This window comes from Triturus cristatus, chromosome 6 (genome assembly GCF_964204655.1).
Source record: "Triturus cristatus chromosome 6, aTriCri1.1, whole genome shotgun sequence".
NCBI lineage: Eukaryota > Metazoa > Chordata > Amphibia > Caudata > Salamandridae > Triturus > Triturus cristatus.
The window spans coordinates 872,184,274-872,328,452 of record NC_140589.1 but is presented as its reverse complement, the minus strand read 5'-3'; positions in this window follow the sequence as shown (position 1 = coordinate 872,328,452).

Sequence of the window (144,179 nt, the reverse complement as noted above, 5' to 3'; positions counted from 1 at the left end):
TATTTCTATGTCTAGATCATAATTTTACAAAACTGCCTATCCATGTTGGCACTCAGACAGAAAATTCCCATGTACTCCTCTACCAGAGAGAGTGTGTGAACACTCCTAATCAGGGGGAGCTCGCTGAACCCCCGTTTCTGTTCCCACAGTCCTCATCCTGCCTCTTCCACGCCACATCTCACTTGTCTAATCTGTGTCTGCACAAACCCTCATCTGATCCTCTTCTCAAACCCAATCCCATCTCTAATTACATGTCTTCTATACTTCCTATTACACCCCATAGTACCACCCGCCCTCCAGCTCCTTGTATTTCTGCCTCCTCCTGTCTACTATATTTCCCTTACCCAGCCCCCGTTCTGTTATTGTGTGCCTCCCTATTTCATTCCCTTTTCCTGTTGTTATCCTCTTGCTATATGCCTTCATCTCCTCCCACTTCTTTTTCCTTTCCACACCCAGTCTCAGATGTTTGCAAATTACTACCTCCTGTGCTCCTTATCCCCTTTTACTCTTCACTTAGTCATTGTGTTACTCCCCTGTCCTTCTTCTTCTGCCTCCTCCACCATCTCTGTCTCCCATGTACCCCTCCTACTGGTCACTCTGCATCTATCTCTTCATCCTCCTCCACTCCCCATCTCTGTGCCTCTTTGTCACTGTTCACACTCACCCACCTGACAACATCAAACAGTGCTTAACATGCCCACCATGCATCAGTCAGTTATGTAGGTGTCAAATATGGAACACAATTATCATTGTCTTTTCACTTTCCAAAAAAGCTAGGTCAAAAAAACGATAAACACAAAGTCAACTTGTCTTGTTTGAGTAGTATAATCAAGAGTAGTTATTTTGTTTAAAGAATTTTGAGCTGAGCCACACCGTCCTTCAGCAGTATGCGAGAGAAATAAGGCTTCTGACAAGTCCAATAAGAACAATGTAATGCATTGTTCCAAAATAAACAGCCTTGTTTAGGTACGCACTCATCCCTGCAATGCCCTGAACCCCTTTAATCTTAGACTTTTATTCTTTGTTTAGGTTTCAGATGTAAAATTTGGATTATTCTCATAATGTTTTCATGGCGGGGGTGTATCATTGTTTGCAAATGAGGGATACTACTATTACTAAACACTAGATCTCCAGCTAAGTATAAGGATGAACTATTGATGAACTATTGATGTTCCTCCATAGCTTAAATATTGACATTTGTATCCGTACAGAAGCTTGGTTAAATGAGAACTCCATCCCTTATATCTTAGTTGCTACCCTTCTGGATACAGCTTTGTTATAAAGCTCGTAGTAATCGAAGAGGAGGAGAGGAGCAGTTGTTGTCAAATCATCTCTTAAACCTCAAATAGACAATAGGTCTACTTTTGATAAGCTCCTGATGAACCCACTGAGTGTAAGATCTCTAATTTCACTACCTGTTCAATGTAACGATTTTATGAATCAAACAATAAAATAAATTTGAAACACTACCTGTTCAATGTACATCTTGGTTATTTAAAGACCCCCAAATGCCCCTGCATTATTTCTAGAAAAATTGGGGGAAGCAATTGTTTTTTAAGGTGAGTCATTTGGGTTCCTCCGACCTCTTCCACATATATAGCCCATCAGGAGCTCAGGATGGAATAAGTAGAGGACACCATTAGCCTAGGTCATTTGTTGCTGTGGTGTTCCATATGAACAGACCAGCACAACACTTCTAATAGAGAAATTACACAGGATTGTTTAAGGTGTGAAAGAGCTATGGCCATCCCTTGGCTTCAATATGTGAAGTCAGGGTTGAGTGACATGGGAGAGTCACAAATATTTCATCAGCCTTAAAGGATGCTGAAGCAGGATATGGTCCAGGTCAAGTCACTGTTTTAACAAGACAGACAACATGTTAGAGATGCGTGCCTTTCAACATTATGGTTAGAGAGCACTCTGCACTGCATGCGACCCTGGGAATGGCACCATATTTGGGCTGGTTGGACTCCTCAAGACAGAGAATGCTACTCACACGATTCTGCCTAGGTTTCGTGAGATGACACTTGAGTTTCCCTTTGGGATATGCCCCTGTGATGAGGCCTCACCTCAAAGCCTGTTGCACTTTGTATTGTTTTTGTAAATAATATCAGGAATATAGTAGGCTGTATTTGCTTCCTATTGTTAGGAGGCAGGTCATTCAGACTTCTCTCTTTGCTTTGGAATAATTGTCAAAAAGGCAGATTTTAATACTGTTTTAGCTGGTTTTATGTCGGATTATTTTTTAATGTGCAGATGGTAGCATTTTGGTTGTGGTTATTAATTCATTGTATTTCATTGATGCTTTTAACCAGGAATGTTGGTCACATGGATTATTATGAAGCATGCACTTGAATGTTGGAAAGGTTACTGATTGCTTCCCCTTGGTGATTAAATATGCCCCGTATGCTTGAAACACTATAGCCTTAAAGCCTGCCATAGCGGGCTCTACTGGCCATTCAAGGCCCGCTCCAGCATTAAAGGCCCAAGCTGAAGGTGAGGGCCTTTAACAAGGGAGCTGGCCTTCAATGGCTGGTAGAGCCCACTACAGAGGGCTCTAAGGCTACTAGAACATTCCGCCCCTAGAGGGTAGAATGTTCTAATTTGTAAAACTAATGCCTTACGGAACCTGAGGGGATTTCAATCCCCTCTGGCATTGTGAGGCCTTTTATTTGGAGCAACAGCTGTGAACAAACATTGGAATGTTAGAAGCTCAGGGCTTCTACCAGACATTAGAAGCCCAGAGCATTCCATTGTTTTCAATGGAGCTTCTAACATTCCAATGTTCTAATTCTCATTATACTATGTACTGTGTTTTTTATTTATTGTACATTTATGGTCACATTGTGGCCGAAATAAAGATTTTAAATGAAATGAATTTGCTCTGGATGATTTTAATCTCTGGTATGATTCTTCCACAGTTTATTTTAAATAAATGTCATACTTAGATCTCTTGCAGATCCTAAACCTTTTTCTCACTAGGCAGGCCATACCCTAGACCTAATTTTATCCCCTCAAGTTTGACTTATTTTGAATTCTCCGCACCTCTAGGATGGTCCGCACATTATCTTATCCAGTTTAACATCCTAACTGTTAGTACCCAAAAGTGTCAACACCTTCTTAAAAGTTATTGCACATTTTCCATGGCACAAAATGAACACTAATGAGACTGCAAACTTGTTCAATGACATTGTGTCAAACAGGACCCATTATTCTGGCCTTGATGGTTTACTTAGTTTTTTTCAACTAACTCATGTCAGTAAGTATCAACGATAAGGTACCTAAATCATAGGGAATTGGGCACCATAGGTGGATCACATAGCCATGGTTCTTATCAGATTTGAGATCTAAAAAGCTTAAACCTCTACAGACTGAAAGAGCCTTGCGCTAGTCCTATAAAGAAGATGCTCTACACCTCAATAAATTCAATTATAAGGATCCCTTTCAAAACTCCAAAACCATCTACGACGATGCTTTAAACTCAGGTTCATCCAATTCCTTTACAATTATCTTCAAACTTATCATTGACCTGACTAATCCTCATTGTTTGGTTAGTGTTCACACTCATCCCAATACTTTTGTGATAGACTGCCTGGTTATTCAGAAAATCTGTTATGACATTCTGCGGTCTTCTAATAAGGTCAAACTACCGTCTCTGCCCAGGTTGGAGTCAGCTGAGTCCCCTAACATAAATTCAATTCCTGAAATCAATGATGATCTTATACAAAAGCTCCTATAACTGTTTACATATAGCTTCCCTAGCAATCATTGTCTGGCCAAAATATTTTATGGGTTTCTGAACACCATTTCACCAGCTTTAACTTACTTGCCCTGGACGGAGGGCATAGTTAAACCCCCTTAAAAAATCCCGTCTCGATCCTACTGTCAAACCATAGGCCCATTTTGTTGCTTCTGCTGGTCATGAAGATTGGAGAGAAATATCTTGCTCAATGGCTCTCTAGCTATCATGGACATCACAACCTTCTTGATAAGTCCCATACTGATTTAAGATCTCGCTTGGTGACTGTGACTGCACTAGTTTCCATCCTTAATGACTTTAGACTTAGGGATTGATTATGATGCTGTTTGGAAGGGTTCTGAATTGGATTTGGGTGTGCCTAATCGGATTCAGAAGATTTGTTTCTGTCCAAGTCAGAAATCTTTCTGAACGAGCAATCACGATGTTCGGACTTTCCTAATCGGTTCTGAATTCGAACCGAACGGTATTTAGAAAGACTGAGTCGTTGGGTGCCGGATCGTGTGTGTCTACGGGCTGCATTTCCAAATGACTCGGAAGCTTTCTGAACGAGCAATTACAATGACAGATTTGGACAGCCCTTTTGAATCAGTTGTTCTGACTCAGAACGGCTGTCGGAATCTGACTTCACCCTTCAACCGGGTCTTTCCGAATCGGTCCCGTGGGGGTACCCAAGGGACCCCCCTTGCAGGTCATGCACATTGTGGCAGGCACCAAGGGGTGCCCGCCACAGGGTGCATGATTTTTTCCAGACAGCCCTTTCTTCAATGAGAGCCTGTACTTTCGGTCAGAACCCAGGCTCCCATTGAGTTCAATGACAGTCTGTCCGAATCGTATCCGGAAGCATCAGGATGCATTGTAATCAGTCGGTTGGACTCCCCGGATCTAAGTCGGTCAGAAAGCATTCCGAGACGATTTGGTCAGAATGTTTTCCGAACTGCATAGTAATCAACCCCTTAGTGTGGACAACAGTCTCCCTGCAGGACTTTTTTTACTTGACCTCTTGTTCACATTCAACACAGTTGATCATTCAAGTATGGTCGAGATTTTGACAGGAAAAGGGTTGAGATGTTCTGCACTGAGATGGTTGAACTCTTTTATTTGGTATCGTAGTCAGATCTTGCACTTCTGAACTTTTTGTTCGAAGAAGAAAAGACAAGTTACCTTCAGAGTTCCATAGAGTTATATCCTGTACTTTTTAATATCTACATCTTCCCCTGGTCCACTGAATTAATTCCTATTGATTGGAGTGTGTTTTCTATACAGACAATACCCAACTCTTTTTCGTTATCGAATAGACAACAAGTGAGCTTGAGAGTACCCTGCCTTACAACTGCCCATTCTCAGATGAGAGTTCATAATTTCAAACTCAGTGTAAAAAAAAGACCAAGCGCCTCATTTATGAAAAGTGACGCATCACTGCGTGAAAACAGTGATGCGTCACTTTTCACTGCGCCCTCCCTGCGACTCCAATGATGCGTCATATTTACAGTATGACGCATCATGTCACAAGGAGTCACAGATACGTCAGTATTTCTGATGTATCTGTAGGCGCAAAAGTGACGCATTGCTGGAGTGTGTCATGAAAGTGACGCAACTCCAGCAATGTGTCCTTTCACATGGGGCAAGCCCCATGTGAGAGGGCCTGCGTCAGTCTTACGCCTGCTGTGAGGCAGGCGCAAGATATTGACGCATTTGCACCCTAGAAGTGGCGCAGTGAAATCTCGTAGATTTCACTGCGTTACTTCTACGATGCTTACTTACGTGGGAACACCCACCCTGCATACATTATACCTGATGCAGGTATAATGTAGCGCAGGGGTTTACAAAGTGACGCATCTACCTAGATGCGTCACTTTGTAAATATGGTGCAACAAGGTCCAGTTTTTACGCCGCAGATGCGTCACAAAAAGTGACGCACCGGCGGCGCAAAAGTGACGCACGGACTCATAAATGAGCCCCCAAGATTCTGACTTGTGGCTGTGGTTCACCTTGGACCATTCAACTGTGGCCTTTCTGAATTGGCCTTTATGACTTGCCTGTTGACAAGGTCGAAAATCTCCAATCCGATTTGAACAAACAATTGTGCTTGGAGATTTAAATTAGGATGAGTGTGTCTGCCTGCTCCTTCCAGCTTCGGCTTTTAAAGAAAATTCACAAACTAATATTTCCTGAGTACAGCTCCATTGGTGTAGCGGCTGCATTTTACTACAGGATTGATTAAGTCAATGCATGTTAATTAATGTCTACCAAATAAACACCTTTCTCGTCTACAGCTGATCCAAAACACTACTACCAAACTTGTCTGTGGCTTTCACAAATTCAATCAAATTACAGAAGCCAGACCTGAAATACATTTGCTTTCCGTCCCTCTTCATCTACATTTTAAAGCATTCGGGCTTGTTTAAAAGACCCTGAAAAGGCTTAGGGGCATATTATTCAAGGCGGCGCTATGAAATTATCGCCGCTTTTGCGTCCGTTTTCGGGCAAAAAGCAGCGATAATTTCATCTCCTTATCAGCAAAGACACGCTATCACGTGTTTTGCTGACTTTAGCGCCCGTTTCCAGCACGCTTAACTTTGCATCGCTAATGAGATGCAAAGTAAGCGTGGCTGTGAAACTAGCCAGGGAAAATATCGCGAAGGCAGCTTTGCGATATTAACTAGGAAGGGTAGCGATTTTTAAAATCGCGTTAAGTATGCCTTAACGCAGGAATTTAACGCCTGTTAAATTCCTGACTAAGGCATACTTAACATGGGGGGTGGATTCTGTGGCTAAGACCACAGGCCCTATATTCTAGGATATCACCATTTTCCACTATGGAAAACAGCGATATCCACACTATCTCTGGAATTTTTATCACCTCTGTGATGCGCGTTGTTGATAATGCGCTAACCGGGCGATAAATTCTAGAGATAGCCGGCGATAAATATTCAAGCGCTAAGTGCGCTTTGCGATATTTATCGCCGGCCCTTGTTAATATGCCCCTTGGTGCTCCTGCCATCAGAGCCTGCAAAAGAAGATATAAACCTCCTTGTGTTCTACAGTCTTCTTTTAAAACCCTTGCTGTGCTTCCTCACTTTAGATCGGCCCACAAAGTTGCTTGATCTTTTGTGGTGTTAGCAGCCAAGTTCTAGAATCATCTTCCTAAACACCTTCAGGACATTGATGACCACACAATTTTTCGCTAAAATCTTAAAGTTCACCTTTTTTCCTGATAGTTCATCAGTTAGGCTTCGCTACGGCTTGCTTCTTAGCAAGTCACTGAATTTTTGCTTGTCTTACTCTGCCTCTTTTGCACCTTGCTTTTTAGAGCCAAGATGCCTATTGGCGAATGTTGTGCTTAACAAGTGCACCCATTAATTAATTCCCATTAAGGGATATTCTGTTCTGCTGTTTAGTTTTCCTGGGAAAGTCATCTGGTGATGGCTGCATTCGTGTTCAGAAAAGTTCCAGCAAATGTGTCAGGTGGGCAAAGTTACAGTGCACATCCAGAAGGACTCGAAAGGATTCCTCTTCAAATACTTTCTTGGTCAGCATATCTGAATTGTTAGGGATGAACACTCTTGAGAGACACTCTCTCTTGCGCTAGACCCTCTGCATTGTTTCTGTTTTGACTGAGACTGCTCTTGTGGAGGGGCCACCACAGCCTATACTGAGGCTTAGAGCAAGGCAGGAGGAAATTGCCATCCTTCACTCTCACTCCCATTGGCCAGGCTGCCTATGGGCTGACTATATATCACCCTCTCCTTCCAGCTATGCAGACCTGAAATCTTTCCTGGTGTCAGTGGCGTTTTCATGTCTGAAGTGCGCCGAGCACATTGCCGATGGGGCAAGTGGATAGTGTCAGTAGCCCAGACTCTCTCCGATAACACACTTGACTCTCTGTGAATAGGTGGCTCTGATCTGGTGGTGCAGAAACCTTTCAATAGCAACATCCACAGAAAATAATGCTTGATTCATTTCCAGTTGGAAAAACTGGATAAAGGTATGAATGGTTAAAGATTTAGTAAGTCTGTGTTCAACCATATATTCAAACGAGCATGTTTGAGCTTTAGCTGCCACATATCTATTTGATAAGGGCTTGTATGTAATATATTTGGCAAAAACACAAAATACTTTGTTTCTGAACTTTGCAACAAGAAGGTTATATTGTTTGCTGTTACAGATTGTATTCCACCTTAAAATGTGTCTTCTGTATGTGTTAAAAAAAATCAAACAAATCTAAATTCTTTCTAGATTAATAATAAAATAACAATGGTTTAAGTTCATTTTGAAGTGTCACTATAACAGGTCGATATTGATCCTCTGTTCATCCTGATTCTGGATCAAAAACACTTTCAAGCTGATAAGCAGGATAGCCCACTGCAAATGGCTCAATGTATAGCACGTGAATAGGAAAATTGCCAAGGGCCATAATCAAGAACTGCATCTGCAAATGATTTTGCCTTCCAGTAACCATTCGTATCTAATGTCTAGCCATTCCTTTTTGGCAATGAGAAACCTTTCATCTCCTCTCTAAGTGCCAATTATGTTATACTTATTAACACCAATATATTTTAGCCATATCTCGCCTCATATGAATGCCCGCTTGTAGCAGGCGTAAAGAGTGACGCAGCACAGCACGTAAAGGCCGCCCCTGAGCAGTGCTGGAGTTGCGTCACGCTTGCTACACGACTCCAGCACTGCGTCACCCTTACACCGACAGATGCGTCACGCATCTGTCTATCCTTACACCACGATGTGCCTCATTCTAAATGTGGCGCATCCATGTTGGCGCAAGGTTTTTTTAATGTCATACAAAATAACTGGCGCATCCCTGCTAATATGCAGGGATGCGCCAGTTATTGTAAATAATCTGCCCTTAAAAGCTCAAGCGCAACTCAACTCCAGCACTGCTTAGGGGCGGAATATACTTGCTGTGCTGCGTCACTCCTTACGCCCTCTACAAGCAGGCATAAGGTTTTGTCGCAGTGAGGTCGTAAAAGTGTAGATTTCACTGCGTCACTTTTACGGGGCTTCTTTGTGACGGAACGCCCACCCTGCATACATTACACCTGACGCATGTATAATGTAGTGCAGGGCTTTACAACGTGCCACATCTCCCTAGATGCGTCACGTTGTAAATATATCCATAGTGACGCATTTTTTACGACACCGCTGCATCACAGAAGTGACCCAGCGGTGTCGTAAAGATGTCGCAAGGGACTTGTAAATCTGCCTCTCAGAGTGGACAAAGTGGTTTTATGGCCACCAAGGCCACTTCACTAATAGAGAGTTGCTGCATATTTAAGGCCCAAAGTTGTACCTTAGGGCTCAGGTACTTTTTTGGTTCTCAAAATCCTCCAGTGAGGAGCAGGGCGCTCCATAAAATTGAATTCCTTTACCACCAATGTTCTGCTAAACCAGATTTCAGTGCAGCAGGAAGCTCTAAAAGACTCAATTTGGTTTTCTTACTCACTGAAGGTGGGTTTTCCCTGGGGAATTCTCAAAACCTTGGCCCAGTCAAAGGAGGTGGAAAAAGTGACTAAGTACCACTTTCTAGAGAACAATATCTTTTTAACAAATACACCTATAGCTTAAACCTGAAGCAATACAAACAAATCAAAAAAATAATTTGTTATTTTAAGCAAAACTAAAATATTTTCGAGGCCAGTTGCCACATCTAAAAGGTGAAGTTCAGCTAACAGCTTCACAATAGTTGCACAACCCATTACATGTTATTCAATAAATACCAGTCTTAAAATGTAACATCACAAAGACAAGAATTAAGGCATTGTAATATGTTTAAGTTTATTGGTCAGGTTGAAGTGACCATGAGACCTAAAGTACAAACCTTTTATTTGGTAGCGGTTCTAATTACTCTGTATTTGGTGAAGGTTTAATTAAGCTAGGTGACGATGCAAAAGTTTCTTGGTCAAAATCCGCGCTATACATAATCATGGGCTTTGACTGGATGGTCCTTTATAGTTGGGAAAAGAGAAAAGAGAAAGGAAATGTACTTAACTTAGATGCTTTGAGCAGTTGGTTCTGTTCCAATTATACTAGAATAATTACATATGTGAGGTTGTTCATATGGTCATATTTATTAAATTCTTTTCATATCTTTTTTCAAAATAATTAATTTACAAATGGAAAAATTGTTTGCACAGTCTACAAATACTGTTCAACTGTTAGTTCTAAGTATTGTGACATAACTATTCTAGCAAAAATCATACTTTTCTTTTTATAAAAGAACTAAAAATCATCATTGCAAAAAATGCAACTTCCCTCATAACTCTTCCTCTCATTCTGACATACACTCTAACTCAGACACTATCATACTAGACATTTATACAAATAGCCCAGCATACTACAAATACATGTAAGCAAGCCTCAACAGTTGTACAAAGGAAATAGTTGTCCATTGCTATGTTGTGGGCTGGGATCTTTTGTCCAACAAAAGGTCGACATACTTTTCGGTGTGGGCATAAAACCTATTACCTTCTTCAGGACCACGCAACAATAATACAGTCACTTCCAGAAGTGGGAATGGAGGAAATAATTACTACTATCACAGTAGCACACCCTAACACTAGGTGCGTATGTCTCCATACATCGTGTCCAGACTCAGGGAGGCAAATCCTCACTTTTTTTTAATTTAATGTGATGGTTGCCTTGAAAGCACCACTACGTTGTAGTTACTTGGTAATATGTATATATAGATGTCAAGATTCTTGCAATTTCAGTTTAGCTGTAAAGACTCCTGGTTCAAAATAAAGAATCTCCTGTTGGCATATGTAGAGGGCCGTCTCTGTCCTCTGGCGATGGTCCACAAAAAATTATTATGGCGGCATGTTATAATTTCCTGACTGATCAATATTTTCTTCAGAAATTGTTCCACTGTATGTTTGATTATTGTTCAGATTGACACGTCTCCTACCATCACAATAAAGACCTACTAAATGCAATAATATGTTACCTGATTTAACAAAGAAGAGTACGAAACTACTTTCTAATCTCATAAAATGTTGGATTCTTTTAGTTGAGGAATTCCTGTAAAAAAAGATCATCAAAAAGTTTAAAAAATACATTAAATGTAAAAATGTGTTTTATTGCTCCTTGGCTTATAGCTTATAGCAGGACAATGGCCTTCAATTAACTGTACATTTGTTTACTACTCCAATTAAGTTTGGAAAATGTAATAGTGTCTTTCATGGTCAAAACAGGCAAAGAGTGGCATACTGAAGGGGCAGCTGACAATAATGTTTGTGCTTCATTTTAAGACCTGGGTCAGGGTGTGAAGGGGCAGGAGTCTTGATTGTTGATTAAATTGTTTAATTAAAGTGGGCTGAAGTAAGATTTGTGCTGGTCCCACTCCAGTTTTCACTATTTTTTACAAAGATACCTGAAGCACAGAGATTATTCAGTGGCGGCTCCTCCGCTAATGCAGAGGAGCGTCACCCCACTGCTTTTTGCAGTGTAAAAACAGGAAAAATAAAATGATAATAACCCGAGGTTATTATCATTTTAGTTTACCCCATTGTGGCGTCTTTGTGGGGGTGGGGCTGTTCTCAGAGCAGGTAGAGGAGTGGTTTGCACTCCCTATGTTAGCATGAGTGCTTGGCCAGCCCTCTCGGGCCACCCAAAACAGTCATGCACACATACCTTGTTCTCCATGCAGGCTGCATTACAGCCTGCGTGGGCAACATGCCGACCCCGACAGCCCCTGGCTGTGCACCGTGTCAAGGCGCTCAGACCAATCACAACGCTGCATTGCAGCATTGCGATTGGCTGAAGGGAGCCTGGGAGCCCTGGTGCTTCCTGCTTCCTATCTCCAGCAAGAAGCCAGTAAGAGGACGTAGGACAGGCAGCTGTAAGTGATTTGTTTAAACCTATTTCTCCCACCGCCCCTTTCTCCCACCACGCCCCACTGTTGCTATCAGGTAGCAGCCGCCGCTGAGATTCTTCATTCATTCCCGCCCCCGAAGCTGGCAGATAGGGGGTGTTCTGTTAGGTGTTCTGTTATCTCTTATGCTGAGGATACTTTAATTTTAGACCACGTTCTTGTAGGTGTACCCATTCTAGGTCTGCCCTGAATATTGTACAGCTCTGAAAAGTAGCACTAAGTATGAAAAAGCTACCATTATGTGTTTTTTATTAGAATACTGTATTTCAATTAGTTGTTGAGTGAAGCTGTACTGGACAATAAACAAAATGCACTTTCTTGGGGTTTGAGTTGATCATTGAGTTTTTTGGAGATTGTTTCTGGGACATACATTCCATTGTTCTTGCAACAATGATGGCCTTAAGTCATTTTAGTCTGCACTTAGGTGACACTTTGATAAACCCCAATGTAGACATTTAAAAAATGAAAGAGCTTTTATGATTGGCTGCATGGAACTCTAATTTGAGATCCTTAGTTATTCTGGAACTAAGAGTCTCTAATGGAGGATATGTTTTCGAGATGGGATGGTCCTCCCTTTTTTAATAAGTCCAACATAAATTAAAGTTCAAATCTGATTGGACCTCCATGTCTCCGATGCGCTTTGTATATTGCTTTGTAATACATTTTGATAATGGAAATATCATGCCATTATGCTATATAAATGTTATTACAATACAATACAATGTAATATTATATCACTCTGGGAAATTTGAGGATATTTTTTGTAATGCAATGGGTTATAGACTGGTTCGTGGATTTAAAAAAACATTGACTCTGAACTAACATTAAATCACTATTTGAAACTGTAATTAATGTGTGAATATGCATTCAAGATTGTATCTTTCTCTTACATCTAAGAAATCGTGTTCTTGACATTGAAGGTATTTGTGCTCAGGTAATTTGCTGAGAAAGATGTGCATGGGTTTATGCATGATAGGTTTGGACCACTACCAGTTCTGATGAACCTGGGACCTTAGTTTTGCATTTTAAATGTCTGTAGTCAAGAATTAGGGATGGCTGAACATACTGAATCCAGCTTCAGTAAATTACCAAATTTGTCTTTTCACAGTAAACAAAAGTGTTTATTAGATGGTGTTGTCACATGAAGATACATGACTTGATTGAACGTAATAACAATGTGAGAATGTGCGCAGTCCCCATCGCATTGTAATTGTAGTCACTTCCCCACTGTTCGATCCTAAAGTATCCTGCACACATTATATCTGTTTTGTCTCAATTTGAGGGACTCATAAATCCAAGGGACCCTCCAGACTGCAAATACAGTCGTCCCTTGAGATAGCAGCGGTGTACCCTTGGAGAGGGGAGTTCCTCAACTTGCCTCCTCACCCAATAGTCTCAAGAGAGTACCCCTCGTCATTAAACTTACTATGGTCCTAGCTGGTGGCAGCATTTGTAGTTTTTGGGTATGATAGCAGCACCTAGAGAAGATGCCAACTGGCACTCTCTATAAATTACAGAATATCCAGTTAACTCTAATGGACATAGCCCATTTTCTGTTTCTTTTTTTATGCATGGGAAGGTTCATGAACATTATTTAGATGACGTCTTCAATGATGAATCAAAAGATCAGAATACATGTCGTTGAAATGTTGATAGCTCTCACCTTTGGGACACCTGCCATTAGGGGTTACCTGTAGATAAACATCTTGTGTGCATAACTGGAATGTGAGATGAAGCATAGCTGGTAACTCTAGAAAAATGCCAGGCTCGCCCATCCCCTTTTTCCTCCTTTTTCTCATTTGTCACCAGGAGTGCCATGGAGGAACCATGGAGGAATCAGGAGCTCGTAAGGTTCTTTGAGAGACCTGACTGCATGAGAATTCACCTGCGTACATATGCACCATCTGTCACAATGCATTCTGGGAGTACGGCAAAACCTGTTATACCCAGTATTCTCTTTAATGAGGAAAATCTGCCCGAACCTGACTGGATGATTTCTGAAAATTAGGAATGCATTGTGCCATTTGGTAGTGAGCTGGTGTTCATCTACCAAGGACTGAGCAAATATTCAAGAACCTCCTTTCAGCAGAGAAAATGTCTCCATCAACTCAGACCTGCATGAACTGTTCTGTGATCGGTCCTGAATATGGGGTTGTATGTTTCCAGTTCCCTCAAAAATTGAAAGTAATTATTTGTTGAAATTTGCAAATTATGCAGCTGATTGTGTATTAAGTGGCAAGTGTGAGAAATCTATATGCATGAGGAAAATGTATGGGCCATTACGTTGCTTTATTCTGGTGGAGCTTGACATTTTGGTAAAATAGTATATTGGAATCAACATAATTGCATGGTTCCTAATTAATTCTTTATGATACAAATGCATAATTCTGTAGTCAAGAAGGCGTCAGTTGTTTGTTTTGCCCAAAATGAATTTATGAAAAACTCACATATTCTTTAACCACATATCAAAAACCATATGTTGAGGTTCTTTTTTCCTTGAAGGTGCCCTGCACTCTGAGAAACCTAGCAAGCGTGAAAAATAGACTTGCTGGTTAAACCATAGTGGTAACTTACAAGGATGGAGTATGCTTTCTGGCCATACTGTCCTATGGGATACTTTTCATAAAACACACTGAGTCACCATGTTGACAATTGAAAACCAATTGAAATCAGCAGGTGTGGCATATTTCATCGTATTAGCATATCACACCCATCCGGTAAAAGTGGTACCCATATTTACATTTCTTTAAGTCATTTGCCAGGGTTAGGCACTAAGTTCAGCTGTGTATATTGCCTGCTAAATGGAAAACCTACATTTACCTCTTGCCTACATTTGGAAATGAGCAGACGTCTGGTGGTAAAATGCTGCACTTGCACAATCCTTCAAGTAGAAACATGACCATTGTCAATGTCATGTCAATGTCATTGTCAATGTCTTTGTACAATTAAAATGCTTTCATAAGTGTCAGCAAAATAGACAACAGGTTCCTAAGGTGAATCAGCAGTGCTTGATTCCCTTGAACATCCAAAACAGATACAGCAAAGGCCTCAGGCTGCACTCTTCACTGACACAATAACACAGTGGTGGTTTTACTCAGGACTGAATCCATGGTTAGGAGATACTCAGTAAGTGCCCATCCTGCAAGGTGCAGCCTTACTGTCAAGGTCAGACAGGTACTCATTGCAGGCCTTCAAGGCCTCCGTGCTGGGTTCTCATGGGGATGCTTCAATCTTGAGCATTTGCAGGCACTGCGGAAACCACGATGGGAGACTAGAAGACCCCTTACTCCAGGTTCTATGGGTTGTCAGCAGTTTTTCAGTGTTCCTCACGATGAGTAAAAAGAAGGCTTCTCCTCCTGGACTGTCTTTCCGTCAGCTGGTCCAGGCATTATCCATTCCTCTCTAAGAAGACAGGTAGATCTATAGGTGTTAGTCAGAACTTCAGTTTCTCTAGCAAACTGTACAGACTTCAGGTGATTTCTCCACACCTCGGGTGACTGGCTGTCATTCAGACACCAGAACCAGTTACACAGAAGCTCTTCGAATACTCTGCAGAGCACTCTCCCTTCCTTTGCCAAGACGAAATTGGAACTAGAATAAAGTTGGGTGTTTTTGATCTCAATTTTATACACATTTTTGAGACAGGGAATGAAGGTTTCAGAACTGTATTGGGTTGCTTCCCTTTCAAATGCTATTTTGTGGTCACTCCTCAAACACAGCCTTTGCGAGAGGTGATGGCTCTCACAGCATACAGCAATGGTGTTCGCTCCAAGCAGGAGTAACTAAATCAAGGACATAATGAACTTTATGATCTCATCAAAATGTCTGTCATGCCTGTCAAGATCCCAGGCCCAATCTAGAATCTTCCTCAGCTTGAAAAACAGAAGCTTTAGCCCCAGGCCTCACTGCTACCATCCACCAAATGACAGTGCTCAAGAAAAACTAATTAGCAGTGCGTTGATCATTGAATTTCAAAGGAGTGCCCTGTCTCCATTCTCCCTCATTTCAGTATCTGGGTCTCCACACACTAGCCACAGAAATTCAGACAATACATGATTGTCTATGGAAGCCTCCATCTTATTTCATGCTAACCCAGGGGCATCCAAAGTAGATCCCTCTGGTCCCAGCACTCAGACTCATACCAAGCACGGAGTACTACTACCACACATGTACTGCACACTCACAGTACATATATGCACTCAATAAACGCAGAATGTCAGCACATGTTTTTAGGGTTCACATAACTGTGGAACTTTACACAAGAGGGGTATGTAAACCACACTCTTTCTGACAGAGAAAAAAAGGCCTGGCTACTCTAAAGATTCATAAAACACGGCACACTACCGACAGCTCTTTTTGTGATGCATCAAGGGAAGGTACAGTACTCTCATGCCCACTATGAAGGCACACATGGTGTGCCCTGCCAGGTCACGGAACAGATTCTGGACCTTGAATTAACAGGGATAGGCCAAGCCCTCAGCACACATCACAGATTAGCATGAAAGCAGGGCCAAAGTATAAAGTCAGGTAGCACCTTCAGAAGTAAGCGGGCACTAAGAGCAAGGATACATGCTTTGCGGGACGCTTCGCTTGTTGGGGGCCACATAAAACCCTGGTGGGACTCCCAGTCCCAGGGTACCTCTACACCACATCGTTGACGGCGAGGGGGGTGATCATTGCACTTATAGTGCAGCCTCTCCCCCTCCAGCGCAGGACGCTTTGCTTGTTAGGGGCTGCATACAACCCTGGTGGGACTCCCTCTCCCAGGGTACCTCTTCACCACAGCACTGACGGTGAGGGGGGAGCGTGGTCATCGCACTTATAGCAGAGCCTCAACCCCTGCAGCACATGACGCTTTGCAGGACGCTTTGCTTTTTGGGGGCCGCATATAACCCTGGTGGGACTAGCTGTCCCAGGGTACCTCTTCACCACAGTGCTGATGGTGAGGGTGGCGTGGTCTACGCGCTTATAGTGCAGCCTCTCCCCCGCAGCAAATTGCCCATCCTGCGCTTGTCAGTGACAGGAAGAGGCGGGGCCACACCCCTTGGCTCTGGTCGGCTGGTCTGGCACAGCTTGTTTTTTCGGTGCACCGGTGTGCCTTAAGCTTGAAAGGTACTGATCCACCTACTCTAACAGTGGTCCATTGCAAGAGATCTTCGCGCAAAGTCCTTTGCGCCCCACAGGTATTTTACCATCAAGAAAAGAGACTCCTTTCTACTGTGGGGTTTGGACCCGGGTGGGGCGGTTGTACTTTCATTGTGGCCCTTGTTCGAGCTTTGAGCTTTGGTTTGAGTTGTTTTATTGCTCTGTTCTTAGTCTTTTATTTTTTTTTAGACTTATTGTTGTTACAAGAATTGTTCTTCCCTGTTCCTTCTGAATTTAGTTTCACTAACAGGTGCTCTTGGAGGGCTTGTAATAGATTTATTTAATCATGGGAAAGAGAAAGGGGCAGAATAAGGCTCAGGGTATGTCCTGCCCCAAAAAGAAGGCTACGGCTGCTGTTTGTAATGAAGCTATGTATAGGATTGAGTCTCTAATTCCCGAATGCCACGAAATAGCCTTTCTAGGGGAACCCCAGTCTGCCCCCCAAAACAGAAGTTTCTCCAGCCCAGCCTCTCGCCTGTTCCCGCTCCGGCCAAAAAATCGGCTAAACGCATACCCTCAATGTTTAAGAAATCCACCAAAAATAGAGGGAAAGGCCCCAGTAGTGGGTTTATTGTCCCCGAGATTGAATTAGATTCCCCTTTACCGCCCTGCGAGTCGCAGGGCCACCCAGATGAGGCACATGCTATTTAAGTAGAATGCCGCAATAGGTTTGAAATACTTGCAGTGGAGGAGACCGGGGTTCCAGTGGGCGGGTCTGTTGGCTTTGGTAATAGCTGTAAAGCCTATGTTGACGAATTGCAGGCTCTAAAAATAAGTATTGAATCCCTGAAACATGAGGTCGCTTCGCTCATGTTAGAGGTTGTCAATTTAAAGGGGAGTATAAAATGTGACTGTAGTATCATAGTCCACACTGGTAGGATGTAGTTTAAGTTGGTTTATTCAAGTAGATAAACATGTAGCTTAGATCCAGTTAAAGTCTGTAGAGCAGCCCTTCCACCAGCTGTCACCACCCATACCCAGTCACTCAAACAGCCCACTCATGGCCCACACACCAACATTCCACACAGAACACACACACTGGGAACAAGATAACATAGTACATAATAATACAACATGAAGATACTACAGTGACAAAATCACTCAAGTAGAGATTAGCTCAGAACCCCTGACTAGTGTACCCAAGGAAGCTGCTGATACGTGTTCAGGTACATCTAGCAACACTGACGCTAGATCAATACATTGCGCTGCCGATCTTTGGCCCATTTAGTGGTTGCGTTTTTCATGACATTCATACCAATGACCTTGCACTACCAAGGAATTCTCTCTAGGGCAGGGTGGGGGCAAAGAGAGAGTAAGGGTAGAGGCTCTACCGATTGAAAGGTGTGACACTGTGTATGGTCCAGGGGGATTATCTGGAAAGGAGATTGGGAGGGATGGTGTCTACAGTAGATCGGACCGCCAGGGGAGTAAAGCTGAAATATATCTAGTAGAGGTACCCAAATCCGGAAGGAAGGGGTACGAAGATCTTGGTTCTCTCAAGAACAAGATAATTTACTGGTTTAGGACTACCCATCATTGTCACTCAATCATAGGAGATAACATAAAGTTTGTTGAAAGATTATCATTCCCGGGGATGCCAAAGGATGTGATCAAAGTTAGCTTCTCCCATATGGCTTTAGTCAATGACCTTATGTCAATCGACTCTCGCACAATCCCTACTGCTAACACTTCAATTACCATCAGATATAGATTACCAGAAGGGATAGTCACACCCCCCTACATGAGTGCCTTGAAAAGTGGGCCCCTTATAAACTCTGGTGATACCGGAAGGCAGGGATGACTACCCCAGCTAGGTGGATTGTCTTCCCAAGACGACAATCCAGGGGTTGTGCGGCACAATGAGATTATGTACCAGCAAGAAGTCTGCATTCTCCCTAGGTTGGCCTTAAATTCAGAGATAAACTGTCATGGGCCCAAGGAAGGAAGGGGCAGACAATAAACCCACGAGTGAGGTGGGGGGGGGGTACTAGCATTCCTGGTATTGCCAGAAGCAACAACAAAACTCCTTATAGACTTTTAAGGTCCTGGTTTGGAATGTGGCTGGTATCACCAAATTGTTAGCAGATCCCGACGGATGTATCTTTGTGGATATACATGATGTGATCCTATTCCAAGAAACCTGGAGCCTATATATCCCCCCAAAGGAATGGGTTCTCTTCCTATGGCATAATTGCCACTAGGAAAGAGAGGGGGAGGTCCTCGGGAGGTTGAGCAATCTGGGTAAAAAACGCTTTGGGTTCTAGAGTCAAGCAGGTTTGAGTAGATTCCCAGGATATTTTGTTGTTGTTGTTGTTGTTGTTGTTGTTGTAGACTTGTAAAGCGCACAGCTGCCCCAGCAACGGGGCGTCCCGGCGCTGTAGACCGCTGGGGAACCCGTCCTGGCTATCCCTGTGAGATGGTCCCTTTCTGGGTATCTCCAAGGTGAAACCAGGCATCCCCGGCATCTGTGGGGGGCCGTTGTAGAGATGAGGCAAGCTTAATGCCCAGAGTTGCCGAGTGGTCAATCTGGCTCTCCACTGTGGTTATAAAACCAGGATCTTTAATGTCTATAATAGAGTTGCTCAGGGCTCCAAGGAAACCAGCACCATTCGTTCTCTTGACCTTGCTTTGTCTGAACTCCCTGATAACATTCCAGCTTTGGTAGCCGGTGACTTTAACTGTACCTTCGAACCATTTTCCTTTGCCCCGCTAGATCTGACAGAGGAGTGGGATTGCAAGTGGCAAATCCCCCAGCTTGATCTCTCCGAAGTGAGACGGACAAAGAGAGGAGGTCAGGTGTTGGTCCTCACCCTCTAGCATGACCTGAGAGCCACAAATGGGAAACCTAAATCCGATGTAGTGGGTGAATTCACTTTTACCAGACCCAGCCACGCCAGCAGAATTGACTACTGTCTGGTAGCTAATGAACTTTGGGCCCCTGTCTATGATACGTCAGTAGCCAAAAGAATAGACAGTGATCATAACGCCCTTATTCTCAACCTCACAATCCAGAGTGAACTCGAACCCGTTATCAAGAGTAGGTCTGATTTGGGGGACTTATTTATCTCTAATAACCAGAAGACAATTAGATGGAACTGGGTGGAGGACAACCCCAGGGCCTTGGAAACAGTCAAAGGCAAGGTTTGCTTGGTGGTGGAAGAGCTGGCCCAAAAGCCCAAAGATGTAGTATCCAGGGAACTAGGCATACGCCACGAACTCTTGTATAATAAGATTAGAGATCCGCTGGGTAAACCATGTATGGAGCACAATCTGGATAAGGACAAGCAACAGCTGCAAAGTGATCCACATGTAGCATGGTATAACCAGGTATGTAGAAAATCCAAGGGGGTTTTGGTACGGGCAGTAAAATCTAACATGCGCCCCAAAATAGTGGCTTGCATAGCTAAATATAGGTAAGCAATAGAGCTAGCTAAGAGAAACTGGGAAGATTCCCTATGGTCCACTCTACAGAAGGGCGATAGAGCTGATCCCGCTAGCTACAGACCTATAAGTCTTATTGACTCTCTCCAGAAGGTTTATGGCAAGCAGGTTTTGGTGAGAATGCAGGACTGGATTACAGAGTCCTGATTTTAAGTGTCTACCAAGCTGGTTTATGTGCTAATATCAGCATGGTGGACCAGGCTTTTCACTTCCTCTGTTTATATTGGAAGGAAGAGACTATTAAAGGTGGGAAATTATATGTGGCCTTTGTTGATCTCCGAAGGGGATGATGGACAGAGTGTTGAACATTGCAAGCACTAACCCCCTGTCAACTGATCTGGGTTTAATCCATCATCATTCTTTAGCTCACTCCGCCACCCCAGTTCAGATATGGCCCTATGCAAATCAGTCTGACCCTGTGCCTCATGGGAACAGTCCAGCGCAAACTGCCAAGCCATGTCTTCCCTGGACCGGAAACAAGCATCCTGGGACCGGTTTCTGGCTAATCAGCCATCATCAGCCAAGCTAGCTTGAATCCAGTGGCAAAGAGAGCAAGGGACCCACGTCTGGGCATACCCTGTCAACTTAGGACGAACAAAGGAAACCAAAGGGGATTATGGATGGAGTGTTGAACATTGCAAGCACTCACCCCCAGTCAACTGATCTAGGTTTAATCCATCATCATTCTTTAGCTCACTCCTCCACCCCTGTTCAGACATGGCCATATGCAAATCAGTCTGACCCTGTGCCTCATGGGAACAGTCCAGCCCAAACTGCCAAGCCATGTCTTCCCTGGACCGGAAACAAGCATCCTGGGAACGGTTTCTGGCTATTCAGCCATCATCAGCCAGGTTAGCTTGAATCTAGTGGCAAAGTAAGCAAGGGACCCGCGTCTGGGCATACCCTGCCAACTTAGGGCAAACAAAGCAAAACCAAAGGGAATGATGGGCGGAGTGTTGAACATTGCAAGCACTCACCCCCAGTCAACTGATCTGGGTTTAATCCATCATCATTCTTTAGCTCACTCCGTCACCCCAGTTCAGACATGGCCATATGCAAATCAATCTGACCCTGTGCCTCATGGCAACAGTCCAGCCCGAACTGCCAAGCCATGTCTTCCCTGGACCAGAAACAAGCATCCTGGGACCGGTTTCTGGCTAAACAGCCGTCACCAGCCAGGTTCGCTTGAATCCAGTGGCAAAGTGAGCAAGGGACCCGCGTATGGGCATACCCTGCCAACTTAGGGTGAACAAAGCAAAACCAAAGGGGATGATGGACGGAGTGTTGAACATTGCAAGCACTCAACCCCAGTCAACTGATCTGGGTTTAATTCATCATCATTCTTTAGCTCACTCTGCCACCCCAGTTCAGACAGTGAGCAAAAGAATGATGGATTTAACCCAGATCTCTTGACTGGGGTGAATGTTTTGATTTGGTCTGCATTCCGTCAATCAATTGTGTGTCTTTTGCTTTCTCACCCTATGTGTGCCAGGTATGCCCACACATGGGTCCTGGACTCACTGTGCCACTGGAATCAAGCTATCCTGGCTGAAGAGGGGCGAAACCCCGAAACCGGTCCTAGTGTGCTTGTTTCCGGTCCAGGGTGGACCTCTCTTGGCAGTTCGGGCTGGACTGTTCCCATGAGGCACAGGGTCAAGACTGATTTGCATATGGCCAGGTCTAAACTGGGGTGGCATGGTGAGCAAAAGAATGATGGCTTTAACCCAGATCTCTTGACTGGGGTTGAATGTTTTGATTTGTTCTGCATTCCGTCCATCAATTGTGTGTCTTTTGCTTTCTTGCCCTAATTGCGCCAGGTATGCCCAGACGTGGGTCCTGGGCTCACTGTGCCACTGGAATCAAGCTATCCTGGCTGAAGAGGGGTGAAACCCTGAAACCGGTCATAGGATGCTTGTTTCCGGTCCAGGGAGGACCTGGCTTGGTCGTTCGGGCTGAACTGTTCCCATGAGGCACAAGGTCAAGACTGATTTGCATATGGCCAGGTCTAAACTGTGGTGGCTTGGTGAGCAAAAGAATGATGGATTTAACCCAGATCTCTTGACTGGGGGTGAATGTTTTGATTTGTTCTGCATTCCGTCCATCAATTGTGTGTCTTTTGCTTTGTTGATCTCCGGTCTGCATTCGGTCTAGTACCTCGAGCCACTCTCTGGAGAGTGGTGAAAGAGATGGGCCTACCACACAACCTCTTAGAAATTCTAATTAGATTGCACACATCAAATGCAGCTCAAGTAAATTGGGGTACGAATAACCAACTAACGGAGCAATTCCCAATCAAAGGCGGTGTGAGGCTGGGGTGTGTGCTTGCGCCCACCCTTTTTATTTTATGAGGTGGTTGATTTTCTGGATAGGGATGGGTGTGATGTCCCTAAAATAGGTGAGAAAAGAGTTCCAGCGCTCCTCTTTACAGACAAAACCCTACTAATTTCCCAATCCCCCCAAAGTCTCCAATTATTGTTGAATTACTTTATAAGGTTTTGTAACGAGCGGGATTTGGTGTTAAATGAGGCCAAAACCAAATACATGGTGTTTGCCAAACGAAACACAAAATGCAATAAAATATGTTTGTTTGTAGGAAGCACCATTTTGGAGCAAGTATTGGCTTTTGATTATTTGGGTATCTGCCTCACACCTAACCTAAACAGGGCACCCCATATTGACAAAGTAAAGTTGGTGTTAATCCAGCAGACTGACCACATTTCCAAAATACTGAAAAAAATGTTGTCTTGGAAAGTGGCTCCCCCAATAGAAATCTATAACATCAAATCTTTAGAGGGGGCTCTATTTGGGGCAGAACTGTGGGGTAATGGGAATACAAACTGTTTTACCACTATAGAAAATAGCTTTTTAAGATCTCTTTTAAACTTACCTTTTAGCACCCCTTTAACCCCTATATACCTGGATTTTGCCCAGGAAAAACTGTCTCACAAGCTTGATTATAAATTATTAATGTTCTGGCATTGCTTGTGGTCCGTTGAAGAGCTAGCTCCATCTCATGCAGCAACAATTGGCCTTTTGCACCATCCCCAGGTAACCTCGATCCCCTGATTTAGTTATTTGAGAGGACTACTCCGGCGATTAGGACTGGAGGCTTATTGGTCAAATCCTGAAAACATTTCCTTAATATCAAAGGCTAGGGCCAAATTAATCTAATGGGAAACAGTTGTGGAGAATGAAACACTGAATTTGGCGGGTACCTAGACTCGGGATTTTTTAGATTTTAAGCCCACCGCAAGCTATATAGAAACAATTGAAGAAATCGTTCCTCCACTGGCTCGCAAAATATTTATACCCTTTTGCTATAAGACTTTGCCAACCAAATTGTTTTGCAGTAAATGGAGCCGTATTGTTTCCTCGGACAACCTCTTCCCATCTTGTAAAGTTAGTACAGAATCTATAGTCCACTTGCTATTTTGTTGCCCCTACTACCAAAACCTGAGAGGCAAGTGGATCATCCCATTGTGCATATTGTTTGCTCCCAGACACTATCTTGAGGTGCTGAGAATTTTGTCTACTGATACAAGCAGGACAACTGCATTTTGCATGGCCAAATACTGGTATTCAGTTTGGATTAAGCGCGCCAAATGTATTGTATGAATTGCTTATACACTTTTATTGTTTATATTGTATTTTATGACTGATATGTCTTTTATTGTATTCTTTTTGTGAGGTGCTATGTACTTTTTAAGATCTATATAATCGAAATAAACTTTTTATGATGATGATGATGCTTGTTTACAATGCAAGGGACATTCCCCTCTAAGCAGACACATTCTAAAGTTACAAAAAAATAACATTTCATGACCCAGTCTCTGTAGAGCTCCAGCTCACAACTATGGTTTCTGGTAGTTGTCTGCTTCAATCAGAGTAACAGACCTAGACCGTTGGTGTACAGCTAAAGAAAGAAGAAAACAAACACACACATACACACAGAAAATGTACATAACAGACAGAGCAGAAGTGGAAGGTTTTGTCAATCAGAAACGATATTGGCTGATAGTGCCAGCTTACCTTGCATACACAAAAGCGTTATGGTAAAGAGCAGCTCATCTTTTCAGGTGAGAGCAGACATTGTGCTTGCCATATTGGATGGTCCTCACTAGTAGAGGGCACAACTGAAGCTGCTGCAGGATGTAGTCCAGTTTGGATGAACCTACTCTGGAGAACAATGGGGCATATCAACAAGGGCTTTATCTCTGCTTTTTTGGCTTTAAAAGCCAAAAAAGCAGAGATAAAACTAGCGCCCTATCAACAACAGGGTGCTAACACGCAAATTTGCATGTTAGCACTTTTTTACTCTACGCTTCCCCTTGCATCTCTAATGAGATGCAAAGGGGGCGTTCCTTAGTAAAATAATAGGAGAAATGTATCTAAGCGACATTTCTCCTATTATCAAGAATGTCGCTAACCCTGTTAGAGACAAAAAAAGCAGCGCTAACCGCGGTTAACGCTGCTTTTTTACGTCTGCTAATTTTCAGACTTAGCCATGATATCCTATGGAAGGAGGATATCATGGCTAAGTTTGCCTGTCCCTATCAACAAGGGGGCATATCAACAACAACCGGCGATAATTATCGCTCAGCGCTCTTAGCGTGAGGATAATTATCGCCGGCTAGCGTGAATTTTTATCGCTGAGATAGCGTGCTATTAGCAACGTTTATCTCAATAGCGATAAAAATCCTCACGCTAACAGGCTAACGTGAGATTATCGCTGGAAACCCAGCGATAATCACACGTTACCTTGTTGATAATCGCATCGTGGCGCAAGGATAAACAGATGCGCGACGCATCTGATGGCGTAAGGGCGGCGCATTGCTGGAGTCGTGTCGCAAGCACGACGCAACTCCAGCAATGTTTAGGGGCTGCCCATACCTAACATGCTGCGTCATGCCTTACGCCTGCCTCAAGCAGGCGCAGGGTTTTGACGCAGCAGCGTCGGAAAAGTGACTCAGTGAAATCTTGTAGATTTCACTGCGTCACTTTTCCGAGGCTTTTTCCGATGGAACGCCCACCCTGCATACATTAAACCTGACGTAGGTGTAATGTGGCGCAGGGCTTTACACCGTGACGCATCTCCATAGATGCGTCACGATGTAAATAGGGCGCAGGGTTTACGCCGCCGCTGCGTCACAAAAGTGACGCAACAGCGGCGTAAATGTGGCGCAAGTCTAACATAAATCTGCCCCAAAGTAATATAAAGTAGCACATAGCACTGCAGTGATCTTGTGTCGGGTAGATGTAACATGGTTGGAACACTAGCGTTTCCATACATTCACGCAAGCATTTTGACACAGATGTAGATTTAGGGCTTGTAGTCGTGGGTATGCTCTAAAACAGTGCACCTACCCAAGAGAGATTTAATGGGGAAAATTATCTTTATTTCTCCTTCTTACTACCTTTTTTCATGTGTGCTGTATTCTGCAGCACTCATAGAAAAACGAATGTGTCTCTAAGGATGTTTTTTGGCAGGAAGGTATCCCTTCCCGCCCAAAAACAATCTTGCCCATAATGCAGGCACACTTGTGCCTGGGTCTAAGTGTACCTGTGCAAGGTGAGCATAGTGCAAGGGTGCTTGCATTGGCGCTAGGCAGCACACAGCACAGCAGTGCTGGAAAAGAGCAGAAGTGTGCCTTATCTTTGATGATTGGGCCCATTTCTGTTCTCTCCCTTTCCTGCAGCTCAGTAGAAGTTTCACTGCTGCATTTTTGCTGTGTGAAAGAATAGAAATTCTGGCCCCTTGTCTCTTCAGTGTCCATGAAATAATTTGCATATCTTTAGCTGTGCGTCTCCTCTGCTCGGAAGCTAGTGCAGCTTCTGAATACTAAAACATTCTGCACTTGCAGAAACCACATTTGCTGGTGTGCAAGACATGCTTGTGCGTGCACTTCTCTTTGCCTAAGTGTCTACTCTGTGTTTTTTATGGTGAAGAAAGGTTCCTACATACATTCGGCTGCTGCACATCACTGGCTTCTGCCCTGGCTCAGCTGTTAGCTGGAGTCATTAGGGTTGATGTATGCATGGTATGACACCATCCCTAAAAGCATGAACACATTTCGCTGCATGCCTTTAAAAATCCAATATATAAAGTGAAGCTACGTTTATTGGTAGCTTGCCTTCTTATACTGTGGTGGAAGGACACTGTAAACTTCACCTAAAAAATAATAACTCGGGGTTTCCCTTTTTACGTGCTCAATATCCTTGATGGAAACCTACGGAAATCTTTATAAAACTCTAGCATTAAACGAACATGACCTGAAAAAGCAGTAAAAGTCTAATGTGGAGGACAGCAGGGTTTTTGGGGCATAGTTACAAGCTGACGATAACAAATTATCGCCACTTTTGCGGCGATAATTTTATCGGCTAATTAGCAAGGCCACGCTAACGCGTGAAACCTTGCTTTAGCATGGGGATTCCTAACGCCCACCTTTGCATCTCTAATGAGATGCAAAGTGGGCGTTCCTGAACTAACATGACAGGAGAAATGTCGCTAAGCGACATTTCTCCTATCATCAAGCCCCACGCTATGAAGCATAGCGGCAGGAGAAGTAGCGATAACCCCTGTTATCGCTACTTTCCTTACGCCTGCTTCAGGACTGACTTAGCCATGATATCCTATGGAAGGTGGATATCATGGCTAAGTTTGTGAGTCCCTATCATCAAGCTAACTCCACATTGCGTGAGATTATTGCTGGGTTTCCAGCGATAATCTCACGTTAGGCAGTTAGCGTGAGGATTTTTATCGCTTTTGAGATAAGCGTTGCTAATAGCACGCCATCTCAGCGATAAAAATCCACGCTAGCCGGCGATAATTATCCTAGCGCTAAGTGCGCTTAGCGATAATTATCGCCAGTTGTTGCTGATATGCCCCCATATTGGGCACCAGGTTCGATGTATTCAGTAGTATGCTGTTTATTCAAAGTTACAAGGGATGCATTTCATTCGCCAATGATTAGCTCAGTTCAGTATCTCCAGATGAAGACCTCCACTCTTAGAACAAACCATATAAAATGGCCGCCATGCTGAGCTCCCTGTTAACTTCACTGAGAGATACCGAGGCTGGAATCAACGATTCTGAACAGCATCACCCTGGAATGGAGAGTACCCTGCTGTACATGGAATACAAGGATATTTAAGGTAGATTTTCTTCAGAGCATGTGAATGCGTGCGAAGGGTTTTGTGCTGGCCATGGATGCAAGGGGGCTGTGGTGTGGGGTGGAGGTATTTTGGCAAGGCTGTAGCCTCTATTGGGAGCGTTGTCTATCCCCGCTATAGTGCTGGAGAGGGTAGGTGGGGATAGACTGTGGCTCTCGCCATAGTCCATGACCCTCTCCATGCCAGTAAAACCAGAACAAAGGGTTATATCATTGCATATGTTCATTTAAACAGTTTGAATGAGTACATTCAAATATGCAAGTTTTGTGTTGGGAAGGGAAAAGTGGTGTATTATGTCCTGAGAAGTGCATGAATTTCCGCCACAGCTCAAATGTGAATTCCTAGTATTGTGATCACTATTGCAAATCATGTATTTCTTTCCACTGGTTAATTTCTTCAGTTTAACTTGCTGAAATGTACCTATAGAAAATGTTAAGTAAAACTTTATCCATGCCGAATTTGCTGTGGTAAGCATAGAATTGAGGCATGCTATTCCAGTTTCTAAGTAACAACTCACTTGGGGGCATATTATCAAGCATGGCGTTAAAATGATCGCCGCTTGATAATATGGCGCAGAGAATTTCAATAGAAGCCCATGTTCACACCAGAACATGGACTTCTATTGGAATTCTCTGCGGCATATTATCAAGCCCATTATCGCCGCTTTAGCGGCAGAAAACTGCTGCTAAAGTGGCGATAATTTTAACGCCTTTTCTTGATAATATGCGCCGAGGTAAGTACCCCACCTCATAGTGTTGGTATTTACTAGGTGTGCTAAATACCTAATCCACTACCACTCCGAATCATGATCGAGCCTAAATGCTATCAAATAAGTGAATTATATCATAATTAAGACTCTCAGTTTCCCATTTTTACTGATTTTTACAGATAAATACAGACAGAAAACCATTTATTTTCCTGCATTTATTTTTAGATATGGATAAATACAGAAATTAGGTTTTCCTTTGGACAATTCTCCCTACTGTCAATCATGAGGGCTAGGTCAATAACTGCGCAGAATGAAAGGTGGGGGAGTTAAAAATGTAAAAGATTTTCTAATGAAGCTTAAGTAACTGCAGCATGCAGCTGTTTAACCTGCTCTGCAATGCAAATGGTTTCAAATGACTATTGTTCTGCAAATGGCAAAAAGCCCGTTGGTCATTTAAATACGAGTACACATTTGTTGATTAAATTAATGGAGAAATATCCTCATTGCAGCTTAATTTTATACACTAAGCACACACAAAATATGAATAAATACAGATAAAATGAGCACAAAAAAATATGCATAAATACAGACATATATGTAAAAAAAAATACCATAAAACTGGGAACCCTACTCGTAATGAAGCACCAATACCATCAGTGCCACCTAGTGCCCATCGCTGATCAATTGTTCTCAAATAACCTTTCCCCCTATTTAATGGAAGATGGGGGGAGACAGTCTTGAATCTGGTACCTGCTCCCACCACCTCTGCCCCACATAATACCCACAACCACCTCTCCCTTCTTCATCACCACTTAACAATGTTCTTGTAACACTCATATATCCCCAAAAAATCCTGACTCCACCTCTAAAAAAAAATTTGAAACATAACATTGGTTGTCTATAATTTGGTTTAACTCACTTTTTATTTATTTTGTCCCTACATTAAAACTTCCTTAGTTCACTTGATTTCTAACAAATGTGTTTTCCGTCAGACTGCTTTTCTGACATTCTTCAAATGTGTTGTTTTTCTCAGTTTTTCTTTAACTGGTGTGGAAGTATGATCCCACCCTTCTAGAGGGAGAGACATGACAGCACCAGTATACCCGGTACCAGCTAACAGAGCCCTGGCATCACAAAATGGATGCTGCCAGCCACAGACACGAGTCTGCCCTCCTGCTGCTGGATGAAACTCCAGTAGGGGAGGCCTGGACAATAGGTTTCCTGTCACAGGGAGGTGTGGCCACCTCCCAGACAGGCTTTAGTGCATTGGGGCTGGGTGGGTGCACTCCAAGAGTGCTTTGAAGTTCAGCACATTTGGTGTCCCTGTGCATAGTCCATCTCAAACCGGTTGCAGGGGCTACCAGCCTTTGTTCTGGCGTGAAACTGGACAAAGGAAATGGGTGTAGCCACCCCTCTTTCCTGACCCTCCCACAGGTGGGTCCCTAGAGTTTTTCCCACCCCTTCCTTGGGTATAAGTAAGTAATCCCTGGCTACAGGACTTTAGATTACACCTGGACGAAACTCTGATACTGAATCCTGAAACTTCGGTAATCTACATGGAACTAGATGACTGAAGAATCTCCCTTGGAGTAAAGGAGTTACTCCCCTGCAAGGCAGGCACCAAAGACACATCTGACTGGTTTGCATCTCTCAAGCTCCCGCTGTACTCCGAAGAATTTTGCAACACTAGATGTGGGTTTCCTTGATCTTAGAGGTTGATCAGTGCCCACAGCAAGACTGAGGCCCATATTCCTCATGGCAACCATGCAACCCAAACCCCTGGACACCGTGTCACTTTGCAGAAGCATCAACTTTCCAATGACTCCTGCAGCTGAGCTTTGGATTACTTGTAGCCCTGACCCCGAGCAGCATTTGCACCAAAGATTGCCTGTCTGCACTCCACGAGTCTTCCGTGAGCTGGCCCTTTGTGTTTTCTCTTGAGGTCCCTTTGTGATCCCTAGTCCATCAACTGGTGTGTCCCTGTGAAGTTAACTTTAATTCTAATTGGGCTTACCTGGTTTCTCCAGACGTGCCCTTTATCTCCATTGCTTTGGAAGTCCCCAGGACCTTGCTGGTCTGCACCGAAGCATCTTTTCTCTTCCTGTGTGGGTTGCTGTTGCCAAGGCTTGTTGGGTCCAATCCGGGCATCGACACCGCAGCACTCGACATCCTTCATGGTACAGCTTCAATCCGGCTCCTGGTCATCGTCGATACCTCCTGGTCCTCGTGGTTGCAGAGTCAAGCTTCACCTCGTCGCACCTGAAACACCTGACATTAGAGGGCATTCGTCTATCGTGCCCCTGGTCACTGGCAAGTGACCCAGACTCTGTCCCCTCTGCTTTCGGGTTCTTCTGATCTTCAGTCCAGGCTTGGATCACACCGGACACTTTTCTTCTTCCCGGCAGCAGCACTTTGCAGCAGATCGCCATTGAAATCAAAGACGATTCCCGACACCATTTGACACCTATGCACCTGGCTTCCCTGGGTGAGGTAACTCGAGTACTCCAGTGCTCCTGTGGGTGTTGGCCCTAGATCCCCCTAAGTCTAAAGGGGTTTGCTAAAAGTCCTCTCCTAAGTGTCCTTAACTTCTAAAATTCCAACCATGACTTTCCCATAGAATAGTACGGGGCTCGCGCCTGTGTTCTCACACTGCACGCGTCCCCCATGGGTCTCCTGTGTCACTACCTTGGGGTCCCAGCGATTCTATGTGCTCTAGGCACTGTGTCTAGTCAAGTTGTGGTTCTTATACCACTTTCTTAATATATGGTTTGGTCCGCCCCTAGGGCCCATTGTATATTGTGCTATTTACTGTCGTTGTAGAACTGTATTATTGTCTATCTTGGACTCTAATCTCATAAAGAGATTAGTAGTGAGTGTTTAAAAATAAATACATCTATTTTATATATACCTTGTGTGGTTCTCCTTTCATTTAGTGATTCAAGAGGCTATAATCTGGTAAACCAAGCTGCTTTACACTCCTTCAAGACTGCCTGAAGGCTGCTCTCCATAGCTACCACTAGGATAGCTTTCAATAAAGGTTGTCTTTAAACCTATCATCAATAAGGGTTGTTTGGACTGGTACAAGGTGCCCACTATAACTAGTGGACAGCATATACCAGGCCAATTTCTCACAGTCACTACTGTGCAGTTAGAATTAGGTCAGAGTTTCCATATGAATAGGAATTTTTGTTTCGCTAACAACTTTGGCACCATTTGGCAAATCTTCACAAAACTTCCCAAAGAAGAGGTTATCCATCTCAGCTCTTTTCTGAAATTTATTTTTGCTGATCCATCAAGTAGGGCCAAGAAAAATGTGGGGTCCCAAAACGTTGGTTTCCTATATTAATTCTCAAAAGAAATTTAGGGAAATAATGCAGAAAGGCTGAATGTAATTACACCAAATTGAGAGAAAGTTACAACTTTACTCAGAAAGGGTGCTTTTTGTTATTTAGTGTAAATCTGTTTAGCTGTTTTAGACAAATTTCCCTTTATAGAGGTGCTCAGAGTTGGTATGAAGGGGTTAAAATATTAGTTATAGCTGGACTGTTGGTGACCACATTACCATGGTTTGCCACTTTAAAGGAAACTAGTCAATCCTGATTGGTTGACCTCAACCTGAACAATATAGTGTGGCACCCATCATAGGTCTCAAGGAAAATGAATAAAAAAATATAAGGAGGCAAGGTGAGCATACATTCCGATCGCAAGGGCCATGTGGGCTGGGTGGCAGGGAGGCAGGATTTCAAAGGATAAAGCAAAACCAAAGGGGGTGATGGACGGAGTGTTGAACATTGCAAGCACTCACCACCAGTCAACTGATCTGGGTTTAATCCATCATTCTTTTGCTCACTCCGCCACCCCAGTTCAGAAACGGCCATATGCAAATCAGTCTGACCCTGTGCCTCATGGGAACAGTCCAGCCCGAACTGCCAAGCCATGTCTTTCCTGGACCGGAAACAAGCATCCTGGGACCGGTTTCTGGCTAATCAGCCAGCATCAGCCAGGCTAGCTTGAATCCAGTGGGAAAGTTAGCAAGGGACCCACGTCTGGGCATACCCTGCCAACTTAGAACATACAACACAAAACCAAAGGGGATGATGGACGGAGTGTTGAACATTGCAAGCACTCACCCCCAGTCAACTGATCTGGGTTTAATCCATCATCATTCTTTACCTCACTCCGCCAACCCAGTTCAGACATGGCCATTTGCGAATCAGTCTGACCCTGTAACTCATGGGAACAGTACAGCCCGTACTGCCAAGCCTTGTCTTCCTTGGACCGGAAACAAGCATCCTGGGACCGGTTTCTGGCTAATCAGCCGTCATCAGCCAGGCTAGCTTGAATCCAGTAGCAAAGTGAGCAAGGGACCCATGTCTAGGCATACCCTGCCAACTTAGTGCGAACAAAGCAAAACCAAAGGGGATGATGCACGGAGTGATGAACATTGCAAGCACTCACCTCCAGTCAACTGATCTGGGTTTTTAATCCATCATTATTATTTAGATCTCTCCACCACCCCAGATCAGACATGGCCATATGCAAATCAGTCTGACCCTGTGCCACATGGTAACAGTTCAGCCCGAACGGCCAAGCCATGGCCATGTCTGAACTGGGGTGGCGGAGTGAGCTAAAGAATGATGATGGATTAAACCCAAATCAGTTGACTGGGGGTGAGTGTTTGCAATTTTTAACACTCCGTCCATCATCCCCTTTGGTTTTGCAGGGTTTCAAAGGATACCCATTAATTGGCTGCACAACATGGACAACATGTTGTAGCAGCCATTACAGGTCTCAGGGATAAGGTTCCAATTGAAATGCATTGTATTGAATTCCAGTTGCAGATATAAAGGGTGATAACAATTACAATATAAATAATCTGTTGGTGGTGTGGTACAATATTAATTTTTGGAATTGTTGTATGGTAGTTTTACCCTGTAAAAAACGATGACCCTCTGCTGGGATTTCTTATACATGTAATGGAAGGTGATCCAGAATCTAAAATGAGAGAACATTTTCTATCAGTTCACATCATCTTCCTCAACCAGGTAAGAAAAAAGTCAGGTATTCTGAGTAAAACGTACTTTCAACACCAGAAGCAGTCTGTCAGCTAACGTCTGCAGTGTTCTACTGCAGCTTTCCTCAGTGTTCTAATGAACAACAATAAAGCTAACTTTCTGCATTTATGGCAAAAGTGGCCCACCTAATGCCATCTTAATGGATTCAAAGCTTTAAAACCTAAAGCATTTTATTTAGAAATGAACACGACAAGGGTGTTCTTTTTCTTAGACAGATTATTAATAGTGCTCTAGAAATCTAAAATGAGGAACTATTTACTTTGATTTCTCAAATATCTTCTTCATACATTTCACTAAGACATTTTGAAATGCAGTGAGAAACATGTGCTGCCAAAACCAGCAACAGTCTGCCAATTAACCTCCTTGTAATCAACTGCAGCTACACCATGGAGGCCTAACAAACAACTAGGGCAATACCATTTTTTATTCAAGACCAAAGTGTGGCACTCTTGAATGACATATTATTAGAATAGGAGATGGCGAATTTAAAGACTTTCCTGAAAACTAGGCTGGAAAAAATGAGCATTGAGACATTAATGATGGCGTGAACCCAAAGGGTCCACAATGTGAGGTGGAGGTATGGTTTGTAGTAATCAGAGGCATGACATATTTGTAACAGAGCTAAAAATAGCCAAAGAGAGGGATGTCTGCATGAGTAGAACATCCCTGTTACACATCTTTTTCCTAAGCCTACCCATGCAACTTACACCACCGTCATGTACAGTATTGTAAAAAATGATGTAATTTTAGATGTTATTAATGCTGTCACTGACCATGTCATGAGCGATATAATATTTGAGTGTGTAAGAGATGCATGGGGTGGGTGTAAGTTATAGTTTCTTCATAGTTTACTTTATAGTTAATTCAGTTAACACATTTGGAGAGTGGCTTTGCGTCACCTCATAGATATGACTGAGAGGCTTGCACCACCGGATCGTCAAAAACAGTGATGCTTGGATGGCGTAAGCCTCTCATAAATAGGCCGCTGGTTTATATAGGAAACACATTTGTTGTTTTGCTAATAACTATAGCGCCGTTTGACGAATCTGCACAACATTTGTCTGGAGTCCCAAAATTTGACAGAAAAGTAGCGTCTGCCATTTTATATATTGGGAAATGGTTCCTAGGGCTGAAAAGTAGCATGTTAGATAATTGAAGGGGTCATGTTAGAGCTTTCCTGCCCCCAAGTGTGTGTTATAGATGTGGAAAAAGCATGTACAATGGGCAGCAAAATGCCAGAAAACTTTTTTTCTTCAAAAATGAGATCCACAAATATGTGGCAAGGCTCAGCCCTGCACCCATGTAAATTCGCAATAAACCCACAGATCTCGCCGCAAATCAAAAAATATATATACATACTCACACATCCAGTCTGACACCCAAGCAGACACTCTCACACCTAGTCACACACCCATACAGATACTCCCACACCCACTCTAACAGCCATGCAGACACTCTCATAACCTCTCAAACACCCAGACACTCTAATGCTCATACAAATGCTCTCACACCCACTCATGCAGACAAACACTCTCACACCAACTCACACAGACACTCTCACACCCACTCTCATGCCCATACAGACACTCTCATGCTCACTCACACACACACTACTCACACACACAGAAAGACTCTCATACTCACTCTGATGCCCATATAAACACTCTCACACACACTCACACATACACACAGACAGACACTCTGATACCGACTCTGCTGCCCATACAACACTCTCATGCCCACTCACACACACAGAAAGACACTCTCATACTCTCTCTGACACCCATGCAAACACTCACACGCACTGAAACACACAGACAGATACTCTCACACCCACTCACACACCCAGACACTCTCACACTGACGTTGATACCAATACAAACACTCTCACGCCCAGTGACACACCCAGACAGACACTGTCACAAACACTCTGTTGTCCATACAGTCTCACACCCACTCACACTCACAGACAGACACTGTGATACCCACTCTGATTCCCATATACTTTCATGCCCACTCACACACACTACTCACACACAAAGAAAGACACTCTCATACTCACTTTGACACCCATACAAACACTCTCACACCCACTGAAACACACAGATAGAAACTCTTACACCCACTCACACACCCAGACAGACACTCTCACACTGACTTTGATGCCAATACAAACACTCTCACACCCAGTGACACACCCAAACACTGCCACACTCACTCTGAAGTCCATACAAACACTTCCACACCCACTCTCACACACAGAGAGACACTGTCACACCCACTCTGATGCCCAGACAGACACTTTCACACCTACTCTGATGCCCACACAAACACTCTCACACCCATTTACATACACAGACAGATACTCTCACACCCACTGTGACACCCAGACAGACACTCTCACCCACTAAAGCACACAGAAAGACACTCTCACACACACACCCACACAGACACTCTCACACCCACTCACACAAACAAGCACTGTCACATCCACTCACATACACAGACCAGCACTCTCAAACTCACTCTGATGCCAACAAAAACAATCTCACACCCACTTACAAACACAAACACTCATACCAACTGTGACACCCAGACAGGCATTATCACACCCGCTCTCACACACAGAGACTCTCACACCCACTCGGACACCCATAGAGACACTCTCACACACCCACTCACAGACCCACTCAGACACTCACACACCCACTCACATCCCCACTCAGGCACTCACACATTCCCTCACAGGCTCACTCAGACACTCACACACCCACACAGACACTCACACATTTATTCACAGAGACACTCATACAGACACTCACACAGTCATTGACACACCCTTAAAGTCACTCACACAGTCATGAATCCTAAATGTGCTGCTGTGTATTAAATGTACAATTTTGGTTTGTAGATTTGCAATGGATACACGGATTCGAGTAAGAAATTCAAAAAGGGATTTAAAAAGAAAATGAACCAGTGTTTAGGATAAGTGGTGGCTCTGAAAAAAGACTGTTTATGGTGTGTAGGTGATAACTGCACATAAAGGGGGGCTGCAGTCTTTCAAGTTGTTGAGGAAAACCCTGTTGCCTTTGTGAAATGAACTCCATTACTTCTACAGATACTGTCCATGTCAAAGTGTAAATTGTTGTTGTGTATAGAGTCCATGTTATGGTCTCTGTTTTATTGACATGTTTCCTGGCTTTGTCTATCTGTGGACAGAATGTGTTTGTCCACTTCCATTTCTGCCTTTGGCAAATGTTGGAGAACATCCAGGCAGTGTGTGGGAAAAGTGCCATTACTTAAACAAAGGTATCCTTCATTAGGATTCCCAGTCCTACACCAGTAAGTGTGCTAGGTTATTGCTACCACAGTGCATAATCATGACATCTGGATATTGCCAAACTGCAATTCTTTCAACCAAAGCCAGTAATTGATGCCACTTTAACCCTCTCTGGCCAACTTAAGTAATGTCCACATTAGGCAGACCCAAGTTCCTGTCAATGCCACTCTTTCTAGCACTCCCTCTGGCCCAAAACACAAAGCTATGACCCACCATCCACACTCTGAGCATTTTTGAGGAAGCGTGAGTATCACACAGGAGAACGCTTTGGCTGAATGTGACAGATTTGAAAAAGAAAGGCACTCAAAAAAGCTTAGCAACAAAAATTTAACCGATCAAATTTGATTGGGTTGTGAAAATATTTTAGTGGGTAAAAGTAGATAGTGATATTGAGATAAAGGTAAGCAGATGTGTGATTGGCTTTGGAGAAATAACCAAAAAGTAATGGTGTTTGGGATGTGGGTATAATCCAAACACGCAAACACACTTGTTACAGTTGGTTTAAGAGTTAGCATGCTGCTCTCAGAAAGTGTTGTGAACTTGTGACCTACTGCTAGCAGAGAATGTTTCAAAATAGGTCACCATCGGATCATGGGGAAGAGAACAAAAAAGACTAGACTGCGAATCAGTGGCGGCTGGCATGAGGTGCTGGTGGTGAGGCGGGTGCAGGGTGGTGAGGCGGGTGCAGGGTGGTTTGAGGGGGGTCACGATCAGGAGGTAGCACAATGAAAAACAAAAACATTAAAAGAAATTACACACTTACCTTGCCGCCAGCATCACCACAATATCTCTGCCCCTTGGTCCTGCTCTCCTCAAGGGACAGGAAGCCAGTAAGACTAGGCAGGCTCCCCTGACCAATCACAACGCTGCAATGCAGCATTGTGATTGGTGAGCACCCAGACTCCCCTGACCAATCACAACGCTGCAATGCAGCGTAGTGACTGGTGAGCGTCAAGGTTCAATGCTCAACCAGGGAATGGGGGCCTTGGCTTGTTCTCTATGTAGGCTGTAATGCAGTCTGCATTAAGAACAGGGAAAGTGCGCCTAACTGGTTTGGGCGGCCCAAGAGGGCCGACCAAACAGTCATTGAATACTTAGGAGTCGGCAAACCACTCCTCCCCTGCCCTGCTATATCGACAGAGCAGCCTCAAAACAAAGGAATGAAACATAAAATGATAATAACTAAAAGTTATTATCATTTTATATTTCCTTTCCTTTACACTGCTCAAAGCATGGGGGGATTTGCTCCTCTGCCTTAGCGGAGGAGCCGCCACTGCTGTGAATGTGAAGGGAGAGTGGTAATAGAAGAAATTGTGAATAAGGAGTGTTTGGGTGCAACTGTAGTCATTTATACCAACTGGAGTATAAATGGCATTCTTTATGAACAGATTATAAAAAGGATTTTCGTGTCCTGCATGGATCCTCTTTGACGTTGCACGGAGGCCATGCTGAGCACTGCAATGGATTCACAAACTCGCCCAAAACTCCTAGCAAATTGGACTTTCTTTACAGTAGTGTTAGAAAGGGTTAAAAATGATGTCCATTCAGTAGTGGTATACCATAAATTATATATGAAAGGGATGTTGTGATTTGTTTTTTGAATGAGTAACCTTGAAAGCAAAGTTGAAAAGGTTGCCATTAATGGTTCCCTTTTGTGAGAGAGTTGTACCATTCTTGTGCTTGGTTTTTATGTATGTTCAGTGAGAAGAGATCCCAACGGATACTGAGAAACAAAAATATAGACCAAAACACATTTAACAGGTATGTGAATTAAGGTGTAGTTTACAAAAACATTTGTAAGAAAAGGCATGCGTGTATGTAAGGTGGATGAAAGTGAGTAGGATGTTTCCAAAAAGTAAAAGTGAATATAAATGGAGGGCATGTGCTGAAAATAGGGAAAAGAACACTGATCAACAAAGGTGGATTCAAAAATGTTAAAGAATAACAACACCCAGGCACACACCAATGCAGATACTGACACAACCACTCAAACACTAATGCATCCAATAACACACCCAGGCATTCTATCATGTATACACTGACACACCCAAGTACACACTGATGCATACACTGAGACACTCAGGCACATGCTGATGCTTACATTTACACACCCAGGCACACACTGATCCATACACTAAAACACATAGACTCATACCTATGCATACAATAACAGATCTATGCATACACTCATGTGTACACTAACACAGGCAGGCACACACTGATGCATACACTGAGACCCCTAGGCACTCACTCATATATAACCCCCAATTATAAACACTATTAGGTCTGACCTCTAATGAACAGTCTCATATTTTTTGAAACTACATAGATTTTTTAGAATTTTCAACTTCCCAGACCAGTCCAGCCTAAATGTCTGTGAACTGATTAGTCCTTGCTACTCAATTTAAAAAGAACTGTCAATAACCACATCATATACACATAACACTGTGGTTTAAAACCATCACATAAATGTGTATACCAAAACTCAAAACATTAACAAAATGTGAGAAAAAGCCAGAAAGCACCTCACGTACGCAAACCCACAGAATGCTGGATGGTACTCGCCAGTATGCCCACGTTATAATCATCGGTTGCTTTCGTGGCTTCAAAAAGAAAAAGTGTGTGATAAAATTCCTTAGAGGTGAGAAATCAAACAACATAAAAAAGTGTGTGACAGACAACACTGAGACTGTGTAACACACTCAGTGCTCACTCATCCCCAACCATGCAACGAGAACTTGGTTCTCACAATTAAAAATGAGATTCCACTCACATACAAGAGATCATTTATTAAATGTTGTGAGCGTCCTCAGGCATGTATATGACCACTTTCACTCACAGAAGGCCAACCTGTTTTGTTGCTAAACTGTCTAGGCAACTTCATCAGGGCTGTCGGGGAACCAGTCTTCACCTCAGTATTTTTTCACACCAAATTGAATGGTTGCTGTTGTCCCGCATACCTGCAACCACCTTCAGTAAAGGAACCCGTGCCAAATGGTCGCGTTCCACCTTACCGACTACAATCGTCAGTCTCCACCGCACTCGCGTGGTGGCTATGAATTCTCTCTTCCTTCACTGATACAGCCACTGACATAGTCACATAAACACTAATGCAGCTACTGAGGCATCCAGGCACATACTAATACAGGCACTCAGGGGCGGCTCCTCCATTGGAGTGGAGGAGAATCGCCCCACTTACAAGCCCCCAAAACCCCAGGAATGAAAAATAAAATGGTAATTTATTACCATTATATTTTTCATGCCCTTTCCCGAACAGAGCGTCAGGATGGTGTGGGCCACTGCTGAGTGACAGCAGCATGTCGATCAGCAGGGAGGTGGGTGGGCTGGCTGTACACTGTTTAAAGTGGGCATGTCTTTTCGCCTAGCCATCTCGGGACAGCCACCCACACATGTGCACTTTAAACAGCTCTAACCCAGCTATTGCAAGACAGCTGGGTTAGAGCAAGCCAAAATCTCCAAGCGTTGTGGAGTGTTGATTCCACCAATCCTAGTGCTGTCCTCATGCTGGTGAGAGCAGCGCCAGGATTGGCCAAGAGATTTGCTGCATCCGGTTCCAGTCCGTGCCAAAGAAGAGGTCTGGACCGGAGGACGCCCTGTTCCTCTAAGCCGGTAAGGTTTTTTTTAAAATATATTATTTGCAGACGTGTTTTTTTAATATGTATTATTTGCATGCCCGCTCCCCCTCCCTGCAGATGCCAGCCGCCACTGGGTAGTACCAGGGCCTCAATGATACAGTCTCAGAAGGTATCGCCTAAACAAAATACCCTTTTTTTTTTTTTAGAAATCTTCAACAGGACAAGTGCTCTCACCTTTATCATAACCTCCTTCAGAAACCCCATAGAAATGCTTGTGTGATGACCATTATCTTCGTTTTAGCATTATTACTTCGGAAAATATCATAAAACATTGTCATTATTAAGGGCCTGGAGCATTATTGGTGGTGCTGGCTCCGCTTCTGCCACTTGTGCGATTCATTTCAATGTTACAGCGCTAAAGAATAGCAGTGTTACTTGATTGTATGTGGCACAATCCCTTGCAAATGGTCTGTAGTGATATTGATGCTTTTCCTACACTGCACGAGTTGGCACCCGCTGTGTCACTTGTGGTGGTGGACAGTGGACTACTAGTGGTGCTAGCACTCTCCGCTCGTCTTTTATGTAATGGGCTTCTGAACCTTTTGCTCCAATGTTCCTACTCCAGGTGGGGTTCCATGAAGGACATAAGCCTCACAGGCTCTGTCCTAGGATGGAAGCATTCAACACCTGAGATCACCATTCTACTTTAGTCGTCATATATGCAAAATGGCCGATTTCTGATGCGTGTTTGTGTGTTTCTGGGCATGTAGTTGACATATAGCCATTTTTCTGTCCACAGTGATTTCATCGGAGGAGGTAGCACGGAGGGAGGGCGGCTTGTCTCTGAGAATGTTATAAAAGTGAGAATGCATCTGTGGGGTCAAGAGCTCAGGTACCACTAATGAGAGCCGTGGAATGTGATAGCAAGCGGCAAATAGTTTCAGATACGTGTGATTTGATGTTGCACAGACACTTCAGAGCTATCAGAGTGCATTTGATATAAGGAATTGCTTAGGATATTCATATACACAATGTAAACGTGTCATGTAGTGCTCATATAGGTGTGGGTGACAGCTTGGTACCTAATGTATGGCTGAAAATAAGGCAAAAATAATGTACAGAAGTGTTAGCTAGAAAGTTTAATTAAAATTCTTTAGGACATGTATTAAAAATTGTAAACAGGTTTTTACTCACAGGGATATTTGTTCGAGCACATGTTTACTTCTGACACAAAAGTATAAGCCAATTGCTAGGCAGTAAAATTGCCCCTTTCTGATTATTTCTACCTTATAAATAAAAAAAAATAGCTGTATGTGGACTTGCGGTTATGTTTTTTAACCTTCCTGTTGTTCATGGTGTGAAGCTGTCGTTTCTCCTTCATTGTGCGGCGAAGGTTACATCTTATCAAAGTGAGAGCAATGCAAGGGAAGCGAGGTGGCATAAAAGGGCTTTCTGAGGAGAGATAACGGTATTCAGCTAGTGAGAGGAGGGATTAAAACAAGATCAATAGAGGCAAGCTGCCTAGAAAAGTCAGAGGTAGCAGGCTGCTATGCAAACAAATGTATGCAATGAAATTTCAAGTGTAGCCAGCAGGAGGATGCACCATCCTTGCAGTGTGTACCAGTAATTGCCTGAAGTCCGCCATTTGTTTTTTAGCATGTCCATTCTTTTGGCGTACTGAAGTCTTGTTGCACGAACTCGACCCGAGGGTATTTGAGCGCTTTACATGAGCACCAGTTACATTACACAAGGTCACATTATTTTTATAAGCACCGGGAGATTAAGGGCCCGATTAATATTTCAGCAGAGGGCCTGTTGTTCCGCAAGGTGGATGCAGAGGTTTACTCCATCCCCCTACTAGAGGTACCGCCCGCCGAATATATAAATGACCGCCAGGCAGGCGGTCATTTATTATGCATTGGATGGAACTGCAGTCACAGTGGTAACTGCCAATGCATGTATCTGTTTTGTGCAGGGCTACATCAACATGACGCAGCCCTGCACCAAACAATCCAATTTTATTATTTTCAAAAGGAAAATCCCAAACAAGAATCTTCTTTTTGAAAATAAAAAAATAAATGCCCTGTCGCCATGGGAGTCTTCTCCCATGGCAAGCGGGCGTTATTTACATTTTACTGTCCCTTCAAGAATGCATAGTAAAAAACAAATGGCTATGCGATCTCAGGTTCTGATTGAGTGCGCAGACATTTAGGGCGTCATTTATGAGAAGTGCGCCCTCCTTGCGACATGGTTGATGCGTCATATTTACTGTATGACGCATCATGTTGCATGGAATGACAGATACGTCAGTATTACTGACGTATCAGTTGGCGCAAAAGTGGCGCATTGCTGGGGTGTGTCTGAAAACAGATGCTACTCCAGCAATGTGTCCTTTCACATGGGGCAAGCCCCATATGAAAGGGCCTGCATCACCGTTACACCTGCCATGAGGCAGGCGTAAGGTTTTGACGCATTGGCGTCCTAAAAGTGGCGCAGTGAAGTCTTATAGATTTCACTGCGCCACTCCTACGACCCTTTTTTGCGGGTGAACTCACACCGTGCTTACATTATACCTGACGCAGATATAATGTAGTGCAGGAGTTTACAGAGTGACTCATCTGCCTAGATGCATCACTTCGTAAATATGGCACAACATGGCGCATAATTTACGCCGCTGCTGAGTCACAAAAAGTGATGGAACAAAGCGCAAAAGTGACGCTGGGACTCATAAATAAGCTCCTTAGCAATTTCTCTGATGGCCCTTACTCAATCGGGAGCTTGACTATGGCAGTGACGGAGTAGTCACCATGGTAGCGAAACCTATGGTCTGCCTACATCTAAATCAGGTGGGCAGACCATTATGTTTCACGTATGTACACTATGTCACAAAGACGACATAGTATGCATACCGCCAACATATAAATTAGTCCCAAAGTGATTTGCCTACAATCACAAGATGTTGAGGTGTCGCCAAGACTCGAACCTGGTTCCCCAGCTCCAAAGTCGGTAGCTCTGGCCATAACGCCACATCCTCTATCCTGATGGAAAAAGGAACTGAGAAATACGGCCATCCAAGAGAGAGAGCACGAAACTTCTTGACTTGTGTTTTACAATTGTAACCTACACCTGAATGCCTAGTCGTGCTGACAATAACTCCATTTATGCCTAAAATTGGATGTAGGCACCTCTCGCTCATGTCTCAATGGCACCTCCTCTGTAACTCATAGTTCCCACAAGGGCTGCTACCAGGTTCTCAATTATAATCAAGAACAAGATGTGCATGTATAGTTTTGTAAAGACTGATTGTTCTTCAGTACATGTAACATATCTGTTACCAGTCCGACCAGTAATGATGTTATAAATGTCTTTACTTCTATGAGATGAGTTTTGTGGTAGGTTATGCCAACTCATCTTCATCTATGCTTTAGTATAACTCACAATATTTGCCATATTGGTTGTTCTTAATTGTGTTTGTTGGTGGCTGGACCTATTAGTTTGAAACGCATTTACTGTTTGGCAGGTTACTCGCTATCTTGCTGGGTTTGTGGAGGCCTTTGCTTCTGTCCTGCAAACAGAGCACTGTCCTCCATATCTACGGATCCTTGGCTGTCTAGCTAGGATTTCTTTAGTGAAAATGCACTCACCAGTGTGGCACCATTACTGTGCCAGTGGGCAAACATGATTTTTGGACCGCTTTTGACTCTCGTTTTGTTAGCAACAAAAGCCTGAAGCAGGGGTTTGTTTTTGAAAAACAAAAGTCAAATTACCATGGCATTCAGGGATGTTTTCCCTGCCCATAAGAATTTTTTTTAGGTCAAGCCTGAGTCAGCGCACATGGGCTGCTCAGCGAGACTGCTGTAGTGGAGTATGGAAAAGAACCCCACCCACTCTCTGCCCATATTTTTCATTGACATGTGTCTTTGTCTTTTATAAATGCTGGCTTCAGATTATTTAAAAAGGCTTGTTAGTCACTCTTTGGTACCACCTTGTCTTCATTTGTAACCTCCCATGGCTACTGGCCCCTTTACTTCGGCTGTTACACGGTACGTGTTATTTAGTCTTGTAAGCACTATTTTCTTTATTGAGTTTCTCTTCCTTCAGGCACAACGACGTGCTTTGCTTACATTGCGCATTTACTTTTTTTTTATCACGGCTCTGCAGGGAGGCCACGATCCTTTGCCATCTCCATTTCCAGGCCGAACTTTATCACAGAGCTGGCATTGTCTGCCACTGGATCCAGCAGCGGGCGGCGCGGGGAAGGGTGATGGCCCTAAAAGCAGAGCTGTGGTTTTGAAATTACTGTTTGCCAGCCCGCGGTGCCCGGGTAATAACTGGCAACCGAAGGTAGGGACCCTGCGCTCCGGAGGAGCTGGGCTGTTTTTAGCTGGGCAAACACAGGGCACACCTGCCATCCCCATCCCTCTATCCCTCCCAACCTCTTCAAAATTTCCACTGGTACGTCATCATGAGGCGAGGCGATGACATCACCAGATTCCCCTGCCAATGTCACCGTTCCCAGGAGCCTCTTGTGTCTGAGGCGCTGCAGGTCTAACGACACCTGTCAATCAACAAGCTATGCCTCGCGCCACTCTGTCACCCGGAAGCAAAAGCTGTCCAGTCTTTGGAACGACCCAAGCCTCCGACACTGTCAGCTCACTGCCCCTGCGTAATACGGAAAATAATAAATTCATATATATGCCCATACAGCGGCCACGCCAGTACTGGTTGCAGTCTGGTAATATGTTGGCAGTGTTCCTGCCCAGGCCTTGGCTGGTCGCATGTTGGTATTATTGTTCTTAACAGTATGTATGACCACAACATCCTTCCTTGTATTTTGAGAATGTGTTTACTCCTCACCACACTGCGAACAGTTACACGCTGGTGACGTTTTCTTGGCAGTGTGTTTCCAAACACGTAAGAATGCTTTTATGAGGCTTGCTTCTCATTGTGGGGCTCATGGTTGCAGCTGAACTGATTACAAAATGAGCTTGGAGCTTTGGCCACACCTGTATGGACATGCTCTCATGTCAATACCTTTATCCATGCCTAGACCGCTTGCATGTTTGTAACTTGGTGTGCATAGTTAGTGCCTATGCATTTTCCTACCTGGATGCTAGTTACTGATATAACCGTACCCTTAACCTTGTTTGCATATTTTGATCACAGTACACTTGCTGTCACCTAGATATTTTGCTGTTGTTTTTCAGTGCCCATACTTATGCATTATATGTATACTGTTTACAAAACAACACAAAAAGGTATCTCATGCCAGTATGCCACTTTCGCTTCTGACTTTGAGGCTTTAGTGTTTCCTAAAAAATAAAATACCTCAGGAACACCAAAGTTTCCTTTTATATTGCATGTAGGATGATAGCGGTGAACAAATAGGCAGAACGACAAAATGGTACTCTTGAAGTAAGTGGGACGACAGGGACACATGTTCCCCTCGTTTTTCTAAGGGACAGCACCCTGAGACAAAGCAGGACACTAGTATGAGCATTTTATCAGGGCTAAAGTAAGCCTGCCTGTTTATATAGGATGTGCCGTGCGTTTGGTATTCCCCGACTGACAGGGACAGGACACGGCAATAAGTTATAGCCAGATGGTTGAACAGTCCTGATGAAAGCCTGGGACTCAGAGAGGCCACTGTGTGATGCTGAAGCATGTAGAAACCAGTCAAAGTGCAAGGGTAACAGTTCCCATTATCACCCACCAAAACCTTTTAACTATACCTAGGAGACGCAATATTAAAACAAGCATTTGCAATGCAACAGGTCTCGCATTTACGCGATTTTAAGCTATTGGCATTGTAAATGACAATGCCTTGTATATATAAATAAAAGGCATTGTCATTTACAATGCCAGTAGCTCAAACTCGTGTAAATGCGGGACCTATTGCATTGCAAATGCTTGCTACATTTTTGTTCCTGGCATCCCACTACCTTGTGTGGTGATCATGGGGAGGACAATTCATTGGCAGTTGCGCTGGCCTAAATAGAGCATGGCTGCTGTCAATGTGACACGACAGCCCTGTGGTGGACGAGCTACAAGATCAAGAGTTTCTGAATGTGAAGCCAGCTGAAGTCCCACCATCATAAACCCAGTGGTACCCAAAACCTCTAAGGAACAGCAAGTTTGGCATGTGAGAGGTCTGTCAATTTATGGCGGTGCCCCTCCTCCACCAAACTCTAACAGATGCAGTTTGTATTTTGTACTTTGTCTTGTGATCAAATGAAACTGCCAAGCATAGGATTTGAAATTGATCACATAAGTCAAAAGGTTGCACATTGGTGCAAGGTTATGATTTGTCCTGTCAGCCAAAACAATCGGCAAAACATGCAAACGACCTGAATTTTCAGCTACTTAGACTTTTTCGAAGTTGACGAAAATACGGAAAATGCAGATATTAGGAAAAAATTCAATCAGGGAAAAAAGGCCTGAGCAGCAGGCACTTTTCATCAGGCTGAATAACACATGAAGAGGGAGAAGAGATGGCTTGTTGCTCAAAGTAAAAGAGAAATCACCAGTCTCTGGGGACAGGCAATTTATTCACTACAAAAAGGTGTGAATGCATTGCAGAGAGAATGGAAATGCAAATCCTAAATGGATATTTAATAGAAACAGCTATTTACCAGAGAGTAGCCTGGGTTGTGTGAGGAAGCTTGAATTGGAAGAGACATTTGCATGTTCTGTTTAATTTTTTTTTTTTTTGAGAAACTTCGAATAATCAGGCAGACAATCCTTGAATGAGACATAGTATGCATGAGAGACACATTTTCAACAGCAAATGGGGACTGGGGACTTATATTGTTCTTTCTCCTTCCTCATTTGAAATTGATTGGCGAACTATAAAACAAAAGGAAACAGTTTTTTTATCCACCAGAATAAAATGATCTATTACCAATAAACACATGATATCAGCTAGTCATCATAGACAGTCACACTGCCCAGTGCCCATACTCTGTCCTATCTTCTCCTCTTACTTTGTTGCTATTGAGTTCCATTTTCGATTTTGTGTTTTTGTTGAAAATGGTATTTAGGATTCTTTTTTTTCATTTCTATTTTTGAAGTCCATTGCACTGGGGCTTTTGTTCAGAATTCACACATTGTGGAAGCGTTTAATGCTTGCAATAGATTTCTCCCAGACTGTCTTTGTTGTATCCTACAAGAGACAGTCTCTCTGGTCCCAGGGGTGACTGCGCCACTGCAGTGGGCAGGAGGGATTTGGCACACTCCTACCAGGGTCCTAATCGCTGATTGATTTTTGATGAGTACCTGAACCACCTGGTGTAGGAATAGTGAGGCCTGACTTGTGGAACCTGGTTGCTGGTGGCAGCGGTAGGTGGAGAGGCTATGCCATGTTAGCAACCCTTTTTTCCCTACGGGACAAAAGGCATTGATATTCTCAAACATGGGGCGATTTGTGCTCTGTGGTTAATGCTGATGCAGGTGATTTCCTTCCTCCTGATTTACAGAGGCTCCATGTCCTCTGTGGGCTGACCGATCCTTTGATTCCCTGCTTGCACATTGCCATCTCATAGCTGATGGACTGTGGACAATCTTAATAGTTACCTCTTTTTGAATGCTTATTCTATAGCTCCCAAGAGGCAGACTTGTTGAGAAAAGGCAGTCTGCGCCCCAAAACTATTCATGAGTGCTCCTGTGTGCCCTCACCTGGTTGTGACAAACTGTCCTGGCATTAACTATAATTAAAGATAAGGATGTAGGTTTGGGTCAGTAACCCCGCATAGACAAATTCAGTAGGCCCTCAGAGACTAGAGAAGAGGATCACAATACTTCCCCACAGACTCCATTGGATCAGTTTCTGGCTTCTGTGTCACCCAGAATAGTCAAAGGACTTTGGAAGAAAAAATTGGTGGGGTAGGCATAGAAGTCTCTCTCCTGCCCCAGGATGTCTGAAAACTCAAGGACCGAACCAAGAAGGCAGAGACTCGATTTTCCTCAGCGGTAGAAAAGCTAGAGACCCTTCTAATTGATTATAAAAGGCTTAAAGACATCACATCTCAAATGTACTGTTGAGTGAAAGATGGGAAAGCTAGATCCTGAAGAAATAACCTCTGTTTAGTGGAGATCCCAGAGAGGTGAGGGGGCGCCACCCCACACAATTCCTGACAGAATTGTTCAGACCATGGGTGCCAGAGGAGGGGCTCTCAACTCAATCGTTGCACCAGTGCATTGAGGATTTGTGCCTATGCCGCAGCATGGCACGTCTCTCAACCCTATGATTGTTGGTGTTATCAACTGTTAGGACAGTGATGCAGTCCTCAAAGCAGCAAGAGGACGTCAAGATGTACAATGTATTTCAGCTAAGGTTTGTATTTCCCTGAATTTCATGAACAAGAACCAACTACAATGTAAATCCTTTCCAAAAGTCAAACAAAAACTCAGAGCAATGCAGCTTCAAAACATATCCCTTTATCCTGTGAAATTAAACGTGATTTATCAAGTGCAGTCACATATTTAATTAAACCCCTTAGGCGGGCATGGAAATGGGTGGAAGCATGGGTGTATGCAACAGAAATATAGAGAGTCATGAACTTGGAGGTGGAGCTGCCGTTGGAGTTGCTGGCAAGCTACGTGCCTCAATTAGAGAAAGAGTTGGACATGTAAACAGCGAGAGACAATGCTGTGTTAGATCCTAGCACATCATGAAGGAGCAGAGTGGTGCCTCAGCCTCTGTAGGCTCCATCGAGGATGATGGGGGTAATGTGGGGATGGAGGGGAGGGTGCAACTGCCAAAGAAAGGGGGGCATTAACCTTCAAGGAGTGTCTAAACATGGAGGTGGACATATACATGGAGTGTATTTGAGTACGGAGGAGGGTTCAACTTAAACAGATTTGCTAAGATTACAGAGATGGATTAGGGAAATGTAATCAAGCAATCATATAGCTCTGGATATTTGAGGCAAATCATCAAGCTATTATTTATTGACGACAACTGCTTCAGGTTGGGAAGACTGAGGTGGGTGGAGATGGTCACACTTTTAGGTTAGTTGTTTTCATAAGGCGGCACATGAATTACCGGCAAAGCCTAGATGGCAATGTGGTAAGCTTCACTAGTACAAAAGTCATGATAACATTAGCTGAGTCACAGCCATTTCATGGAATGGAAATAGACTAAACCATAAACTTAAAAGGGGAGCAATATTGTAATATCTCAAACAGCACATTCTGAAGTTAATCCTCTTACATGAGTCACAGTTACTGGATGCTCATTGTGGCTTCCTAGGTTGATACGAATACTCCAGGGCTTATCATGTTGGCTTCACTAGGGGATCCTGGAGAGTGGTCATCCTTATCCACAAGGCATTTCCCTTTACTGAGATGGAGGGACAAAATGTCTCCATTAGACAATACATAGTAGTCTCTTGTCTTCTTGAAAACTCTTATCGGACCTTGATAAGTGTTTATAATGCCACCCATCTTTGGAGAGACTACACTGCAGAACATAACTATTAAAGGCCGGTACACTGCATGAAGTTCAGAAGTAGGCTTTATTGTAGCAACCACCAACATTAACAACTCCTCTTCCCAGCGTCTCTCAGTCCGAATGGCTCTCTCACCACCCACCAGAACATTCTCATTCTATCACCCAGACAACAGGGATTCCACAACCCAACCATAAGTAAATTACAACACATCCCCTTTACAATACATCAAAAACAGAATAATAATAAATAAAGATAACAATCACTTGGTGCAAAATATAATGCAAAATATAAAAATTAACATAAGCTTAATACAAAACATAATCTTTAAACTTGGCTGGTACCTGCCTGAGCCTGGCGGAACCATTACAATTCCCATTACCATTCACAGGAACACAAGGCCGATTGTTGTTAACATCAACAACTTTGACCAGCCTTGACATGCTCCAGGTACAGCCATTATTTAAAGTCACCACGTTTTTCCTTATCGCCGTGATAACAAAAGGACCCAGAAAGTTAGACAGACCCTTATGACCAAACCTGGATCTCTTGACCCAAACACGATCACCAAGGTTCCACTTCCTTTCTTTCACAGACATCTTGTCATCATAGCGCTGTTTGTATTTTGACTGATAATCAGCCAACCTCCCCTTCCTCACATCCTCACTGACCTCATTCCCTTTCCATACAGGGAGCCACCCTGGATTCGGCTTAGACATTGCCAACCTTCCCCTCAAAGCCTCAAAAGGTGATTTTTGAGAAATAGCATTAGGAACAGTGCGGTGTGCCCACCATGTTTTCCTCAGCATACAGCTGAAAGAAACTCCAGTATCAAGTGCCCTTTGAGCACAACTTTTCACCACCCTATTCATTCTCTCAGTGAGACCGTTAGCTTGTGGCGAGTATAGTGCAGTTTTTAAATGAATTATACCAACACTCTCTAGAAAATGTTGCATTTCTTGGGAGATAAACTGCACCCCATTATCTGTAACCAGATATTTTGGAACACCCTCAGACGTAAAGACATCCTTTAAGAATTCAATAATGGACCTAGAATTGACCACTCCCATACACTTGGTAACCACCCATTTCGAGGTGTAGTCCACCAAGAGAACAACAAACCTTTCCTGGGCAGGCATAAGTTCAAAAGGACCCATAATGTCCAACCCCAACTTGGTCCAAACCACATCCAGAACCTCCACAGGTGAAAGAGGAGCATGACTAGTCACATGAGACTTGTCATTGATGGCACACAAGTGACAATCTTTCACAACAGTCTCCACCATCCGATCCATCCCAGGCCACCAGTACCTTTCTCTGACACGCACTTTCGTAAGACTCCTACCAAGATGTCCCTCATGAGCTAAATTGACTACTTTCTCCTTGAGCACATCAGGTGGAACTAATCTTTCACCTCTCATAAGCTTATCCCCACAAAAGGTTAATTCATCCTTAACACACCAAAACGACTTCACAGCCGGGTCAAGATCCTTACAACTCATCCATCCTTTAGATATCAAATCCTTCAACAAAACAAAAGTAGAAACCTTAACCGCACAAGATAACCACTCCTCTTCCAACAACGGGTTCTCCATCACCCAATTCACACACTCAATCTCATCACTCTCCTCCCCAGAACACACTGGCAACCTGGACAAACAGTCAGCAGACTTATTATCCAACCCAGAAATGTAGTGCACACGGAAGTTAAACTCTTGCAGACCCTCACTCCATCTTTTAAGCCTAGGAGTCATGCGCTCACTGTGACGATCAGAATAAATTTGTACAAGCGGGCGATGATCAGATTTTACCATAAAAGGAATTCCCCACAAGTAAAATTTAAAATGTTGTACCGCCCAATACACACTTAAAGCCTCCCTTTCAATGCAAGAATAATTAATCTCCGCATCCCTAAGGGCCCTAGAAGCAAAAGCTACTACCTTTTCTTCCCCATCAACCACCTGAGAAAGTACAGCCCCCAGCCCCTTGAGACTGGCATCAGTTGTGAGAACAGTTTTTAATCTGGTGTCAAAATGACCCAGCGTTGGCATCCTCCCAATCTCAGACTTAACCCAATTAAAAGCCTTCTCACAATCTGGCGTCCAAACAAACCTTGATCCTTTTTTCAAAAGCACTCTGATCAGCTCCACCACTCCGGCAAACCCTTTTACAAATTTGGAATAAAATTCGGCCATTCCTAGAAAAGACCTAACCTGTTCCTTGTCCTGAGGCGCTGGAGCACTAATTATACTCTCTGCAAGCTGCACCTTGGGCTGTATACCTTTCCCCGAAATGACATGTCCTAGATAGGTTACAGACTCCAAACCAATACGGCACTTGTCCTTTCTAAGAGCGAGACCTCTCTCCCTCAATTTACTCAGGACAGATCTTAAAACCGTCTCATGCTCACCCTCACCCTTCCCATATACCAATATATCATCTTGAAAAAACAAGACATTGGGAAGATCCCCAAGCACCGTCTTCATAATCCTTTGAAAACAAGCTGCGGCCGAAGCCAAACCAAACGGCATCCTCAAAAATCGATACGCCCCCAAAGGAGTGACAAAGGACGTCAAATGTCTGGAGTCCTTGTGAAGTCTCACCTGATGATAAGCGGACGATAAGTCCAAAACACTAAATATTTTAGCCCCCTTCAATAAACTTAAACATTCTGAAATATTTGGAAGAGGTTGGCGATCCACCCAAATCCATTCATTCAACCCACGCAAGTCAACACACATCCTCACCGCCAATCCTCCATCCTTGGGTGCTAAAACCACCGGAGACAACCACTCCGAAGCCTCTATCTCCTCAATCACTCCTAGTTTGAGTAACCTCTCAAGTTCATGCTTTAACGGTTCGACCATTAAATTTGGCACCCTCCGCACCTTATGCACACACGGCTTGGCTGAATCCTTCAGGATTATCCGATGCTCAAACCCCTTCAGACAGCCAAGAGAATCAGTAAATACCTCCGGATAATCTTCAATATACTTTTCCACACACACCCCATCTACAGCTAATATTTTACCAGATGAGCTCACACCTATCTCCTCCATCAACATAACTTGGTCTTCTGGGTTGGTAGCACTAGGATTAAGAATTATGCCTAAATCACGCTGGTGTCTCCAACCCAGCAAATTATCACCTCTCACAGCCACATAAACCTTTCCTATGGTCTCTTTTTGTCTGAACACAATTTTTGCCGTTATGTATCCCAGAATATCCACCCGGGCCCCTCCATAACTGAAAGGTGAAATGTCTGGAGATTGAAGCTTTACATTCTCCAATCCAACTACCTCATCCCATATCTTATTTCCAATCAACGTGAAAGGAGACCCAGAGTCAGCCAAAACGGTAAATTCATCACTATTCACCATAATGTTACAAAATGGCATAGTAATCTTGTCCGAATCCACCTTATTTCCTTCTTCAGAAATGCTTGAAATGACCACTGTATGAATATTGTCAGAGGAATTTCCCATGTTGCGATCCTTTTTGGCCGACTTGCAAACCCTAGCGTAATGTCCCTTTATTCCACAATTCATACACACACATTCCCTTGCATAACAATTTGGAAAATTTGATGAATGGGAGAAACTTCCACATCTGTAGCATCTCATTTTCTGTTTGTCACTGTTACTTTTTTCACGGTCAAAGGAACGCTGTTGTCGAGGATCTCGTTCACTAGATTGTTGAGTATCTTTGTTAAAGACCACACGAGATTGAGTGTTCTTTGCAGCTTTAACTCTTGACCCTGAAGACACTTTGGCAATACTTTCAAATGACTCATCCTCAACATCACGCTCCAACATGGAATGGACGCTTTCTTGATTTTTCTTTACGCCTTCACTGTTTCCTTGATCACCATCTTCGCAATTCTTTCTTATTTCTTTCACCCATGAAGAGGTATTTTCGACACCCTCAACAATCGCAATAGCCTCTGTTAACGATGGATTCTTGGACAATAGTTTCCCTTGTACCCTTGAACTGTTCGTGCATCTGACTAATTGGTCCCTCACTAGAGAGTCAGACAACTCCCCAAATTCGCACGTGCGTGCTAACGTTTTCAGTGAAGCAATATAAGTTCCAACACGTTCTGTTTGACCTTGAACTCTAGTGAAAAATCTGTGACGTTCTAAAACAACGTTAATCCGTGGACCAAAATAACGCTCAAGCATAGTCATAGACATCTCATATACATCTGTAGGTTCACCATCACCACTACCAATGATGATGGGGTCCATGCTATCGTAAGTGTTTCTGCCTTCAACTCCTAAATTGTGTAACAATATAGCTTGTTTTCTTGTTGCAGAAAATTTCTCGCCCCCAATAGCTACCAAATATGAATCAAACAAATTCCTCCACCTCTTCCAAGGAAGGATAGGTTCTCCTTTTTCTGACAGAAAAGCAGGAGGTTGTGACATACTAGAAGCAGTTGCCATGACGCTAAAAATCAATATCTCGAAGCAATATCTTAAATGCAATGTCGAGAAAAACGACTTTGTTCTCTTCTTTTTTTAAAAAAAAAACAATAAAAACAAATCAAAACAAGAGTTCCTTACCATAAACCAGTAGTTAAAGTCTTCACAGCCAAAAGTCACGCGTCGCTGTCACCGAGAGATCAACAGCAAGATTTAAAACTGAAACTCGAGTGATCTTTTTCGTATCCCAAATCAAAATGGCCGCCACGTAGGATCGTTCACATATCCCAAGGCAAAATGGCCGCCGCGTAGGATAACGTGATGCGTGTGACGCGCAGCGTGTGATGTCAGAAACAGTCACTCAGCTTCCGAGAAACCCAGGATTCGGCTCTTCGCGAGCAGAACAGAGCGTGCAGGGTCCAGTTTGAAAGTAAGCGTGACGGTTGTTTCTTACTTTGTCTTCAACACAAGGAAAGAGTCTATTTTTGTCACAAGTGTCGAGGAATCTCAAAATCCAAAATCCGGATGACCGAGAATCCCCAAATCCAAGTTCAATTTCGCAAGATTTTCACAAATCTCAGAACCATAGTTCCCTTGTTAAAATCCAATCCATCCAATCATGTGGGTTCGTAGGGGAATTGATGGTTGCCGCTTGTCCCCAATCAAGCACAACTCGTCGCCAGTATTAAAGGCCGGTACACTGCATGAAGTTCAGAAGTAGGCTTTATTGTAGCAACCACCAACATTAACAACTCCTCTTCCCAGCGTCTCTCAGTCCGAATGGCTCTCTCACCACCCACCAGAACATTCTCATTCTATCACCCAGACAACAGGGATTCCACAACCCAACCATAAGTAAATTACAACAATAACCAATGTGGTTCTTTGATTTCCGAGGGATTGTCTACTCCCTGCAGGAGAACTTAGGACTTATGAACCTGACACTAGAGCACACAGGACGATGATGCAAAGGTACTCCCTTCCCTGCTGGGCAGCTTCAATGGGGATGAGTGATGTGTCACGGGCTGGACACACAGCTGAACAAAAATTTACATTTTACTCGGAAGACTATAAATCACACTCCAGGATAGACTATTTCTTTATGCTTGCAATGGAGTTATTGAGGTTGCAGTGCTCAAAATGTTTCCCTTCAAGCCTGCCCGATCATACACCACTGGAGAGTATGTTGAGGGGACACCCGAAGTCAAGAGATAGGCAGTGGAGGTTGAGTTCCTGGAGGTTTCTAGATGGGAAATTTTCAGAGAAGTTCTGAGTGGGTATTGAAGATTACTTGGAATTGAACCGAACCTTGACCCCATCAGTCATTACATTATGGGAAGCCCTAATGCAAATTATAAAGAGGAAAATAATCTCTCTTGAGGTGGGGCAGCGAGGGACAGAGACAAGGTAATTTTAGATCTCAAGATGCAGCTTCATATCCTAGAAAAGCTATACACTTTAAGGAAACTGGAGGAAGTAAAGCAGTCTCTTAAAACAATTATCGGAAAGGCCAAACAAATGTGGGTGGCATCTCAATGTACGATATATGACATGAGGACAAGACAGGAAAGTTAATTCATTGATTGGCCAATGGAGAAGTGGAATTAAGAATCCCCAGCATACAAAGACCCTTTAGAGGGACTGGTAACAACCTCAGAGGAAAATACTGAGGTGTTTGCTAATTTTTATTGTAGACTATACTGGCAGGGCCCATTTCTGATACCTAAAGAGACAACCCAATACTGTCAGATCTCCATATAGCTGCTCTGAGGAAGGAGGACTGGAAGGTATTGGCCTTGCTGATATCAACAATAGAAATTCTGAAAAGAATCAGTTCAAGTCATTGATCTTTATTCAGATTTCTAAAAAATCCATAAAAGAAGAGCACTACAATTACAGTACAAACAGCGCTTATCCACATCATACAGTGATAAAAATGTGATGAAGTAAAAACAGATAGACTATTAGTCCTAAAGTACATAGCAAACTGATAATCCTCTCATTGTATGTGGAAAAATCGTATAAATTATTAAAATGTTTAAAATCATCACCTTATCATTATCTAAACATAGCCATACAGAGTACAAACACGTAGTTAATTTCTTCATCATCATCATCCTAAAGGGTTTAGAAGTTAAAAGGTATAATAGCAATAAATACCTAAAATAGCATAATTAGTAAAACAGTGAGCACAGTTCAACTATATTCCATGTTAAACATAAGAGCCCTTCAGAACGGTTACTACCCCCTGACTTGTTCATTTTGTAACTCTAAAAGCAACAGTATTCCATAACACAAACCATCAGGAGGCTAAACGTTTATGCCTGAGCCTCCACATATTCTATACGAATCATGAGACAGCAAATACAATAAATTGTATGACATCATTTTTAAGGACCTTGTTTGCTGTTCTGCACTCTCTAAACCCCAGGTTATGACAAAGTGGTAGGATCTACTTCCTTCCATACCACGCATAAGATGGGCAAAAAATAACAACATGGACAATGGTCTCGGACACCTGGGAACAAAAAGGGCAATTCCCATCTGAATTATTGGATGCGTGTAGTCACTTAACCATGACTGACCGAAGAGGCAGGGTCACAAATTGAAATTTCATATATAAAGTTTTGACTAGGGGAGGTTCAACCTAATCTAAATATATATCTGAAACATAACCATCTTTGTGTTCAAGAAAGGCAGTGGTGAGGGAACCCACCCAGACAGAACCCAGAAACAAATTTTCTTTATATATTGCCAATATAGACGCTTACATGTCTCTTTCAAAAGCCCTGTGACTTCCTTAGGGGTAGACCAAAGATTCCCATACCCCAGCTCACTAAATCGACGCTGGACAAAGCTAAGCCAGAGAATTCTGAAGGCCTCCAGCAGCCTCATCACATCCTCCAAGCCCGGCCGGGTATGGTAATAGTGCAGAAGTCCCTCAAATCCTACGCCAATACAAGACTGGTCTAAGACCCACTTTGTCAGAGAGCAATCTTAGTCCCACATCAAACCACAGAGGGATTACAGGGATAGTACAACAATCAAACTATACTGTCACAGAAGTCCCCTGGACCCAATGGCATCCCCCTGAATTATTTAAGAATTGCACAAGCAGGCTGGCGGATTATGGTTCAGGAGGCCTTACATACTAAGGAATGGCCACACAACCTCAAAGGAGCCATTATTGTGGTTGTTCCTAACCTCTGGAAGTCTGCTTCTGTATGTGCTTCATGTAGGCTCATCTCCTTGATCAATAAGGAGTCCAAGATAATGGTCAAGGTCTTGGTACCACTCGATTGTCAAACATAATATGGTGTATACTGTATAGTAGGGTTGGACCAAAACGGCTTTATGACCTTGTGGGGGACTATACACTGTCTACAATGCTTACACTTACCTTAGTAAAAATACAGAAAATTTCACAATCAGCTGCTTTGATTACAATGGACTTCGAGAAGGCATTTGACTCTATGTTATAATCATTCTTGTATCATGTCCAGGAAAAAATTAACTTTTGTCCCAAATTTATAACCTATGTACATCTCCTTTACTCTACCCCCTGGAAAGAGTCAACATAAATGGAATTCTGTCTGTACTCTTGTTAATAGAGAGGGGGCAAGGCTTCTCTCTTCTCTTCACCCTGGTCATGGAGCCATTGGAGACTTGGATTCTTGAAGACTGCATAGCCCTATATGCGGATAATTTTCTTCTATATTTACAGAGGCAATAGTTGTTGGTCCACAAAATTATTCAGATCCTCAATTTACATAGGGCAACTTCTGGACATACAGCAATTGGTACAAGTTAGTGCTCCCCTTGACAGAGCCTGAGACCATCGATAAGATTGGTGTCCTTGCTCAGCAGGTCACACAATGTCCCTTTACATGCCTGGGCATATATGTCTCGAAACATCCAGAAAATGCTAGGGAACTGGCATTACCACTGTCAGTACAGGATAAGCTTCTCATTTCCTTAATGAGCAAAGGGACACTATATTAAATTATATCATTACCCCAGCTGCTTTACACATTACAAAACTAGTCACACCCTTTGGTCCCTTCTTTTTTCAGAGCTTGCGGTCGACCTTAATAATCCCATCTTTGGCATTAAAAAAATGCATCTAGGCACCTTATGACGGTGGTCTGGGGATACTAGATTCTACAACTCTATTATTGGGCTGTCCAAATGCTTACCATTTATGAATGGTTTTTCTGGGACAGAGACAATTATATGATTTGCCTCGAATTGCTTTGCTTCGAAGGACAAGGAGTACTAGTCCAAATGCATGGTTGGTTTAGAGCTCTTCGGTGGGTGGCCCAAATGAAACAAAATGACCAAAATAACACCATTGTGGGTCAGCACCTGAATGCCAATTGTGTACGGCATGGAGTGCTTCATCTCTTGTGATAGGATTGGGATTTCTAGGCTTGAGTTCATAAGTGTGTCCACACATATCAAACCATAAATTGATCTGATTACAGAATCTGACTTACATAAATCTCAGTTCTTTTGCTTCCTACAGATTCACCATGCCCAAGAAAAGTATAAGGAAGTCCTAATCCTTGTCACAGACTTCAGTTCAAAAGAAGCCAAATTAGTCCTGGAAACATAGAGAGAAAGGGTATTCATTGCAAGACTATCCCCAGCACTGGTGGCTTAATTCACCAAGTGCAATTATAACCCTAAGGGATTGGGCACATTGGAGAATGAGTATTGGATTCAGGCCAAGATAGCCAACAAACTGTTGGCAATGTTGGCTAGACTGAGCCTCGTCCAGTTTAAATACTTTCATCAGGTTTATTACACCTCTGGGAGATTATACAAGCTGGGGAGATCTTCCAGTGCCACGTTTACTAGATGCCATTTATTGACTGGAACATTTTCACATATGGTTTGCGACTGCCCCAAAATTCAAGTGTATTGGTTGCAGGTCCATCCTGTACTGTAGGAGAACAATACTAGACCCCAAATGCATTATCCTGAGTATAACAATTGATTGGGATGGGTCAAGTGAAGAAAATTTGTTGAAACACACCAAAAACCTGGTGACTAAAAGAAGCATTGCCAGACATTTGTGGGCAAATAGTGCCCTGAGACCTCGGAATTGCTCCATATTATAGATCAATGTGGACTATTTGCTCTTGCTTAAGAGTCTATATATAAGAGTCTATATATAAAAGACAGGTTACCCTGGAAAATATGGGGTAAGCAGCTAGATCCCTTCCACGGTTCCTTGTCCTCATGAGAAATTGTAATGACTTCTGTAGAGTGACTTAACACATGCTGAGAATGTGGCAGATGTTGAAGTTTGTAATGTTGCTGAATACCCATATGATAATAATCAGTGCAGATGCGTTTGTGTACTGCCTGTTGTTCATAAAATAAAATTGAAAATCAGTGCCATCCACATGTACCAGGCATAGAAGATACATTTCCCAAAAGCAGGCAGCAGCAATATCCAGTTGCAGCGGGTCTATTAATGTCAGGATTGGATGAGGTGCAGTGTTTCCCAAAATGGAAAATGCCCAACAGTCCCAAACAATCTAGGTATAATGGAAAAATACTTTTGTTAGGAACCCAGAGAAAAATGGGAAAAGGGAAAAGACACCAGAGACAATGGTTCAGAACGTCATCAACAGCAACCGAGGTCTACACGGAACTACTGCTCGGTAATCTTTAGTAAGGCACAAAAGAAAAAAAAACTAACATTTTGGTAATCTGCACAAAATTATGCTACAATCAATAACAAAGTAAATTTCACCTCTCCTTTGTAAAAAGAGTTCCATGACTAGCCGTGGTCCTACCAGGATATGGACCTAGATACGTGTAGACAGAAGTGAAGGATGATGGAGCACTAAGGTGAAGAACTGCTAAAGTGCAATGGGATTGGAAAAGGAGCACAAAGGATTCAGGTGTGGTTGGAAATGCAAATAACTAAGGTTGGAAGGTATGTGCGGTGAAATAAACAAAGAAGAAACTATTGGGAAAGGGACCTGTAAGGAAAGAAAATAAAAAAGTGTAAGGGTGCAATAATGGGTGATGAACTAGAGTGAAAAAGAATCAGAGCTGAAATAACTAAAAGATAAAGATGTTGCCAGGCGTATTGCCTATGTAAAGGTTCCCTTTGTATAGTGACTCTCCCCCTTCTGCCCTGGAAGTCCAGACCCTTAACCTGGAAATGAGGAATTGATGTATTAATGCTAGCTTTCAGCAACCCATACTCCAAAGTTGTCAGGCTTGCCACTTCTGAACTTATACTGTGGGTGGAACCCATGACCTGTACAAGTATGAACCCTATGCTATTTCTGACAACTGATTTCAAGGTGACCACAGATTTCTCTGTTTCAAATCTCCAGCCACAAGAGAGGAGTTTCATAGTGCAACAAAGTTCCAATGACAGGAGTCACAGCACACTAGCTGTCCTAGACTTTCACTCCTAGATAGTCTAGATAGATCTAGTGATGCAAATCTTGCAACAGGCCATTGTCTGACAGATAGGGAGTCTACAAGCAGGAAACAGGTAAGTATTTTCTTACTGGTTACAATAGGCTCTCTTCAGAGAGTGGGCAAAGTACTGATATGTAAAGGATAAAGGAAGTCTGTGATTGGTGATGGCCCCTGAGCGAATCATACTAAATTCACAGTTTTTCCACACAAAGGTTTCAGCAAGGTGTCTCAGTTCTTTTTTTGATTTGCATGCTTGAACCCCTCCCTGGGACGTTACAGTGTTAGCATGCAACTACTCTATGGCCTCTTGCTGATACGACTGTTTTCTCTCCTTTCTGTCCACACTTGATTCCTTTAAAAAGTGTTACCACAGAGCGTAGGAGAATAGCAGATCCTTGGAGACTCACCTTGCAGATCTTGTGGGTGAAGCTCCTCTCTATATATCCCTTTAGAACCCATACTTTGATGCTACTGGGGGGTCCTCTGGCAATGTGTAGAGCATGGCCAACTGTTGGTGGACCTCTTTATTAAAGAAAGCATCAAACTGAATGTAACTAGTACAGATTCTAGGGGCCATTTGAATTTGAAGTGCTAGCAGCTGCAACACATTTACCTTCTGTGAACTCAAAGCGAGAAATAGGGGTCTGATTACAAATTTGATAGTGCGATACTTGCATTGGCACAGCACCGCTAAAGCCACTCAAAGACCAATGTTGAACTCGTGTAAGTGTATGGTCCTTTTGCCGTTCCCACGGAAGTGTCCTGAAAAAGGGCACTGAAATAGGAATGGCAAAAATGTTCCTGCACATATGGACTTTGAAGTCATTCCCTGCTCGAACTGGTGGTGCAAACAGCATGTTGTGCCCCACTGAATGCATCCCCATGGTGGGGGGCACGGGGGCCCTGTAGAGCCCCCTTTGTTTCCCCACCCCCAGGCTTTTAGTGGTGGGCTCACCTCTATGAAAAGGCTGGTGATGGAGGAATTGGAAATATGCTCAGCTGGACTGCGCCAGTCCCGCTCAGCATATTGTATTGCCCCTCCGCCGCTCCATCGCCAGGGAATAGCAGCTGCAGCCGGCGGTCCACCGCTGGAATGACGTAGAAACAAAGTCATAATCCAGCAGTCGGACCACCGTCACTGCAGTCCATGGACCTCCAGACTCGTAATCAGCCCTTAAATTATTTTATGTTGAGATTTGAATAGCTGGACCTTTTCCTACATAAACAATACTCCTTAAATTACTACCTGAAGCCATGTGAGGATTTTTAGCTCTTTTGCTTTTCTTTTTTTTAGGGTAAGGAATGATCTCTTTAGTATTGCTGAGCTTTGGGATGGATGTGGCTGTTCAACATCACTATGCTAATCATCCCTTTTGTCGAAATAGGAGGCGGTAAAACAGACAGCAGGGTGTGATATGGCCTCACTACCTCTGAGTTTAGAAGAATATCTATTCAGGGCATACAGATTTTATTTATCTGTTGTGTGTCTATTGTAGAGGGTGTGCCTATATCTAGGAAATACATAACCACTTCTACTTCAAGAGCTAAATCCAACTCTAAACTCAAATCAGAAACTAAGTTAGCCAAGGACTGCATAGCTAGAGTATGCAAAGAAGATCAAAGACTCCTATCAATCAACTAACTTCACTGAGTATAGAGAGGGTGAGGAGGTTGCTAGAAGTTGAAATATCTGTATAATAAAAAGAAACATTTAGCAGCCAACTTTCACTGAAAAGCAAATACAAGTTAGTTGAAAGGGTCACATCAAGTTTAAATGCTGATCATACATGTATGAATTCTTCATTTCCTCATTAAAACTAACTTCTAATCATTTTGCTAACAGTGAGCTTTGGTTAAGTAGAAACATTCTGCTGAAATATATGAAACTTAATGTAATTTGTACTTATTATGAAAAGCATTTCCATGATAAAGGTCAAGAGTTAAACATTTTAGTTATATCTGCATTCTCTAATCATGTCAGCTCCTGTTCAAGAAATAAATATGTTTAAGCATTCTGAGCAATCAAGTCTTCAAGCAGTGCTATTTTAGCCATTTGAGGCCAAGTACGTGTAAATATGATGGCTCTTTGCATTTTATAACATTTTGAAACACATTTTCATTCATTAAAACTTGCACTTTAATACTGCACATTCATTATAAATTATATAATTTTTTTTTATTGAAACTCTCCCTCAAGGTCCTACTTAAAAATTGAACTCTAGCAAAACCATGATTTCCTTAAAAACTCCCCCAGAACCAAGTTCACTCAAAACTGCTTTTAAGTTACCCAACACCTCAGTGAAACAGTTTACTTCTCCTTTACCTACCTCAGTTAGACATTATGCTGAGACATACTTTAGAGGAGGTAAAACAGACTGTGAGGTGCTAATTCATTTGGGATTATGGATCTCTCTGCAGCCTATGTCAAGAAAAATTTACAAGTTGCAATGGACCTTGAGACGTCTATTTCACCATCTTCATCTTTGCCGCTACAAATTCTGTCCCCTATTTCTGTCCCCCATTCTGACACGATTTAGACTTAGTATTTTCCATCGCTACAAATTCTGTCAACTATTTGCTGACATAGAACCTCATCTCTCCTCTTCTCCTCAATTTAGTCCATGTACAAGTTTAGTAGAGGAGCAGAGGGCAGCAAAGAGAACACATTTGTTTAAATCAAGAAAATCAATAGCTATTACAGATACTAGTGAAGAATGTATTACTGCTTCTTCAAGGTTAGGAAATGTTTTAATGTAAATATAAATCTTTCAAATAGCTCTACATTGAACACTTCAGCCACTCCCTCTTTCTCATTCTTACACATAGTATTACTAATGCAGCAGACATTAAATTGGTTTCTGGAAGCTTCAATATTGAATAATATGTGAGGTCTTGTGCAACATACCAGAAGGAAACAGCAGCAGAATTAAAGCATAATAATCCATGTATGGCATTATTAGTGGGGATGATCATTAATGATAAGGTCACAATAGCAGTATAGGCAACTAATGTAGGTTTGGGCCACTCCCATTTTATCCCACCAAAGGAGTCCTCTGTTTATGTATCTAAAAAGATTTAGGGGCAGATTTATGAGCCCCTTGCGCCTCATTTACGCCCCCGTTGCGCAGCGGCGGTGCAAATCCTGCGCCATGCTGCGGGGTATTTACAACGTGACGCATCTGGCAGATGCGTCACGTTGTAAAGCACTGCGCCAGCAGTAGGCGTACCTGTGCAGGGGGGGGCGTTCCGTCGCAGGAATGCCTCCTAAAAGTGGCTGTGTGAAATCTACAAGATTTCACTCAGTCACTTTTCAGCCCATGCTGCGTCAAAATCCTGCACCTGCTTGAAGCAGGCGTAAGGATTGACGCAGCATTGTAATGATAGGGCACCCCCAAGCCTTGCTGGAGCTGCGTCGTGCTTGCGACGCAACTCCAGCAATGCGCCGCCCTTCCGCCATCAATTGCGTCACGCATCTGTTTATCCTTGCGCCACGATGCGCTGCATTGTAAATGCGGCGCATCTATTGTGGCGCAAGGGTAAACTTTCGTGACGCATCTTTCCCGGCGCATCCCTGCTGATTTGCAGGGATGCGCCAGGAAACATAAATCTGCCCCTATATGTATTGACTCTTCAGCTATATACCCAAACCTGGAAGTAAACCAAACAAGTAGGGTAAAGGTTTTACTTACTAGTCATATTAAATCTTAGAAATCATTATAAGTACTGTAATTTCTACATATATGATCCCAGAAGAAAGATTAAGGAAGCACAATTGTTTATTAAAAAAAACACAAAACCAAGAATCAGGTAGTAAACTCAACCATTAGTCAGAAATTAATCGAACAGGCACAAAGATGGAAACATATCTTAAAGAGTAAATTATCTACAAAGCCTACACCAGTAAAAAAATTAATGATGGAGAAACACTAATAATGCACAGCACAACAGCTGATCTTCAAAAGATACAAACAAGTACAATGAGAATAAGAACCATATACTTTCCCATTTCTCCCTCCCTTAATTTAATCAGGAAAGCAGATAGGCCAAAGAAACTATGGTCTCTAAATAGATCTTGTTTTTTATGTGTAGTTAAGTGGTGTTCAACCTTAAATTTGACAAATTCAGAAACTCTCAATCAAGTTGGCTTTGTAAAGAGCACTTAAAGAGAGGAAAACTGAGTTAAAGAATGCCCCCTGGAGAGTGGTGTTTGTATCTTAGAATTGAGTGATTGCTCCACATCCTTTTGATAAAGACCATGTATATGTTTACCTGCTGTAAGAATATAAGTTGACTCTTGCTTTGCTCACAATGCACTGTGATTGTAGCCCTTACCACTGCCATGTTATGTTCTGTAAAAATGACAAATAAAGTGGTTAAAAAAAATGTCCCTGGGAGTCCTTACTTAAAACAAGTAAAGATTGGAGATTACTCAGACTTCTGGTGAGTGATCAGCAACCACATATTAAGGGATGATAGTGCGCATACATTAGAGGTTGCGATTAAGGAAACCGACTGGGTGGCCTTCATTTCAAAGAAGTATTCTATCCCTAACCTGGAACTTTTGGGGTCAGACCATGCCATTGTTGAGGAATTACTGCTTAACCACTGCAGCCTACTCTTTTTCTTGGGTGAGATCAATAGGGCCCTCATGCATAGTAAGGGTAGAAAAGCACTTGGACTCAATGTTATCCTCACTGATCTCTTTATGGTCAACATACCATTTTGGGGACCAATTCTGACCAAGGAAATAGGGGCTTGCTGCCGATCAGGTATTTTGAATACATGGTCAGATTCCTTGATAGTCCCTATCTATATGAGATGGAGGAATATTCCAATCGAGCTTGCTACGTCCCATTCCTTTACTTGACTCTTTGGTGAAAGTTAAAGGTAGAATACTACTGAGAGGACTAGTAGAGTGGGCAGAAAATACTGATATTCTATCAGATCTACAGTATGGCTTTCTCAGGCGCTGGATATGATCGAACAATGACTCAATTTAAACCTGCTATTTGGGAAGAACACCCAAATCAAAAGGGCCCACTGTATCTATCATCTGTTGATCTATCAAGTGCATTGAATTGCGTTTTGCATGACAAATTGTGGAAATTATTGTCAGAGCTAAGGGTAGACCTGCTGATAATATCTTTACTTAGAGAGATGTACACCATGAGCTGGGCAAGGGTACGTTATCGACTTAGAGGTGAATGTACCTGTGCATTCAGCACAGAGAGAGGGGATATGATAGGCAGGGATGCACCATGCCTGTTTACCCTGTACATTAACAGCCTGGGTACAGTTTTGACAGAGTGTTCCATGGGCCGCCCCCATATTATGCATTAACTGATCCCAGCCCTGCTCTGTGCCGATGATGCTGTGCTTATGTGTCGGACCTCCATGGGCTTACAGCGGTTACTCACATGCTTTGTTATTTATATACAGAATTTGGGTCTAAATGTGAATCTGGGAAAAATATTTATAATGCAATGCGGGGGAAAGTTAAGAAATGCCTTGATTTTAAGGTTGGTGATGTTGAGCTAAGTTTTACTTCCACTTTTTCTGACCCGGGGATTCTATTTAAGGCACGTAGTTCTTGGAAACAGGCTGTTGACACTAGAATATTGAATTTCATAAAAGATTAATTACGCTGCTAAACTTTGCTACAAAACTTGGCAAAAGACCTTTGAACGAAATGGTTACTATCTATAAGGCCACGTGCGTGTCTGTGGCATTGTACGGGCGGGAGTATGGGGCTATAGCAACATTAACCCCCTCCAATTGGCAGAGCAGCCTTTTACAGGAACCTTTGTTCTGTTCCTAAGAGCTGTTCCTCTTTGTGTGTCACATGGAACTTAGGTCCCCATTTTTTAGCTGATGGGATTAGAATTCAACCACATTTATTATGGTATAAGATCTAGACTTGTGAAGACACAGCTTTAAATCAAAAGAATATTAATGATTGACTTAAGTTGTCTTTGTCTCTTCAAATCCCTTGGCTGACATTTATAAAGCAGACATGTCTGGAATTAGGTTTCATTGAATATTTTGAGAACCTGGATATGCTGCACTACATTAGTAGGAGGGAGTAAAAAACAATGTCTATCTCTGTTTGAAGAATGTAGGCTATCTGTGGAACTAGCTAAACCTAGTGTTATCAAAAACCACATGCTGCTTATTATTGATGGCATGCAATCTTATCTGAAATCTGTTTACAATCATCGGCATAAGTTCATTCTGACACGATTTAGACTGTATATTTTCCATCGATTAGTAACATTGCCTAAAACCAATGATTGGTCTGTTGTTTAACTAAATGTCCATGTGATTATTTATCCTACCAAAGCACTTTGCGTGTAATGTTTTTTTCCACATTTTACAAGACATCTCAGAAACATTTTCTTTTGCCCATTGTACTCAACGCAATTTTAAACAATGTCTCCCTGCCTTAGTGTTTTTGCAACAATTAACATCTTTACCAATTTGTTGCATGGTATCTAGTTATTTGTGGCCAGTGATTCATCTTATGGAAAAACTGGACAAATAGATTTTACCAGATATAAAGGTGTGGCTCACTTTACTCTGTGCATTATGGTTATGCTGTATTTTTAATGCAATGTTATTATTTTTTATTGTATGGTTTTTAACTAATTTATGTAATGCTGTTTTACTTATAATGTCCTGATATTGTAATTCATTGTATGCGTTCATGATTTTATGAAAATCAAATTCAGCAAGGTATAGAATTGTATTGAGTGAAAGAAGTGACAAAAGTTGGTTTCCACTCAACTAGGAATGGACCTCATACAGGGTGTAAAGGTAGAACTTGAACATCAAGGCATCTCCATATTACCAAAGGAGATAGTAATGACGAACTCCTCCCCTAATTTGATTTCAAATAACCACTCACCCCGATCCAATTTCAAATATCAAGTACACTGCCAATGAGGAAAGTTTTCAAAAGGTTAAATTATTATGATTAAAATGTACATACTCTAGAAAAAGAAATTTAAGTGTAGCAGTGACAAATAATTTTGCTCTCCCATAAGGCCAGTTCTTGGGTCTATCAAAAGATGTGCATGTCTCCAGGAGAAGGGAAATGTATTACTAGAGGAATCTTGTTTTAAGTCCGCTATGAGGAAAGGTGTACAGCTGCACGGTAAAATAGAATATTCATGTATGCCACAGCCTGGAAGGCTGAAAATATGGATATGTTTGTGATCAAAATGATGGGATATGCTTACACGAAACATGGCTGTGCATGAAGTAGCCTATTGAAGGTTTTGTGGTTACGGACTTAAGTGCAAAAGTAAAAGAAATTGGTCGACCTCTAGGAGTTTGTTGACTCTAATTTCTAATATAATCAGGAAAACTGCTACAAAAACAAATACCCAGTGCAGGTTGATGTATTTTTGTAGGGCAGATTTATATTAAAATTCGGTTGAATTTGAAGGATTGATCATAGTAAATCTATATATTGAGACAATAAATCAGCTAGAATATACAAATCAGCTTAAAAATGTGAAATATGTAAAACATTTGTAATATGGAGAAGGTGGAAAAGAACATTCAGACTTGTTAGTTGCTTTTCAAATACCAAAAGTCAACATCTCAAAGGTCCCAATTAGTATGAAATCCAATTCTCTTTTAATTTTGTTTATTTTATTTGGGTGGATCTGCCTCTAAGGCCAGTCTCAAAATGATGTTCCTACAGCACAGACATATAGGCACGGGAATCAAAAATGTTCAGTCAACTACATCCTTATTCTAGCGTAGCATTATGATGTGGTAGAGGGATTTAGAGTAGTAGCGTATGATGTAACTGGTCCCTGGCAATTATATGCCTTTTTCTATTTTACATCCATTTCAAAGCATGATAAAGTTCCTCAAATAACCTTTTAATACCAAAGATGCCTCACAACCAGAAAAACAGTTCATATATTTAAAGCAGTTACAAAATTGTAAGACTAATAGTGTCTTCTCTGCCACAGGTTATGTGTTGACTGGTTAGTACAATAGTGTAAATCCCCTGAAAGGAGGAAATTGTCTGCTAAGGAGTGTCAGTAAGAAAGAATAAGCTAAGAATGTCGAGGATACTCTTAAAAAAAAGATGAATGATGAACAAGGCTTAGACGACTAAGAGTTACTAGAATAAACCATAAAAATGAATAAACTCAAAGTTCTTTATGTTTTTTATTAAAAGTTTGTAATAAATAGTAGATGTTATTGCCATAAGGGATTCCAAAAAATGTTGGGTTCTAGTCTGTTCAGTAACTCAGGATTGTAAAACTGATATTCTTCATGTAATACCTGAGGAGAACTGGGTTATACATTGTGCAAATATTTATGGTGTTGGCAGGAAGGCACCCCTGTCTCCGAATTATGTAAGAAATACATTCTTGGGATACTGATTTTCCTTGGAGACAGCAAGAAACACTATATGCTCCTTCCCTCTGACAAGACAGCTTGTCTGTATAGAATTTCTGCTGTCATAAATAAAGTAAACTTAGACTGGTTGGTCAAATTTCTTAGATTGATTTTTTGTCGTAGGTAACAAAGACACACTGTTTCCCAACAAGATGGAACGGTTCAGTTCACAAACCTAGCCATAAAAATGGAGTCCCCACCCAATCAAAAAATTGGCTATCAATTTGCTTGATTGATGGGGGGATGAAAATCTATTAAAAAATAATTTTTAAAATACTGAAGGAATTGATTGACTACCAGAACCTAATACCTAAGTAACTGGAAGGTTTAGAAAAGGCCACCGTAGAATAGATCATAGTTTTAACTTATGGGTAATGGCTCATAAAACTATTGACCATGAAGGATTTCTTTTTGTTGTTATGGGGATTTTAGAGCTGCATTCTGTCTGGGGGATAGAACAATTATATGGCAAAAACTGAGTGGGCTGGTATCTATTATGAGAGAATTACATAAAGCAAATTAGACTCAGGTGAAATTAGCATATGGTGAAACCTGACTCGAAAGATTCCTGTAAATAATGGATTATTCAGGGTTGTGTCCAAGTGCCAACCCTGTTTCCCTATATTTATTAGACTACCTAGAATGTTAGCAGCAACATTTTCCTCTTTCACCTACGGAAGATGGCACTCCTGTGCTATGTCTACTATACACAGATGATCTGGTCATTTTGGAACATACACAAATAGGCCTCCAGCATTTTTAAGTTATTGTATTTCAAACCACTAAGCAATCAATTTAGATAAGCCTAAAAATATAGGGGCAGATTTACAAGCCCCTTGCGCCACTTTTGCGTCACTTTTAACATGGGAAAAGTGACGCAAAAGTGGCGTAAGGGGCTTGTAAATCTGCCCCGTAGCATTTGGTCAGAACATAAAGTTTAATAAGGATTTTGGAAGCTATTCTCACTCCTCTTAATCCTAGATTACCTATTTGAAATTCCTTTGCAAGTATTATATAGAGAAGAGGTTCAATGTTAGATCAAATATTGATTAGGATCAAGTAGAGAGTTGCACACAAACGTTTCTTTAGTCACTTCCTTATTCAGCTGTGGTACAAGTTGTCAAATGAGAAATGAACCAGCTTGCACGGTGTGACAAGACAGCAGTTTATACCCTGAGAGATTTTAAATATCAATAAATTGCTCAAGTAAATGTATTGATTGTGAGCGCCGTTGGGCACAGAGCACACAAAACATTCTAGGATTATTGAGGAACAAATACATGCAACATCCAAAGAATTTAACACCCACTCACTCATTCTACAGCTGAACTGAACTCCCTGCCTTCTTCAATATCGATAATTATCGCTAAGCGCACTTAGCGCTAGGACAATTATCGCCGGCTAACGTGGATTTTTATCGCTGAGATAGCGTGCTATTAGCAACGCTTATCTCAAAAGCGATACAAATCTTAGCGCTAACTGCCAAACATGAGATTATCGCTGGAAATCCAGCGATAATCTCACAAAGTTTGGCGTTAGCTTGATGATAGGGCAAGGCAAACTTAGCCATGATATCCACCTTCCATAGGATATCGTGGCTAAGTCCGTCTTGAAGCAGGCGTAAGGAAAGTAGCGATAACAGGTGTTATCGCTACTTTTCTTGCCGCTATGCTTCTTAGCGTGGGGCTTGATGATAGGAGAAATGTCGCTTAGCGATATTTCTCCTGTCATGTCAGGGCAGGAACGCCCACTTTGCATCTCATTAGAGATGCAAAGCTGGGAGTTCAGAATTCAGGCGCTAATGCATGGTTTCACGCGATAGCGTGACCTTGCTGATTAGGCGATAAAATTATCGCCCGAAAACGGATGCAAAAGCGGCGATAATTTTTTATTGCCTCGCTGATGATATGCCCCAAAGATTTTACCAATCTGAAAAATAAACGGTCCCTCCAATAATACTAATTTGGGATTTGGGAACAAATCTGTCTTACCCGTGTTTGAGTTAAGGTAAGAGATCTTGAAACTCAGAATTGGAATTAACCCTTTGTATGCTTTCCCTACAAAATAAAGGATATTGTCGTGCAGGCTGAATAGAAAATGTATGTTAGAACACATATTGATGGATTGTAGTATGTTCATAAAAAGAAGTCATGTCTGTTAAAAACATTGCTTCTAAAATACAGCACTCTGTTCTCTGAGGCAGATGATAAATGTAATCTAGCAAAATGAGCAGCCATTAAGGTACACAAGCAACTGTCACAATTAAAAGGAAGACCTCCACTCTGGAACTCGAAAAAACAGTTTTAAGAAAGAATTTGGGTGCCATGTTGTCATAATGAGATGTCTTTATGTGCATTAAAGTCAATTACTATAGCCTTATAGCCCGCTGCCTATGGCTATACAGGTTGTTAAGGCCCTTACCCTGAGTTACAGAACCTGAACTAAAAAAACTCTTTATTGTTTGGTTAATTAAAACCGTAACAATGTTACATGAAAATGATCTTTTAAATCATAGTAAAACACAGTAGACACATGTGACTTCCTTCAGTGAGGATTACAATTTACATTCAATATGATACAAGAAAATGTGATTATATTGTCAGTTAAATTGGTGTGCTTTTTAAGGCTAATTTATGATGATTTCCTGATTTTCCTTTTTTGTGGTCAGGCTGCAGTAAAGTGACACGTGCTGAATAAAAGTAAGGGAGATCTGCTGTTGTTGGTAGGTCACCAAAGCGGAGAGCCATCAATCATTTCTTGTAAAAGGCAGAGAATGTTGTGCTTGGGTATGGTGCTTGTTTTAAAGAGTCGTATTTGTTAATTACCATCCATGCATGTGTCCTTCTACTGAATACTGTTTTGTCTTCTAGTAATGATAGAAATCTTGCCATTTTGTTGGTAATACGTCTAAATTCTGACAAGGTCAAACCTTTTTCCCACAGGTCTTCTGTCTTGGTGTTTTCTAGGGCTTTATGGAGAAAGTTGTTATATGAGGATTCTTTATCTTTCCCAATTTCCATCGATAGTGCTTCGCTGAGTTTTCAGTGTTCACGACTAAGTTTTATTTTGTACCAGCTTTTTCGAATACATCCTTCCTAAGGTTTCGTTCCTTAATCCAAATTCCAGTTTCACCTGAGATGGTGATGGACTTTTTTGGCAGCTGGAATGTCCGTTTATAGGTGGATATTTGCAATTTGTTTAATAATGCTAAATCTGTTCCGTATTGAGTTATGCTGCCATCAGTTAGAGTTGGCAGGAACCTTGCTGTCATCACTGCTAGTAGTGGCTTGAACGACGGACACGATTTGGGAAAAAGGGGGTGGTGATGGACAGAGTTTCTGAATGATGCAGAATACTCTTACCAAGTCAAGAGATCATGGTTTTAATCCATCACCGTTTTTTAGCTCACTGCACCATCCCAGCTCAGAACCTGGCTACATGCAAATTAGTCTGTACCTGTCCCAGTGCATGATGGGAACAGGGCAAACCAAACTACCAAGCCAATTCTTATACTGGGAAGGAAACAAGCTTCCGGGGACCGGTTTCTGGCATCACAGCCTTCGTCGGCCCGGCTTGCCTGAATCCTGAAGGTGCAATGAGCAAGGGACTCACGTCTGAGCATACCCTCCCACACATGCATACCCTCCCACGCATGTAGCCAGGTTCTGAGCTGGGATGGTGCAGTGAGCTAAAAAACGGTGATGGATTAAAACCATGATCTCTTGACTTGGTAAGAGTATTCTGCATCAATCAGAAACTCTGTCCATCACCACCCCCTTTTTCCCAAATCGATTTTATCCACACTCAGTGTGGGAGGGTATGCTCAGACGTGAGTCCCTTGCTCATTGCACCATCAGGATTCAGGCAAGCCGGGCCGACGAAGGCTGTGATGCCAGAAACCGGTCCCCGGAAGCTTGTTTCCTTCCCAGTATAAGAATTGGCTTGGTAGTTTGGTTTGCCCTGTTCCCATCATGCACTGGGACAGGTACAGACTAATTTGCATGTAGCCAGGTTCTGAGCTGGGATGGTGCAGTGAGCTAAAAAACGGTGATGGATTAAAACCATGATCTCTTGATTTGGTAAGAGTATTCTGCATCAATCAGAAACTCTGTCCATCACCACCCCCTTTTTCCCAAATCGATTTTATCCACACTCAGTGTGGGAGGGTATGCTCAGACGTGAGTCCCTTGCTCATTGCACCATCAGGATTCAGGCAAGCCGGGCCGACGAAGGCTGTGATGCCAGAAACCGGTCCCCGGAAGCTTGTTTCCTTCCCAGTATAAGAATTGGCTTGGTAGTTTGGTTTGCCCTGTTCCCATCATGCACTGGGACAGGTACAGACTAATTTGCATGTAGCCAGGTTCTGAGCTGGGATGGTGCAGTGAGCTAAAAAACGGTGATGGATTAAAACCATGATCTCTTGACTTGGTAAGAGTATTCTGCATCAATCAGAAACTCTGTCCATCACCACCCCCTTTTTCCCAAATCGATTTTATCCACACTCAGTGTGGGAGGGTATGCTCAGACGTGAGTCCCTTGCTCATTGCACCATCAGGATTCAGGCAAGCCGGGCCGACGAAGGCTGTGATGCCAGAAACCGGTCCCCGGAAGCTTGTTTCCTTCCCAGTATAAGAATTGGCTTGGTAGTTTGGTTTGCCCTGTTCCCATCATGCACTGGGACAGGTACAGACTAATTTGCATGTAGCCAGGTTCTGAGCTGGGATGGTGCAGTGAGCTAAAAAACGGTGATGGATTAAAACCATGATCTCTTGACTTGGTAAGAGTATTCTGCATCAATCAGAAACTCTGTCCATCACCACCCCCTTTTTCCCAAATCGATTTTATCCACACTCAGTGTGGGAGGGTATGCTCAGACGTGAGTCCCTTGCTCATTGCACCATCAGGATTCAGGCAAGCCGGGCCGACGAAGGCTGTGATGCCAGAAACCGGTCCCCGGAAGCTTGTTTCCTTCCCAGTATAAGAATTGGCTTGGTAGTTTGGTTTGCCCTGTTCCCATCATGCACTGGGACAGGTACAGACTAATTTGCATGTAGCCAGGTTCTGAGCTGGGATGGTGCAGTGAGCTAAAAAACGGTGATGGATTAAAACCATGATCTCTTGACTTGGTAAGAGTATTCTGCATCAATCAGAAACTCTGTCCATCACCACCCCCTTTTTCCCAAATCGATTTTATCCACACTCAGTGAGGGAGGGTATGCTCAGACGTGAGTCCCTTGCTCATTGCACCATCAGGATTCAGGCAAGCCGGGCCGACGAAGGCTGTGATGCCAGAAACCGGTCCCCGGAAGCTTGTTTCCTTCCCAGTATAAGAATTGGCTTGGTAGTTTGGTTTGCCCTGTTCCCATCATGCACTGGGACAGGTACAGACTAATTTGCATGTAGCCAGGTTCTGAGCTGGGATGGTGCAGTGAGCTAAAAAACGGTGATGGATTAAAACCATGATCTCTTGACTTGGTAAGAGTATTCTGCATCAATCAGAAACTCTGTCCATCACCACCCCCTTTTTCCCAAATCGATTTTATCCACACTCAGTGTGGGAGGGTATGCTCAGACGTGAGTCCCTTGCTCATTGCACCATCAGGATTCAGGCAAGCCGGGCCGACGAAGGCTGTCATGCCAGAAACCGGTCCCCGGAAGCTTGTTTCCTTCCCAGTATAAGAATTGGCTTGGTAGTTTGGTTTGCCCTGTTCCCATCATGCACTGGGACAGGTACAGACTAATTTGCATGTAGCCAGGTTCTGAGCTGGGATGGTGCAGTGAGCTAAAAAACGGTGATGGATTAAAACCATGATCTCTTGACTTGGTAAGAGTATTCTGCATCAATCAGAAACTCTGTCCATCACCACCCCCTTTTTCCCAAATCGATTTTATCCACACTCAGTGTGGGAGGGTATGCTCAGACGTGAGTCCCTTGCTCATTGCACCATCAGGATTCAGGCAAGCCGGGCCGACGAAGGCTGTGATGCCAGAAACCGGTCCCCGGAAGCTTGTTTCCTTCCCAGTATAAGAATTGGCTTGGTAGTTTGGTTTGCCCTGTTCCCATCATGCACTGGGACAGGTACAGACTAATTTGCATGTAGCCAGGTTCTGAGCTGGGATGGTGCAGTGAGCTAAAAAACGGTGATGGATTAAAACCATGATCTCTTGACTTGGTAAGAGTTTTCTGCATCAATCAGAAACTCTGTCCATCACCACCCCCTTTTTCCCAAATCGATTTTATCCACACTCAGTGTGGGAGGGTATGCTCAGACGTGAGTCCCTTGCTCATTGCACCATCAGGATTCAGGCAAGCCGGGCCGACGAAGGCTGTGATGCCAGAAACCGGTCCCCGGAAGCTTGTTTCCTTCCCAGTATAAGAATTGGCTTGGTAGTTTGGTTTGCCCTGTTCCCATCATGCACTGGGACAGGTACAGACTAATTTGCATGTAGCCAGGTTCTGAGCTGGGATGGTGCAGTGAGCTGAAAAACGGTGATGGATTAAAACCATGATCTCTTGACTTGGTAAGAGTATTCTGCATCAATCAGAAACTCTGTCCATCACCACCCCCTTTTTCCCAAATCGATTTTATCCACACTCAGTGTGGGAGGGTATGCTCAGACGTGAGTCCCTTGCTCATTGCACCATCAGGATTCAGGCAAGCCGGGCCGACGAAGGCTGTGATGCCAGAAACCGGTCCCCGGAAGCTTGTTTCCTTCCCAGTATAAGAATTGGCTTGGTAGTTTGGTTTGCCCTGTTCCCATCATGCACTGGGACAGGTACAGACTAATTTGCATGTAGCCAGGTTCTGAGCTGGGATGGTGCAGTGAGCTAAAAAACGGTGATGGATTAAAACCATGATCTCTTGACTTGGTAAGAGTATTCTGCATCAATCAGAAACTCTGTCCATCACCACCCCCTTTTTCCCAAATTGAACGACGGACACACCAGTGTTTTGCTAGGGTGCTGAATGTGAATGATAATGCACCCGCCCATTTTTCCATATAAATCCTTTATAGTTGTTGATTGAATCTGTTGTCTAGATATACTCCTAGATAGTTGCAGTTTAGGACTTCCTCCAACTTTTTGCCGTTCAGCCAGATCTTAAGTCTGCTCCTAGATCTGTTTTGTAGAAGCATGGTTTATGTCTTGTTTATGTTGATTTCCAGTTTGTTTACTGTTACATGATTCCTCATTTCTATCAGCGCCCTCCGGAGACCTACTTGCTTAAGACTTATTAGTACAACATCTTCAGCGTAGGATAAGTGTGACAAGGGTAATGGCCCTAATTGTCGGGGGTGGTTGTTGGTCCACCTCTGTGCTAGATCACACATAAACAGGTTAAATGGGGGGGGGGTGCAAAACACATCCTTGCTTCAGACCCCGGATTGTTAGGTTTTTCCTTGAAACCCTCGATCCGTTGCCTATTTTGACTCTTACCCAGCTGTTGGTATCAAGTTGGATTATTCATCATCAGAGTATATTTCCTGGGATCTTCCAGTCTTTTAGCTTTTTCCATAATAGCTGGCAGTCTACACAGTCAAAGGCTGCCTTTAGGTCGACGAAGCAGAGATGTAGTCTTTTCCTGTCCCATTTACATTTATCGCCGATCTGAGGTACCGCTAGTATATTCAAGATGGTGCCAGTTGCTTTCTTGAATCCGGATTGATAGTTTGCTGGGTTTGTTTGGTCACCCCCCCTTATGAATTGTATTTAGTACGGAACCTTTCCAGCTTGGAGGAATACTGCATTCGTTGAACAACATTGAAAGATGTGTGCCCCAGAATTTTATTTCCCCCTTATATATATGGCTTGTGGAATACTATTTGGACCTGGAGCCCCGTTACTTCTTCCTCTCTTTATTATGTCTATTGTGTCTTTTTGGTTGTACTGCTGATACTGAGACCATCTTGCATGTTTATATGTTCAGTGTTTAATTGATATTCCAGTATGGAAGATTTTCCCTTCAAATCTTTTTACCAAGAAGTCTATCCAGTGCTCCTCCTGCATGTGGAATTGTGCAGAATTGTAGTTAAGTTACAGAGCCTATAACGAGGAAGAGGGCCTTTAACATCTGGTATAGCCCTAGGCAGAAGGGCTGTAAGGCTATTAGAACATTACACCCACTAAGGGCACAGTGTTCTAAATAAAAATGGAGAAACATGAAGACAAACTTTGGACTGTTAGAGCTCTGGACTTATACCAGCCATTATAAGCCCAGAGATACTCTATTGTCTTTGCTGGAGAGAAAATTACATTTACACTTCAGAGTCCTAAGAAAACCAATCATGACACTTTCTGAGAGAACAATTTTTAAACGTGCACCAACTACCTGTTATAGAAGAGATTATGAAAACAGAGAATATTAGTTACTGCATGCAGAAAATGTTTAGTTTAGATGATATCATTTGTATTATTAATCTAGATAGTGATATATTAAAGAAACAAACTACATTTTATTAACGTGGGTTAGAAAACGTGCAAAATGGTGAATTCTCAATTTATGGGGTTTACTGCCAATCATCTTCTCTTATCATTTATGTGTGAATAGCAAATTAGAATTTATCAAAAATTAAGGTTTAAATCTGATTATGGTGATGAATTTACTAAAACCTATGATTAATGTGTGTAAACATGTGCATTGAAATTGCAAAAGAAAAGTAGGTGTTACGCATTCATAACTAATGATGCCTTTATGAGACGTTTATAGAGCGTATTTCATACATGTACCAATGCAGTACACTCAGAACAAAGTTAATTAACTAATGTTTTAAATGTAATTACACATTGAAAAGATAGAAGTCTGTTATACTGACATGTATTATTTGTGGACTATACTAAATGATTGCAAGTACGTCAAAATCATACCAGAATCGTGACATCTTATTATTTCTTATGAATGTATGCTACACAATTCTAGATTTGAAACGTTATATTAGCACGATTTAATGTAGGCCAAACTGAATAGGTGAAGTTTCTTGACTTGCTGAATCCACTCCTCATGAGAGAATTCCTCAGTATAACCAATAACATGAAACAGTGTTTTCTTTCCCGAGTTCTCATGTACTGTACAAGACACTTGGCTATGATATTTGTTAAAATTCTAACCAGCTGCCTGGGAAACTGTCATCTTGAACTTGCCTATGTGTTTTTGCTAAATGAGCATTGTTATAATGTTTCTCAAACTGGATTGCTGAAGGACTGCGTAATGGTCCCACCTATTTTTCCATATTTTATATCACCTGATATCACCTGACATCCATCCTATATGAACTGACCAATGGACTGAGTGGTCTGATCAGATGAGGGGATCCCAGGAGGTGTCACCCCCTGAACTTTAAGAATATAATATTACTCAATTTAACGGACAGTGGGAGAGCAGAGCAGTTGGAGAGCAGTTGTTGGAGCTGGATGGTGATGGATTGACTGCTCACTATTTCCTTACTTACGGAATTCTTTACAGAATTTACCTTGGCAGAGAGGGGTTCACCCAAGGCGGAATCACTTGGCATCCTTTATGAATTGACGCATATGTTGTGTGCATATAGTGGTCTCTTCCTTCAGCCGGAGATTGCTTGAACTGGCATACTTAATATACTTTCCTGAACTCTTGAGCTTTGGTATCTTATTTCAACTTCCCTAATAGATTTAATTGACTTTGTTTAGAACCTGAAGAAATTGATGCACTTGCTCACTTAAATTTGATGAACTAAATGTAATTACTTTACCGATTCAGTTATCATGATTGTTTCCTCTTTTGTTGGGTGCATATTCCTAATCTGTGACAAAAGACCAGAGAGGATCATATTAGAGAGATCTCAGAACATCAAATACTAATGCTGTTATTTTGCATTGCTTTAACAGAACTCTTAGTGTGTGTGATTTTGGCTCACCTCCGTTTCTTCAGGAGATTTGGGCTAGCGTTAATAATCTTCTCTCTTTATAGTATTGTATTGAGAGTTATATATATGAGTCTGATTTCCAGTCTGTATTTCAGTTATCCAATTCCTGGTCCTCATTGGATGACTGCTGGGACCCTTTACCTCCAACCCCTCTCGGCAGAGAACAAGATCCGTTGGAGGGCCAACAGTAAGAGACAGAGGTATGAAACTTAGGGAAACTAAATATAATATTCCATACGGGCCTAGTAAAGCTTCAACATCTTCAAAGTATCTCTCAATGTTCCAATGTTCTAACCTACTTTAGCAGCCATCTTTGCAGCATCTATCATTACAATTTACCTTTTTCCTGACAACTCATTGGAATGAGACAGGAACCCCTATAAAAACAGTGCACAGCTGTCTTATGGAAGGTAGGAGTGAAGATGTGGCCTAAGGGCCAGAGATGGTGAATTTGGAACTGGGGAGTCGGGTTCGACTATCTGTGTCAGTTCAACATTCTGTGACTCTGGGCAAATCACTTAATCTTCTGTGAAATGAATGTGTCCTTGTATGATGTAACTGGTACTCATGTAAAGTGCTTGGGTCAATTTCATTCCACATAAAACTGAAAATAAAATGTGCAAACAGTTTAATCAAAACATTTTATTTGCTCCCTCACGAAGGTAATTTGTTGGAGCAAGATTACTTTACATTTTTGCTTCCTGCTACAACATAGCTTTTAAGTTCAAGCTAACTAATAGCTTCTAGGATGTGTCCAATAAAGTTACCGAATGACAGCAGGCAGAGTCATGTTTCTGTCTTTTTATGAATCCTGCATGATAACGCCTTCTTTCTATGAGCTCAGGAACATTACTGTGCCTCTTCATCTACTAAATACAGCTTGTGCAGTTACTGCCTAGAATCTTCCTTGACAATACAAAACAAGCATTGGCAAAATCAATAGGTCTTGCCTATGCAAGAACTACTGGCTTTGCCAATATGTTTTAGCCATATTCTACACCAGTGTGGCTGCTGTTCAGTATAGCTGAAAGTTAGTGGCGTAAAGGATATTGGCGTGGAGTGTAGTGTTGTAAAGTAGAGTAGAGTGGAGTGTTATGGAGTGGCATAGAGGGTTGTGGAGTCACGTAGAATGGTGTAGAGTGGAGTAGGGTGGTGTAGAGTAGAGTTAAGTGGCATGGTGGTGTAGAGTAAAGTTGAGTGATGGTAAGTATCATGGAGTACCGTAGAGAGGAGTGCGAAGAGTGTTGTGAAGTGTAATGGAGAGAGGAGAGTGACACAGAGTGGTGGTGTTTAGAGGAGAGTAGAGTGTTGCAGAGTAGAGTGTAGTTGTGCAGAGTAGAGTGTAGTGATGCAGAGTAAAGTGGTGTACAGTATAGTGACATAGAGTGCATTGGCTTACAGTGGCATAGAGTAGAGTGGCTAAGAGTGCCTGTGGCGTAGAGTGCAGTGGCATAGAGTAGAGGGGCATAGAGTTCAGTGGCTGAGAGTGCAGTGGTGTATAGTAGAGTGGCATAGAGTACAATGGAGTACAGTGCAGCAGCATAGAGTGGTGCAGAGTAAAGTGGTGAAGAGAGCAGTAGTGTAGAGTATAGTGGTGCAGATTAGAAGAGAGTGGCATAGAGTGCAGTGGCTTAGAGTACAGTGGCATAGAGTGCAGGGGCATAGACAAGAGTGGCTTTGAGTTTAGTGGCAGAGAGTGCAGTGGCAGAAAGTACAGCGTTGTAGCATAGACTGTCGTAGACTGCAGTGGTGTATAGTAGTAGTGTAGAGGCCATTGGCAAAAAGTGCACTGGTGTAGAGTGGTTCAGAGTAGAGTGGCATAGAGAGCAGTGACATAGAGTACAGTGGTGCAGAGTAGAACAGAGTGACAGAGTGCAGTGACGTAGAGAACAATGGTATAGAGTGCTATGGCATAGAGTGTTGCACAGTAGAGTATAGTGGTGTAGAGCGGAGTGGTGAACTGTAGAGTGGAGCAGGGTAGAGTACAGTGACATAGAGGGCAGTGTCATAGAGTGCAGTGTTATAAAGTGCATGGTAGAAAGTAGATTGTTTCAGAGTGAAGTGGCGTAGAGTGGGATGGTGCAGGGTAGAGTGCAGAAGCTTGGAGTAGTGGTGTAAAGTGCACTGGCATGGAGAGGAGTAGCTTAGACTGGAATGGTGTAGAGTGCAGTGGCGAAGAAAGCAGTGGTTCATGGTAGGCTGGGGTAGATTGCATTGGCAGAGAGTAGAGTGGTACAGAGTAGAGTAGAGAGAATTAGAGTGAACTGGTGTAGAGTCCAGTGTCATAGAGTGCACTGGTGCACAGTAGATTAGAGTGGTGTAGAGTGGAATGGCATAGAGTGACTGGCATAGAGTGTGGTTGAGTGACATAGTGTGGTTCGAGTGCAGTGGCATAGAGTGAGTGGCACAGAGTATAACTGCACATAGTAGAGTGGTGTAGGGCTCAGTAGCAGAGAGTGCAGTTTTGCAGAGTAGAGTGTTACAGAGTGTAGTGCTGTAAAGCAGAGTTGCATAGAGAGCATTAGTGTAGAGTGCAGTGGTGTACAGTAGATTGGTGCAGAGTAATGTGGCATAGAGAGCAGTGGCATAGAGTACAGTGGTGCAGAGTAGGATATGGTGATATAGATTTCAGTGATGCAGAGGAGTGCACTGGTGTAGAGAACGGTGGTGTAGAGTGCAGTGGCATAGAGTAGAGTGTTACAGAGTAGAGTATTGTGGCATAGAGTGGATTGGTTTTGAGTAAAGTGGTGTGAAGTGCACTAGCATAGAGTGCAGTGGTGTAGAGTGCAGTGGCATGGAGTAGAGTGTGTTGGAGTTGAGTGGAGTGCAGTGGCATAGGATAGATTGCAGTAGTGTAGAGGGGAAAAGAGTGATGTAGAGTACAGTGGCATAGAGTAGACTGTTTCAGAGTAGAGTGAAGTGGTGTAGAGTGCAGTGTCATAGAGCAGAGTGTCATAGAGTGCATTGGTGCAAAGTAGGTTAGAGTAGAGTGACGTACAGTGTAGTGGCATACTGTGCATTGGCATGGAGTACAGTTGATTGGCTTAGAGTAGAGTGTTACAGAGCAGAGTGAAGTGGCATACAGTGCAGTGCTTCAGAATAGAGTAGCGTAGAGTTCAGTGGTGGAGAGCGCAGTGTTGCAGAGCAGAGTGGCATACAGTGCATTGGCATAGAATGGCATAGAATAGAGTGATGTAGAGTGAAGTTGTGTAAAGTGCAGTGGCATTAAGTGCAGTCACATAGAGTGCAGTGGCAGAGAGTGCAGGGTTGCAGAGTAGACTGTCATAGAGTGCGGTGGTTTCTAGTAGATTGGCACATGGTGCATTGGTGTAGAGTGCAGGGGTGTAGAGTAGAGCAGAGTAGAGTTGGGTAGAGAACAGTAGCATAGGGTACAGTGGTGCAGAGTAGAACAGAATGGTACAGAGTGTAGTGAGTACAAAGGTGTAGAGTGTAGTGGCATATCGTTTTGCAGAGTAGAGTATAGTGGCGTAGAGTGCAGTGGTGCAGAGTAGATTGGCGTAGCGTGAAGTGGCATAGAGAGCATTGGCTTTGAGTAAAGTGGTATAGAGTAGAGTGCAGTCGTGTAGAGTAGAGTAGAGTGGCATAGAGTGGTGAAGTGAAGCATAGATTGCAGTGGCGTAGAGTGCAGTGGCGTAGAATTGAGTGGCACAGAGTGAAGTTGTGCAGAGTGGAGTGTCGCAAATTAGATTATTTCAGAGTAAAGCGAAGTGACGTAGAGTGGAGTGGGGCAGGGTACAGTGCAGTGGCATAGAGTACAGTGCCATAGAGAGCAGTGTTGCAGAGTAGATTACAGTGACACAGAGTGGATTGGCATAGAGTGCACTGGCGTGGAGTGGTACAGAGTAGAATGCATTGGCATAGAGTGCAGTGCTGCAGAGTAGCATGCCACAGAGTGGAGTAGAATGGATTCGTGCAGAATAGAGTGGGGTGGCATAGACTGGAGTGATGTAGAAAGTAGTGGTGAAAAGTGCAGTAGAGTAGAGTAGAGTGCATTGGCATAGATTAGAGTGGTGCAGAGTGGAGTAGAAACAGGTCAAGTGAAGTGTCATAGAGTTGTGTGGTGCAGAATAAAGTGAATTTTTGGAAACCCGAAAGCTAAGATGCCACCTGGCATTGAGATGTTGGGGTTAAGACTGCAAGAGTATGACTATGAGATTGTGCACAAACTGGGGAAGTATCAAAACCCAGCAGATTACTTTTCAAAAGTGCCGCTCCATCATCGCAATTCGATATCTAAGACAGCTGAAGCATATCTCAACTTTATCCTGAGATCAAGCACACCAGTGGCTTTGTACTTGGAAAAAATCATTGCTGCTGATGGAGCAGGGTTTTTACTCTAAAACCGAATATCTGTTTCATTTTCGCTTGTTATAACTAAAAGTACTACTGATTAATTATTAATGACTAAAAGTTTGTCGAATGTTGACTAATCAACCTTATTAACAAGAGAATTACACGTGGGAATGCTATTGCATGGCTAAATAACAAGTGAACTAAGTTGGTGAGCAAACTGACAGAAAACGATGTTGCTTATGTAATGTTATGGTGTTTTGCGCTTATAAATTAATATGCATTAATGGCTTCTGATGTCGCAAATGGCTAGATAAATACACACACAAAAGGGTATTAGGTGGGGAATAACATTGTATCATCATTTCTGTGCAGTAATTATGTTTTGTGTTTCTTTGCTCTTAAGTTGACAATTGTGGCCTGCCACAAAATGGCCGCCACCTGCAGCCTGCATTGGAGTTGCTGGAAATTTACAGAAAGGCTTCGCTCTGCCTGTGACCTTGCACCTCCGGTGAACTGAAAAGCCATAAGAATGATGACAAATCTGGGATAGCAGCCAAAAGCCCCTGAAAGACGGAAAAAGTTGATACAAACCAAGAATGAACCCATTTTTGCAACAAATTCACCTAACAGCGACATCCGTGAATGTTGCGAATTAGTCATGAACATTCAATTTTGCTATTCATTAGTTGGGACAATCTATGTGAGAACTTTTCGTAAAATATCGAGATGACATTATTTCCGCCATTCATCCGTTCTGAATAAAGAAATGATACTTTTTAGAATGTAAATTTCAGTATAAAAGTAAGTAGACTAGAGAGGTCTAGCGCCACTACTTGCCGAGCTGTTGATGCGAGGTCCCTATGCTGACGGAGAGGACGATGACTCTACATGACAACAGAAGACTCTAATTTTTCTCCAGAGGACCGATTTCTGACTTAAGATCTGACATTTAGACAGAATAGGTAAATATGAGAAAAAAATGAATTTGCATTTAATTGGCTTTTCTTGAAATATTAGATAAATGAACAATCAGTTTGAATTCCTGTCTCGGGTGGTTATTTCTGGTCATGTTTATTGAATTTATTTGTGTATTCTTTGAAATGTATTTTGCTAGATCTACAAGCAACTAAGCTGGTCGCATTGACCTCAAAGTACAGGCAGATTAGATAGAGCATATGTGAAAGGTGTTTCTCCTTTACATGGCACGGATAGTGTGATTTAGGGTGAATGTTGGTGTAATGGGCCCCACCAGCGTATGATGCGTGTATGCGTGTGTGACTGTGAAATCATTCCGTCCGTGGAAGTAGAGGGGATTCGGAAGCTCTGATCTGCACCACTGCCACCACTTCCGATAAAGACATGATCATCATCAAATAATTTATTGCTAGACAATCATGGAGAAGAAGTAGTACCTGGGCCCTTGGCGATGATGTTGAATTCTAAAGTTAAAAAATGTACAGGATCAGCTAGCAGTCACCCAAGAAAGCGTAATACTGAGAGGCTTGAGAATTGTCATACCTGAAAGCCTATCACAGTGGGTCATCAAGCTGGCCAGTGAAGGACACATTGGAATTGTTGCGACCAAAGGAGACCTGTAATATCGAGTGTGGTACCCTCAGCTAGATGAATGAGTTGAGAGGGAGCTGAAGGCATGCCACATTTGCAATTGTTTGTTCTTCAAGGTGATGCAGCCACCAGTGGCAATGTCTGACCTTCCTGCCCATGCCAAGGAGAGAGTCACAGTTGACATCTTTGGGCCTTTAGGAAATGGACACCATCTCATGGTAGTCATTAACAAATATTCAGTCATAGAACAATTTGATGATATCTTTGCAACATGGGGGATCCCCAAAATCCTCAAATATGATAATGGCCCAGCCTTCAATAGCAAAGAGTTCCAAGAATTTCTCATCCAACTCAACATTAAACACCAAATGAGTACACCCCTCTGGCCCCAAGCCAATGGTGAAGTTAAACAATTCATGGGTATGCTCAGGAGGGTCATTCTACAAGCGTCTATGGAGGAAATTGGTCAGAACCAAGCCATGTGCCAGGCCCTTCGGGCCTATCGACCAGCTCATCACTCCACAACTGGTGAGAGTCCAGACAGCTTGCTGTTTGGCAGAGCCATCAGAACAAAACTACCTCACTAGACCCCAGATCGATCAGTGAATACTGATTAGGTTTGAGACACCGACGCAACTTGGAAAATTAAAATGAAAACATATGCAGATCAGTGTCGCCATGCCCAGGAGATAGTTTTTGACAAAGGGGATTGAGGACTGATGAAAACGGAAAACGGACACTCCTTTTGCCATTGATCGTTTGCAGGTTGTGGCATGCAAAGAACAAATGGTGACAGCACATCATCCTGGACAATCCATCACTGGGCACACATCATGTTTTCAACACCTACAGCGACGCTTGTCGAGTTCTTAAACTGTGGATGAGGTGCTTCCCCAGCTGGCCCGGCTCAAGTGCCTGAGCCTGTCATATGATCAGGATGTACCTATATCACCTCGGATCATCTGAGCCGTTAGGTACATGCAAGGACCTTGCCGGGTCATCGAGGAAATTTGATTTTTCTGATGGTCGCCTCTTTTTAGTTAACAAAGTGGGAGATATAGCATATTGACATTATACGCATTAGGACCCTCATGGTTCTGGGTGGACTCTGAAAAGTAACTGCAGAACATGTGGGGAGGTGTAATGTAAAGTATGATGTAATGCGCAGTGTGTGAGTGTATGGTGAATAATAAAGTAATGCTTGAACACAGCTCCTGTTTGGTGTGATTCATCTGCATGCTCCAGGGCTTGGAAAGATGCTATGGAGGTCATCCTGCAGAGACAATCTAATAACTACAGTCATTTACCAGAGCTTGAAAATATTAAAACTCTAAAATTGCAAGCCCTGAAACTCCAAGTCAGGGGACAGGAAAATTAAGTATGATACTGTCACTTTCTTAAAGTTCCTGCTGCCGTTTGACACAGCAAAAAACTAAAGAAATTGGTGCATGGTGGGCGGTGTGAATTAAAAAATTGCATGAATTTGTTGAAGCTCTGGAGGAAACAGAAGACAATAAAATAATCAAATGTCTCAAAAAACTGGCAGAAGATCCACTGACAGACTTTTAAAAAAAAACTCCTGGAACAAGAGAAAGGCATATATCATAACTTAAAAGAGGCTGTAGCAAATACGTTTCACATGTTCTACAAAGCAACCTACACCCAGATGCTTCAATGGATGAATTTTTAGAGCACACAGAGAACAACTTCAAAAGCACTGGTGATTCAGCAGATTCAAGGATGTACAAGCCATGAGCTTACGAATTATAGATGGCAGCCAGTTGGAATCATTTTGTCAGAAGATGCTCAAAGAAACACATACGCTAGAAAAGGGCTGGCTGCAACAAGAGCTAAGGAAAGGACAGAATAAGAAGCTGCTACAATGGAATCCAACAGAAACTTTAGTTAGAATGTCCTGGCATTGAGAAGAAAGAGGCACCGTAGAAAAGACAAAAACATACCACCATCCGGAAACCAGCAGGCATGGGCGTCTAGGGCATGTCCCAGATGAGGGCTAGCATAGTAGCATGAAGGGAAGTGTACAGTCTTAGAACAAACATGCAAAGAATGTGGAAAGATAAACATTTCATGACCATCTGTAAGCTCAAAAAGGATGTGGGAAGACAGATCAACAGATTTCCAAAGGGAAAGCAGCGCCTGCTCTCAGACACCGATCAGAGAAAAGGAAAAATATCATGGACGCAAAATGGAGTCTAAGTCAAGGAGACTACCTTCAACATCAGTGTCCAGCAGATCATCATCACCTTAAGCATCTAGGGACAGTGGGGAAGAAGACAACATCTTCATATTGCCAGGCAACAAGTCGCTAAGACAAGCTCTAGCAGTAAGCCTCATGGTAGGTGATCACCAAGCTAAATTCATAGAAAACAGTGGAGCCTCTGTGGACATCTTAGGGGTGGCAGAGCTGGCATGCATAAAATACAAGCCACACCTCTCTACAGTGCACACACAAATATACACGAAAGCACCTTCTCCCTCCTAGACAGAAGAAGAGGACACAGCGGGGCTTGTCAGGACGCTTTATTCAGAAATTTCGACATGACCGGTTTCGGCTTACAGCCTTTTTCAAATGCCACAGTCCATTACACAGAGTCCTCAGAATTGTTCAAATGAGCTCCTCCCATCTAAATAGCAAAGGGCCCAGCTGCAGCTTGTTACTGTGTCGACGCCCAGTAGTCCATTGACACGAACCACTGCTCCCATCATACACCTGGCCGGAATGTTATGAGCTGCAGTAGGAGTCTTGAATGGAGATGTTGGGGGAATTAATGTCCTTGGTTACCCTACTTCCCACCTCCTCACGAAGCTGCACCAAGGCTGGAGACACAACTATATGAATGCGCCTCTCCACGCAGTGTTGGACTGCATTACGCAGCTTCAAATTGGTAACCTCAGGTGAGTAGGGGGTCGTGGATATCCGATACCTCGGTCACATCCTGTTTCCACACGTAGTTTCAACACGCCAGTGTATTCCACGACCAACTTCCAGGAAGGATCCCTTTAAGCGCACCACCGGCTGTGCGTTAAACATGAAAGCACCTTCTCTGTCCTAGACAGAAGAAAGGGACACAGCAGGGCTCGTCAGGACGCTTTATGCAGAAAATTTGGCATGACCGGTTTTGGTTTACAGCCTTTTTCAAATGCCACAGTCCATTACACAGAGTCCTCAGAATTGTTCAAATAAGCTCCTCCCACCTAAGTAGCTAAGGGCCCATCTGCAGCTTGTTACTCTGTCGACGCCCAGTAGTCCATTGACATGAACCACTGGTCCCATCATACACCTGGCTGGAATGTTGCGAGCTGCAGTAGGAGTCTTGAACGGAGATGTTGGGGTAATTAACGTCCTTGGGTCCCCTACTTCCCACCTCCTCACGAAGCGGCACCAAGGCTGGAGACACAACTATATGAACTATACAAATATACACATGCACAGAGGCAAAGTCACTCAAATGGAAAGGCAAATTCACAACCTATCTTGAACAGGAAGGCAAGAAAGTAGTCATTCAGGTGCATGTCCTAGAATCAATTTGCCAACACCAACTCCTGGAGTACTCTAACTCAGGACAGTGACATATCTAGGAATAATAGCCATAAACTACCTCCGTGAAAAAATAGTCAAGTTGAAATTAAAATGGCATGGAGCAAATATCCTGTGATCCACATGTGATACACATGAAAGTAAACGAACATCCAGTACTGTTCATCTTGACATCAGTGATTTGACCTAAGTGATGTGTGTAGAAGAAACCTGAAGGATATGGCCAACTTCAAATCTGAAGCAAAGTGTCATTCAAGTCTACATATGAGCAATGTCCAAACCCTTCTGGAGTCTAGGGTCATTTGAAGCAACTCTGCGCTACAAATAAACAACTGAAAGGCCGACAATACATATGTTGTAACATAGCATGCTGGCTGCGTGCCTTCTGAGGTTCACGATGGCAGCAGACATGGTACTGATAGTCATAAAGTACAATGTACAGACGAGCCTTCCCGAATAACAAACAGCAGAGCAGAGGCAACCTAAAAGTCTAAGATGCAAAACTAAGGGAGTATCAAAGTGGGCCAAAAGAAAATCACTACATCCCCTCTCCTCTTTGGTCATGAGAGCAACTCAGCTACTAAAATATAAAAAATACAAATTTCAAGCCAAGCAAATTCAACACATTGCTGTAATATATACTAATCAGAAATTGTAGGCGTAATAATAAGTGAAACTGGAAATTTAGAAAAGGGTCCAAATTAAGTCGAAACAGGGGCACCCAAGATTTCTTCCACAGAGTCGGTTTATCAAATCAAGGATGGATTTGGATTCCTCAGACAATGATTCCGCAATAGCCCCATTCAAATGTTCCAAAGAGCAGATATGATCCTAGTTCTCAGCCGGTACTGAGTAGCTATCTTCACGTGTTACATCCATGTTATTAGAACCAGAGCTTGAAAGTCTTTGAGCCGCAAAACCCATCTCCCAAGAAGGGAGTGGCTAATACCAGGCATCTTGAATCAACTGCAAGTTCATGGGACAACTCCGAAAATGGGTCCTTATTGGACCCATCAATCGGTCCATGTCCATAGGAACAATCAATTGCATTTCAAGACAAACATCAAGTGCCCACTCGAAGGGACACAATAGGCAATGAAACACATGTTGCACGCAGGTAAACCCAGGTGGGTCTGATTGTCAATGACCATTCTATGTAAAGTTTCTGGATCAGAGGGGCTCCAAAGAATCGTATAATGTGTTCACAGCAAATTCCATTACCAGTGCGTTCAAAATGGAACATCCATCGAGGAGCAGTAAAAATAGAGCAAAAATGCCACAAATGTGGCCTAACACCAAGCGTATGCCCCCGAAAACATTTGAAAATAGAGAATGTATAATGGCCGGTATTACTCCAAAGATTCTCTGGAAGGTACTGACCAAGACAGTGCCTATTGTTTTAAAAAAGTGCACTATACTGGCAGTATTGGAAGTGTTAAACATACAATGAACAAGCCCACCGAAATGCTGTGGGAGGGTAATGCTTAAAAGCAAATGTATTTCCCTGGAAGTCCTTGCAATCTGTAGTTCAAAGGTTTCTCGGGTAGACGGTAGTGCCACATCTTTTTGAAACAATAAGGCTTTGAGTCGGCTTAGCTTATTAAAATCAGCCTCCAAAGGCAGAATTCAAGGCCACAAAGCAACATCAGAAACTTCATGTGTCACATGGAAAAGGGCGTTATTACAGCAGGTCATTATTTGTGAAACAGACAGGATATGCAGGATACCAGTCCTCATCACACAACAATCTGGGCGATTTAACATCAAATAACTTCCATTGTAGAGAACATTGAGGGGGAGAATTGAAGGGGCTGGTATTCCTTTTAAAAAACATGCCAAATTTGCAACCAAAGTATTTCATGCTCCTTGAATTGTAATGAGTTTGCAAACAAGCGAGTGGCCGACAGAAGAATTACATTAATTTCCAGAAATGAATACCCCTTTGTCTGCCCTTTCACATTGGTAATCAGAAGGAAGTGACCACAACTCAGTGATGAAACTGCCTCCCAGGAGTTCATATCTGCCTACCAGGAAATGTTTAATGTAAGATGTAAATTGATACATTGAAATTGCCAAAGATATTGCGCCCTGTATTAAGGAGTTTCAGCTACCGTGAAAAACAGTTGCTCTAACTTCTCTATGTGTAACATTGTGTAAGCGGCGTCTTTTTTTGCCATGAGTCGCTGTTTACGTGTCAGGTTAAAAAGCAAGAATAGGTGCCTGGAATTTAAATAACACCATGGCACTCAGACAGATTTTAGTACCTGAAGTGCCCAACTAAATTGCATAATAGATCTGAGCTGTTTTTGCCAATGGTATAATAAAGACATGTCATTTTGCATTATATCAATGACAGATGACACAATGTTACTCAAGCCGTAAATGCGAGAAGACAACAGCAAGTACCTTATCCAAATGATGCGGATCAATTTGCCTTAAGTGTGCAGCTGCTTCCATCTGTGACAATTTCAAAATGTCATTGTAAGTTACAAAAATAAATCTTTTAGAGAAGGGAGTCAGCTTGCCTTAAATCCCTGTGTGGAATTTGAAAAATTAGCATAAGAGCCATTTGTGTTCACTGGCCACAATAACCTCCTGTTTGGACCTGAAAGTGAGGAGTTGAATGTACCATTCTGCGCCATACCATTGAGCTGTTCTTTTCTATAATTTGTTAAATGTTGCCAATTGTCAAATCGGGCAATCGAAGGAATGTTGGGTAAATTCATGTCTTTGATTTTAGCAAGTCCTAGACATATAGGGCCTCATTTACAAGGCCATTGTGCCACCAGCGCATCACTTTTTTAATGCACCAGTGGCATAGTGTGCCTTTCTATATTTACAAGGCTACGTAAAATCACCCTGCCTGACTTTTCATGGCCTTGTAAATACGGACCACTTTCACTCATTACTCTGCATGAAAGGAGCGTTTCATGGGGGTTGCTGTGGGTGTTCCTACGCAACATCATTGAACATGACACATTTACAGATTTATAAAGTTTTGTAAAACTGTGGATGTGTCAGAAATATATGCCTCCCGAGGGGAGGCATAGGAGTGGTGCAACAAGGAGAACTACTTTTATTTCTCCCGATTTTTTTCCCTTTCTCTGCATGCCACATTAAGCAGCACACAGAGAAAGAGGAAACTGCCATCAATGATTGCTTTTGTTCATGAAGGTGTCCCTTTCTGTACAAAAACAATCATCTCTGCAACACAGGCACCCTTGCAGCATGAGGCAATGGTGCCCTGCACTGGCATATGGCAGTCAATTGTGCATCAAGGCAGGGGAAAGCAAACAGATGTGTTGTATTGCTGATAATACGATGCTTCCCTGTGCTCCGCGCAGGAAAATGGCTTGTGGTGCCACACTGCATCATTATTTTTTAAATGAGGCCCCCAGTCTGTTGAACTGTGTCATTTGGAAAAATCATTTTTGTTGAAATCAAGCACGCTCTAAATAAGGAGTCTGTTGCCTGAAACTGCCTATGTTCGGTACCCCAAATTAGTTTAATTTCCATGGTATCTTTGCAATACTCATAACATTTCAAGGCTAATTGTGCAACAAACAAATATGTATAAATTAGCTTGGTTTGCATCAGCATATATTTATTTGAAGAAGTTGGGACATGTTTAAAATAAAAGGATTTCAGGTCTAATGAATCTTGGCTAGAAAAATATGTTAGATTATCCCTATATGTTTTTGAACTCCCTTCTGGGGGAGTTGGGCAATGTTCCCATTGTGTGTAATTAAAAAGTGTGTGTTGAGCACTGGTTCGAAGTAAATAGTGATGTGTGTAATGATAATAACAAAACATTTCACCATAACTAGCAGAATTTAGGTACAAGTCTTTACTTTAAAAAAAAAACATACATTATTTCAGCTCTGAGAGCATGGAATTAACAGTGTCAACATCCTAGTCATCAGAATGTAAACCAGGCATAATAAAATCACCCATAGACACCTTAAAAACATAAAGAATCTGCAGAAGTTCTGTAGAGCCAGAAATATCATAGGGAACATTATCTCAAACCATTCCATCAGATACTGGGACAACTGAAATATTCACCAGGGACAGGTCTCTCCTCAATTTATGTGAGGATGAGATGAGTGAGATGTTAACACCTCATCCAACAGTTCTGTGGGCAGAGCTTTCTGGAAGGTAATGTCCATTTATTGCCCAGACAAACACAGTTGCAAATCCAATCGAAAGAAATAGAAAAACCAAGTAAAGTGTTATCCAAGCTTATAGCCAAGGTAGGACCAGATAAGTGTGTTTCAGCCATGAAAGGAAAACATACGCATGTGTAGGTGTAGTGTCTAAAATGTTAGCAGTGTCAAAAGAGTCTGATGAAAAATCATCTATTACTCCAAAATAACCAGAAGCAATTTGTTGAAAAACAAGAGCTACAGGTGAAAAAAGAGAACTGGTATAGACCTCGAAAGGCAGATCATCATAAACTACTTCATCTGCAGGAGATGCAGTAGCAAGTACAGTACTGATTCCATCGCATGGCTGGCATTTGCAGCGGCATCAGGGATAACTTAAAGTTCATTCATCTCCCCCTCACCGCAGCTGGACATAAACAGCCTTGATGTTGCTCACAAACTGCAGAGAAAATTCCTGTGTGGTAGCAAGAAGAGTTAGGGAACTACCAAGTAGTCCTCATGGCCTACTGTTTAGAATCTGCCACATGATGAAATTTAACTTAATCAATGGAGCCAAATGATTTTCTTTACAACCAGCAAGCGGAGGTAATATCTCTGTTTTTGTACCTTGAACGGCAATAACTGGCACCAGTGCACGGTATGATGGGCCAAATTCCTTCTTGGCCACAATCTTTTGATGAACGAGATCCCCAACTTGAGGTATCCAGCTGTAAAGCACAAGCTGCACCTTAAATTAGAGGTATTGTCTTTAACTGTTTGTTAGCTTGACTGTCAGGGAAGTGTTGCAAATCCTGTAAGACAGCAGAACAATATTTACTTCAAAGGACGTGGCTGCTGCCACAATGCTTGGAGTCTGGACCATCAAGGTCTGGAACACACATTTTGATGCCAAAAAGGACCTCGTATGGGGTCCAGCCACCCAGAGATCTTTTAGGGAGATTATTAAGTGCTCTTCGTACCTCATATAAGTGAAGGATCCAAGTATGTTCTGAAGCTTATACTTTACATGTTAAGAAATGTTTTAAGTCACTGTTCATCCTCTCAACTACAGAATTGCCCTCAGGATGGTAGAGGGAGGAGTAATGCTCCTTTACACCCAGAGAACCAAGATAATCCCTATATGCGTTTGAGGCGAAAGCAGGGCTATGGTCCGAGTGGAATGCAGTGCATGCATTTGTTCCAACAGTCAAGGTGTCATCAACGCTGCAGTACTGTTTAAGTCTTCTTAGCAAGAATGCAGTATTTGTTCAGCATATCTCATCTAATTTGCAGTACTTCACTAAAGACTGCAGTATTCTACCAGTGCTTCTTAATGGATTGTGTAATCTTCCCGTACTTCTCAGCAGTTCTGTCCTGCACTACTTGCAAGGCATGCAGCACTCCAACTGCACTTTTGAGCCTGGAGTGTAGTAACCTCACAAATCCTTCTGAAAAGCTGCAGTACATTTCAAGCGCTGCTCAATCGCAGTATTCTAGCAGCACTTCTCAGCACAGTTGCAGTAAGTATAGCACATCTTATGAGGAGCTACAGTAATTGGCCACAATTTCACATCAGGGCTGCCTACTTTACAAGTGGTTTACTGCGCAATGCAATATTTCAAATATTTAGTACATGTCAGCAGGGCGGTCACCACTTCTTGACCAGACTGAAATATTCTTCTTTTAAGAGCTACTTCTCAACGGAGACTTATCACTACTTTTTCAGCACTTCTAAGAGGGTTATCATACTTTGCAAGCACTTCTCTGCATGGCAGCAGTGCATATCCAGCACTGATATGTAGATATTGTAATTGTAATTGCATTCATAAAGCGCTGACTACCCTTGACAAGGCATCAAAGTGCTTTTGGCGTGTAGTACACTACTCCGGAATCCAAAAAGGATTAGTGGCGGATTAGTATAGAGAAATATGTGTAAATTTGAGCAGTGGACATGAAAGTCTGTTAGTTGGATTGAATAGAATTTTGGAGATCATGGGTGAAGTAGCAGTAAAGCAGTTGAGGGTAAAAGGGGATAACAATCACATCTGTGCTATGCAGTTCTACAACCCCCTTCTAAACATCCGAGCATTCTACTAAATGGGAAACCAACACCAAATTCCTCTAGCCACTGATCTTTAAATGAACTGCAAGCAATGCCAGACTGACAACACCGAGCACTAGGCATTTTACAGGAGGGCGAGGAGTGAGGGTTTCAATATTGGCTCCTGTCCAGCAGCCACCATCAATGAATCTTACTCTCCGAGATCCAGCCACTACGAATCCATCCCCTATCTAGCCCGTGCTGGGCCTTGGTACTTCTGCAAGGCTCTCTGGCCCTGGTTACAGGGGCTTGTGATGGAGTCAGTTTGGCAGCAATCAGCCTCCAGTCAAGTCCTTCAGTAAGGTTCTGAGGGAAAAATTGAATTGTGGGTGTGAGAACTTGGCTTGATATATGCTGTCCACTAATTAAAGGAGGCACCTTGTACCAGTCCAAACAACTCATATGGTGATTTAAGAAATTAAAGATAACCTTAGAAAGCTATCCAATTGGTAGCTGTGGAGAGCAGCCTTCAGGATTAGTCTTGAAGGAATGTTAAGCAGCTTGTTTTACCAGAATGCAACCTTATAGTATTAGTTAAATGAAAGGAGAACCACACAGTAGTTTTAAAAATATGTATTTATTAATATAACACTCTCTAGTACGACACAGTATCTCCTACATGGAGATAATCACAAAGCCCACAATACTGTAGCACAGAAACAATAGTAAATAGCACTAATGCACAGTGGGCTTCAGGGGGAGACCAAACCATATACTAAAATAGTGGTACAAGAACCACGACTTGAGTCAAGACAGTGTCTAGAGGATGTAAAATCGCTGGGAACCCAAGGAACCACCCAAGGTGAGTAAGTAGGGACCACATGGAGGACGGGGCAGTGTGGGAACACGACTGCAAGCTCCGTACAATTCTATGGGGAAGTCATGGTTGAAGTTTTAGAGTTTAAGGACCCTTTCAAGAGGACTTCGATGAAACCCATGGAAGTTAGGAGGTTGTAGAGCCACCCCACCCTTGGATACCAATGTACCACAGTTACCTATCCCAGGGAAGCCTGGTGCATAGGTCTGAAGTGGCGTCGGAAACCGCAGTTGAACACAATGGAGGACTTGGAAGAAGAGCCACTGTTGGAAGGAAGAAAAGTGTCAGTTGGAATCCAAAGGTGGATTCTTGTTGAAGGGTACCTGAAAGCAGAGGGGACAGAGTCTGGGTCACTCAGGAGTGACCAGAGGCTCGGTAGACAAATGCCCACTGATGTCGGGTGCTTCAGGTGTGTTGATGGAGTTCTTGACTCTGCAGCCACAGGGACCAGAAGACATCGAGAACAACCAGGAGCTGCATACCAGCTGTCCCACAAAAGCATGTTGAGTGTTGAAGGGTCGGTGTCCAGCAGGAGCACCAACAAGCCTTGGCAACCGCAACCCATGCAGAAGGTCAAGGAAGGTTATGGTTTGGACCAGCAAGGTCTTGGAGACTCACCAAACACAGGGGGGTCAGGGCAGGCCTGGAGCAACCAGGGGAGCCCAAGAAAAGCAAAATTGACCCTCAAGTGGACCCACAGGCTGGAGGCACAGGAGTCGCAAGAGACCTCAAGCAATTTCACAAAGCAGCAGCCCATGGAGCATTCGGTGCAAGGAGGCCAAAGTTCTTTGTAGAAAAGTATGTTGGGGCTACTTGGAGCCCAGTGCATTTGTTCGGAAAACGCCAACAAGCATATGCACTCGCAAATGTACGCAGTGCACAGAGGTTCAGGTATTGCAGCCCACATAAGGGTTTCTGACCTCAAACTTGGTGTGAGGGCAGCTCGGAACTGGAAGGACGAAGAAACCCACCTCCTGTGCTGCTGAAGCCTTCAAAGTCCGTAGCAGCTCAGGGTCAGCAGACAGGACAGCAGTGTTGCGGTGCCTGCAAATGCAGGGAAGTGACTGCTTTTCTCCAAGGGAGATATCTTCAGTTGTCCTTGATGCTTCACTGGTCCTACATGGATCCTGTATGGTTCACAGGCACAAACGATGCTTCAGACTGAGAGGGAGACAAAGTCGGGCCCAAACGAAGTCCAGCAAAGTCCAGAGTGTCCAGACGGTCAAAGTTCAGTGGTTTCTGGTTCAGAATCTTGTCCACATCGAATCTAGAGTCCTACTGCCAGGTAAGCCCTTTTGTACCCATGGTAGAGGGTTGGACAGATTCAGGGGACCCTCCCAGAGGAGGGTCAGGGCAGTGGGGAGGTTACTTCCATTTCCTTTGTCCAGTTCCGTGCCAGATCGGGAGCCAACAGCTCCCAGGACTGGTTTGAACTGAACTATGCACAGGAACACCAAATGTGCCCATCATGCAGACCTTCAGTCGCTGGCAAGCGCACCCACCCAGCCCTAATACACTAAATCCTGTCTGGGAGTTTGACAGGATGCCTATTGTTCTGCCTTCCCTTGCTTGAGCTTGGCTCTGCAGCAGGAGGGCAGAAATGTGTCCCTGGTCGGCAGCAAACATTTTGTGCTGCCCGGGACGAGAAGGCAGGTACCAGGAACACCAGGGACCCAATGGTTACCGGTGTGGGGGCTATGATTCCACAATGTTTGACACCAAACATGATAGGTTTACATTCAGCTATTTTAGAGCTGGTCATTACAAGGTTGCATAATGCCACTCTATATGTCGTAAATGGCTGTTCCGTACATCAAACAGAATGTGCAGTTCCTAAAGGAGGGGAGGGGGAGTGAACAAGTCTCTTATGGCTTGCCCGCACACACCCCGAAGGATGTCATCCTTCATCATTAGGCTGTGCTCCTCGTCGGGCCGGCGCTGCAATGCCCGACGGGCTCCTGTAAAGGAGCTCTTTGCCGGAGATCTTTTAAGAGACAGCCGTTAGGTGAGTGAGGGTAAGTGGTCAAGGTGGTAGTGTGAGTGGTGAATTAAAATAGGTTTTGTACTGCCCTATAGAACCAATTTTATCCGTGGGGTGTACTAACCTAACTAAAATGTGTGAGCCCTGTCTAGATTTAATGATCTTGCAGGGTCTAGTGTGTGTATGCGGTCGACATGTTTCTTGCCTTCTGTCCCTAACAGGTCAATCGGCAATTCTTCAGGAGTAGTGTCCAAAGGAAGTGGGTTCTCCCAGAACTCTAAAACTACCGCAACGCCAGTGCTGAGAACTGTATTTGTCACCAACATAGTATGCCAAGTTCCAGGATTGGTGACCTGGACAGGTGAGACCTGAAAGAGACACAAATTAGTAAGTTCCATCCTGGGTATAGAACATGAAGCCGATAGTCACCACCTATGGTGTAGTGAATTACATGTGTGGGCTAATTTTTCAATGGAAATCATAGTGGTGGATTGGTTTTTCATGGGGAAAATTAAAAGCATTTCTAACTTGGTTCACATCACGTAAAGTTATTAAGAACACAGCATCTGGACGGGTATGCACATGTAGTTGAAATAAACAAGTGTACACGAGGTATGCATTTTTTAGTTCGCTTGTTCAACAGCTATTTTTCAACACTTACTTTTCACTGGCATTTGTGTTGGTTTTTCCACCCAATGTTTCATATACATTGCATGTTACACCAGCTTTCAAGTAGCACCACGAGATGGAAGGGAAGCACTTTTACGTCTAAGCATGAGTACACATAACTTTGTAATCCATGGCATTACACTCTTTTTTATGGTGGTTCTTTTTCACAACAGTTCATTCCTGTACTTTGCATGTGCTTTCATATCCTATGCTCTCATGGTTTTTCGCTTCTAACAGTACGGCTTTTAACACTACAGTTGTAAATAGCATGTATCTTTGATCATTTCTTTACATTTTCTCTCATGGCCATTCATGCTGCATGTAATTATAGCATTGCATATTATGTTTTGTGACAGTACATTTTCTTGATCATAGTACCCCTGACGAAGGGCTGTGATTTGAAGCCCGAAATGCATTGGGAGTTACATTGAAGGAATGTTTATCGTCTCCCCATGCAAGAATTCTGATGTTTTCGCCAGTTCAATAAATATCTGAATGATCAACTATCCATATATAGTTCGGCGTCACATGATGGACTTTGATTAATGTTGATCTGTCACCACGTTATATACAGTTTATTGGTTTTTGAAACTTGAGAACTATTTTTCACATTGTGTTTACACTCATGTAGAGTGACTCTTTTGTAGTGCACCCGATGTCTAGGACATCTTCCTAGGTTCAGCTTCATTTTGTGAATTAGGAGGCTCGGGTGGTTCCTCCTCTGAAGGTGCACACAGCACGCTATTACTTTTGGTGTATTTGTTTGATTCTGTTTACTGTTATCACATACAAGTGCATCAGGCTGTTTTGTTTGCGTTCACGACTTTCTAAAAGAGGCATTTTCAGAACTGTGACTTAATATCCAACTATACTATTACAATTCCTTAGGCACCAAACTCAATATTCCCCTCTGCTCCTAATTGAAAATTATCTCTCATTAAATGTAATAGGTTAACCCAATGTTATCCTATGGGAAAGGTAGGTCTCAAATTAGTGAAAAATGAATGTAGGAGTCTTTTACTACCAAGACATGTAATACTTAAAAGTACATGTCCAACTTTTTAAACACACTGCGCCCTGTTGTCTGGGCTGTTAAGGGCCTACCCTAGGGGTGACATATATTTATTAAAAAGGGAGTTTAGGGCATGGCAAGAGATTTTTCTTAAGCAAACATAAGGAGATGGTGAACATAGCTTGAATCCAGTGGCAAAGAGAGCAAGGGACCCACGTCTGGGCATACCCTGACAACTTAGGGCGAACAAAGCAAACACAAGTAGATGATGGACGGAGCGCTGAAACTTTTCAGACACTCACCCCCAGTCACAGATCTGGGTTGAATCCATCATCGTTCTTTAGCTCACTTTGCCACCCCAGTTCAGACACAGCTATATCCAAATCAGTCTTGACCCTGTGCCTCATGGAAACAGTCCAGCCCAAACTGTGAAGCCATGTCTTCCCTGGACCGGAAACAAGCATCCTGGGATCGGTTTCGGGCTAACAGCCCTCTTCAGCCAGGCTAGCTTGAATCCAGTGGCAAAGAGAGCTTTCTTGCCAGGTCAAGATGGCAGTTTAAAACTGCACACACAGGCTGCAATGGCTGGCCTGAGACATGTTAAATGGCTGTGAGTGTCACAATAAGCGTTGCAGGCCCACTAATAGCATTTAATTTACAGGCCCTGGGTCCATGTAGTACCATTTTACTAGGGACTTTTAATAGGTAAATTAAATGTGCCAATTGGATGTAAGACAATTTTACCATGTTTATAGGATAAAGCACATGCAGTTTAGCACTGGTTAGCAGTGATAAAGTGTGCAGAGTCCTAAAAGCCAAAAAACAGGTTGGGAAACATGAAGCAGAAGGCAAAAGGTTTGTGGTCAACCCTGACGAATGGGCCAAGTCCAACATATAATATTCCTCCACTGGGCGACTATGGGGTTGACCTTCTGCTTTTTTTGGTTACTCACATGGCGGAATGCTACTTTTTCAGCCTGAGTCATTTCTTCGGTATGCTGTCTCTCACGCTGAGTGACCAGGGAGGCAGCTCTTCCCTTTATCTGGTCACTTCTTCCCCCGCAGACTGCAGCCTTATTCCCTGGCTGTTTGATTCTCTGGAACATGTTCAGCAGTGGGGTTCTTTTCCATAAGTCTGCCTACCCAGCTGAGTTTAGGGGAAGCAGCTTCAGCTTTTCGTGGGCCTCATTGGTGTGTAGCTCAGGTTAGAGGAAGACAGCAAAAGTTTATTTTCATTACTTACTCTTCATCTTCTTTTGTAACTCAGTGTACTGAAGTGCCATTAAGGTTAGAGTCTGCAGTTCCACCTGTAATGCATTACCTCATTTCTGATTTGGTGATGTAGTGTGTTACTAGGCAATGCAGAATATCAGGAAATTGGGTTGTTCTTTAGAAAGAAGCACTTCCTCTTCAGTGCTCTGTAAAGCAATGGAGGGAAAGCGAACTTCCAAGAGGAACCACCTAGGTTCCCCAGTGAATTAAGAAGATCATGCTGAGCCTCAAGCCGGCAGCTGCTCCACTTAGGACTTGGAAGTCCTGCAACCAATGATTAATAAAGCAGTGTAGGCAGCTCTTGCAGCCTCCTTCAAAAATCTCCAAACCATCAGATTCTCCTGACCATGGCAAATCAGGAAGTAGTTAGAGGCCACAATTTGGGGGGGGGGGGGGGGGCGCAGATTTGAAAATCTGATGCAGTTTCAGGAAATGATGATTATTTTAATCAATACAGATGGAATGAACTGGAGAGTCTGCCAGTTCAGAAGGCCATTCAAAGACTTTTATCTAGGGAATGGTATTACATGGAAAAATCTGTTTTTCCTAGATCTCTGGTGAAAAGATATCCTCTGCAAACTTTTGCTGATGCGTTTCCCATGAATGTAAAGGCTGATTCATTAATGTCTGGCTTTGCATATAGTGGCACCATAATTTCGCTTCCCCTCCAGGTCAGGTGGATAAAAAGGTGGAAGAGGCTGTCAAGAATGCCTTTTTTGCTATGCCGTTTTCTATTTGATCTGGTGCCTATGTGAAGTACACTGTTCAGTCCTTATCACATGATTTCCATGCTTTGGCAGAAGAACTCCAGGATGGGGGAGATTCTGCCTCCAGATTATCAGTAATGAACAGGAGGTCAGGTTCCTCTTAGACCTCACGTTTGACTCTCTTATCTGCTGCTGGCTCATAAATTGCTTGATATCTGGATGAGTATCTGGAAAGCAGATGCTTCTCAGAAGCCCTCCTCTCTCACCTCCTTTTCAATGGTTCAAAGTTATTTCAGCCACAGCTGGAGGATATAGTAAAGAAGGTGGCTAAGGACCACGTTTCTGACCTCAGTTAAGCCTTCGATCAGAGGATTCGGTTTTCACAGAGCCTTTGGTGGTACATCTTCAGGGAGGGGTTTAGGCCAGCCCTTTCGTGGCAGGGAACGTGACCATGGCACACCATTCCAAGACAATCCTGATGTCAAAATCCAGTCATCCCAGGGGCTCCAACCAACCCCTCGGCTTGACTATCTGGTGGCATTGGGAGGTCGTATATATTCCTTTCTAAAATCCTGGTAGTCTGATGTGACAGATACCTGGGTGATCCAGCAGGTAAAGGAGGGTTACAGAATGATCTTCTCTTCCTCTCCTGTGAAAACGTTTGTCCTAACCCCAACTCCCCACAATGCAAAGAAATGACAATCCTTAAAAAGGGAATTCGAGAACTGCCTGACATGAGTAATAACTCCAGAGGAGATGGGGGCCAGGGATGCTATTTGCTAATGTTTTCAGTACAAATATCTTCCGGGAACTATCGGCCTGTATTTGATCTCAAACACGTGAACTTTTTCCTTCCACTCAGAGATTCAAGATGTGAGTCTTCAGCATAAATTCTCCCTTTAGTTTCCCCTGGTGGGTTTATGGCCTCTTTTGATCTTCTGGATGCCTAATTACAAAATCCTTTGCATCTATCCTCACAAACGTTCCTTAGATGCTGTGCCTTGGGATATCACTTCCAATTCTGTGTCCCTTTTGGACTTTTCTTCATCAGCTAGAGTCTTTATGAAATCTTTGCCACCCTTCATGGCAACCTCCATTCCTTGGGATTGTTGTTTTTTCATATTGGGACAATTTGTTAATCTGTGCCCATTCTTTTTCTAAGGGATTGGAATCAGTTCATCTGGTCCACAAGTGTCTGGTTCAGCACAGGTTCCTGATCAACACCAAAAAATCAAAGCTGGTGTCTGCACAGGAGATCCAGTTCATTGGACTCTGTTCAACACAAGTGTGTGTAAATCTTTTCTTCTTCCGGACTATCAGCAGAGGCTTATGGTCCATCTCAAGTCTTCTGAATTGTCATCAGCCCCAGTGAGGGAATGGCTAAGGGTACAAGGGGACATGTCGAGCTAGCTTTATTTGGTCCCTTGGGCTCACATTCACCTATTTCATTTGGCGAAACATCACCTGCCTTGGTGGGATCCTAGCTGTCGGGGCTATGAGTCTCTGGTGTAGTTCCCACTGGAAATAGCCCATATGTTGCAGTTGTGGCTGACACATTTGAACCTCAGCAAGGGTGTTCTCCTTTTTTTTCTCATGTCCATTGATAATTACAATGGATGCCACCAATCTTGGTTGGAGTGCAACATTGGGACATCTGTCAGTCCAGGGTCTTTAGACAATTACAGAGTTGAGAATGTCTTTCAATTGGAAGGAACAAGCAGCAGTGCTCAACGCCCTTCTGGGACCTACAACCAAGATTGTCCTGTCTTCTGTACAGTAAACCAGATGTACCCTTAAAGTATACAAGAGGCATTGGAGACATTTTTCTAAGAGGAGTGCTAAGGTGGTAGTATCCTGAACTTCTGTTCAATACTGTTTTTTGTTAGGTCTCTTGGGAGCAAATGCATCAATATAATAATTTGTGATTTCCAAATTGCGAATATTACTGACTCGAATTTGCAAGTCGCAAATAGAAATGCATCAAAAAAATGGCAATTTTTTTGCGATTCTGTATAATTCTCAATCGCTATATGGGATCAAGAAATACTGATTCACAATTTTAGCGAATACCCTATTTGCGAATCGCAAATAGCGACTCTTTGATTCCGATGCAGCATGATGATGTCTCAATCAGGGAGTGAACCATCCCATGCTGTTACCTGTGTGCTGAGATTAAGGAGGAGGATGCAGACTGCAGGAGAACAGCATTAGGAAGCCATTTGGGACATCTGAACCAGTGCAGTTACCAGCATGGCATCAGAAACAGCACAAAAGGAGCGCAAAAGAAAGCTGAAATTCAGTGAAAAGGAGTTGGAAATACTCATTGAGGAAGTTGTGAAGAGCCATGAAAAACATTTTGGCAAACAGTCACTGTAGGTCCCAGAAAAATGAAAATTATTCCTGGGAATCCAATCAAAAATCAGCAAAGTGGGGGTCACACAGCTCTCCATACCTGATTTGCGTAAATGGTGGAATGACCTGTGGAGCCGGGCCAAGGAAAGGGTTGCTGCAAGGCTTGCTGAAGCAAAAAAAAACTGGAGGAGGACCATCCACACAAACAACACCCACAGCCTTAGAGGACCTTGTGGAATCCACCCTTCAGCTGGAGGCTGCTGTTGGAGTGATGTTAATCGATTCCTCAGCCCCGCCCAGTACCTCCCAAGGTAAGATGCATGCAAAATACCATAAAATGTTACAATTGCTAAACATAGTCAGTAAGTCAGACCCGGCTTAGTGTACAAAATAGTATTTTAGACCATGTTTTACTTGTAACACACAAATGCATTATGGGTATAGCAGTCAGCAAATCCAAATGGGAAGACAAGTGGGTAGCAAACCAGCATAGTTGCAATCAATTGTGACAAGCAAGTTAGTCTCCACACACAGTGTGTTTCAAAATAACTTTATTTAATAATACAAAGTTCAAAATTGAAAACATGTCCAAATATGCAAACAAAAAATGCACTGTTTAACATCACAGATGCACCTGAGCAGGAGTCAGATGACAGTGAAGGCCATGCACCCCCGGAGAGTGAGTAACAGTCAGGAGAAGACATTGCAGTGTCACCATCACCCACAAGATGCAGGATCACAGCAGCACCATTGCCTGCACTAGACACAGCGGATGAGGGCAACCCTGACCCTTCAACTGCACAGCCTGTGCAGACACCCACATCAAGACCACGTGTACATCTGCAACTTAGGAATATCCGCTTCAGGAGATGCAGGGCAGCTGCACAGATGAGAGCTGACGGAGGTGACGGTTCAAAGTCCTTTGCTAGACTGGAGAATGCAATGTCGAGGGTACAGAGCCTGCAATATCAACACACGCGTTTTATGCAGGCACACCTTTCATCTCTTGCAAGCAACATGGGAGAGATGAGTGACAGCATCAAATATCTCACAACAGCTGTGCAGGAAGGTCGCAGGGAAACAAATCAACACTTTGGTGAGATGGCATTAGCATTCAGGGACTTCTGCAAAGTGATGAAAGAAGACCAGGTGTCCCATCGCAAAGACACCATCAATTTCTTGGACGCTTGGATGGGTACACTAGGGCTATCAACTGGCAAAGCACAGCAACTGCACAACTATTCCAACGTGCTGTTGTCATGTAGTTGGAAATGACACATTGCTGCAGTAATGTGGCCAGGGGACTGATAGAGGTCACCAAAGCTGTGAAGCAAATGCAAACTATTCTGTTGCTGCCAGTAGTGTCATGGGTGGAGGGGACAGTGAGGATGTCCCCAGCCGCAGTAGCAGCATGGCATTAGTGATGGAATGCATGAGGCGCAGCACACATAATACTCTAGCATCTGAGTGCTCAAACAGGGATTGGTCAGAGCGCCCAGAATGGGCAATGGGAATGCGTGGACACTGAAAATAGAGTGGACATGTGCACAGGATTGTCTTTTGGTGATGTAACCATTATCCATATTTATCTGGACTGATGTATAAGTACCATGGCAAAGTTTTCCTGTTGCGTTTCAGTCTACACATTGGACTTTTTCTGCTTTGCATGTGTGCATTAACACAAACTGTAGTCTTTTTTTCAAAATAGATCCAAATGGCAAAGAAACAATGTAGTGTCTGGTTTAATCATTACACACCTCAGAAATAATTATGCGTTATTTCTGCACGTTCCTGTCTTCTAAATGAGCTTGCTGCTTGTTGTGGTTGTAATTTCTCCTCGTCTTCGTCTGGTTCAGTATCTGATAGTACCAGGGGTACGCCTTGAGCAGTTGCTATGTTATGCAACATGGCACAAGTAGCAACAATTTTACAGCAAGTGTCTGGCCTGTAGGGGGTGCTAGGTGGCACACGAGCGGAATGGCCACACTAGAGTGAGGGTCCTGCAACTTGGTGCAATAATCTGATCAAAAATCCTGCCCAGACGGTCCCAACTGATAAATAATCGTAATGACGGAAAGCCTATACATCCGTGCTTTGATCCTCTAAGTTTGGTGCAGGTGGCGTGCTGCTACCTGCTGCCAAGATGCTGCTGTGATGACAGCGCTGCTGGTAATCTGAGTGCCTGGAGCTGCTGATGGGCAGAACCGACTACGCAACCACCGTGGTGGCCACGTGGCAGCTGGGCCTCATAGCGGCTACGATCCTCAATCCCGGCACACCTGATAATCGTGCACGGGCAACCCACCCCTAGCGCGTACCACCGTGCCGGAGCTCACACTGCCTCACAACGCCGGACGACTCACCCGCTTCTAAGCCCTGCCGCCGATATAATTATCCTGGAATCCCTGTGGACACAGCTCCACCACTACCTCCTTGTGACTGGGGAGCAGCTGTATATGGGAGGCGCTGGTGGCTCACCGACTGCGAAGCTGCTAATGCTGCAATATGGCGGCGCTCGGCGCTTCATCTGGTGTCAGTATCCCAGCCTAGTGAAGAGACACATGCCAAAAGAAACAGCACACCATCGCACACTACAACAGGTGCACTCGATAATCCTCCAGGGACTCTGCGACGATTGCTGAACCTACCTGTGCTCGGTGTAGTAACAGTGGGACAGGCGGAGGGGAAGTCCACGGCTCTTGCGCATAATACAGCAGAGGACACTACCGCGCCCTGCCATGTTTAACAACCTTTCATTCTCTAAACCCCTGCATAGAGCGGTGACATCTTGCGCTGTGTCGGGCCGAGGGGCCCATCCTCGCACCCTCCCTAATACTTTGCAGCACGTTCTAACTGGAGGCAATAGTGGGGGTTGCAGTCTCTCCCTACCCATCGGGCTGCTGGCGACGCCGGTCTTTGCCATAGGCGTCCACGCGGCGCAGAAGGGGAGACCGGGCACTGCATACCCATTGGCTGGCACTACCTCCGTAGCCGCAACATACCGAACATGGGGAAGACAACGCAAAACAGCCGCGACTGAAGTTTGAGGCCAGGAAAAGCAGTTGCATGTCACAGGAAGACCCTGGCGTGGCCAGAGGCGCTCCCGCGCAGGGGTCATCTCCCACACCAGAGGATGACATGAAACCCATACTCCTGGAGGTATGCCAAAGTCTCACATCCATAGCCGAAAAGATGGATGCCATGAATCATCGGATGGATGCCTTCGTACATAAGCTGGAGGGCAATGAAAACCGTATCCAAGACGTGGAGCGGCGTATCTCAGATACTGAAGACACCACAGTCCATCTCCGGGCAAACGTGGCACACATAGACAAGCTGCTGAAGCTCATTGCTGTGAAAAATGAAGATTTAGAAGTGTGCAATAGAAGGAAAAATATACGGGTCCTTGGTATTCCTGAGAGTACCAACACTGGGAAGATGGAAGAGTATATAGAAAAGCAACTGCGTGACACAATTGGTGTCGAAACCTTCTTGTCCCAGTTCATCGTTGAAAGGGTGCACAGGTCACTCGGACCCAAACCTCCCCCAGGAAGTACGCCTCGCCCCATCATCGCCAGGCTTCTGAATTACCGAGACCGAGACACTGCGCTTAAGGTAGCTAGGGAGAAGCATCAATTGATCTTTGAAGGAAATCCCTTCACCATTTACCCGGACTTCACAGCCACGGTGCAGGAAGAACGGTGCAAGTTCATGCCTGCCAAAAAGAAACTGCGAGAGGCCCAAAGCGACTACGCACTCCTGTACCCAGCGCGACTGCGTGTCACCCACCAAGGCAAGCAGACATTTTTTACTAATCCGCACCAAGTGGATGACTTTTTAAAACGTCTAAAGCGTGACAACAACCCCTCTACCACGCCGATCTCATCACCTAGGTCCAGATCCCCGGCCACAGAATAGCAGACACTGGCAGCAAGGCAGAGCCGTCTGTCGAAATATTGGTGGCATCCCAAAGACGCAGAGACATCCGTCCTTGACAGCACACACCCCCTGGAAACAGCTGCCTGGCAGTGCACATCAAATAAGTGACTTTTTGGGACCATGGAACACTTAGTTCCCTGGCACCCCGGCCCTCTTGCAGCTAGACCACTCCACTGTTCTGACTCTCTGAGGACGGGGAGCACACATGCATGACCCTAGCACCTTCCCAAACTGTACAGATCCTCACCTGGAATGTCAGGGGGCTGGGAGACACAAGGAAACACCACCAAGTACTGACATACTTGGATAGACATCAGGCCCATATTGTAATGCTTCAGGAAACTTATATTAACCCCAGACATAACAATACCTTTGCAAGCAAAGGGTCAGAACACAGAATATTTTTGTCTTATTGCTCGTACTCTAGAGGGACGGCTATACTCATTAAAAAACACATCCCTTTTATTCTGGCTGGATCAGCACAAGATCAACAGGGGCGCTACTGTCTAGCGTGAGGCAGGCTGGGCATGGACTCTGTCACCTTAACGTGTTGCTATGGCCCCAATGTTGATTCCCCTGATTTCTTTAACATGCTTTGGGGAAAGATCATAGAGATAGGGTCTACCCACGTAATATGGGGAGGGGATTTTAATGTTACTTTCAATCCTGCCAAAGAGAGATCCATTCCTACTACACACCATTACAATGGATCACATAAATCGTTACATGGCATAACAATGAATAATGGTTTACTAGACGCTTGGCGCCTTCTGAACCTGAATGCCACTGAAGGCACACACTTCACCGCTAGGTTTGCATCCTTGACTTGACTAGACTGCTTCTTACTTACACGAGGTTTAGGCCTTTGATCACTACTGTCACGCACTTAGCGAGAACATACTCTGACCATGCTCCCGTGAGACTAACTCTTACACCCCCAGGTTATGATGCTCCACGCAGAATCTGGAGACTCCAACCCCTAGCATTGCTGGATTGCAGTGTTCCAAGATGAATTAAGAAAGGAAATTCAAGAGTTCTTGCAGAGGAACAAAGGTTCCGTAGAGAGTGTTGAGACGGTCTAGGAGGCCTTCAAGGTCACAATCAGTGGCATCTGTATCTCTAAGAGCTCGAGAGTCCTGTGAGATATACAAGGTACACTGAAAAAATTGGAAACTGAGCTCAAGATGCTTGAGAAACAGCTCGCTGCCGGTACTGACGGAAACACTCGTCATGAACTCTGTGACAAACTAACCGAATATACAACCACTGCTGATCGGGAAGTGAAATTCAGAGGTAAACATTGGGTCGCTCGAAGATATGGTGAAGGGGAGCGCCTTGGGAAGGCACTGGCTGAAAGAAACTGATGGCCCTGCTTTTCCAATTATATATTAGAAATTACTGGTCCTGGTGACATCCTATACAGAGATGCCACTGACATACTCCGAACATTCTCAACACACTATTCCTCGCTGCATACATCACAGAGACATGACGACCTTGATCTAGACAACTACCTAGAGGGCGTAGCATTGGGATGGCTGGGTGACGCACAGAGGGAATTCCTATGCGCCCCCTTCGAGTTGGATGAGATACGGGAAGCCATAATGCACATGAAATCAGGCAAGGCCCCAGGTATGGAAGGGCTCCCCATAGAATTCTATAAGACATACATAGATTACTGAGCTCCTATCTTTCAAGAAGTATATGAGGATGCTCTAGAAGCTGGCACACTTCCCCCATCCATGAGAGAGGCACTCATTACATCCCTGCTAAAGCCTGGAAAGCCTGCTCAACACAGTGACTCTTACAGACCACTTTCTCTCATTAATTGTGACACTAAAATCCTGGCCTAAGGCATAGCCAACAGATTGAATTTATTTATGGATAAGCTGGCTCTCCCTGACCAAGCGGGCTTTATCCCTGGTAGAGCAACCACACATAACCTTCATACTTTTTTCTCAATTCTCCATAATTTCGACCCAGATCTGCTGCTTGCGGCAGTGTTTTTGAACGCCACCAAGGCGTTCAATTCCATCGAGTGGGACTACTTAATAGGGATCCTTCAACAAATGTGCTTTCCTCCATTGTTCCTCTCCTGGATCAGGTTGCTCTATGGACTTCCCACAGCCAAAGTCCTAATTAATGGTAATTTATCTCCAGCGTTTCATATCTCCAGGGGCACCCGGCAGGGGTGCCCCCTCTCCCCCCTGCTCTTTGCCCTAGCGATAGAGCCATTGGCAGCCAAATTACGACAACACCATAAGGATAAAGCACTGCGCTGTAATCTGAATCAGATATTACTATCTCTCTATGCAGATGACATCACCCTATATATCCGAGATCTGCAGGCCAACATAAACCCACTTCTACGAGAATGTATTGTTTTTTGGGGGAAATTATCGGGGATTCACATAAACTGGGTAAAGTCACAAATATTCCCTCTCACCGCTGCAGTCACGCCATTCCCACTAGACTTCCCACTTGAATGGTGCCATTCAGACATGCGCTGCTTGGGGATACGCATCACTAAAGATAGGGAAGAGCTCATACGCCTAAACTATGGTAAAGCACTAGATCACATCATGGATAATGTCACCCGATGGATCTCACTTCTGCTCTCTTTAGCGGGCCGCACCTCCCTGATCAAAATAGTGGTCCTCCCACAGTTGCTGTATCTTTTCCTTAATATCCTGTATAATCCTGAGCGTCATTTTTTTACGGCATTATGAACAGAAATGATTAGGCTTGTATGGGGAGGCAAACAGCCGCAATTACAATGGAACATACTCACCAGGCGTTACTCGCAGGGGGGCTTCGACATTCCAAATTTCGAACTCTACTACACATGTGCACAAGCGCACTACGCATGTTATTGGTTCCACCCTCCCCGCTATATGCCACAGGTTGCGGCAGAACACTGGTTGGCCGACCCTGTGCCCCTCGAAGGCGTATTGTGTGACAACCCCCCGCCGCGAGACAAGACCCCAACCACAGTTACATGCATGGTTAATGCCGGGAATCGCATCTTAAACTTATTACAATGCCCCCTGCTTTACTCCCCACTACTCCCATTATCATACCATCCCCGCATGCAGTTCCTACAGGAAAATGGATTCCGCAAGCTGCTAGAACAGACTAAAATTGCTACATGGGGTGACCTTTACCATGCCGGGCAGTTTCGGACACTAAACCAAATATTTCACGAGACCCAGCCGTCCCCTCTCGATGTATTCCTCTATATACGACTTCGACAGGGCATCTGCTCCACCATCCCGGAGTTTCCCCATGAGCCCCCCACTCTGGCCCCCCCACACTTGATATTACGAGCATCTTCTCCAGGACATATGGTTTCCACACTTTACCACACCATATATACAACACAGGAGACATCATCATGCCCCTCCCAAACGCACTGGAGTACGGAGCTAGGCTACGAGCTCACAGACGAACAATGGATGTATTGTTGTTTACAAACGGAGCAAATTTCAGCAAGCACTAGACTGCCTATCACGCACTGTTAATTTCTGCACCAGTTGTACTACACTCCAGCAAGAATGTTTAAGTACAAGTTGAGGGACTCAGATAGTTGTGACAGATGAGGCACCCTGAAAACTGATTTCCTCCACTTGGCCTGGGAATGCCTGGGAGTGCACAAATACTGGGAACAAGTGTTCAATGCCCTTGATCAGATGGTGATGTTGTCTTTAGAGCATACTCCCCTGGTTGCCCTACTGGGGTAAACCAAACTTATTGCCAAACCATATCGTAGGTACATCGCCGTTGCCTTACTCATGGCCAAGCGCCATATTGCCTGTCGGTGGGGTAGAGGGAGAGCGCCCAAATTTAAAGACTGGCTCACCGATTTAATATATAGCCAGGAACAGCTAACTAATTATGCAGAACTGCTTTCCCGGGCCTCACGCCCCAAAGACATATGGGGCCCTCTACAAAATTACCTCCTCACACATCCTGTTGACACGTCAGCAGCCGCCCAATGGTATCAACGCCATAGCTACAGCGCTTCCAGAAGCCTAAAAGACACACACACCTTACACCTGGGGTTCCCACCTCACCCCAAGCCTCTGTCACACCCCGGAATAGGAACTAAGGGCAGAGTCCTAGAACGGAGCTATTGTCACCAGGAAATGTAACATAGACAGCATTCATGCCAAATGTGAAGATGTGAATGCCACTCTGTTGATTTACTGCTGTGAAATATGAGGTAACGCTTTGTGACAAATAGAGGGAAGGTTACAATCATATTATGGAATTGGAAAGTACTTTTCCATGCCATGAGCTACGTGTGTGAAGAAGACAAAGAAATTGTATCTTGGAAATCACATGTCTGATTATACACATTTGTTACTGTGACTGTATTATCTCATTATGAAAAGAAACCAATAAACACAGTTTAAAAAAAAAAGTGTCTGGTCTGTACTGCATTGGATCGCCAGTTTTATGTAGACAGCGGAAGCGACTTTTCAGTAGGCCAACGGTCCTCTCAATCACATTGCGCGTTGACCTGTGCGCTGCATTGAACAGCAGTTCACTTGGTGTACTTGGATTCAGGTATGGTGTCAAGATGAATGAGTGCACAGCATATGTGCTGTCAACTATGGGGTAAAAGGCAATAGATTAGTCACTGCTATGTCTCACAATGACCAGAGAATCAGCTTAAGAGAGTGACTTGTGTTTACCAAGCAGGTTTCCTTCGCCCGATTCACCCCCAAGGAGACGTTTATGTATGCCACTGTGTCTGAAGATACAGGAACTACCCGGGAATCTTGCCACTATGTCTGTGATTATGTTCTTTGCATTGCATATAACTTGTATATTCAATGAATGATATGACTTCCTATTCCTGTAAATGTACTAATTCACTGAGGGCGGACATATAGCTACATGCGTTTCATCAATGCAACCAATTACATGGGGGATGTGGGCTATCTGGTAAAAGTCCAATTTTGTTTCCAGCAATCCCTGTGGGGTAGAGGGAAATCTTATGTGGTGGTGCATCCTCAGCAGCATAGCATCCAGAAATGAGTTAAAGAAACGCGATAGTGCACTTTGGGGAACCCCTCCTGCTGCAGCTATTACCCCCTGGAAGCTACCTGACGCTAGGAGGTGCAGTGAACATAGGACCTGCACATGGGTGAGGATGGCATGTGTTCTGCGAGTATGCCTCTGCAGTAGTGGATCTAATTGAACTATCAGATCACAGATCATGGAAGAATTCAAACTATATTTCTCATAAATATTTTCCTCTGTCTGGCCCCAACAATGTAATGCGCACTCTAAAAATGCGTTCCAATATCCTCCTTCTTTTCTGTGCTGCTGCTTGTATCCTCATCCTCCTCGCCATGATGTACAGCGCTACCATTGTAGAACATTCTGAGGCATTCTGGGCCTGTTTAAATAGTTTTCAGTTGGTTAAGACCATTTGTGAATTGGTGCTATTTTGCATGTGCTAAATAACAAATTCTAGCATAATTGCAAATTACGAATGTTTGATGCATTGGTTTGCGAATCCCTATTTGCGAATTCACAAACAAGGAATCGCTATTTCATGCTCGCAAAAATGAGAATTGCAAAATTAGTGAATTTACATCAAATTTTGCGATTTTCAATGATGCATTGCATAGTGCAATTTTGAGAACGCAAACAGCTGTTTTTTGCGATTCGCACTGTTTGCGATCACAAGTTAGCTTGATGCATGTGCCCCTAAGTTTTCTCTCTCTGTAGCCAGTGGGCAGCTATTATAGAGGTCATAGGGTCTTCCTGATGCACTTGGAATCTTTGGTTTTCCGTCTTTTGTGGAGCTTCCATGTCAAGAGACCGGTAGTCCATTCTCCGTCGCCTTCTTGGAAATTTCCCTTAGTTTTGAACGTACTGATTTTACTCAAATGTTTAAAAACTAATTTTGAAGAGACAATCCCCTGAACTCTCCTTTCAATGGTTAGACTTACTCACTGAATACCTTACTCCACAGAACATGGGGTCTGGTATGAAAATATTTGCCAGGACTGCTTTTATTTCCAAGTCCGGTCCAGGCTGCGGATGAATAATACAACAAAAGCCTGCACTTAGCAAAATGGAGCCTTCATGGAGAATGGCTTAAGGTTCCACTACTCTGACCGAACAAATATCCTGCACAAGATGACAGTATCATCACTTCTCACAATGGATGCTGGACTTTTTATTAGAATAACACACCCTGTACTCTGACACTCATGTTAGTCTAGTCAACCTTGCAACTGTAAGCCCTGAGCTCCAGAACTGCATCCTGACGTCACCACGGAAGCACCACGCCGGGCATCCATAGGTCTCTGAGGATGACTGCCACCTGTCTGTCTCTCTTTTACTATGCTACTTAATTGCCCTACCACTGTGGCCACCTAATTATCTTGCCTTTTCTCTTACATCTTAACTCCATGTGATTTCCTACATCTCTTTCGACATCTTTTCTCTGATTTCTACCTCCTTCCACTTCTTATCCAGGCTTTACAACCCTTCCCTTTGTTCTCCCTCCTCTTCTGCTCACTCTATTTACACCATCCTTCTTCTCCATGTCCATCATTGTCTTTTCCTCTTTCTCTCCTCTCATTTGTGCTCTTCTTCTTTTTACCTCTTTATTGTTTTATTCTTTTGTCCCCTTTTTCGTTCCCTTTTCCAACCTCTTTGTATTTTTCGCAATTCACCTTCTATACTATCCCTTTCCCTCCTGCACACCTCTCCTTTCCTCTGCTGCCTCTTTTCTTTATCCCCCTCCTACACTCTCCCTTTTGCCCCTATTTCTTCTATCTCTCTCCTTCCCCATCTGCCTAATTTTTCACTTAACCTTTCTTCTTCCCCTCCCTCCCTTATGTCAACTTCTCTTCTTTACCCATCTCTTTAATCATCCTTTCTATTTTCCCCTTCTTCCCCCTTTCTTCCCTTTCTCTTTCTCCACATTTTTCCTTACCCCTTTGCCCCCTCCTTTCTCCTTTCTGTATACCCAACATGACAGAAAGGGGATGACCAGTGTGTGCATACTAGTCTAGCCCTCAAGCAGCTGCACTCTGTCTTCAATGCTGTCCTCAATGTATGCTAAGGCTAATATATTCAACACAGTTGGGCAGATGCTGTGGTAGGCCCGAATGCATGTGTACTGATGTCCCTGCTTAGCATTGGCCATGACCCCAAAGGTAACTCCCTGAAGGCCAGTGCTTCACCTGCAGGAAAACTTAGTTGACTTGTTACAAGCCTTGACCTCTGTAATACTAAGAATACCCATACAAACTTTAGGGCCTGAATTAGATTTTAGCAGATGTATGGCCTGGCGGAGGACTTTGCATCCCCAAGGCAGAGACTACTCTGCCCACCAAATTTATAAATGACCACCAAGCTAGTGGTCAATTATAATGCATTGGCAGTAACCGTTGTCACTGCAGTTTCTGTCAATGCATTTTCCTATTTGTACAGGGCTCCATCAGCAGGAAGTTGCCCTGTACCAAACAGGTTCATTTTTTTATTTTCAAAAACAAAATCCAGAAACAGGGTTTTTCTTTTTGAAAATAAAAAATTGTTATGCTCCCCTCGCTATGGGAGTCGTCTCCCCAGCAAGAGGAGCATTTAGCTGTTTTCACTGCCCTTTACCGCCAGGGTTTTCATGGCAGTGAAAATTGACCTGTCATTCCGCCCATCTAAATTAGGTGGGTGGAATGACAGCTAACACTCCAATGGCCCTTACTCCTCAGGGCCGTCGGGGGGTAATCATCACAGCAGAGACAGAGTAGTCTCCGCCATGATTAAGCCCAAGGTCTGCCTGCTATTACACTTGGCGGGTAGAACACATTCTTGGTGATAACGATACTCCGTCACCGTTGTGACAGAGTATCCTTACCTCCAAGAATTTAATCCGCCCCTTAGTATCAGGTTTGTTTCTAGCTTCAAATAATCACACTGAGTCTCTATTTTGATTTTCAACCCTATCCTGCTAAAAAAAATCCTCAAAAACAGGATCCCCATTTTGGCTGCGTGTGAGCCTATGGAATACTTATGGTGTATGGAGGTATAAGTAGTGATAATATTCATTGCCCTTAAGAGCCTAATGCCTGATTTTTATATTTTGCGTACAGTGATTGTAAGAAATTGGTTTTCAAGTCAGGGAGCAGTGTAACTATGCCAACTTAATAAATAAGATCTGGTTCGCCTACACACAGGTTTAAACTCTGCTTAACACATGATCCATGATAGCAATGGCAGAAGCAATAGGCAGTTCATTAGAAAATATTTGTTGAGTTTATTTAGTAGCAAACAATATCAAACCCTGTAAAACAACACAATACAATTTAAGAAAAGCCTCAGTAGGCAATAAGGCACCAAAGACATCAAATTCATTTAAAGGGTACCAGGCGATGTACATTTTTTGAGTTTTGAGGGAACAGCACCTCAAAAATATAGAGTGGAAATCAGAAGTTAGAGTTCATGGTTGGCGAGTTTCTAGACACAATTTCAGACTGACCTCGATGGACCACAGGTTAAAAAGGCCAAAGGGGTTACATGCATCAGTCAAAGCCTTCTGACCTCCAAGACGTCTGCAAGGCAACGCAAGAAGCTGAAGCAGCAGGGATCTCTCAAAGTCAGCTACATTGTCATTAAGTTCCCACCAAAGCCTTTGGGTTCAGTTCTAAAGCTCAGAGTAAGACAAAGTAAGATTCCGCAGCCACTGAGGTCACTTCATTGCTGAGGTAGATTTGCCTCCTGCCAAGTTCCACAGTTTTATCTTTGGAAATTGCCACTTTTTAAGTTTTTAAAATCCACCAGCAGGGCAATGATAAAAGCTGCTGAATTGGATTTCACCCTGAATTTCTTGCATGAAAAGGATGTGTCCTACTTGATTAAGTCTCAGCATCTTATCCAGGTCCCCCAGAGGTGGACAAAATGAAGTCTCAAATGACTCCAACTTCTGGGAAAGTTTCTACTGGTCACTGCTGGTCATCCATTAGGTCTTTTTAGCAGGCTTCTAGGACTCAGGTCTCTCTTCAGCCAGGGCTATTTCACTGTCCTGTCCCCAGTTGTCAGTGGGACCTTCTTGGAGTCAGGATTCCAAGTTGTTATGTCTCTGTATCAGGTTACAGAAGGAAAACCGTTTGGCCCTCAGAAAGCAGATCCGGACCCTGGGTGTCAGCAGAAGTCAGGATCATTTTTCTTTCAGCAGCCAGGTAGAGTCTTTCTCCTTTAGTACGCTTCATCCCAGATCCAGGCATTTTATGGCAGATGGCGGTGTTGTAAGCTACAGCATGGCCTGCAGTCAGTCTCCAGTATAGTTTCACGTTTTAGCTTGACATCGCTTTCTAATGGGGACTTTTTACATGATTTATATTTTCACAATAATATAGTGAGAAGCTATTCTACACCTAGCTCATTTCTTTGTAAGCATTATTATCATGTTATTCGTGCTCTCTGTAAAAGGCTAGTCACATAGAACGCGATACCCTTGCATTTACGTTGTCCGGTTGGAGACCGCTCTAAGGGTCCAGAAGAACATTGCATTAGCTTTGCACATTGACACATGATTTTCGTTGCGCGCGCTGCATCGCATTTTGCGATGCAGCGCGCAAAGGAATTCGTTTTATTTATTTAAATGTGTACTTACCTCCGTTCATCCATATTCCGGTGTTTACATTTCCCCACCCAGCCCCTCCCCGCCCCGCTTCACCGCCCCACGGAACTCCCTCCACAGACCGCTACTGCCTCTAGATGAGGTATCATAGATTCCTGACGACATTCCAGATGAGGCCTCTAAAAAAGCAAATCAATAGCCCTGAAGATCCTCCTAGAACTAGACATGCTTCTCCAGAGAAGGCTCCCAGAACTGCACAATATACTCCACATGGAGTGGAAAACTTGAACACTGTACGTCTTAGGTAACCTCCAACATCTGGACAAAATATGGCACTACAGTTGAGCTATCCAAAGCTGAACCTACCTGTCAGGCATTGTCAGAACCCCTTTCAGATGGCTACGGGACAAGCTGGCATTACTTGGGCAAACAGTGGTGGTTGAGGCTTTTTACTCCTGGGGCTCTTTTACATAAGTTTCCCCGGGGGCGCAACAGGTGTTTGCGACTGCTTTGCATGCTGCCGGGGCACTTTGTTATTATAGAAGGGGCGCAGACACTTGTGCGTCCCCCTCTATAATACCCACAGCACTGGCACACTTAATGCGCCAGCGCTACCTTCAGAGGGTATTCCTTTGACTCTGCACACGCGTCATTTTACAGACGCGGGCGCAGAGTCAAAGAAGCCCTCACGAGACCCACTAACAGTGTGCCAATTAACAGGTCACGCACTGTCAGTGCGCCTCATGACAGCAGCCATCTGGAAGGGGTAAAGGAGGTCCCATGGACCCCCAGACATCCCCTTGCAGGTGGGTGCAGTCTCTGACTGCACCTGCCTGCAAAGGGATCTCTAATCCCCTTTGAAAGTGCAGGCGGATACCGCCTGCACTGTGAAAACACAGAACAGCTTGCTTCGTGTTTTCACAGATGCCCTGGGGGCAGGGCATTCACCATAATGGGGCACATTGGCATTGTTTGCGTGCGGCGCACGTTTTCAAAGGTGCGCTGGGTGCAAACAATGCCAATGCTTAATACGGCCCCTTATGTGCTTGGGCTAGACCTGCTATGGATTCTGAGCAACTGGGTCAAGTACCCCGTCAGCACTTGAAACGCCAGAATAGTATGGTACGAGCAATCCAAGGCTCCCTCAGGGGGTAGGTGTGAATAGTAGGAGCGAACACAGGCTTGCTACTCAAAATTTGTAAGGCAGCAGCAATAAATCATTGTTCAGCCAAATACTCAGTTTTATGAAAAAGAGAAGTATTTTTTTCTACCAACAGAAAGGAAAATATGGTATTCACAACTACACAATCCCTGTGAGGTCATGGATCCAGTGCTTACTTGGCGGTTCCCAGTCCCTCTTCTTCCTTGATCTAGTGAAAGTGGTTATAGCACATTCACTATTGGCGACATCCAGGGTATGCCCAGTAGTAGTCTGAGTCTCAAGAGTCCACTCTGAGTTTATTCTAAAGTCAAAAGTCGTCCAGCGAAAATGTGCTCTTCTACTCAGCAAGTTCCCCCAGAACCGACTGCCTCAAATTCAGTCTAAACCACACTAGCAGGCTTGGAGAGTCTGGAGCTCCTGAGTACACCCTCTCTGCGGGCATCAGAGTGCACCAGCTGGTCTCGGCGAGTTCACTGCACATGGCCCAGTGCAGGCTGCACTAACTGATCGCAGACCTCCTTCAAATGTGCTCACACTTCAGTAGTGACCGGAGGCTCCTTGTGGCTCCTCGTCACAGGTAAGGCTTTTTGATCTCTCCCACGACGGTTAGAAGATGTTAAGACGTTCAGGTGCTGATCCCTCATCCTGGAGTAGATGTGTGGGGGGTTCCCACAGCAGCCTCTCATCTCTAACAATGCTCTGGGACATTACATACTTCTTGCTAAGTCTGGTGACACCCCTGCATATGGGATCACTGCATCCCTACTATAGATGGGACCCGACCCACTCGGCACAACAGGTGTCTGCACGGCAGCCCATCCTGGCATACGTGGTTTTCGTTTGTCAGTTGCACATGGGCTCCAGCCCGATCATCACAGCGTTCAGCAAAGTCATTTGCAGCAGCAGCCCCTTCTAGCATAAGGGGCTGCCAGTCCTGAGCTGCACATGGGTTCCGGTCCGATTGGCACAGTGTTCACCACGGCTCACTTCACCATGGCCCTCTCCTGGCATACAGGATTTGCTCACTTTGTCCTGCATCTGAGTAACAACCCAATCTGGGCAAAGGCTGTTTCCTCATAATGATGATCCACTCAACAGGATTCCCCATGAGTCCTTGCTCCCTCCAATTCTTTCCTCTTCCTCACTAGGCACACTGGTCTTGGGAAGCAGGAAGGTGATGGTGTTCCAGGCTTCAGGGCAGGTGGTCTTGGCTTCCCTGGGCAATGTCCCATCACCCAGCTGGCCATGGCCCCCAGTCCTGGTCACAGGCAGAAGTCTTGCAGAGCTTCCCCTCCTCACACAGCCCACCTGGCTGCTTGGCAGATGACAACTTTTGGGGTCTCAAACTCCCATTCTTATAGTCTATTTCCAGACACCAAATGTAATTTAGAGTGAGTTTTTGAAGTTTATGTTGCGGGTCTGCTTCTTCTGAGGTGTCCACTCCTCTGCCCTCTTCGTCCTCTTGAAAGCAGTCTGTCACAGCATGAATGACTTAGATGCTGATAGCCCCACAACACAGTCCATGGGAGTGACCAGAGTTCGCACCTGGGTGTCAGGCACGGTGACATGGGTATCACAAGGGTAGCCCAGGGTTCCAGCCCTTCACTTTATGATTCTCTTCTCAGCCCCATTTCCTTCTTGAGATCTGCCCAGGCCCCTTCCTTGTGCCCTCTCAGTGAATCCAAAAGCACTCTTTGAAGTGTGCGGGCAAAGTCAGGCTCTCCCATCCGTAGTGCATCCTCCCCCCCAGCCTATAGGAATGCAGCAATACACAAATCTGTCTGGGGTGATTTCTCTACCTCCACTCTATTTTTCAACTTTCAGGCCTGGGTCTCCAAAATGGAACCCATAGTCTGCTATAAATTGTACCATTCACAGGCACACATACACCCAGTGTATGCATATAGCATGCACACACTGCACAGCACTGTATCCTTCTTGTATTCTACCACTCAAAGGCACATATTAACCCGGCACCTGAATTTAATATGCATGTGCTTCACAGAACTCATACATTCAGCTCATGAATTTAACAGGCGCACACACTGCACCCTTTGGGGCTAATTTATTAGAGCCTTGCGTCACATTTGTATCATGTAAAGTGGTATATGTGTGAGGCAGGGCTCTCATAAAGATTTATGAAGCCACACAAAGCCACACTGCGTGGCTTTGAGTGACCTCATAAATCAGTAAGATGACGCAGCACAAATCACTGCGTCACCTTACTCTGCGCCCGGGAGGCATTCAATGGGCGTTGCAGTGGGTTTTCCAATGCACCACCCATGGAATTTGATGCTGCCCCATATTTACAAAGTGAGGTAAACCTAGGGAAGTGTCAAATCAGTATGCCTCCCGAGGTGAGGCGTAACGAGGAGATATATGTTAATTTCTCCTCATTTTTCTTCTTTCCATGTGTGCTGCATTCTGCAGCACACATAAACAGAGGAAAACACCTCATAGGATTGTTTTTATGCAGGAAGTTGGCAATTCCTGCCCAAAAGCAATCCGGTTTGGAATGGAGGCATCCTTGCACTGTGATGCCAGGGTGCCTATGTTGGTGCTAGTCTGCCAAAACGGCGTAAGTGCAGGCAGAGAGGCAGGAATGCACTGTATTGCTTAATTCAGGGAATTCTTGATCTTTAACTTTGGTGTAGGGCAGCACAGCAAGGTGACTTGTTGCTCTGCCCTATGCCAAAATGTCATTAATGAAGCCCTTAGTTTAATGTACAAGTCACAGGTCCGCATACACCTATCACATGCTTTTAACCTGCATGCACGCATAACACTAGATCCATCATGTATTGTAACATTTACAGGCACAAATACACCCAGCACATGCATCCACCAGGTATGCACAATACTGCATTGCATTAGCTCTGTATCATACCGCTCACAGGTACACATACACCCAGCACAGATACACCACTCATGTACTGTGCAGGACTACACACCAACCCAATGTAGGCCAAGCATGAGTTAAGCACACAGCAGTATAACTTTAAAATGAGTCAGCCTGTAGGCTTCACTCCAGTGACACATGTGAAAACAAACCTGTTCACTTCTACTGATCACTACATGGTATGCTGCCACCACCGGGTTCATACTACTTAACTCCTGGTGAAGGTTGTGAGGGTAGCGCTTTGGGCATCCCTCCAAGCCTAGAAAGATTGCAGTCCTGGAAACAGGCCTATGTCATGGCACACACTCATGATCTGATTTTGCCTATGACAGTAAAAATTAGCATTATGGATCCAGACAGCGGTACCTTTAGGCACTCGGGCATGGGTGCATGTCCATTACCTTGCAGAGGACTTTTTCGTCCCAACAGGCACCTCCAGAAATATACACTGCACTCCATATAGTTCTTCAGCGCTAAACACTATCCTCCCTTGGGACCTCCAGAACTGGACAGAGCATGTCACGATGTGACTTCCAAAGCTGTATATAAACAGTAAGAGGTGGCCGGAGCAATTGAAAAATAACACCCAAAGCATCAAAAACCAACATGATATGTGCATCTCTTTTCTGCTGGCTTTGTTGTCTCTCTGCCCACCAACATTCCCATTGCTCTCAGCCTTGCAATATTGCTTACTCATTTTGGACATGCTTTAAATTTGTGGTAAATGTTCCATTGGGATATCCTTCACTAGTGTAAAATCTCTAGAATTTTGCAATACCATTCTACCAGCTAAGGCAGCTCCTATAGATGGCTCTCCAAAGAGAGAAGAGCATTCAAAAAGTTTTTATCTATACAGAGGATATTCTGCTACCATTCATGTCTAAATCAAGCCCATTGAGGCCATCTGACATGGGAACTTTGAGCTGATCGCATTGCTAAAATGCAGGCAAGACTAAGAAAAAAACTTTTGTGGCCAACTCACGCTCAGTCATTGCTACTGCAAAGAGAGCACTCAGCCATGCCACTGTTCCCATTTCCTGCATAGTAAAGAATAATACTCACTGTACTCATAATTAAACCACATTGCAAGTATTGCATTTCATAACAAAAATAGCGCTTTATTTGTACTTCGGAATAACACATTGTTATTAATATTATCTTTAGCAGTAGTAGTAGTAGTAGATTCGTTTTTGTTAATATTGTTGTCACTATCGTTTTAGTTGAAGTACTAATATTATTATTGTGTTACTAGCCTTAAAATAGTAATAACAATAACAAGAAGAAGAAGAAGAAGAAAAAAGAAAAAGCAAAAGAAGAAAAACTATAAGGAGTATTACAATCGTATTTATTAAGTCATTTACATTATTATTCTAGCAAAAAATAATCATATTTCTGTATTCTGTGTCGGGTATCTGCCAATACAGTTGTCAAACAATGTTCTCGTGAGTTTTTTCCTTCCAGACTATCCTTTTCTTCTCACTTCTTATCCGGAATTCGCATTACGTAGCAGGTTTTCAAACACGCTCTAATTTTTATCTGATCATATATACAATTATCTAGCACTGAGAATAAATCATCCTAGGTACTGTCCTCCTGGCCTGCCAGGCAAGAATACATTTATAGTCTTCATCTGCATAGTTAAAAGTGAAACACTGTACCTGACTTAATAAATATTTCTCTCTACTTTGTGGTATGTTTATCACTATCTCCCACAGTCGGATTAATGAGAAGTTAAACGCTTGTAAAATACCCAAATTTAGATTTTAATAGAGAGCACGCATGGAGCCTGATCACAGGATCTGTGCTGTCTGTGCAAATAGTCCTTCTGCTGATCTGCACAGTTGTACTTTCCGCCTGTTTGTGCTGTTGCGCATTGTATGCCAGGAAGGACACAAATGAATAGTAATCTCTCACACTAAGATTTTCTTGCCTGACATAAATTGTGTGGAAAGGAACAGTTCTGAGCAGGTGTAAGGAGTATTGGCTTGTGGTGGCCAGACTTAAACAGTACCGATCTGCACCGCACACGCTTTTTTAGGTCTCGCCTGGCGAAAGGAGCACATGCGCTGCCCTCGTCAGAGAGACCTTTTGTAATCGATTCTACGCCGTGGGCTCATGCACGCGTTTGCATGGACAAAGATGGCTGCTCTCGCCATCTGTCCAATGCAGACAGCATGCACGTGTCCGTGGGAGAGTGGACAGTCCCACGCCATTTCGTCTTGCCGTCGCACACGCGCGCGTGCAGGGCGGCGTGCTTTTAAATTACATGGCCTTGGCGCAATCGCTTTCGCGCGGCCGCGATCGCTTTCATTTTCGCGCAGCCGCACAATATCCTCCTTCTCCCAACGACTGTCTTGTCTCTCTTGGCAGTGTCCATCACTCTCTTATACAGGGTCTATCTTTCCTCCTGGTTGTCTTCAGGGGCTACAGCTGCACAGATGCAACCACTTGACGTTCAGGCGTTTGCATTCTCTGTACATTGACAGGTTCAAGTGCATTATCCCAACAGTGCTAACATTTAGGCCACAACGGGCGGTGCTACCTTACCTAAACACAACCTTACAGAGTATTTACATCGTTCAGAAAACATACACATGGTAAACCGACAAGTATGCCCCATTCCAGCCATTCTGCGGGCTGCTTGTGGCCGATATTAGCACAACCAGGGACAGGCGGCAAAGAAACCCCCATGCTTTTCAAAGATTCGATGCAACGCCGCACACATTAGTCACCTGTTTCGCACCACTCCCACACACACAGCTGGAGGAACCGCTGACAAGGACCCATAAAACAGCAATAAACAAAAAATCACAAAAAACGTGGAACGGTGTACCTGCTCTGATGTTGTCATGCGCGGTGCCTTTTGCAGGCTGCGCGGATTAAATCCTGGCTCTAAAAACTATTTTGATTCTACGTTTCGGATGCACCAGTTGTTTTCGGCTATGCGAGAGCTCGAGCCGAAAACAAAATTACCCCTTGCTGCTACGGTATTTCAGAGAAGAAAATGAGGCCCTGTCAAATCCTGGCCTTTGCGTAGGCTCTGCAATAAGAAGGAAACGTAGGCTGCAGCTTAAGTTATTATGAGCTATAGCAGCTATACACTAGCGTTTTTCACTCCTAGCGACAATGTTATTTACTATCGGAATATACGCGCACGTCACAGGCAAAAACAAGCACAGAGATTGCCAAGAAGACAATTCATCAATACGTAAAGGACGAGTTGCTTACCTTAAATATCATAAACGTTTGACCGGAAGAAAAAAAACTTCAGAATTTCTAAAGAAAATCATCCACAGCAGGCTTTTTTTGTTTTCTTTTTTTTGTGGGGGGGCTGCAGCATGTCCAGTTCTCTAAAATGTAGCAGTGCGGTGGAGACAAGCTCCACTCTAACGCCCTTCTCTCCACTGAAGACCGTGACAGCTGATTTTATTTTAGCAAGCATGTAAAATAAAGGTGGCACTTGGCGACTATTTTTAGGGACTGATGCCTGTAAGCTCCCTGGTTATGTGAGTCAACTACTGCTTCTAGAAGCTGGTCTCGAGAGGCCCACTGAGAAATTAATGCTCCTATTCGGGCCTGGTCAGTCCTCACAAAGATCACTGATGTTATGATTCAATAAAAATGTTTCATTATTTTAATGTCCTGCAAAATGGAGAGCCAAATTAAAAATGCACACAGAATACTAAGACTGACATGTGACTAAATCACTGAAACCATTATTTTTAACTCACTCGTGTTCTTTTTAACACGTCTGCCATAACAATCTTTTGAGAAAGAAGGATGGCTGGAAAGACATGACATCACCATCTCTTCAAGATGTCTTCCATAAAGTGCTCAATGCTCAGAGTGCTACTGTTGTGCAAGGACACGCACCGTACGATCCAATGAGAGTAAACCATTGGTGTGTGTTCCTCAGCGAAATGTATTTGCACACATATACCCCTTATGCCCCTGCCCTCACGAATCAGTAACTCTTCACACCCCTCCTTCCTCAATAAGGCGGCTGTCAGCATCCTTAAGCAAAGCTCCCCATGCAAAGCTCCATAATGCCTTTAATATGAGGAGTTTTGCCCCTTCCTTCTGTAGGCCACACCTGCACACGACCCCCTGCACAAGGCAGTCGCATCGTAACACTAGGCTGTGCTTTTTCTTGTACCACCTGAAGCTGGAGAACTCTGGATGTGGAGGTTTCAGAGCCCTGTATTTGATTTACTCCGGCTTGTTGTGGGTTCGCAGAGGTACCACTGCATGCACTCTAGGGGGTGAGGGATGACGGGATGGCTCCCTCGCCAGATGATGGTGGCGCGTGGGATACACAGGATGCTGGGACAAGGAAGGGAGAATCGAAGTAAATAAATATACTAGTGATTGTTGGCAGCTTTGTGACTGAAAAGCAACAATTCCACAGACCTGGACCTGTGCACATAGGCCTAGAGGCCACTCTGAGTCTAGGATGCTATGCTAAAGAGTGCGACAGGAAGTTAGTTCTTGAACTTCGTGTCTTTTTTTCTGGTTGGGTCTTAGTGCTTTCGCTGGGAGGGGGTCCACCTTATGTGGAGGGCTAGCAGAGTAATGCTAGAGAGTTAATACGCTCGAATAACATCCACAAAAGTCGTAATACATGTACCCAGGGCCTGTAGATTAAATGCAGCTAGTGGGCCTGCAGCACTTATTGTGCCACCCACGTAAGCAGTCTTTTAAACATTTCTCAGCCTTGCTATTGCAATCTGTGCGAGCAATTTTAAACTGCCCTTTCGACCTGGCAAGATAAACCTCTTGCCTGGCTCAAATCTCTGTTTTTAATACACGTGCCACCCCTGGGGTAAGCCCAACACAGCCCAGAGGGCAAGGTGTAGTGTATTTAAAAGGTTGGACACGTAAAGCCTCTAGGTTTTACATGTCCTGGTAGTGAATACCTCCTAAGTTAGTTTTTCACTTATGTAAGGCCTACCTTAACATAGGATTAGATTGGGTTCCCTTATTACATTTAATAAATTATAACTTTCAATTGGGAACAGATAGAAATATCAAGTTTGGCATCTAAAGAATTGTAATCTGAAAACCCTCTTTAATGATAAAGTCGGATTTTAACTCACTATTCTGAATACAGCACTTTTCAAAAGTTTGCATTTTCTTGTCCTAACTATTTGGTGCCTGCAGCCTGTTCCTGGGTCACATGACTGGGTGTAGTTGGCAGTTGGACTTTCTGTCTTCCTCCCAGTCAGCCACACAATAGAGGGATTAGGTGTGCCTGGATGGGCCATCAACTGGCAGAATGGGGGTGCTGGAGCTGGGCACAGCCCCACTTGCAACTGAATAGGCTGTGCCCTGCCTTCACACAAAGGACTTGCCACCACTGCATTGTTCATGCAGCCAGCTTGGAACCAGGACAGGGGACGCAGAAATCATCAAGGACTTCAAAGGGAATTCTCCAGAAACTTCTACTTGAAAGTGGGCACCAGGTATAAATAGAGAATTCTCAGACCCATCTCTTTACTGTACTCCTGCACCTTTGGAAACTACAGAAGAAGGACTGCTGTGCTGCACTGCTGCCAGAAGGACTGCCACCTTGCTGCCCTGTTACTGTACTGCCCTGCTGCCTGCGGTGCTGCTTGCTGAGACGGAAGAATGGATTTGCAACCTTTACCCCAGGTTGAAGCGACTCAAAAGGTTAGCTGACTGATCTCTTGTTTTGAGCTACAGGGACATAACAAGCTACAGAGGCCTCCCTGCATCTGCTGAGCTGCCTGATGACTGGACCTGCAACTGGACCGGCAACTAAACCTGTCTGAGCCCTTGTGGCCTCTGCTGGGGTGGGTTCTGGACATGACTCCTAGCACTACCGCAACTGCCTGTGAAGACTGGCAACGCAAGATCTGTGGTTCACGCCACAGCATTCACTACTCGCGATGACCACCATCATGAAGCTCCAGCAATGACCGTCCTGAAACCCCGTGGGATCTTTGCGCTACAACAACGATCGACCGCGATGCCCAACCTGCTCTTTGAACTGCATTGACGATCATCCATGACACCCGACTTGCTCTTCACACTACATTGACACCCATCTGCGCCACTCTCCCAGCTCCTAGCGGCCTCCTCCACTGTGAACTAGACTTTTCATGCCAGACTCTAGAAGATACATTTTATATCAGGACTAACCCTTTCTCTCACGACCAAATTGCAGCAAGTGGCTCTTTGTGCTTCTAGGTGCCTAACTTACCTGAAATCTTTAAAATTCCATATCTACGGTTCTGATTAGATCTTTGTTATTTTGGTGTAAAATAATTTATTAAAAGGCTCTCTAGTTTTCTAAATTGGTATGGGATTTTTCTTGTGTTGTGTTTTCACTTTATTACTGTTTGAAGTACTGCATAAATACTTTACACATTGCCTCTAAGTTAAGCCTGACTACTTTTGTGCCAAGCTGAGGGAGGGGGTTAAGCACAGGTTAATTTGGGGTTTGCTTGTGTTTCACCCTGACAAACATTGTGCTTGCTGCTTGTGTAGGGTTCCACCCCCTTCAGCTAGTAACCCAATTTCTTATGATATGTTTCCCCCTTTCTGAGAAATACCATTTTCACATCTACATTCATTTACTACCTGTGGGTGAAGGGCTTTGCTGAGGACAGTGGTGAGGGTGGCAAGGAGATGAGGCATTGGAGGAGGGTAGAGCAAGTTAGCGGTGAGCTGGTGGAGTATTCACATCTCACCTCCTACACTTGCAGAGTGGGTGGGTGCTGGGCACAGCAACTGTCCACAGTCTCCATAGCAGTGCTGGGTTGTGAGCGCCATGCTCGCTCTGCCACTGGAATCTGGTTGATGAGCCCTTAAAAGGGCAAAACCGGTGCTCGGTTGCTTGTATTCTGGATCAACGAGGACCTGGCTTAGGCAGTTCAGGCTTTACTGTTTCCATTGGAACATGGTCAAGACTGATTTGCATATGGCTGGGTCCAAACTGAGGTGGCATGATGGGTGAAAAACGATGGATTGGGATGCAGCTCGAGCGAATGTTAGTGGGTGAGATTAATTGAAGCAGTCCATCCATCAGCTTGCTGTTGTTGCAGTTGATGCCTTAACTGTGATGGGTATGAACAGACATGTGTTGCATGCTCCCTGTGCTACTGAAATTAAGCTATACCTGGCTGATAAGCCCTTATCAGGGCAAAAACGGTTGCATGTAGTCTGGTTCAGGGAAGACCTGGCTTAGCAGTGCAGGCTGGGCTGTTCCCATTGGAGCAGTAGTTCAACATTTGTTGTCGAAGCACTTTTTGCCCTAAGTGGAATGGGTATGCCCAGATGTGGGTCCCTTGCTTGCTGTGCCACTGGATTCAAGCTAGCCTGGATGATGAGGGGTGATATACCCCCAAACTAGTCCCAGAATGCTTATTTCCAGTCCAGGGAGGACTGTTCCCATGAGGAGCGGGGTCAAGACTGATTTGCATATGGCAGGGTCCAAACTGGGGTGGCGTAGTGAGCAAAAGAACAATGGATTTAACCCAGATCTCTTGACTGGGGGAGAATGTTTGATTTATTCAGCATTCCATCCATCATTTGTTGTCGCAGAACTTACTTTGTAGTATCAACATCTTCTTCCTACAGTTGGTGGCTGCGACTCACAATTCTAAAAACATTGGGGAATGGCAACACACATATAGTAAAAGTCCGATCACCCAGCAAAACTTCAGCACCACAATCATCTGACCCCTCTATATGGCTCTCACCAAGCAAGGCCTTAGTTCTGTCATCAGAGTGCTGTGTGCAAGTTGTCACCAAAGCTGACTCTTCAGTGCTTCTCCTACTTTGGAGTCTGATTTTGACCATCAATGACTCTAAGCCCTTTCTGATCAATGGCGATCGGCTGAGGTGGCTCTGTGTGGTCTTGCTCCTAATCTCTCAAGTCTCCTCAAAGATTTCATCTGTACTGTTACAGAATGGTCTGTGCAGCGCAAAATTTGATTTATCATAATTTTAGGTTTGTTAATTCCATTTCTGCCTTAATGATTGCACTAGAGTAATAGAATATAAACGTGTCTCTAATCAAGAAAAGGACTCCAGAATTTAGTTAGTGATTTAAGAGGTTGTGAAACTCCATCAAGAGTCTCAGTATCTATTCTCTCATCAGTCTGATAACTGTGGTCTCCTCCTTCACTTACACTCACTTTTACTTTGTCCTGAACATGCGCTCCTCTGTGTTTGGGATATGCAGTTGGGGGAAGCTGATTAGGCTCAGCACTCTGGGGCATATGTAAAACCTCCTATCGCCACCACAGAAGAAGCGTGGCAATAGCAATGTTTGCTTCTCCATTCTGCTGTAAATATGCCCCTCTGTGTGCTGTTGGGAGCCACAGACCTCCAATTTGCTACAATACATCACAGCACTACTCCTTCATGTCCCCCCTCATCTCTGGGTCTCCCAGGAAACTGTGCATCTCAAAGCCCAGCTGCTCATCTGTTTAGACCTCCTGGTTCCTCTAGCTTCATTTCCATTAAACATTTAATATTCTATCACCCTTTGTCCTCAGCCCACCAGCATAATGTGTCTTCTTCAGTCACTTTTCCCTGCCCGTTTCTCAGGTCTGTATCTCCTTTTCAATGTCCGTGCTACACTAGTCCCAAATAGATATCCATATGAGCACCATGACTACTCCAGTCACTGCAGCTGCTTCCATGGGGCAACCTAACTATGCCATCCCCAATGACTGCTGTTGAAGTCTCCATCACTGCTGCAACTTTCAGCATGTGGACAGCACAGTGGAAGAGGGACCGAAGATTATGTTAGCCATAGTCGGATCCCCAGGTGGATCTGGTGGGTGGTGTGCTCGAATGCGCCTACATTGCTCAGGACAGCGATGGCAATGCACAGCTACCTGGTGAGGAAGAATAGGCAAAGGGTGTTAGGAGCTGCTATCATTGGTGGCACATTGTGAGAGGGCTACAGCAGAGTTTATAGGGCAGCCTGCACCAATTACCAGGAGTAACTTTAAACAAAGCAGAGCACCACCCAGTGCCGTAAGAGACGTGTCTGTAGAGGTACTTCGATTGCTTTTATCAATATTGGATCAGTTGCTCACCTTATACTCAGTCCCTAATTCCTTTACAATATGTTTGGACTGATTCGCACTTTGTGTGAGTGGTGAAGTCATCACGGTCCAAACTAAGGTAAAGGACGTTTTCTCAACACTATGGTTAGGATGCCAGGCTCGGTGAAGTGGCTCTGATTTTGCCTGCAAGTCAGAAGAGCATGCAGAGATGGACAAAAGTTGTGTGGTGCATAGCTTGGCATTAGGTGAGCCAGTAGACCAGAGCACCCAGGCCAGGGCCAATGTCCTAACGGCAACTCCGAAAAGTGTAATAACTATTTATACATTCCAGACAATATATGAGGGATAAAGTACATCCTGTTGTACATTATAAGGACATTGCACGTCACCAAGGAGTTCCACAACCATAAAGAGGAATTAGGCCGAAAGCTCAGTACCTTTATAAGGTATGAAACTTCATAGTGACTTGCAACATCCTTATTTTTGCCAGGGGTTATTTTATCTCATAAATACATAGTTACACCCTCGCCTTTCCCACAAAGAACTTAAAACCTTGGTGTGTACCTCTTTCGTATGTAAGAGCGCGCATAATACCAAACATAAAGAATAAAAGTAAAGCCTCAAGTGCAAAATTAAATACATCAAAAACCTGTTAGATATTTTTTGCAAACAGATGTTAAAAACAGTTCAATGCAAGTAAGTTTTTGGGGAACAAAAGCTGCGGTAGCTTGGAGTGCGTCGAAACATGCAGAAAGATTCTAGATTTTCTCTATCCAAGAAGTGCAAAACATAAACATGTTCTCTCTGCTTCTCACTGTAAGCTATTAAAATAGAGCAGAAAGAAGAAAAGCAACATTTTAAACAGCTTCTTCAATTATGCTCCGTGACCACTCGGCTGCTGACTCTGGCAGAAAGGCATTGTGACATTAGAATTTGACTGTAATAACTTATAATAGTCAAGTTCTGATGTCTTTTCATTATAATCAGCATCAGAGTGCATCACTAGTCGCCAATTATAAATTAATTAGAGACACGCATTTATACAGGGATTACAGAATCCCATGTATTATAAACATATAAATGCCTGCCTACAATATTTTAACATAAATATATTGCTCTTTATTTTGTTATATCTCCATTGCTTCTGCTTCTGATTCCACTTTCATTCATTAGCTCTAGAATTCTGCATCCATTTTCAAATTAATATGCACTATACAGCTCTCCTCTCTCTTTTCACCACCGATTTATGACAATACATACATTCTCTCGTTAAAGACTAGTGAGCAGGCAACAAAACCAACTGCATAGATCACCAAACGTTCTGGGCCTCATTTATGGATTTTATGCTGTAGGCCAGCGCAGCAGGCCTTGCTGCTGCATTGTCCTACGGCAAAATAAAAGGGCAAGAATGTGCAGTATCTAGTAGATATGGCCTATTCCTGTCCTTTTCACCTGCACCTGCGCACAATGAGGGGCCATGTGCCAAAACAGGCACCTTTGCATCATGGTGCAAGGGTGCCTGCGTTGAGGGGATGAATATTTTTGTGTAGGAAGGAAAATCTTCCTGCACAAAAACAATTACAAAAGGCTCTTTCCTCTTTCTGTGTGTGCTGCAGAATGCATCACACACTGACAGAGGACAAACGAGGGTAAATAAAGATATTTCTCCTTATTGTGCCTCCTTTACGCTTCCCCTTGGAAGGCATACGTTTTTGGCACCGCCTCAGACTTACGATTTCTTGTAAATCTAGGGCAGTGTCAAAAAGCAATGGAGGTTGCTGTGAACGTCCCCAGCAACACTCATGGAACGCCTCTTTCATGCAGTTTTCTGTGTGAAATGGGCACATATTTATAAGGCCATGGAAAGCCACATAATGTAGCTTTACATGGCCTTACAAATAAGCCAGTGGCACATTGCGCCACCGGAATGTCAAAAAAGTGACATTCCGGTGGCGCAAAAGTGCCAGTAGGGCCTCATAAATTAGACATTTTGTATCTTGAAGGAAAATGCTGTGACATTGGTTCCTTCCAAGGTACAGAGACGACTGCTGGGCCGGCCATCATTCCTGAATTTGGAGGACGGTAGCCAGTCAGGAAGTGAAGGTAATCTCCTCCATCACCCTGATGAACGGAGTACCGCCAGCCAAATCCTAAATCAGGTCCTGTGATTTAGTTTCTTTCCACATTTCACCTCTAATTACTTTGACTAATAACTTTGCAGCTTCACTCTGCCAATGTGTTCCTATTCCCCCCCCCCACAAACAGGCTCAATGTATTCACATTATAAGACAAATTTGAAGCAACACCACCTCTATATCATGATGTGACTTTGAACCCGTTTCTTGAAATTACTGACCCTGAAAAATAGATGCTTCTAATTTATAATGAGGATATCCCCGGCTTTCCATTGTCCCTCTATCAAGAGAAAAAAAGACCCTGAAATCAGTAGGGGAGCAGTTGAAAAGGGGTGCAAGAAGGGGTCTGGGGGTAGAGTAAAAACGGAAGTTTTGTCAAATAGGATTTTTGTACCTAAAGGCTATATGCACTGCATGTAGGCATCGGAACCAAGGGGCACATTATCAAGAAACGGCGTTACAATTATCGCCGCTTTAGCGGCAGAAGACTGCCGCTAAAGCTGCGATAATGGGCTTGATAATATGCCCTTGAGAATTCCCATAGAAGCCCATGTTCTGGTGTCAACATGGACTTCTATTGGAATTCTCTGCGGCATATTATCAAGCCCATTATCGCCGCTTTAGCGGCAGTTTTCTGCCGCTAAAGTGGCGATAATTTAAAGCTGTGCTTGATAAAATGCCCCTAAATGCTGTCTTCAGCATCAACTATTGTGTAGTTAAAGTAATATACTCACATTTAATAAATAATGTATCTCTCCACCACTAAGTGAATTATCGTTCAATAGAACAATACTTGCATACCTCTCAACAAACCCTCATCTGGCATGTGTCTCCCTTCCATGGACCCACTTACACCCGCCAAACCAACACAAGGACTTCCATAGACGTCAAGGTGATTACCAATCAGGAAAACCTTCCTCACTCTCTTAAACAGGGTTTCATTTCCGTTAATTTCAATTGGATGGCCCTCCAAAACCATCTGGTTTCACCCTCCCCGAAGTCTCAAAACGTTGAGAGGTATGTGCTTGACCTACACAGCAGATCGGTTTGTCCAGAACACCTATTGGCCCAGAGTACAAGCAACAGCCCTAACAACATGGGCCCTCACTGACTACAAAATGACCCAGAGCGGCACACCAAGCCATTTTGCTGTGCCGAGCTACGTCATTTTAAAAGCACAGGGATGTGTTGCATTAACAACAATACTACGTATCTATGTGCTTTCCCCTGCGCTGGTGCATAATTGGATGCCATGTGCCAGCGCAGGCACCTTGGTGTCATGTTGCAAGGGTGCCTGTGTTGCAGGGATGATTGATTTTGAGCAGGAAGGGACACCGTCCTGCACAAGAGCAATCATTTATAGCATTTTCCTCTTTCTGCACGTGCTGCAGAATGCAGCACACATAAAAATACAAAAGACTAGGAGAAATAAAAGTATTTCTCCTTGTTGCTCCACTCCTACACCTCCCTTGGGAAGGCGAAGGATTCTGATGCATTCCCAGGTTTACGACACTTTGTTCTATGGAGGTTGCTTGGGAACACCCACAGCAACACCCATGGAATACCCCTTGAATGCACAGAATTCGTGAAAGGGGACACATACTTACCGACACTGCAATGGCCTTATAAATGAGGCACATGATATTGTGTTGTAGCATGTATATAGCACTTGCCACTCCCACGTGGGGTTCTGAACTGCATACCAAGGTCCCTGGTTTCTTGTTTGCGAATATGTCTTCAAGTTTAGCTTTTAAGGGGCAAATTCCGATCCGGGTCGGAAAGCACTCCGACCGAGTCGGATCCGGAGTGTTTTCCGACCGAGCCGGACCCATACAGTCCGACCGAGCGAGTACGATGCGCACGTATGCTGTCGGACTCGGTTCGGTCGGACTTCCATAGAAGTCAATGGGAGCCAGTTGTATGACGCGTACATGCGCTCCCATTGACTGAATGGGTACGTCTCGAACAAGTGCGCCCCCTACAGTGGGTACGTGTCGGTGCCATCCGCGCCGTACATGCCTGTGTGGGGGAGTCCCATGTGTCTCCCCCTGTGTGCGAGTCGTACGGCTGCGGGTATCGGGGGGTCCGACGCGGACCCCCAAAGTCCGACTCCGGGAGCTTTTGCGTGCCGGACACTCTGGCTCGCACAGGCTGTCCGACGCGTGCATCGTACTGGCTCGGTCGTGAATCGCATCCATTGCACCCCACGGTTAGCTTACGACCGAGACGTACGGAGCGGTTCGGACCCGGAAATGACTCGGTCGGTGATTTTCATGTAGCTCGTATCGTACTGGCTCGCTCGTACAGCTGTACGAGTTGGGCGGAAAAGACGCGTACGGCTCGTAGTTTTTCTGGCCGTATCGCGTTCGGTGCCCTTCCGACCCGGATCGGAATCGGCCCCTAAGTGATCGAATACCAGGAGATGACTGAACTCAACGGCCCTAAGATAGATATTTCTCATGGTTTCAATGTGGACAAGATTAAAGTAAAGGTGCAGCAATGGAGACCTACTAACAATCTCCAATATCTAGAGTAAACAAGCATTGGCAAAACAAAGAGGTTTTGCCTTGGCTGCCAACATTTTGGCTCTGTCAATGATTATTGTGTTTATGAATGTTTTTGTATGAAAAGGCATGAGACATGCAAGGCCTGTAGCAGTGTTGGGGGCACTGCTGAACCCTCACATAAATAAAACAACCATTATATAAAAAACAAATACTTTAAATGTAAAAGCTCACATTGCTTGACACTAATTATTGTGCATGTGTGCACACTGTGCAAGAACAGAATGTCATCAGAGTCAGGCAAGCCAATGGCTGAAGGGTGCTGACACTGTGCCCCATGCTATATTCTGTGGTCGAAAGAAGTAAAATGTGGATGACTCTACAGCAGATGATTGGCTGAAGGTTGACATAAAGCCCCTGTATGTATACTATATATATTTTTAATGAAAACAAAACACTTGTGCTAACGCCAGAACTACAAATAACTCCTAATACCAGAGATCTTGGTTGAGCAAGCATGTCCATAGAGCTCAGCTTCTATTTTACTGCAACATCTGCTTGAGATTTTTTACAGATGAGAAAATATCATGCCTCCAAATCATGCCGAAACCCTTACTAGTGCGCCTGGTCTAGGGGTCAACACCACTACACTTTTCTCATTCTGCTTTATGCGACTGCAGGTCATCAATCAATCCAAACCCCTAGTAGTGGAACTCAGATTACCAATCTGCTAAAGATGCACCAACTTTAACCTAGGATGTAAACTTTTTAAGAGGGTTAATGGCAGCAAGCCGTAGTGAAATGGGTCAATTATGTAGGTATGCTACTACACTTGGAGAAAAAGAGGGGTATGCATAGAAATGGGAGGAGCGGGTGCTTTAATTTGTTACTGAGACTGTTTATATGTATCTCTAGGTTTCTGTGTAATTTGTACTTTTAAAGCTGCTGTTTTCCTCTACCTGTGAATGTTAGTTTACATTCATCTCCTGATTTTCCCCTAAACTGTCCTAAGGCTTATAGAAGGCAACCTACCCCTTAATTGTGGAAGCTAAAAGGGCAAAATATACCCCCAAGCCTAACCAGAGTGTTTTTAAGAGACTGCTTATTCTGTTTTGTGGTTCAAATTGTTTTCGGAAAGTATATATTGAGCACTCATGTTTGGCTAGAAAACATGTTTCTAAGCGCACAAAAAGCAGTGTTGTAGAGGTTTTAGATTTGGGCCTTGCCTGCAGGGCTGAATAGGACTGCAAAGTGTGTATTGAGCCTGTATGTATCCAAAGAGGTGCTGACTTCAGGAGTAACTCATTGCCCCCTGTACACCAGTTTGTGCTTTAGTGATCAGCCCACTGGCAACTTAGCAGTCCTGACTACTCCCCTCACACCTGCACAGGCCCTTATATTAAGGCCACATAATATTTAAATAGGTTTCTTATTGGTTGTTGTATCCATGTCCTGATTGGTTACTAGGGCTAGGGTTTGTATTGGGCCTAGGGCTTAGTGCTAGAGTTCTGATTGGTAGACAGGGTTAGGGTTGTGATTGGTTATTAAGGTAGGGTTTCCCATTAGCCCAGGGTCCCCTGATTACTAAGGCTATTTAACCCTAGGGCGTCTCAGCCCAGGCCTCAAGGGTAAGGGCGAAGAGGACAAGGGAATTTGCCTGTCTGGCCCTGTTGTGACCCGGTTGGGTGTAGGGACAGAAATGCTGCCCTTTGTTCCATTGACCAGCCACCACCTTAAGCCATAAACATCTCAAAAATAATAACACAGACTCTGCAAATAAACACTACTCACTTACAACAAAAAACTCAATCCACATTTCAGTATATTAGCAACCACTACCAAAGCCCACAAACCACATCTATACACCCATCTACCCCTACTACCACACAATGGCACTCTTCTTCACTCTCACACAAACCATAATCAACTCTCTCTCTCATGTCATCCACCAACACCAACTTCCTCATCCTTGTACCAAAAACACACAGCCAAACAGTCCTTACACTCCACTCCACCACACATATTATCTCTTCCTGCTATCAAATCTAATACAAAGACTTATAATCACTGTCCATCTACTCTCGCACACCACATACACTCTCCTGCGACGCACATCACCACAGCCTTTGCCATTCAACTTCTTCTCACCAACAGTACTTTACATCCAAATCCTTCACAGAAACTCACTAAAGCAACAGTTCATCTCACTACTCCACAAAAACAAAGCATCAATATTTCAAACACATACAATTTCATACTACATTCTGTCACAAAATAGAAACAAAGACCACTCCTACCTTCATGACTACACAAATAATACAAATCCCAAAACAACTTTACAACCAAATTTTCTATCTTCACCAATTCCTACCACAAACACCCCAACACAACAACACTCATTCACCTGCCTCTTATCCACTGCACAATTTAGAGCCTTAAAACATAAAACATTACCTACATGCTCCTCCACCACCCCTAACCTGTATGCCTTCCACTCAAACAGACGCAAATGAAATAATCAGCATAATACTCTTCACAACTTCACATCTGTTTTCCATTACACAACAAGACTACTCTCCAAACACAAGCCAGCCCCCCAATTCACTCTCAGTCACCACCTCCACACACAGACCCAACAAAATGCCTTCTAACCCTTTTGGATGAGGATTACAATATAGACAAACAACACTATTGCTATCCTGATACATTTAATACCAGCAAAAATAATACACCTGCTAAGTTCAAAGAATATTACTCACTCTTCCAGAAAACAAACTCATACCACAGCCAAAGCACATTCTCTATACTGCTTACTATTAAATGCTTGATCATTTTTTATAAACAAGCACCATTTCTACGACCTATTTACTGACACACAACCTTACTTGCTCTTCATAACTGAATCATGGTTGGGAGATGACATGGCTCCAATATTGCATTAAGCTGTTCCTGTAGGCTATCAAACAGGCACGCTAAATTGCATAGACAAATGAGGAGGTAGAGTAGCTGTTATATTAAAGGAAAGAAATCTCACCTATGCTGGCGACATTTCTATTCAAGGTTGTTAGGCCCCATCACCAGATGCAACCCTACACCAACTTGCTCCTGTAACTTCTTCACAGACCCTCATCCTAGCACTGCAACATTCTCAGACATATTTCTAGACACAGTTTCAAGCCTTATGACACTACATTCCAAACTGTGCATGCTTGGTGACCTAAACATATGCATATGGTTTCACAAACGCACTATGTGCCATCAAAAAGCTATCATCAGTGGTCTAGATATACTGAACCTACATCAGATCAACCAGAAACCTATCCACATCACTGGACACATACTAGGTGTCATTTTTGCAAATTCAGAAATAGATGCTTTTCAAGGGGTTAGTCCAGTCACCTGATAAGATCACCATCTGGTAGCTTTCCAGCACAAAACACCAGCACTCACCACAAGGCCACCTTACATGCAACCACATATCTACGATGGAATTGTGAATATTTGGAAACATAACTAACATCCAACACGGATCTAGACACAGTAAATGCAGTTAAAAACCTCTATCAGTGGTTCCAGGAAGCTTTTTATATCCTAATACCACTAAAAACAACAAAACAGGATAAAAGAAAACAAGAACCATGGATGAACACTGAACTGAAGAAGATAAAACAACAATTTGCATAGCTGTAATGCACCTGGCTCAAAGCAAATAACACTCAAGACAAACTCCAACAACACAAGCTTAACACAATATAAAAGTCAACAATCACAAAAAAGCTAATAAAAGAGTACTACTCAATGAGAATTAAAAATACTAAATGTGCAAATAAAGGATTTTATAAAATTCTCACTGAATTTTGTAAGCCTAAATGCACAGAAGGAACTCATCCCATTTCAGACAAATTTACTGACAAACTGGCAAATCATTACACACCAAAGCAGACATGTTGGACTCCTATTTAAAACAAAGGAAAACTGCCCGCACCAACCATTTTTAAAAAACCGTGAAGAGGCAGAGAATCTCCCCCATCACCATCTGGGAAGACCTTAAAAACACAGTCAACCAGAATGAGGTCACTGCACTACTTCTCTTTGACCTTTCAGCTGCCTTCGACACAGTTCATCACAACACTCTAATCCAAAGACTCCATGAAGACAGCAGAGAGGGAACTTCTCTCGACTGGATCACATCCTACCTTCAAAACAGAAAAAATGTCATACATACCCCCCTTTCTCATCTGAAGCATACTTCCCAAAAGCAGAGGTCCCTCAAGACTCTATCATCTCACCCATGCTTTTCAACATCTACAAGAAGTCTTGACCAGCAATGATCAATGAATTTCATCTCACATGCTATAGCTACATAGATGATACACAAATACTTCTTCACAAATACTTCTTAAACTGTATAGACCCATAGACATTGGAAACTCAAAAATCTTTAGTTGCCTCCAAGCTGTTAGCCAGTGGATATCTTGGAGCCAATACAAATTGAATGAGTCCAAAATTGAAAGGCTCACTTGTGAGGATTGGAAAAACTATGACCCACTTTGCACCTGGCGTGATGATCTTGGGCCAACTCCTAAAGTTTCCAAGGAAGTAGGAACCCTTGAAATTACCATGGACTCCAAGCTTTCAATGGATGCCCAAGTGAATAAGTTAGCAAGATCAAGCTTCATTACTATGAAAACTCTGTGACACATCTTCCCCCACACTGGATTACCACACAATGTCCAAGCTACTTTCTCTCTTGTACTGTCTAATCTGGATTTCACAAATGCCCTCTACCATTGATGAATTTTATCAACTTTGACAACACTGCAATGAATTCAGAACTCTGCTGCCAGACTACTTCGACATGTAAAGCAACAAGTCCACGTCTCCCTTGCCTTGAGGGCCCTACATTGATTTGCCATTTGCCAGAAGATCCAACTTGAAGCTGCTTTCTATCACCCACAAAGCAATACATGGAACAGGACCACTTTTTATCAGGAATAAAGTCAACAAATGCAGACCACAAATGAACCTCTGCTCCAGATATGCACCCTGCCATGCCTCAAATCCCCAGCATACAAGATAAAAAAACATGGGTGGAACATATTTCTCTTTTCAAGAAGCCAAACATTGGAATTTGTTACCCTCAAGCATAAGATTCACGGATAACTAACTTATCTTCAGAAGACTACTCAAGAGTTGGCTGTTTCCTACATGACCACTATACTGAAAACACAAATGTACAGCATATGCTTGTGTATGTAACCATGTATAATTTGATTATATGTATGTATTCAGATATGTGCATATCCTTGGCCAAATGTATATACTACCTTTGGTTTAACAATATAGATATGCTTATAGGACTGCTTATCAAATGTTTATATTGCTTATGGTTAAAATATATATATTTATTTATGCTTAACATGTATAAAGGTCACTAAGTTTACATATAGGTTTCTTGATTCTATACTTATGGGTCTCTGTTTTATTTTAGCTGTCGCAATGTGTAAATATGATCATAACAATTGTATCTATAAGTGCTTCTCTATTAGAATATTGGGGAAATATATAAAATAAATATAATAAACATAAATAAGTAAATAACATTTAACATAAAATTATCAAAAAAACAAAACAAATTTAATATAAATAAATACATAAATTTGGTTTATGTACAGCAACACTTCAAAGTCTGGGTTTCTAAATATGTATCCATACATATACTTATGGGACTTCATATTATACAACTTTATATCTTTATTATTGTCCATATACAGGTATACCTTTTTATGAAGGTATGTATCTATATATTTACTACTTTGCTCCCACTGCAGAAAAAAAAACCTTTAACTCCCTCCACTCACTACTCTATGTCTCATCCTATAACTCCTTCAATATATCCTCTACCTCCACATCTCTCATTGTCATCCCAGAACTCATTTCACTACTATAATCTCCCTAATAACCCTTTTTAGACTCTTCCCTCCTCTATCCCTTCTTTGACTCATCCCAAACCTCATATTACTACTATGATCTCCCAAATAACACCTTACAGACTCTTCCTTCTGCTATCCCTCGGTTACCTTATTCAAGCCAACTAACAGACCCACATGTCCATCGCTCCAATTTGGGGGCATATTATCAAGACAGGTGATAAAATTATCGCCGTTTTAGCGGCAGAAAACTGCCGCTAAAACGGAGATAATGGGCTTGATAATATGCTCTATGGAATTCCAATTGAAGCCCAGGTTAGATGTCCTTCACATCTAACACGGGCTTCAATTGGAATTCCATAGAGCATATTATCAAGCCCATTATCGCCGTTTTAGCGGCAGTTTTCTGCTGCTAAAACGGCGATAATCTTATCGCCTGTCTTGATAATATGCCCCTAAGTTTATTAAGTATAATATACTTAAGTATTAAGTATATTTCCTTCTACTAATCGACCACTAATCCACTTAGGGTTCCAGAGTAATGTGTGACTTGCAGAAAAGTGCTTCTACGCCTCATGACGGGTAGTAAGCGCTTAATAAATGTTATTACAATTACATTCTAGAAGTGATCCTGTGATTCACATTTTAGCAACGTCTCCATGCAATTAGGGGGTGCATTTGAAAAGCATTTAATACCTTGAAACATTATCCAATTGTATCTGTTTAGCCATCCATGGAAAGTTTTACTGTTTTTCACTGAATAAGGATTGTTAATTGCATAGTTATTGTGGATTTGTTCTAAGTTACTATTGTTGGCAGTTGCTCACTCACTAACAGTGAATTACCCTGCACAGAAAACTCATTGCTCAGGCATCTCAGTGACTACATTTTTACTTCTTTTTCCTTCATTATTCTTTATCCCATGTATCTAGCAGTATGCAATAAGCAACAGTGATGGGTCTTGTCATTATAGTATGCATGGCAATGTTGTAGGTTCGTCACTGCATTTCCCATTAGAAGACTATTATTCTGTTTCTGTGCCCACCAATCCAGTGGCAATGCAACTTGGTGCATTTGCTTTGGTAAAAACAATGGCAGCAGCTATTGTGCGACAAACAGGAGTAATAGTAAATGTTTTGAGGTCATCAGCATAAAAGGCATCTGACGCAATCCAAGGCTATCATAAACCATTAAAAAAACATCTTTAGAGCAAACACTTTTTTGGAACCCGGTAGATCTAAAAAATAATGCTTTACTGTCTAATGTTTCATTGGTTGCTTTTTGAGTCAGGATTTCTTTTTTCTTCTTTCAATTTGAAGATTTCCTTTATGGTGCATTGCAGGCAGAGCAGGCCTAATAAATTCTAAACTCCTCAAGAACTTTCTCCCCAATGCTTGACCAATGGGAATATACAGGCAGAAGTGATCAAAAGCACCGTATCCCAGTGACTTAAAGTCTGTTACTCGCAATTGATGTTACTATTGTATATTCTGTTTGAGTCTGGAAAATCCAATATAAAGATTTACACAAAAAAAGTAAAACTGATTCACTCAGGTATAAATTAATAAACCAGTCAAAATTGAGCACCTTAAAAAAAAATTACAGGCAGAAGTGATATTACCTGACCCTTCTTACTCTGTTGTTTCTGGGTGCTCCAGTGAAACCGGTGTTTGCATCACTTCGGGAAAGGGTTGTTACTCTTCTGAGGTCAGGGGTGTTGCGCAGGTGGTTCTTCTGGTTGATGTTAATCTCTGGTGTAACGAAACTTGAGGCCCCCCTGCAAGGTACGTGGAGGGCCCCCCTCCGAACTCATTAAGGAGCTCTCTGGGCAGAGTACTGTGCTGAAGGGGCCCCCCTGGAACTTGGGGGCACCCCACACCTCTGGGGCTGCAGGAGCCTGTGTCACGCCACTGAGGTGAAGAGGGGGAGTGCTTCCGCAGTCTGTTCAAATCCATAGCGTAGTATCCATGTTCCTGACTCCCACCATAGGATGCTGTGTATCAAAGGGTGGGCGGGGTCAGAAGAAGGCAGCATCTTAGTGGAGTCTTTTGGATGGTGAAGCAGAGTAGGGAGAAGACATTGCAAAATCAATCACAGCATGACATTGAATATCTAATGGCAAAAAGCAAACATGATACTTGAAAGTTGTGCCACTTTTACACCTCGCACCCTTGAGCAGTTAGACTTCACAGTGGTTCAGCCGGAGTTTGGCAGTAAGTCTGCACCGGTGCCACTGGGGCAAAGTTGCACCCCTGAAACTCTACTGATGACTATTTAAGGACCTCGTGGCTTCACCTCCTCGCTGTGTGAAAAGGTAATGGCCACTGGCAAGAGGACTGTGTGCTGGATCTGTCCGCTATATCTAAAAGTTACCGCAAAATAACATGGAAGACAGAACATTATGCCGTTGTCCATTTAAAAGCACAAATTTTAGCACCCAGACATCTACAGGGGTGTAGATTTGCCCATTGTATAGCTGGCATTACATACACACAGTATGACGTAATAGGCAGCACATGCAGCAATACCTGCAAATCACAGCAATGGGCCACATCCTTTGCCTGGCAGACAAGTTAATTATTCTTTTCAATACTAACTGTAATCCATAATGTTATAAGGATTAATAACAGTGCACAACATCAATTACCAACAAACCTTGCCCTCCTTCATGCAGGAACCATAATCTGTCCGGGTGCCACACCGCTCTGTAGCGCCAGTACATTATACATAGAACTATGAAATATTGCATAGACTTCGGAGAGGAAGCGATGGGCCTCCCGCAATGCCTTGACATCAAGGGAAGTGGAAAGGTTCGTAGTTGGGGCACACCTGCTCACCTACCTTTGGTGGAAATCAGTCCAAAACAGGCTTCTCCAACGAGTAGCTTATGAGCTAATTGTAACTGTCCAGCTACCTATGAGTAGCTCACCTGTGTGTAGCCAAGCATACTAAAGTAGAAGCTTTAACTTGGTTGAATTAATACATTTATCCTAAAATTGAAAAGTGTGGGCCCGATTCACAGAACTAACTTAAGACAAAATCCTAAACTTACTACCATTTTGGTATTCACAGAAGGCACTTACTCATTTCGTTATTCACAGAAGTTAGGAGTCCTAACTTTATGACTCCTAAATGCCTTCTGTGAATACCGAAAGTCTTAAAGTTAGGATTTTTCTCAGTTTAGGAGTATTAAAGTTAGGACTCCTGTTAGATTTGGGGGTCTCTAGTTGGCACAGGTAGGTACTTGTGACAAATAGGGACCCATGCCTCTAGTCAGGGTAAGGGGGTACACTCCTAAAATAACCCCTGCTCACCCCCTTGGTAGCTTGGCACGAGGGTAAAAGCATTTGTGACCACATACAGTAATCCAGTGACAACACTACAAATGGACACCACACAGATTTTATATAAAAAATAAGTATGCTTTATATAGATTTAACACAAGTCCATAAATGACAAAAATACACAATACTATTACTTTAAGATGGTAGTTTTTAGCTTAGTTCAGTTCAGTTCTAAAAATGCGACACTGCGTCAATGTACCTTACGATGCGTTGCGCTTCCATGACAAGCAGTGTCGCAGCGATGGAAATGCGGCAAAGTTCTGATGCAAAGAAATAAAGACGTGAAGATCTTCCAGATGCGGCACGCTTCTCTGGGGATGCGAGAAGTTCTCGGTGCGATGCGTGGACTGCAGCGGCG